The 144,179-nt window shown below is 33.1% G+C and overlaps 9 protein-coding genes across 13 annotated transcripts in view; 5 read left to right on the top strand and 4 right to left on the bottom strand.

The window, feature by feature from the left end:
• The window catches only part of LOC132757585 (inactive tyrosine-protein kinase 7-like), a 121,489-nt gene extending 71,097 nt beyond the window's left edge, over positions 1 to 50,392 (top strand). For all 3 annotated transcript variants that reach the window (XM_060748902.1, XM_060748904.1, XM_060748903.1), the window contains 12 exons: positions 597 to 730; positions 14,151 to 14,280; positions 20,549 to 20,715; positions 30,459 to 30,598; positions 35,337 to 35,484; positions 37,231 to 37,530; positions 37,992 to 38,143; positions 38,672 to 38,792; positions 43,146 to 43,316; positions 45,921 to 46,214; positions 46,877 to 47,109; positions 47,784 to 50,392. In XM_060748902.1, the coding sequence (XP_060604885.1) occupies positions 597 to 730; positions 14,151 to 14,280; positions 20,549 to 20,715; positions 30,459 to 30,598; positions 35,337 to 35,484; positions 37,231 to 37,530; positions 37,992 to 38,143; positions 38,672 to 38,792; positions 43,146 to 43,316; positions 45,921 to 46,214; positions 46,877 to 47,109; positions 47,784 to 48,449 (2,656 nt within the window). In that variant the 3' untranslated portion in view covers positions 48,450 to 50,392. The remainder of the gene's footprint in view (positions 1 to 596; positions 731 to 14,150; positions 14,281 to 20,548; positions 20,716 to 30,458; positions 30,599 to 35,336; positions 35,485 to 37,230; positions 37,531 to 37,991; positions 38,144 to 38,671; positions 38,793 to 43,145; positions 43,317 to 45,920; positions 46,215 to 46,876; positions 47,110 to 47,783) is intronic.
• Positions 24,857 to 29,186, top strand: LOC132757584 (uncharacterized). The gene is made up of 2 exons (XM_060748901.1): positions 24,857 to 25,990; positions 27,673 to 29,186. Exons 1-2 carry the CDS (start codon positions 25,922 to 25,924, stop codon positions 28,852 to 28,854), a joined length of 1,251 nt encoding a protein of 416 aa, XP_060604884.1. The 5' UTR covers positions 24,857 to 25,921; the 3' UTR covers positions 28,855 to 29,186.
• Positions 50,393 to 51,122: 730 nt separating the features above from the next.
• Positions 51,123 to 59,074, bottom strand: LOC132757588 (dehydrogenase/reductase SDR family member 7-like). 2 transcript variants are annotated; one of them, XM_060748909.1, is made up of 8 exons: positions 58,924 to 59,074; positions 56,234 to 56,366; positions 55,399 to 55,548; positions 54,681 to 54,793; positions 53,949 to 54,188; positions 52,543 to 52,662; positions 51,898 to 52,064; positions 51,123 to 51,590 (listed from the first exon to the last, which is right to left on the bottom strand). In XM_060748909.1, exons 2-8 carry the CDS (start codon positions 56,343 to 56,345, stop codon positions 51,524 to 51,526), a joined length of 969 nt encoding a protein of 322 aa, XP_060604892.1. In that variant the 5' UTR covers positions 56,346 to 56,366; positions 58,924 to 59,074; the 3' UTR covers positions 51,123 to 51,523. The 2 variants fall into 2 exon arrangements, with proteins under 2 accessions (XP_060604892.1, XP_060604893.1); XM_060748910.1 differs by lacking the exon at positions 58,924 to 59,074 and adding an exon at positions 58,809 to 58,832.
• LOC132757590 (uncharacterized) lies at positions 58,921 to 64,743 on the top strand. Of its 2 annotated transcripts, none has more exons than XM_060748913.1 (3): positions 58,921 to 59,046; positions 61,628 to 62,111; positions 63,980 to 64,743. In XM_060748913.1, the coding sequence occupies exons 2-3, from the start codon at positions 61,658 to 61,660 to the stop codon at positions 64,102 to 64,104; spliced, it is 579 nt and encodes a 192-aa protein (XP_060604896.1). In that variant the 5' UTR covers positions 58,921 to 59,046; positions 61,628 to 61,657; the 3' UTR covers positions 64,105 to 64,743. The 2 variants fall into 2 exon arrangements, with proteins under 2 accessions (XP_060604896.1, XP_060604895.1); XM_060748912.1 differs by having other exon boundaries at positions 58,963 to 59,091.
• A 2,860-nt stretch (positions 64,744 to 67,603) lies between these two features.
• Positions 67,604 to 70,499, bottom strand: LOC132757583 (uncharacterized). The gene is made up of 3 exons (XM_060748900.1): positions 70,420 to 70,499; positions 68,615 to 69,077; positions 67,604 to 68,129 (listed from the first exon to the last, which is right to left on the bottom strand). Exons 2-3 carry the CDS (start codon positions 69,036 to 69,038, stop codon positions 68,065 to 68,067), a joined length of 489 nt encoding a protein of 162 aa, XP_060604883.1. The 5' UTR covers positions 69,039 to 69,077; positions 70,420 to 70,499; the 3' UTR covers positions 67,604 to 68,064.
• A 3,380-nt stretch (positions 70,500 to 73,879) lies between these two features.
• LOC132757582 (crooked neck-like protein 1) lies at positions 73,880 to 90,580 on the bottom strand. The gene is made up of 16 exons (XM_060748899.1): positions 90,418 to 90,580; positions 89,575 to 89,664; positions 89,071 to 89,133; positions 88,419 to 88,510; positions 87,715 to 87,798; positions 86,172 to 86,290; positions 85,475 to 85,597; positions 84,691 to 84,869; positions 83,504 to 83,665; positions 82,964 to 83,092; positions 82,027 to 82,239; positions 81,226 to 81,372; positions 76,515 to 76,709; positions 75,998 to 76,153; positions 74,668 to 74,760; positions 73,880 to 74,051 (listed from the first exon to the last, which is right to left on the bottom strand). Exons 1-16 carry the CDS (start codon positions 90,475 to 90,477, stop codon positions 73,884 to 73,886), a joined length of 2,073 nt encoding a protein of 690 aa, XP_060604882.1. The 5' UTR covers positions 90,478 to 90,580; the 3' UTR covers positions 73,880 to 73,883.
• A 7,673-nt stretch (positions 90,581 to 98,253) lies between these two features.
• Positions 98,254 to 106,312, top strand: LOC132757579 (ankyrin-1-like). Its single transcript, XM_060748895.1, has 3 exons — positions 98,254 to 98,443; positions 100,100 to 100,640; positions 101,493 to 106,312. Exons 1-3 carry the CDS (start codon positions 98,375 to 98,377, stop codon positions 102,473 to 102,475), a joined length of 1,593 nt encoding a protein of 530 aa, XP_060604878.1. The 5' UTR covers positions 98,254 to 98,374; the 3' UTR covers positions 102,476 to 106,312.
• A 373-nt stretch (positions 106,313 to 106,685) lies between these two features.
• LOC132757580 (cardiolipin synthase (CMP-forming)-like) lies at positions 106,686 to 116,267 on the bottom strand. The gene is made up of 7 exons (XM_060748896.1): positions 115,752 to 116,267; positions 114,144 to 114,281; positions 113,228 to 113,357; positions 110,998 to 111,083; positions 110,314 to 110,382; positions 109,530 to 109,621; positions 106,686 to 108,602 (listed from the first exon to the last, which is right to left on the bottom strand). Exons 1-7 carry the CDS (start codon positions 116,178 to 116,180, stop codon positions 108,497 to 108,499), a joined length of 1,050 nt encoding a protein of 349 aa, XP_060604879.1. The 5' UTR covers positions 116,181 to 116,267; the 3' UTR covers positions 106,686 to 108,496.
• On the top strand, positions 116,265 to 139,958 carry LOC132757581 (glucosamine 6-phosphate N-acetyltransferase-like). The gene is made up of 6 exons (XM_060748897.1): positions 116,265 to 116,490; positions 126,792 to 126,954; positions 130,760 to 130,822; positions 134,068 to 134,198; positions 134,945 to 135,006; positions 137,854 to 139,958. Exons 1-6 carry the CDS (start codon positions 116,473 to 116,475, stop codon positions 137,996 to 137,998), a joined length of 582 nt encoding a protein of 193 aa, XP_060604880.1. The 5' UTR covers positions 116,265 to 116,472; the 3' UTR covers positions 137,999 to 139,958.
• The last annotated feature ends 4,221 nt before the right edge of the window (positions 139,959 to 144,179 follow it).

Raw genomic sequence — 144,179 nt, 5'->3', positions numbered from 1 at the left:
CTTGAGACATTGAATTTTTTTTTCATCAATAACCCTTTACCACATAAAATATCTTAAATGTTGGTGTCCATTTTCTAGTATGAACAAAACCATGCATCATTTTAAGGCAAATTTTAAAATATGGTGATTTTCTGAATTGGTCTGCATTGATAGCAAGAGTATAATTTGTCAGTCAAGTGTTCAGTAAATGGTAGAAAGTGACCATATGACTTTTAACAGTGTAAGTGTGTCAATGCGATCTGCAAAAAATGTACAATTATTGTAGTATTACCAAGTAGACACAATGACATATAAGTAATACTTTGATGTGTTAAGATGAACCTCATTATTTGAGGGATTCACCATGTTTTCTTTGTTAGTGAATGTATTATAGATCTATTGATGTTTTTGTCCGGATGACAATTTGATGGCTTTGGTTCTTTTTGATTTTTGTTTACTCTTAGTTAAAACTATAAGTATATATATAAAGACAGTAAATTAACGCACAATCAGACATGCTTATAATGTCTTTTTGATAGTTCTTCAGCATATCAGGAGTTTTGCAGGATTTATGTATTATGTCAGCTGACAATATTTGCTTTCTGTATATTTAACAGGCACACAGTGTTCAACAATGGTTCCCTGTATTTTCCGCGGGTCCAGGAGGCAGACCAAGCCGTGTACCAGTGCGAGGGCTTGTCTAACCACCCTGATACTACACAGACATTCACAGCAAAACTTGTCATTGCATGTAAGATTTATATTTATTGTTATCAGCATGTTTGCTGAAGTGCCTTCCAAGTTAATCACTTATAATCTTGGAGATCACAATTAACCTTAGTGGTGTCAATGTAATGAAAAAGAACCCAATTCCACACAACCATTTAAAGGTTGATAAACACTGTTTTGTTTTATAAAGGCCTCTGAGTCTCAAGGTCACTAACTTTAAATCTCAGGCACCATGCTGCTGTTGATTCAAATCTCGACCAAGATTTCAGATTCTTTCATGGGAGGAATCAACCCATCTAACTTTCAGAAAGTTAGTAGCTTTATGAAAGTATCTGCCAGTGCCTGAAAAAATGCAGAAATTGGCACTTAAGGTCTTCTACCACCAGAAATGCTGTGAAAATTGCTATAAGACCTTTACCATGTTGGTAGACATTATGCCAAAATGAAAGCTTGACAAGTCCAGTCAGTTAAGAAATTTCGCTGGATAATGATTTAGTGGAAATGAAATTATTAACTTTAAGTAATTTATAGATGTTTAAAGCGTAATGGAAACAAGGCCTCCAGACTTTATCGCAAATATTGTTCACAAAGATTTGTATTAAGAGTGATTTCAGAATTTTGCATTGTTAATATCGATACTGTCATTGGATTCATTTACTTTTATTAGCTAGAGGTGTTAAATTCACAGTGATGTTCTTGAGAATAACATTTTCATGTCATGGATATTATCAAGAAATGTAGTTTTAGTAGATCTAGAAGTAAAACATCAGTATGTGACATTATGTTTCCATGACAACCAGATTTATATCAAAGTCAGGTTCAGACTTTAGTTCAGCAAATTTATTGAAAATTGTAGGTTTCATTAACAACCTTGTATCAATGTTAAAAATCTTTCTAAGAAATTCTTTAACTCTGACAGACTTATATTGACTGATTGATTGACAGATATTGTTTGTAGTCTGTAATTTAGTTTATTAATCATTTGTCAGCAGGGTATAATTGTGGCTTACTTTAGTTGTAAGAAATTTATAGAAAGAGAGGTAATTTTAAATACCCTGCATTAAAACAATTATGTTTATATCTAAGCAAAGGTATTATTGTATAAAATAGAGGCTGAAAGGTGTTTTTTTTTCAAATTTAAAAACTTTTTCATCATTCCATATTTAATCTTTCTGAAAATTACTAAATAGTGTGAAGATTTTTAAAAGTAAGAGGTTGGTACAGAAAAAAAAGAGCTGGAATAAGATTTGACGATTAATGGATTTAATATTATTATAAACAAACAAATAAGTTAACTATTAGATATGTTACCTAAATATAAGATACCTGCAATTGACAGAGTGAGGTAACATTGTTACATCTGAGGAGATCACCTTGATTTTTCTAATAGCAAACTTTCAGAAAAAATGTTGAAACTTTGATCTTTGAGATATTATCTTTAAATAATTAAAAAGAAAGAATCCTTTAAATTACAATAATAACCATTTTTTGCTGACTTTTTGAAGAATAGGGTCTCCGTCAGTGATGTCTTCGCACTTTTGTTACGTTTTCGTGTGCAAGTTGGTACCTCAAAAACTATCAAAGGTAAAAGGTTGAAACTTCATACACCTATTCTCTGTGATTATCTGACATAATGGACACAGCTCCCATAACTCTGAATTACCTTGTTACAGAGTTATGCCCCTTTTCTTACTGTCAAGCACTGAGAATAGTCAAGCATGCTGTCCTACACTATGCACAGACAACTGTGTTAATGAACTTTTACTACTAAATAATCTACTTGTTGTAATTGATATAATATTTGCGTTTTCAGTTACACATAACTTTATTTTAACAGAAATTTGATGCCAAACGTTTCCCATCCTTACCAATGTTGTCATGGTATTAATTTCATTATTTTACCAGCATGATTGTAAACATGCAAGAAATTAATTAAAACGAACAACTTTTATAAAACAGAAAATCGTTAAATACAATTCTGCGTTATTGAAGAGTATTTTGTAGCTTTCTCTGAACAGGAAGTGACACTATAGTCTGCCACACACAGGCATGACAATACTAAATGTTTTAATAAACTTTAATTAAGTATTTTATTGTTATGCATTTGATTACTCATTCCATTGTAGTGTTTTATAATGAACAATTTTAACAATAAGAAACAAATATAATGTAGATTGTTTTGGAGACATATTTTGTAGCAAGAATTTTGCATTTAGGAGCAAAGTGTAAAATTCATGTAAGCAACAAAATGCAACAGACTTACTTAGTTTCAATGACTCAAATAAGGCATTTAGATCTGTGCATCGTTCTTGACATTCAAAAATATTTTTTAAAAACATTTTTCGGAACCTTGTTGAGGATTTTTATTTAATTTTTGCATAAAAATGATGAGAGATGTAGGAAGATATAGTTACAAGCATACAGACAGTCAAAATAATTTGTAGAGTATTAATATCTTTTGTACTGGCACATTGTTTTGCCACCTTATAAACTTGCTAGGAAGTGTGTTGATATTAGTTTAGAGACTATTGGGTTGTGAATTCAAATCTTAAATGGAAACATACTATTCTCAACAATTTTAAAGTACCAGTAGTTTTGTCTTAGGCTCTCTCTGTATCGAAGAGGGTGGTGGTCTAGTGGTTAATTCACCTGCCTCTTAACCTAGGGATCATAGGTTCGAGTCCTACTTGAGTCATGATCATTATTCCTTATATGGCACCAGTACTGGTTAGTTCCAAGAAACAGACTCTAAAGAGATAAATATAAGTTGCCAGAACTTGTTCCAGAATCAAGCTGCAATAGATTGATACATTAGGAGGAGCAAAATTACTGAATATACAAAATAGCAACACATTTTTAGAGATCTCAATAAACTACAATATCTCTAGCCTGTAATGAAAGACAAAATGGTAATGTTTTTTGCATTATTGAACACCTAATAAATACCTTGGGGCCATCTCTTCATTTGTTACATCTATCAGATGTATAGGAAATTGGTTTTTAGTTTAACATCCATCTATAAAAGAGGTCTTTAGTGCTTTCATTTCAATAAATTATCCGTATATAAATAATTTTCTCATTTTGTTTCTTGATATATTGTTGAATATTTATTAAAAATTAGCTCTGAATTGTTTATTTTATGTCACTAAATTCCATCAACCGTCTGTAATGTAAGTAACAGTTATTAGGGATAAAAAATGACAGAAACTACCCACAGGGACCTCATTTTCACCAGAAGATACTCTGGATTGTGGTAATTACGGTAGATTTCTTGCAGAACAATCAGACAGATTCAATTCTCGTAGGTCCAATTTATTTACTGTTTCACCTAATCTAGATGTTTATCCTGGGAACAAAATGATTGCTTTTCCTTTCACGACAGGATTAGATATATGCATTGATACACGAATTATTGACAGCTTGAAGGGTTTATGGGATATTAATTTTCAAGCTTTTTGTCATTTAAATGTTTCAAATGATTTAGTAATATTATCTTTTTACATAGGGAAAGGAACTTGGTTTTCGTGAAATAACGAGACCATAGAAAATAAGATTATAAAAAAGGAAATCTTTATAGCCATGTTGTTGGACAATATCATTACTTATTAACATTGTTTCAATATGTTAAGCCATTTGTTTTTGCTCGTAAAATTTTAGTTTATTATTCATAGTGACATTTTTATTCAGCTATAACATGCATGCACATGCAAAAAGTTGATGCAATGTAATTACTAGACCGGAGTTCACACGACACGGTTTCCGTTTCTAATTACTGATGAAATAAAATGATAAATATTTAATTGGGTCTGAAATAAAACGCATTTTTTTTCATAGAGCAATTATTTATTTCAATTTTACACAATATCTATTTATAATACAGATGTTATGAAACAGTCACAGTTGTAATTAATATGATTTAACTTATAGCATATATGAACAGTTCACTTAGCCATGTGTTTTAGGAAAACAATCATAGTATATCCATAAGTAATCAAAATAATTTTAATGTTTTCACAAAAAAATCACATCCTTCCAAAAAAAATATGTACAACACAGCTGGTGCCTCTAAAACGCCTTACTTAAGTAAATACTCCCACAATAATATTGACAAGATGAAATGTCAGTGAGGCATGGGAAAGTTCAAAACATGATTTTTTCACTCACTATGTTGTGTTATGAACTAGCTCTGCTTTTAATTTGAAAATGACCATTTTCAATGTAAGGAATCACATATCAGCAAATGGTATAAGGTCTTGTCAGCACAGAAATGGCCTGGGTGTACCGTCTGCTGGTGCCACAGGCAAGTCGATATGGGGACTATTGTTCAGGGAACTTATCACATATCAGCAAATGGTGTAAGGTCTTGTTGGCACAGAAATGGCATAGGTGTTCTGTCTGCTGGTGCCACAGGTAGGTCAACATTGCAACTATTGTTCAGGAAACTAAGGGCATTATATCTGCATGGCTTTGGTTTGCTGTATTTTTGAGTGTTTGGAAAAAAGGGGCCATATGAAGGAAATATTTATTGAAATCAGTTTTAATCATGCAGGTTATTAACAAGTTTTCCTGTTAATTGGCAGGTGGATGGGTTCTTGGGCTGTTGTACATAATATAATTATGCAATTTTTCACTTTCAAAAAATGAGTGTCATCAAATGCCATGGTGCATCCATTGGGATTTACTGATTTCTTTTTCATGTTTGACACAAGTTATAAGCCTTTTTTTCTCCATATATATGTAAATCCTGGTTATGCAACAATTTCCTGGCACTTATTAGAAATTCTTTGTTATTAATAGTTTACTGCTATTATTATTGTTAGCTCCAACATTAGTAATAACAATAATTAGCAATAACAATTACATTTATATATTAGTTTTAGCTACTACATAATGTGAATATGTCTATTTCTCTGGTCTCTTTAACAGTACTTATGGACCACAATTCAGTCTGACAAATCACCGATTTACAATAGATAGCCTTGCGGATTATAGAGGATTTGTATTGCCAATGCTTGGCTGTATAAAGACTTGTAAAAAAGTTTGAAAATGTTTTTTTCATCAAAATTCTACAGGGAAACCCTATTTTCATGCTGTTAAAACCAACCTTTGTTAGCAATTCCCAAAGCTAGAATCCATGAAACTTCTATAAACTTTGTAAGCATCCCTTTAATACTCTAAGAAATACTCTAAGAAAAGCTAGAATCCACTTCAGTATGTGTTATATTGAAATGAAAACTGGAAACTGACGTGGTGACTTTGAAATGTGTAAGTGATTATTATAGAGGCTGTTTTTGTGCTGTAATGATCATGAATCTCTGTCTAGTCATGATCATTAATTTCCAGTTTTTTTTCTTGTTCTGAAATTTCAAATTGATTCTTTTAAATGTCTTAGTTCAAAAAGTATATTAAAATATCAGTTATTTGCACAACAGGGGAAAAAAAGTATTGCAATGTCTTTAAGATTGCTATTTTGATGACCTATACATTGTACTATGTCACCTGTGGAGAAGAAGGCCAGGTCATGGACCCCCACTGTCTGGGAGTTGAACCCGGGTCTACCTATTGAACTAACTATACAGATTTTATTCAAGAGTTTATTTTAGTTTGATTGTGTTGGAAGTTTTAATCTTATTGAATCCACTCCTGGAACCAACCAGTACCAAGCAATAAATGTAAAGTTTCTTGCTCCAGGAAACAACGGCTTGCCTGTGACTGGGTTTGAACCCACACGGTCAACAATCCTTAGATAACTAGTCCGATGTGTTAACCACTTGGCCATGCCGCCATTTAATTGACAGGCTAAGAGATAATTGACAGATCCTTATTTAAATTGGGACAAGTTCGTAACATACATTCCACATGGTAAAAATTAATGAGAAAGTCATGTTAAGGTAACTTTGCCTTATACTTGTATGAAGCATTCCGATTTTAAAATGTCAAATTTTTAAGTGCCCTTCTTCTCTGCCCTTCTATCACTGAAAAAAATGTATAGAACTCAAAGATTCAAAAGCAGGAAAAAGAAATAACTTCACAGTACAAGAAATTATTTTAAATTGTATCGAAGAATGTGCTTAACAAAACTTAAGTTTGATACTTACTAGCAGTGAATTATCTAATGTGATTAAAAAAATTTACATTCTGAATGGTTAGTTCAACTCCTTGACTCTTCATTTTATAATTGAAACGTTGCTAAATTTTCAAACTTGACAAGCCAGATCCTCTTCAGACTGTATTGCTGTACAGGGTGGCCTCCGATGGTGACTAGTGCATTTTAGACAAGTTAGTAAAGTACCCTTAGTAGTCTGAAGGTACTTCATAGCCTTTTCTTTATCAAAAAATGAAATGCTCATGACAAGTAAAATGAAATTTCTATTGAATTTTTATGTCAAAAAATATTTTTTACGCTGTCAATGATATATTATTTAAAAGTACATTCAGATGGAAAAAAACATCCTGCAAAGTGCATTGCATTAATTATGAAGTGGCAAAAAATTTTTCAAGCATACTCTAACAAATTACGCACTAAAAGTTCATTGACTGTCTTGCTTTTTACTTTAATATGTTAAGTGCATGCCCGTAACCCGCATGCTGATAGTCGAAAGTAAATTTCAATAAAAGAGCCAGTTATTTTATGTCACTGTAATACGGTGTGACAACATTGTCCCATAAACCCATAAACAGTTCTTTAATGTGCGTTATATGAGCGTAAAAGTACATTCTTAGAATTTCAATGCCGACAGAGATTATTTTCTTATATTATCTATAATCAGTTAAATTGCATTCTGTAATTAGTACTTATTAAGATAAGAATGGTATCTTTTGTACCGTCAGTCTTTACTTTTATATGTATTTATTATATAAGATTAGTCGGAGATACTGTTGTGCATTAGTAAAATGACATTAATTTACATCTTGGTGTTATTTAATGACTCAAGAAATACTGTAATGCTTTAGTATTTTGTCATTGATTTATACTTCTAAATTTCCTTAATGTTTATTTGACTAGCCTTAAAATTTGTAATATTTCATTAGGGATCTTCTGCTATTTTTAGAAATATGTTTATATAAGCAGAAGACTGTACTTCAGTGCTGAAGGAAGATGTTATTAATTGAAGCTGCCAAAATGGTCTGTCAGAAATGTTTACTATATTTTATACTTGCACTGTATGTTTGTTAGTTTTAATGAATTAATGTATTTATATGCTAATTAATGAAGTGCTAATTTTAGCAGTGAAGTATAATTTACACCATTCACAGTGAGCCACTCATTTTGGAAATTCATATGTTAAGACAAAGAGCTTGATGCTTCAAGTCAGTAGAATATTAACATTCTCTTTAAGACATATAAATTGTATATTTTTTTCTCAAACTAGCATGAAGTTAGAACTTAATAACCTCTACCTTTACAACCAGTGCAAACCAAGATTTTTGCCATTTGATCATGGTCTGAGATATTTGCTATTTAGTCTTTACCTTTTATGAAAATTTCCCAAAAAAAATTATGAATGGTTTTGTCCATATTGAAACATGGATAAGTCAACTTAAGATATTTAGAGCAGTAAGGGTAATATTATTAGAGTTTATAATTGTATATATATCTATCTAACCCTGGTAGCATGGCTATGCAGAAAGGTGTAACTGTACCTATTAACTTCAGCATTTAAAACATGGTAACATTTGGCAATTTTCAGTAAATTACAACAGTCAAGAATGATGTTAAAAAGCAACGCATTTATATATATTTAGAGAAAGAAAAAAACTAAATGGATGCAGATCTCTTATTCATCTCTTTGATGATGCTGAATATAAAGGTATGAATTAGTGGTCTGGTTTGGAAATTCATTTGCAATTCATTCAGAAACCATTACAGTTTTGACAACAAACGGCCGTATAAAAAACTTTCAAGTTTATTTCTGTTTGGCATACTTGTATCATCCGAACGTCTGTTTTGGACGACTTCACATATCAGGTGCCTGTCTATTATATAAATATTTTTTGGGTTGTTAGAAAGAGTTTTTAAATGATCTCTTTAAGAAAATTGATCATATTAAAAGCCAGTGTTTATCAGCCTTGGATATTGGCCATAATAAAATTGTATCATGGTATTTTCTTTAATGCCCACACACTTGCATAGAAAGTTAAGTGCATGGGCAAAAATATTTGAATTTAAAGCAGCATGCCTCCAGATTTATGCTAATTTTCATGAAAATTAAAAGTAAAAAAAGTAAGTTGCAAATGGCATTTACAATCCACCAAAAAGAGATAGAAATATGCAACATTAGCCCCAAGAACAGCAAATGTATATTAAAAGAATTTTTTTTAATTCCAACTTTCACCGATGTATAATGTAATTTCTATGCTTTGGCAGTAAATTTTATTGAATAAATTATATTTTTTTTTGAAAACTGTGTATCTTTTTTGTCAATAAGTATTTAGTCTAATATCAAAGGAATTTTATAAGATGTGAATTATATTAACTGATTGTATCTTCAAATTGTGAAATGGCTTTGTTTGAAATTTTTTAAATTACCGTTAGATTGCCTGTAACAAAAACTGAAACACAAAAAATAAATAAAATACATGCAAATAACTGCAGCAAACGAAAAAATGTTTTTGGCTGTCTGTAACAATTACTGTAGGGGGAGAAAAAAAAGCAAGTTGAAAAAAAATTGCTTTAAATTTTTACAGAAGTTTCTGCACAAAGTCTGCCTACTTTTTTTTTATTTAAAAGATGACGTTGTTAGGTAATTATGAGGAAATATTCAGTTGCCTAATTGTGAGCAAATATTTGGATATTTGTAATGCATCCGAGATAGGAGAGATAAGCTGCAGGAATGACTGAATCAGAGGTTACGTCAAGGAAACAAGTTCATATAGTTTTACAGAATTCCTAGACTTTACTGAATTAATGCGCTTTTTTTTTCTCTCTCGATTTTTTTTCCACCTACTGATAAGCCCTGATATTATGCAATGTATTATCATTAGAGAGCCCATTATGACAGAAGTATTAGTGAAACAGACAAATCTTTTCATGCTGGAATCCTATTAAGATACCCTTTTCTTTGCTGATTAAGTCAAACTTTTACTAATTATAAACATTTTTATGTGCATTTTTTCTCTCACCAGACACATGATTCAGTTCCCTTTAAGATCGTTTCAAGGTAAAAAAATAAAACTAGGATCTATGCCTATAGGTATGCATGATTCTTGTTCAGGTATTATGGACAAAGTGGTTAAAGAACTTGAAAATGCTTTTTGTGAAACTCACTCAAGTTTGACCTGAAAAAATATTTATTTGAGATATTAAAATACATTAAAATTTAAACACATATATTTTCAACAGTGTGGCATCCCCGTAGCATTATATTGTGAGTGTATATTATTGAATAATTTCCTTCCATTTTTTTTGTCAAGAATGATGGTAAAAGTGGTTTAGGCACTCTGTAATGGCACTTTTGAAATTTATTTTTGTAACATGGCTGAAATAATGAATCTCTAATGAAGCACAACCTAGATAAATTAGAAAGATAAGATAAAATTAAATTAGATAAGAATTGATGATTTTATAATCTGTTAGTTTTTTTTTAATCTGTTAGTTTTTTTTTAATTGCTAAAGTATTGTCTGTGTTTATCTCCCCTGATGTTCCAAAATGTGTCTGTTTTTATCCCCTTATGTCTGTGTTTATCTCCCCTGATGTTCCAAAATGTGTTTGTGTTTATCTCCCTTTATGTTCTGTTAAAAAATGTCTGTATTTGTCTTCCCTGATGTTCCAAAATGTGTCTGTATTGATCTCCCCTGATGTTCCAAATTGTGTCTGTATTTATCTCCCCTGATGTTCCAAATTGTGTCTGTATTTATCTCCCTTGATGTTCCAAAATGTGTCTGTGTTTATCTCCCCTGATGTTCCAAAATGTGTCTGTGTTTATCTCCCCTGATGTTCCAAATTGTGTCTGTACTTATCTCCCCTGATGTTCCAAAATGTGTCTGTGTTTGTCTCCCCTGATGTTCCAAATTGTGTCTGTATTTATCTCCTCTGATTTTCTTTTCTTTCCTGTAATGAAATGGAAGGATAAAATGATTTCAAGTGTTGGTTTTGTATTTCAGCTGATCTTGAATCTAATCCATGTTTTAAGATTTAAAACTTAATACCAAATGCATGAATTCTCCTTCAATTTAAATATTAAATGGTAGAATGTTAATATATTTGACAATGTTAAGATGTGGGTGGGGAGCTTTCATTGACTCTCTATGCTGGCAGACTCCTACAAGGCTGCATTAATACACCAAAATTTAAGTGGAAAAATGTGCTCAATAATTAAATGTGTGCTATTTGTATAGTAGTTTTGTCAGGGAATGATTTAAGAGTCTGCATTGGCAATCATTCATGCTGTGAACCTCAGCTACTTAAAGTGTAAGTTTTGAGCACCTTGTTAAAATACAACTGTACGCTCAAAATTCTCAGCTTCCTCCAATACAAACTGTCAGTACTGGTATAATAGTTCACGGCAGTTTTTTACTGGTTTGATAAAGTGTAGTTGGTGGTGGTTAAACCTCCTGAGCATGGCAGTAAGCCACATTGAATTTACCAGAGCACAGTTCAGCCACTGTATCGTTCATGGGCTGCGGGCTTGCTGTCAACTGTCAAGTTAACGTTTGCATTACTTAATACAGGTTTGAAATTATGATGGCTGATTTCTGCCATTTCGTATCTTCCTCAAAAGTAGAAGGCGATTCTTTAGTCTTTAACTGTTGTTCTGGTAAAGGTTTGATCCTTAAGGAGAGATTTTTTTTAAAGGACTATTTCCTACTATTTAATGGTATATCAGTACTGGAAAACATTCATGTATGTTCATATTTGTATTATGCATGTATTAAATGTTTTGTAGCTAAGGGACACTTGCTTTGTCTTTTAAACTCTTTCTATCAGAAATTACTAAAAAAATGATTGTATTTTCTATTGTACAATTTATTCTGCTGTAAGTTTACTTGTCTATTATCAGAATGATAGTATATAATCATAATAAATATACAGAACATAATAAATAAATCCTTACAAGTGTATTACGGTGGCATGTTCAAATCAGGAATGTCAGTGTTGTCCTCTTTGATATTTGCATAAAATATTCAAAATATGTTTCAATTTACACAGGCAGAAAATAAAATAAATTGGGGAAATGCATTCCTTCTGACTTTATATATCTATTACAATTTAAAGTGTAATCATGCCTGATGTCTTTAAGACAAGCGTTTAATAGTGTATGGCATTTCACATTAAACTTCACCTTTGTATGTTACTGGTTGCCATTTAATATTTATTACCACAAGCTGAATTAACTTCTGATTTATAACTGTATTAGCTGATGCAGGCCTTTTATAATTTGATTCGAGTGAAACCCATGCTAAAACTGTTAAGTATGGATGTTAAGTGTGGTATTTTACTGGTGGTAGACCTGCGAAATTTAATATAGATACCAGAGATTAAATATAGATATAGTTTTTTTTTCTATTTATGAACCTGAAAAGTTTTGAAGGGGTAGAATTTTATAGTTGGTTGCCTGTGGTTTATGCCGACTTTTTTATCCTTGGTCTTTCCTGTTCTTCTGTCACACATATTGTTTCTTAGATACTGTCCTTCATTTAAATTTATCTCATATATTTGTTTTCTTAGTAACATTAAAGTGCATTGGTCAAGTGTCTGTAATTCCACAAATAAGTATTTTGATAGTATCTGGTACCTTTCATGATAACAAACAACAAAATAATCATATGGATGTTGTTGTTTATTGTGAGATACATGATCTGATATGACATATCTTTATATAGCAGATAATAAATTGTTCTAGAAGAAAATATTATTATTTATCTTGTAAATGTCCATACAAAACCACTTAAAACTTTATCAACATATTTTTTTATATTAACTTATATTTTAAATGAGGCTCATATTTCATTTTTTTTTTTTTTTTTGGACACATTTAAGATGAACACAGAGGTTTTTTATCAATGTGGCATATTTTCTTCCCAGGTCCGATACTCGTGCCTGTGCTAGGAAAGATCATAGGCAGCATAGATATAACTTCTGGTTATTTTAGAGACAGGCACACAAAAAGTTAGACCTCCCATCACCTTACTTGTTAGCTTCCTGTTTGTTGAAATGAATTCCTAGATATTTGATTATGAATAGATAGTAATATAGATTAAAACACCTATAAAATAAAACATTGTCAATAATTGGACCTGTAAGTGTGTACTTTTAGTGGATTAACCGAATTAATGATAATGAAGTTAAGTAGATACACTCAAAGCTTGATTATGGCTTCCTGGGTAATGTATCTTCTGAAATAACAGATAATTATTCATTAAAAAAACAGCGGGTCTTTATAAATTTCATGAAAAGTTTGACGATGATTGTAATAGATCTGTATGCCGCCATTTTACAGTCGAGCTAAAATATGCACCTTCGAGTGGATTGACCAGTCTGCTTAATTTGAAAATCTTGATCTTGAAAAGCCCTTATGCTTATAATCGAATGTTCCAAAGTTGAAACAGGGGCATGTCCAACATGCAATTTAGGGGTTATGCGATGTTTATTACCCCTTGCTTTGGGCTACTGAATTAATCCATGCTACCATTATGCAGACCAAAATCAGCCCCACTCATTGGTGCTATCTGATCATGGTCTGAATTCATTGCTATTCAATCATAGCATATTTTAAATTTTCCCTTAAAATGTTAATGGTTTTGTCCAGATTGAAAGATGGACAAGTCCATTTAAAAAATTTAGTGTAGTAAGGGTTAATAAGTGGATTGAAATTTTCAAGCATGGTGGTATATTTTAGTCTATTTTTGTTATTATATCCTGTATTTCAGCATCCTTAGGAAAGATGTACGATAAGCAATTTTTATAGTTATACGTATAAGTGTTAAAATCTAAGCATCATGAAGATTAAGCCTTGAAAATGTTAAAATATGTGGCACTTGACATGATTAATGATACATTATAGCAGAATATATTATAATTGCTAAGGAAAAATGGGTCTTTATCGGGCCTGAGTCTGTACGACTGAAAAATTACGAACATCATAATGATCCCGTTCAAGTACCGTAAGTGAAAGCTCGTTAAAAACATATCAAATACTTGAACATGAATATCTGTAGGTGAAAAATCATGCAAAAAATATAAATAAAAGATAAAATTTAATATTTCAGATTTTTGTGGGTTGTTTAAATTTACCTCAGAAAAATGAAAGTGGTTTCTGTAATAGTTGGTAATTATCATTAATTCTTTGTAGTTGTCAATCCTTATGCAGAATGCATTAAAGGGAAATGTACTTATTATAACATTATTGATTAAATATAAGTGTTTTTCAGCCTCAACAGGTTGAACTAATGGGCTTGGAAAAATTGTATTTTATGCTTTACATTTATATTTTATTTTCAGATCTTGGCGATTTCGATGTGAACACATTCGAGCCACGTTTGATATCAAGTTTTCCAATGGTTATTCCGTTGCGAGAGCCGTTCTATGTAAAAACATTTATTCCTGATGGTAAACCAGCTCCATCATTTAGGTACGTACATTAACAATTTAAACAGCCTATGCCACACTGACCAGTCTGCATTTTCATGTTGCCTGACAAAATGCTATACTGTAAGCTACTGAAATACCACCATCTTGGGGTTACTTATGTCGGCGGCGTCTGTGTCGGCGGCGTCGTTGTCGTTGTTGTGTCGCCTTGAAAAGGTTAATATAGGGGTTACTTTTGTCGGCGGCATCGGCGCGTCTGTGTCGGCGGCGTCGTTGTCGGCGTCCCCTAAAGCTTGTCCGGAGCATAACTCAGTCACTATAAGTCTGATTGACTTAAAACTTGGTATGCATGCTTCTTTCAATAACCCAAAGTGCAGTGCACAAGGACCGGTACTCTGCATTTCTTATTTTTTGAGTTATTGCCCTTTGTTAATTTTCATACTTTAATTTTGTCCGGGCCATTTCTCTTCAACTAAAAAAGCTATGGACTTGAAACTTCATAGGATGATAGATCTCATTAAGAAGAAGTGCAGTGCACAAGAACCGGTACTCTGCACTTCTTAATTTTTGAGTTATTGCCCTTTGTTAATTTTCATACTTTAATTTTGTCCGGGCCATTTCTCTTCAACTAAAAAAGCTATGGACTTGAAACTTCATAGGATGATAGGTCTCATTAAGAAGAAGTGCAGTGCACAAGAACAGGTACTCTGCATTTCTTATTTTTTGAGTTATTGCCCTTTGTTTATTTTCATACTTTAATTTTGTCCGGGCCATTTCTCCTTAAGTATAAAAGCTATGGACTTGAAACTTCATAGGATGATAGATCTCATTAAGAAGAAGTGCAGTGCACAAGAATCGGTACTCTGCATTTCTTATTTTTTGAGTTATGGCCCTTTGTTAATTATACCCCCGCACAACAAAGTTGTAAGGGGGGTATACTGGAATCAGCTTGTCCGGCCGTCCGTCCGGCTGTCCGTTGGTTTTTTCTTGTCCGCCCAATAACTTAAGATTCCTTTGACCCTTAGTCTTCATATTTGGCATGGAGGTTAGTCATGATTAGTAGATGACCCTATTGATTTTGAGGTCACTGGGTCAAAGGTCAAGGTCACAGGGGCCTTGACTTCAAAAAGCTTGTCCGCCCAATAACTTAAGATTCCTTTGACCTACAGTCTTCATATTTGGCATGGAGGTTAGTCATGATTAGTAGATGACCCCTATTGATTTTGAGGTCACTGGGTCAAAGGTCAAGGTCACAGGGGCCTTGACTTCAAAAAGCTTGTCCGCCCAATAACTTAAGATTCCTTTGACCTACAGTCTTCATATTTGGCATGGAGGTTAGTCATGATTAGTAGATGACCCCTATTGATTTTGAGGTCACTAGGTCAAAGGTCAAGGTCACAGGGGCCTAACTTCAAAAAACTTGTCCGCCCAATAACTTAAGATTCCTTTGACCTACAGTCTTCATATTTGGCATGGAGGTTAGTCATGATTAGTAAATGACCCCTATTGATTTTGAGGTCACCAGGTCAAAGGTCAAGGTCACAGGGACTTTGACTTCGAAAAGTTTGTCTGCCCAATAACTTAAGATTCCTTTGACCCACAGTCTTCATATTTGGCATGGATGTTGATCATGATTAGTAGATGACCCCCTATTGATTTTGAGGTCACTGGATCAAAGGTCAAGGTCATAGGGACTTTGACTTCAAAAAGTTTGTCCACCCATTAACTTAAGATTCCTTTGACCCACAGTCTTCATATTTGGCATGGATGTTGATCATGACTATAAGGTGACCCCTATTGATTTTGAGGTCACTGGGTCAAAGGTCAAGGTCCCAGGGACCTTGACAAAAAAAGCTTTTCTTCTCAATTGCTAAAGAATGTCCTGTCTGCAATGTATTGATTTTGACATTTTCACATTTGAAGCATGTAGAATACATAACTTAGCAATGCACTGGCTTAGTAACCTCAGACAGGGAGGTTGTCCTTGAGCTCTAAATGGCCATTGTTGATTCTGACAAAGTGGTATGCGGGGGTATTCACGCCATGATAGTGGCAGTTCTAGTTTTCATACTTAATTTTTGTCCAGGCCATTTCTCCGAAAGTATAAAAGTTATGGACTTGAAACTTCATAGGATGATAGATCTCATTAAGAAAAAGTGCAGTGCATAAGAACTGATACTCTGCATTTCTTATTTTTTGAGTTATTGCCCTTTGTTGATTTTCTTACTTTATTTTTGTCCTGGTCATTTCTCCACAAGTATGAAAGCTATGGACTTGAAACATCATAGAATGATAGATCTTATTGATAAGAAATGCAGTGCACAGAAACTGCTGCTCTGCACTTATTTTTTTTTAGTTATTGCCCTTTGTTATTTTTCATATTTCATTTTTGTCCTGGCCATTTCTCCTAAACTACATTGTTCACAAGGCGACACATCCGACTCGCGGAGTTCTAGTATTTATCAATTTTGACCTGACACCAACCAATACTAGTGTCACATGAAGAAAAATGGTTGTGACCTGATTAGGGGCAGACACCTTAACCAATAGGCCACCGCTCCCTGCTTACCTCAATCTTACAACAGTGTCAAAAATTCAAACACGAATTTACACAATTTAACACAAATTTAATAGGGGACTAAAAGAGCTACCATTTGTCAATCATGTCTTCGGCATTAAAATTTTGTTTAATGAAAAGCTGAATGTTATTAAGTCAATAAGTTAAGGACTTAGTTATGTTAATAATGGGACGTCCCCTTCTTATATCAGGTTTTAATTTTAGTCTGATAGATTAAATCTGGAATTTATCATAAATTCAGTGCTGAAGTTACAAAATCATGAATACAGTTTATTTATCATGCTCTAAAATATATCATGAATAATGTATTTTATTCTATGGTAGAGCCAATCAAAACGAATGATGAAGTAAGATTTTTTTACTTTTATCTGTAAACATTAAAACTATCGGGTAAAAGTATTAATATAACAAATATAGGTACTCTTTATTGCTTACAAGACACAAAAATATCATTAAATATTACCACAAAATCTAATACCATGCATCAAAATGAGAAATTTAAAATTTCCAAATGCATTTTAATTAGATTTCAAATGATTAAAGATGTCTTGAGCAAAGTTCTAAATAAATTCTGCTTACTTACAGGAATATGAATAAAAAAACTGAAGATTTTATATCTAGTTCGAATATTTTCCTCAATTAATTTATCAAGGGGGATAATTCTTATCAGATTTGATGCCAGTTAGGGGGCTTGAATTCCACACTGAAATTAATCAAGATTGAGCTTTGAGAAATTATAACGAGATTATGGGAATTAAAATGTCAAAGAAACTGTGTTTAACCAGGATTTCTTTCAAAGAATACTGGAATTGTAAGTAAGTTTTTATCATATACTGATATACATTTTCCTAGTCTTAAAATGAACATTCAGTTTTGTCTGGGTTGTTTAAAAGATGGCTAATCTTCAAATGCATAAGTATCAAACAATCAAATCATAGTCATTCTCATTCATTTTCACATTTTCACTTATAATTTACTTTATAATTTAACATGTACCGGTATTTTTAATAACACAAAGATGCCTGTAAAAAAAATTTCTTAACTTTTCATTGTGATCTGACAGGACCTGAAATAAAATATTATATTTTTAATGGACTTGTTCAGCTTTCCATTTGGACAAAACTATTTATCAATTTTAAAGAAAATGTCAAAATAAAATACTGACTGAATATCAAACAGTGCAGACCATGATCAGACAGCCAGGATGGGCCGGGTGATCTTGGTCCGCACTGGTCACATGGAGAGACTGCAGGTTAAGGGTTTAAAATGCTCTATTTTATCAATACTCAATTCAAAGCATGGCAAAGTCATTCATGAAAATTTGACTCTGAAAGGACAAACTGTTATCAAAATAAAAAAGAAATCGTTGAATATGTTCCTTATTATAATACAAACTTGTAAATTTAGCTCCTTTGTAGATTTTCATAATCTTATCATTATTTGATGTTTGTAAAATTAAGTTTCCTATTACTTCGAATCCAAATTTGCCTTCAAACAATCTGGCTTAATTTAATTGTACTTACATTTCTTTTGATACTAAAGAAGTTGAGACTTTAATCATGCTGAGTTTAAGGCGAGGAAAGGTAAATCTGTAGGAAATCGGAATCAAGTGCGGATCTATTGTAATTAGGAGCCATTAGCTATTTTATCTTTGTCATTATTGTACCATTTAGGTAGCCGCCTTATGCACATAGGAAACAAAGCCCGCAGCTTATTCAATGTGCATAAAGACTTAATATATATCTAACCAAGATAAATGTTTATGTGAAATAGGTACCCTCGCTTAACGATCCATTTACATGCAATTCCATCATCATTGCTTTATATACACCGTCAACATTTGAAATAACTCATTAATTCCTGAACAATAACTCTTTAGCGGAACCATGGAAAGAAAACATTACTCAAGGTCGGCTAATCTTGACGTTTAAAATGCAAACTTTTATGATGTATGAGTTTATGGGTAACGGTTTACTTTGTTGGAAGCAATTTATCAGATAAATTAATGCATTATGTTTTGGATTGTTAATTTTATGGATAGACTTGGAACTGAAAGCTGTTTAAATAAAGGACATGAAAAGAAAGCATTTTTTTGTGGTATTTTTTTCTTGGGCTGGTTTTACATTAATCTAACACCTTGATTACATAATCTCTAAAACCGGAACAGATTTTCGAGAGCCTTTCTAAATGCTATTGTAACAAAACAATTCTGTTTTATCCTCAGAACATACAGGTGCTGTTAAAAAAAGAATAAACATGTATTCTTTCTCTCCAGGTCTGTTGTTTTATAATTAGAGAACATTCAAAAAAGTTAAACTTCTTATATTTTTTTTAAATCTATACATCAAGTCATTGACATCGTCTATTTTGTGAGTACTGAAAGAGAATTCCCTGAAGCATTTATTGTGCTAACACTAACAGATCTACAGCAGTGCAGATTAAATACCCCAAGCCACCCACTTACACACACGGTCATTAAAATTGAAGGAGGGTATATGATTTATTAACAAATTAGTTTTTACGAACTCACCTGATGATGGCAAAATATAAACTGCTAGCCAACTATGAGCTGGACCATTTGGTTAGAGAAAATAAAACAAATCGGCCCAAATCTCCTGTAAATACCATAATCCAGTAAAATACCACAATCCAGTGATTTAATAGTTATGCTGGGATATAAAAGTGTAGATTTTGAGAAAGGATATTGAGAGGGTATAAGGACAGGGAGTGGTAAACTCAACACTATCATGTTTGTTGTTTCTATGGTGTTGGCTTGTTGTTGTGGAAACATTGAGCTGTTTTTACTAGAGATAAGTGTTGATGAGCCATCAACTATTGGTTTGATCCTCTAGCTCTATCTCAGAGGTATCATTCTACCAGATAACCATCTTTCAGCCATTTACCATCGGAAAACATTGACTGTAATCAAATCTTGAGATGTACGGAGGAGATGTATGTCTGCTCCAGCCAGGAGTCTGCCAGGATGATTTGTTTTTAAGACCAGTTTACTATCTTCATACTGTATTTCATTCCATTAGCCATGTAATGTTTCTGGAGTCTGTGATTAGCATTTGATTTTACATTAACATAGATAAAATAGCTGATCATTGATTATGTAAATACCTAGACAATGTCCAGTACTTTATGTAAATATCATTTGTATTATGTTATAAGCATGGACACAAAGGAAACTTACCAGAAAAAACCAACATGGGTCTATAAGTATGTCAGGGTTGAGTTTGAATATCTAAACCAGAATAATGTATAGACATTGAAATTGATTAAAATTGATTAGAAAAACTTGTCCAGAGTGGTTCTTGTGGAGAAGTTGTTGGTAATTTGCAGACAATTCACTGAATCATTATGAGAACTTGTTGATTTACTTTTGCAACTCACATATTATTGAAATACTTTTTAATTGCAAAGGAGTGATAATGCTATTGCAGCTAAACCCTCCAACTTCTCAATTTCTTTAATGGACTTTAATAGGTTCAGGTTTGAATTTGTCCATTACAAATTTTGAGGATACCATGCTAAGTCACCCAACAGTAATGAGCCTGGATAGACAGTATATGGTTGTGCAGACTGGCCTTTAGTGTTGGCAGAGGCTAATTACTCTCAGTTCCAGCAGGGTAGGAGTTAAGTTTTAAGTTTAGTCACTCAAATGTTTATTTTTGTTAATAATTATTTAGATAAATTATAACAATAAATATAACAACCATTATATTGACAGGTGGTTGAACAAGAATGACATGCCTATATTAGATACTGGAGCAATTAGGACTGTGGAAAGTAGTTTGTTTTTTGAGGATCCGCAACAGATTGATTCAGGAAACTACACATTCATTGTAAACAACACTGCCGGTGAAAAACGACAAACAGTTTGGATCATAGTTTCAGGTATGAATCTTTGCTTGTTCTTTCAATTGTCTCACTGAGCAACTTGTGCTCATATGTGAGATTTTATGATAGCTCAATGTCTGTTGTCCATTGTAATCCATTTTTCTTGTCATTGTCTTTAACCCTTTCCCCCATGAGCATATTGTGAAAAATGGCCATTTTCACTGAAAAGCCTCCTCTCACAAGTTCAAACTGCTATGAAACTATGAAAAATGCTTCAATACTAATCAAACTTGGCACAAATGTTGACTGGACCATTGCCTTTGTAACGACATGCTCAGTCTTAAATTTCCTGTTACCATGGCAACGAGGGGACATCTCAAAATTGCCAAAAATCACTTTTTTGCCTCGATTTTTTCCATCAAAATTTATTTCAAAGTGCTGCAACTTCTTAAGGGATTGAGATAGAGTCAAAGGCTTTTCAGCGTTGGTTACACGTTATCGTATGATCGACCTGGGGTCATTTAAAGCCTCTCACAAGTCCAAAATTTTCTTGGCGATGAGGGGGACTCCGCCCCCCTTCAAACCCCCCAAACAGAAGGGGGCACATCCCCCTTCTGGCAACCCCCTGATGTAATATTTGGATGGGGGACGGCGCCGAAAAAATGGTCAATTTTTTTAACAACATTTCTCAAACGAAAAACAGTGTTTGGGGCCTGAATAGGGCATTTTTTCAATGTTTGAGGCCTCAAAAGGGGGGGGGGGGTAAAAAAGCCGTCGAAACACGCTTATATAAGGGAAAAGGTTAAACAACATCTTTCATTCACAGGAATCACTACAAAAGTGATATATCGGTAACTGGTAAAAACAAATTATTTAAATATAAGTTGTGGGAGCCAAGAATTGATTTTAAAAAATTAACTGTTAAAAAATCTGGAATATATATTTCATGATTCTTTCTTGGTATTTTTTGATTTTTTGAATAATCACAAGATGGAATAAAAGTTTTTATAGTTTAAAGTTTAGCTTTTTATTGCATCCCCATCTCTAATGTAAAAATTAAAACATTTTTATCTGTCACGTAGTGCACTGGGATTTAACTTTTGTGCCTGTTAAAATTTTATTTGATAATTCCAACTGTGAATTTGTTAAAAATACTTCATATTTATTGTTAAATAATTCACTGTAAGGAATGGTTTTAAGTTATATAATATATTACACTTAAAGTAATGCATTTAATCTATAAAAATCCTCATAAAGTCTGAAAATGTTCAGATTTAAACTGCAGTAAGTATTAAAGAAACGATTTTCATGCCCAGTTTAAAAATATTTTAGTAATAAAATATGCTAGGCGGTAAGTGAAATAAAAACAAATTATTATACAAAGGGGAAATGAAACATTAGTAAGTTATCAGCAATTTTATGAGGTTTCACGATACTCGCGAGGTCAGGGGTCAATTTAATGTTGTAGCATGATAAACCAGTGTCTGGTAGAACTTGCAGACGGCAATGCAAGAGGCACTGTTGGCACGTGCTAATAAATAAAATAGAACAAGCAGAAACTTGATGCAAAATTATCAGATATTATATCATTCCGTAGATAGACGTAGCATCGGTGATTGACAGGTGTGATAGAGTAACCGAGGAACGATATAATAACTGTTTCTTGTGTTACCTGTCAAAATATTTGAGAACGTTTTCTCAACAAGTAAAAACAACGAAAAACTACCGAAATGTGTCAGTTACAAGTTTTTGTGACATTAAATCCGTCAGAGATTCATAAAACTGTTATACGCTATGCTAATTCGTAAGATTTAATTTTCATTTGCGATGTATTTTATGATAAAACGAAAGAAAATAGATTTACGTAGAGGTATACGTTATGATAGGTAAAAAACTGAAAGTTTTGATAATAAACTTTGGGTGTTCTCGACAATTTGGTTCATTAACGATTATGTTTTTTTAAAAGTGTTTAATATGAAACCTTTGTTTTATGAATTAATTTTTTTTTTTGCTTTTTATAACAAATTTGTGGATGGAGATGATGACCTTAAGTGGGGGACATAATTAATTATATAATTTTAAGTAATGCACAGTGTCTTGAACTCTGGGAACAAAAATACAGTTTGATAAATGTTAATGAAAGTAAAATTTACATTAAAATGATAGTAAATAATGATGATATCACATTTGATGTATTATAAAGTAGAAGTTTTGTTTTCTCATATTTTTGTTGAAGAGAAACCTTTAACTCTTTAGATATGTGTAATGAACTTTCCCTACTTTCAACTGGACCTGTCCATTGATTGTAAAAGGGATATCTAAATCATATCTCTGACAATATAAAGATATTTTGTCACGTTGTACATACGTAGGCCAGCACTATCCATCCATCGTTGCTAGCATTCACAAAATGTATATTATTTGATATCAAAATAAAATTAATTTGTATGTTTCCAATTTTATTGATACTTGGTGATAAAAAAGGTCTTAACCCATTATGCTGTGATAGATAAATTTGCAGAATATTTACCAGATCAATGAGCAATCGAGAAGTACAATTAACTACCCTTAATCTGCTAAATTTGTGTAATGCCTGCGTATGAATTTGGAACAGTCCACTTCAAAATTTAGGGATAATAATAAAAAACAAATTAAGCTACCAACAGCATAGTGCTGGGCCAGACTGCATGGATGTGCAGGCTATTCTGTCAAAGACTATACTCACACTCAGTTAAATCAGGTTTTTGGTAGAGTATTTTGAAATTGGAAGGCAAAATATTCCAGTTAAAAAATGTACAATGTAAGTGATGATTTTATATACATTAATTGAATCCATCCTGTATCCATGGCTTTCCAGTGAACAGTAATGTACAAAGTTCTTAACATTTATGTACAAAGTTCTTTATTCTTGGATATTAAAAATGCGAAAAGGCATAAGTTTTAAGGGTAAAATAATCAGGCATGTTAAATGACAAGACATATTATATTAAAATATACATTATGCTTCCATTTACCGTTAATAGATACATTATTATCTGCTAATAAACAGTCATTTAAGAAAAGAATGACTGTCAGACTTTATTTTTGAAAATTGTCGGAAACAATCACCAGAAATTCCTCGTTTTATCCTTCACATTTTATACTCTTCTTTAATGTATATTTTAAAAGCTTCTACTCTAAAGAATGGGTAAATAAATAGGTTTTATTTTGGTGTAACTTTATCTGCAAGACAGGAAATTGTATGAAGATTGACTCTAAAATGCATTTGTTACGATCAGATAATTCAGAAGTACAGTAAAATCTGAATAACAGTAAATGCTTGAAAGCAAATCTACAAAATACTGCACTTCTTGCTGGAAACTGAAGATTTTATTTCAATGTTTAAAATTTGTAGTAGGTATGTCCAAAGGAATGTTGAAAAAGTAGGGATTTTGAACATTTTCAAGCAGGTTTTATTAAGATTTTTCAAATTGGTGAAATTTTACAGTCCGCGAAAAGTAGATCTCTATAGAATACATAATCTAAATTTAGATTTTCTATTGAATTGCTAAGGGTAGTGGTAGAAAATGTAAAATATTATCATTTCAAGTGATTTCTGGCTTTTAAATCCTGTATAATTTTGTGACAGACGAATAAATGTATATTTATGAGACCTTATATTTCATTCAGGTCTGGAACATTTATGTTTTGTTCTAGTCAAGAATCATATCATGTTACCATTTTATGATCTGTCTCCAATAAAAGCCCATATAACAGTCTACTCCCTGTGTGATTTGATATCATAATTTTATTGAACTACCACGTGACCAGATTTTCCATGAGAGAACGGAAACGTGAAGGTCAAGGTCATTACGGAAAAATTACTAGGAAAGGGTCGTTCTTTAGATATAATACTGTGAAAAAATCGATAAATATTAAACGCGGAAAGTTGTTAATTTGGGAATAAAATAATTAACATCAGGAGTGAAATTTTAATTTGACACTTTTTTGTTTCAAAAAGACACTGATCAATCAATAAAAGTAACGGATTCAATTGGATTTTGTAATTTACAAATTCGACGAAAAATTGTGCATGGCCGAAATGCCCGAAATGAACAAATTGTCGGCTCAATTAAGAACGATTAAATGGGTGCAAGAATAAGCGCGAGTCAAAGCTGGGAAAGCCAGTGAGACCTCGGGAAATCTGGATGAATTTTAGCTCAGTAAATATTTATTGCGAAACGCAATTAAATAATGAACAATGTGTTTCACCCGAAATGGTAAACAATGGGGGAAATCCCCAGTCGCTAGAACGAGATGCTGGAGAAATTCCAGAACGAGGCTCGGAGCACATGGCGGCATGCGCAGACAGCAGTGGATTGTGGGGAAGGATTTCCTCAATGGAAGAATCTTTCCGGAAACGGGAAGAAGCGCAGACGGAAATCTTAGCAAATATAGTGCTGAACGTTGCAAAAATGCAACAAAATATGCAAAAAGAAAGAAATGGCCAACAGTCGATTATGACTGCAACGGAAAGCACCCCTGCTACAATAAATCACGATGGATTAGACGAATTGTTAAGTGAAACCGAAAGTACGGTAACGAGTGGTGACAACGTTGACAATGAATTTTTGGCAGACTTAATGAATGACTATGAAACTAAAACGCAGTTTGGGCCTAACGTAAATGAGACATTAGGGAAACTTGTTTGCAACGCTATCGACAGTGCGTTGCCAGAAGAAGAAGACAAAAAATTAAGAGAAAAATACCTAATCCCGGAAAACTGCCAAAACTTGAGAGTTCCCAAAGTTAACAGGGAATTATGGACTGCATTTAAGTTAAAACGAGCATCTGACTTGGCATTGCAATCAACACAGAGCTATTTGAGTTTAGCAATTGTACCAGTAATTAAATCTCTTGAACTGCTAATGGAAAAAGGGGACATTAAGAAAGTAAAAGAGTTGACCAAAGATACGTTTAGATTATTGGCTCAAGGCATTAATGTGGCTAATCGAAAGCGTAGGGCTCTTATAAGACCAGCAATACCAACAAAGTATCGCAAGGTGTGTGAAGGGGAAGAAAAAACCACAGAATTTCTCTTTGGTAATGACTTAGACTTAAAGGTGGAAAATTGTGAGAAGGAAGAAAAGCGTGCACAGAAATTAGGTGGCCACCAGAATAGTGTCACAACAAATAAATCGAAGCCTTTTTTAGGCCAACGATTCCCGAAAGGGAATCAATTTCAACCACCGCAACAGTCGAATCAAGGCAATTACAACCCATCATGGGGGAGAAATGCCCATCGAGGAAAATTCCAGGCCCAAAGAGGGGCATATTACAGGAAGAAATAACTGTAAGTAAAAATTTTCGAGTTATGAATACTCCCGAGAATTTTTATGGAGGAAAAATTTCAAAATTTGCAAAAAATTGGACAAAATTGTCTACTGATCCTTGGATATTAAACACGGTTTCTGGTTTTAGAATAGATTTAGATTCTAAGCCAACCCAGTTTTTTGTACCAAAAGCAATTAAATTGAATAACATTGAGAAAAATCTTGTGGATGTTGAAATTCAAAAATTTTTAGATAAGAAAATTATTGAAGAGGTTAGTTCGGACGAATGTGGTCAGTACTATTCTAACATATTCATGAGACCTAAGAAAGATGGTAGTGTGCGAATTATTTTGAACTTAAAAGCTTTCAATGATCATGTTACAAAGTGCCATTTTAAAATGGAAACTCTAAAATCGGCAATAGCTAATATTCAACCCAGGGATTATTTTGCGTCTATTGACTTAAAGGATGCATATTTTAGTGTTCCTATTCATGTTGAACATAGAAAATACCTTAGATTTATTTGGCAGAACAAACATTATCATTTTATAACTTTGCCACAAGGACTAGCGTGTAGCCCTCGGGTATTCACTAAATTGCTAAAACCAGTTTATGCATTTCTTAGAAAGAAAGGGTATTCTAACATACCTTATATTGATGATAGTTTGTTAAAAGCTAAAACATACCATTCCTGTGAACAGAATGTTTTAGAAACTATTAATATTATGGATAACTTGGGCTTTACAATACACCCTGAAAAATCTGTGTTTAAACCATCTCAAATAATTGTGTTTTTAGGATTCATTTTGAATTCAGAAAATATGACAGTAAAAATGACACCAGAACGAATTTCAAATTTAATCGAGTTATGTCAAAAAGTACTTACTCAGCAACATATTACTATTCGTGAATTTTCTAAAGTTATTGGGAAGATGGTGGCTAGTGAACCAGGGGTAGATTATGCTCCATTATTTTATAAAGATTTAGAACATGAAAAAGATGAGAAACTTGGTGTTTTCAAGGGTAAATTTGACCAAATGATAACATTAACAAATGAAAGTAAAGACATTTTATACAAATGGATACAATTTCTACCATTAGCGAAAAAACCTATTATAAGAAATGCCCCTGGTGTCATTTTATTCAGTGATTCAAGCAAAACAGGTTGGGGTGGAGTTAATAAAACAAACAATACAAATACTCGGGGATTATGGGATGAATTTGAAAAAGAGGAACATATTAATATTTTAGAACTTAAAGCAGCAATGTTTACTATACAATCGTTGGCTGCGGATGTTAAGAATGAACATTTGAGGATATATATGGATAATACAGTTGCAATTGCTTATATAAACAAATTTGGGGGGAAATCCTTAAATTTGCATAAAGTAGCTAAAGAAATTTGGTGGTGGTGCAAACAAAGGAATATCTGGTTAAGTGCCGCTCATATTCCAGGGAAAGATAACTATGAAGCAGATAGATTATCTAGACAAGTTAATGAAGATATAGAATGGCAGTTAAATCCGACATATTTTAAAATGTTAGAACAGAAAGTGGGAACATTTGACATAGATTTATTTGCTTCGCATTTGAATCACCAAATATCAAAATATGTATCTTATCAACCTGATGCTAAAGCATTCGCTGTTGATGCATTTACATTGTCATGGAATGAAAAAATTTATTTGTTTCCTCCTTTCAGTTTGATCAGTCACTGTCTTCAGAAAATAATCCTCGACAGAGTGAATTCAGCGGTATTGATTGCTCCATTATGGCCAACACAGGTGTGGTTCAGTCAATTATTACAACAGATTTGTGCCCAGTCGTACATTCTACCAAAACAACAAACGTTAATTCTGCCAAAAAATCCACACAAGCAACATCCTGTTCAGAAGATGCGACTGGGAGCCTTTGTCTTATCAGGGAACAGCTCCAAAACAGAGGCCTATCAGAAAAAACTATCGAAATTATTTTACAATCATGGAAAACATCAACAACAAAGCAGTATGGGTCTTATTTCAGAAAATGGCTGCTTTTTTCAAGTTCAAAACAAATTGATTCACTTAACCCATCTACAGTGACAGTTTTAGAATTTTTAACTGAATTATATGAAAGTGGGTTAGGCTATAGTGCTATCAATACAGCGAAATCTGCTATTTCATCTACATGCAAATTGATAAATGATAAAGATATTGGTAATGACATTCTGATTAAAAAGTTTATGAGAGGGTTATTCTCAATCAGACCAACTTTGCCTAAATATGACAATATTTGGGATGTAAATAAAGTGTTGCAATATATTTCTAGTCTTCCTAACAATAATGAACTGAGTTTATTACAACTGTCTCAAAAATTGTCAACTTTGTTTATGTTGTTAACCGGACAAAGATGTCAAACAATTCATTTAGTAAAATTGTCTGATTTACAGATTTGTAAAGAACAAGTAGTTTGTCACGTATCAGAATTAGTGAAACAGTCTAAACCTGGGTTACATGTGAAACCAATGCAAATTCGTAGATATTTCAATGATCCAAAATTATGTTTAGTGAATACATTGGAAACCTACATTATAATTACATCTAAACTTAGAGGGACTGAACTCAAATTGTTTATTTCAACTGTAAAACCCTTTAAGGCAGTGACTAAAACTACAGTTGCTAGATGGATAAAGCAATTAATGCAACAGTCTGGCATTGATGTGAACAAATTCGGTGTTCATAGTTGTCGTGCAGCATCAACATCAGCTGCTGCAAATAGAGGTGTTCAAATAGACTCTATAATGAAGGCAGCTGGATGGAGTTCAGCAAAAACGTTTGCTCTATACTATAACAAAACTGTTGAACAATCTTTTTCAGACGTAATTTTAGATGGTACAAACATTTGAAATAATGGTGGTTACATTATGAATTGTTTATTGTATGCGTTATTACAAAATGGAATTTTACACATTCAAGGGAGTTAATCAACATGTTCTAAATTAGTTTTATGTATAGCATTTGTCTCCCTTATTTTTGAGAAATGTATTGAATGATGTAAATATACTAGAGTAAATATATAGAAAAGATGTTTACAAGTTGTGAATTTTATTCAATTACAATTGTCTGAATACAAATAGGAAACTATATATTTACTGTTTTTGTTTAATAATAGATGATAAACTACTATTGCTTAGCTCTGAAATCTCATGGAAAATCTGGTCACGTGGTAGTTCAATAAAATTGGTAAATTAATCGAGACTTGTTGAAGATTGATTAAGATTTTATTGAACTACCAGTGACTTAGATTTTACATGCCCACCCATCAATATATATGGAATACACATTTTGGTTGCCCAACCCGAAGCAATTTAGTTTATCATTTATACAGTAGCTCTGAAGAATGACCTTGACCTTCACGTTTCCGTTCTCTCATGTAAAATCTAAGTCACTGGTAGTTCAATAAAATCTTAATCAATCTTCAACAAGTCTCGATTAATTTACCAATTTTACCATATATTCTTACAAGTCTTGGAATCATAACTCTGTGGAATTTGCTTGTCTACATAATACACCCTAGTGTTTTCACTGCAGTGAATTTAAAAAGCTGCTGTTCAGGGGAAAAAAACAACACCCCTGTGATGATATATTTCTGACACTGTTATCAAATAATCCATTTCTGGTATATACTGGTATATTAGAACAGTAGTGAGATGGTTGGGATATATCATGGTGTAAGTGTTGACAAACACTAGCCAGAGATTTGTGTACCCTTATCTACTGGGCATATTGAGAACAGACTCCTAGACTAATTGGAAATTATTCCCTCTATTATCAGTATAGAGGGCTTGGTCTTCTAGAATTTTTAGTTGTTGTCATTATCGGTACATGAAATCTAAAGGAATTTACAGAGAAAGGGCTTGAGAGTCATGCAATCTTTTTGAAAAGGCAGTTTACAGTATCAAATTTTACTCCATTTGCATGTTTGCCAATTCAACTATTGTTATCCATATATTTGTCTCCCACAGGCATCTTTCACTCTACTAATAGCAGTCCTGACATCAAGGATTTAATTTTGTTTCTGAGTTCTGTCTCAAATCTTAGGATTTTCATTGGTCAATGTACATTTTAAGCTGATTATTGACAATCAGATACCTGAGCCTATGGTCTCGGCTCCTGGTGTACTCATTTATTCTTTGCTGGGGTGAAGCAATATTTCTTGCTCAAGGAAAATTAGCTGTGTCCTTGTTAGGACTCAAACTAAAATGAAAATAGGACCTCCAGATTTTGAATATGTAGTACTTTTGACTGCCATTGCCTATTTTAATATATCCAAGAGAGTGTTAATATAACAAAGTTATTACCTTTCCTACATTCAGATGTCTTTGAAGTGCACATGTCCTACAGTTTGAAGGGATTCTAATATTAGAAATAAAATTTCATTACATTATGAATGATTATTTTATCTTTTTTTAAAGATTACAAAATTAATGTTGTTTCATTCATTTTTCAGTGCCACCAACTATACGCCGAGGACCGCAGTCCACTGAAATATCCGAGGGTCAGGATGTGGAGTTCACTTGTCAAATCTCGGGCACGCCTTACCCAGTTACAACCATCTTATGGCAGAAAGATAACCAATACATCAAAGTGGTAATTTATATCTTTAACATTGTCATGCAATACTTTTCAAGCTTGAAATTGTTAACATAGTTCATCACCATAGTGCAATAATAGGTTAACTCTTATTTAAATTATATAAGGAGTTAACCTATTACTGCACTAAAGTGACAAGTTGTAAGTATCAAATTCATTTATATGACACAATTTTACAGACTGGTATGAAAACCACTCACAATTGTTCTAATGCCAGCAAGAGTTTATTTCATGGAATAATGATATGTGCTATAAATACAAAAAGGAGTCAAATGTTAGAAGTCTGTTTGGCAATGCCAACAAATTTATACTTAGGTGGCACATAGAAAAATAGATAACAGTAAATATATTCACTTGCTAAAAAATTCTCTTTCATGGCCAGGAGAATGAAGATAGCCTCAGAAAGGTTGGTAGGAGAAAAACGGAAGTTTTGATGCAAGAATTCATTAGTTAGGAAAGTTGAGAAACAAAATTTAACATCTAAAAAAAATAATCAAAGTTATCTTAGATATGTCATTTATGTTTACATTAATTAACTATCTTGTGCCTAAATTTCCTGTGTGAGGTCAGTATGACTTTAAACAAAAGTATGAACTTGGCAAATGTTTGGTCTTGAAAATGGGAGAGGTGACCTGGTAGTGTAAAGGTCTATGCCAAACCACCCAGATATTTTAGATTCAAGCACCACTGGGGTCACGATCATGTTTCATCAGTTTTGGCTTGCCCAAGAAACAAGACTTGAAAGTTATTTCATCAACTTTGAATCTCTCTTAATTAACAATATCATTCTATTTATAGTTTGTATAATGGTATTGTCATGAAATTGGAACTGTTTATTGTTAATATAAAATGTTTTCATATAAAATTCCTAAAATTTAACTGCCAAAAGATTTTTTATCAGACTGCATCTGTATTTATTCAGGTTGTCCTGGCATAAGCAAATTCCTTTTTGTAACTAACATTCCAACGATTAAATTAATTTAACTAATTTATATAATATTATAGTTTGTTGTATTTAGGAAAGAAACTGAAAAAATTAAATATAGATTTGATATAAAGATTCTTAATAAATTATATGGATGTCTTAATAAATTATATGGATGTTTATAATACTGCACATTTGTAAAGTGGTTTTTCATTGGATAATTATGATGCTTATATGAATTATATTCATGGCTGATGTCAATATATGAAATAATTTCATTTTTTGTCAAATAAGAAACTTTGAAGTGTTATAAACTTGTTATAAAGATTCTTGAGAGGTTATATGACCATATATGAATTGTTATTGCAATATAATCTAAGCCATATATATATATATATATACAAACAATGAACTGTTCATGTAGGGCCATATAACCTGTCAAAAAATCTAAAATCTTTATAACTAATAATATAAATGGTTGTTTGCAATTTATAACCTTATTTGATGTTCAGGTTATATAATCACGAAAACAACTATTTATATAAAACCATATAAACTGTCAAAAATCTTTATACCTTATAATTATAATAATAATAATAATAATAATAATAATAATAATAATATATCAGTGTATATTGCTATTTATTATATACTTATAAATGAAATATTGAGTAATATTGATGAAATAAAATGTGTATTTTCAGTTTCCGTATTTTCACTGAAAAAAATTTATTTTTCACTGCAGTGAAACATATTTTCCGTATTTTCACTGGTGTCTTGCCGGACTACTTTCTTTTAAATTCTGCCAGTACACAAAATTTAAGGGAAAGGCTTTCAAATTTTAATGTCAAAAATGAGAAAAATGTATATAATAAACAGAAAATTCAAGTTTTTTCCATAAATACATGATGTATTTTCATCTTGTGGCATGAAAATTACCATATTTCACTCGTGGCTACCGCCACTCATGAAATATTTATTTTCATACCACTCGATGAAAATAAATCATGTATTTATAGAAAAAACTTGAATATCCTCTATATATCACATATATCATCATCAGCATAGTATATCATAATGAAATATTAATATTTTATTTCATTGCAAGTGTAACATTAGTATAAGTTCAGATATTTATTACAGTAAGTCACATTGTCAACTTATTTAAGAAAAAAATGTGATAATTAATTAATCATCTCATAAAGTCTCACACTGCCTCACAGCTACCAGTTTGAAAAACTGATTACCAAAATGTCAGGAAAACCAAAAAACATTAATACTCATTATGTTTAAGTCATGTTTTTTTCCTGTAAGATAACATTGGGAGAAAAGTAAGAGTTTTTTTTGGTTTTGTGTAGTAGTTTTTGTAAGGTTAATGTAGCATTGAAAACTGTAACCAAACTTCTTTTAACCTGTGTTGGGTAAAGGCAATTTTTTTTGTAATGTTTACAGTGCTATCCAAAGATAATTATACAAGATGTTCTTTGGGAAATAAAATTTGTTTTTGAAAAAATTATTCGAGCAGTCTGATTTGACACTATACCTTTTTTTTTAAGCTCTTTGATATTGAAACCCCTCCTGTTAAAATTGGACAGTTCCATTATTCAAAGAAGGCCCTTTTTGATATTGAAACCCCTCCTGTTCAAATTGGACAGTTCCATTATTCAAATGACAAGTCCATTGAACAAATTTGGTAGTGTAGAAGTGTATTGAGTTTTGATAATGCTTCATAATATGACATTTTACTCTGTGGCAGCAGCATTGCTTAAGGTCCTTTTTTTGGTCGAGTTTTTCTTTAGGAACTTTTGTACATACAATGCTAATCCAGCTCTAAAAAAAGCTTAGCACACTACTCCCATGACAGTTATTAGAATGTATATTATAACAATTTCATATCTTTTTATTAAACGAGTTTTATTTAAAAGTAGTGTGTCCGCCATTTTTGGAGTTTTCTGCCTTTATAATATTATTTTCATTTCATATAGACTTGCATCAAACTTGTCATAGAATTGTTATATAAAATATATGCCACCGTCAGACTCTGTTTGTTACACTTTCAAAGTCTTGTTTAACCCTTAACCTGCTGGAGACTTAGAGCAGTCTGACCTGAGGCTCTATACTGTTGGTAGCTCAATTTTTGTTAGTTGATATTGAAATCCCTTAAACTTCAAATGGACTGTTCCAAATTCAAATCAGGGCAAATACATTTTACAATGTTGGCAAGATAAGGGTGATATGAGTTTCTATGAAATATATGTACTTTTTAGACTATTGGATGGTAGAATATGACAGAGAGCTTTTGTAAGGCAGTATCTTTATACTACCTGGCTTTCATTTACTTTGTAAGGCTGCTAAAATCATTAGGATTTCCAACATGCATAAATCTCCGTCACAATGCTCGTCTGGTATCATTGAGGGACCATTAACCAGATTACGGTAGATATAACAGTCCACGTTCTTAGGCCTGTATCATAGCAATAAAGTAGTCCCGGAGGTTAAATGGCTAGATGTACGATTGTATAATTACTTTTTTTATTAAATTGTTTATTGTTACACTGATTAAACGCAACAGCAAAAAATTCGACTTCTCTTTGATATGTTCTTACATCTAAAATCTTCTATGATCTAACTGGAGATTGTGGTGGACTATTTTACAGATTATGTTATTTCAAGGAATGAGGAAATATACTTTTTATATGAAAGAAGATATTTATATGGGTGTTATTGTAGAAGATACACAACGATTTTAGTAAATCTGTATTAATCCACTCAGACAGTAAAACGTATGTGGGATTCTTGACTAATGTTTCGAGTCCCGTCATCATGTGATTACAGTAAGGAGAACAAATGAGACCTCGGAGCTATTTCTCTCAGAAATGATTATTTCTCGTTTCGTAATGAACCTCTTCTATATTATATGATTACAATATTTATTTTTATGTAGCACGCTTATATTAATCTTTTTCATTAGAAAGCTTGTTTTTATTAATGGCGACTGACTGCAGACGGCACATTAGTCTACTAAATACGTCGGCGAGAAATAGAATTTTAATTAGAGACATACACCCTTATTAATGTACACAAATTAATATTGTTTTGATGTGCAACATGAAAGATAAGAATTAAAAGGAATTTAAAGATTTCACAGGAAGTGATCCATCTTTTTTGCATTTTAAGCAGATTATCACAATTTAATGATAGCACGGGGAAAAAAAATGTCAGCATCTTTTTATTTTCTTTTCATTTTTAAAATTTCTGATTTATTACTACTATTGATAGAAATAAAACAGCTTTATTTTAATGAGTAACAGTTATTTGATGGAAGACACTTTGTCTGACTAAATTTCATTTGCATCCTTTGATACATGAGTGGAAGTTGATATGTAATTGTGTAGACCAGGTTTTTTTTTAACCCTGACCTATTTTTTTTACATGGGAGAAAAATGAGTATATAATACTAAAAGACAAAAAACAAGAAATAAAAGTATGAAGAAAAAAATCATATGGGAAATATGTGTTATGGCCATATACTTGTATTTTAAAAAAGAAATATTTCAGTTGTTTTTCTTTCCTTGTGAGAAACTATTATATGTACAAGCTACGTGTAAATTATGGTACTTTGACATCATTGTAATCTGCCTAAGTTAACCATTAGAACTGTAGTGAAAAAAGACCCATATCACTATATAATCAATATTAATATAATATTATTTTTAAAATTCCTTCAATTTTAAACAGAGGAATTCTAATTCAAAGCAGGGTAAATCTGTTATTCAGCAAGTTTGTAATCAGTTGTTTCTATTGCTTTAGGGATCATCAAGGCATTACATGAACTTGAAGACAGGGGAACTTCGTATTTCCATGGTAACAGAAGATGACAGGGGAGAATATTATTGTATAGTTAATACAACCGGCCAGAAACTGGTGCAGTCACTTCCTGCAAGACTGAGGGTGAAAAGTGAGTCAATTTTATTTGTTTTTTTTTTTCTGATTTTTTTATTACTTTGACACAATAGTTTTAATTTCATATACCCGGTAGTGATATTTCTGGTGGTAAATGACCAAAGATGCCCCTTCCCTCCACCATCTGAGAATATATGATACTTAGGCTGAAGAAGGCACTTCATCTACTAACTACAGTATAACCTCTTCAGAACAATACCCTTTGGTAGACCAAGATTTTGGTCATTGTTAAGAAATGTCAATCGAAAGAGGTTAAATATATTTTGTGAAGTTTTATCTTGGTCAGAACTGTAATTATTGTTACAAAGAGGTAATTGCTCTACAGAGGGTCACTCTAGAGAGGTTTTACTGTAGCTTGTTTTTGAGAGTTTATACTGTAGCTTGTTTTTGTGAGGTTATACTGTAGCTTGTTCTTTGAGAGGTTAAACTGTAGCTTGATTTTGAGAGGTTATCTGTAGCTTGTTTTTGAAAGGTTATACTGTAGCTTGTTTTTGAGAGGTTATACTGTATCTTGTTTTTGAGAGGTTATACTGTAGCTTGTTTTTAAGAGGTTATCTGTAGTTTGTTTTTGAGAGGTTATCTGTAGCTTGTTTTTGAGAGGTTATACTGTAGCTTGTTTTTGAGAGGTTATACTGTAGCTTGTTTTTGAGAGGTTATACTGTAGCTTGTTTTTGAGAGGTTATACTGAAGCTTGTTTTTGAGAGGTTATACTGTAGCTTGTTTTTGAGAGGTTATACTGTAGCTTGTTTTAAGCTTCACATGAGGAATTCACCATGTTAGGAGGTAGGAGGAATCGAAGTCAAAACTCAATGAGGGATAAGTGATTCCATCTCCATAATCTTAACCACTTTGTCATAGAGACTCCAGATAGTATAGTTTCATATCTTTGTGAGCAGAATGTAAGTCATAAGTCCTGTTTAGTTGATGTATCTTTTTCTCTGATGTTGATAAACATTAAATTAAAACTGGCTTAAAAAGAGAACCGGAAAGAAATGTTATCAGGTCTCTGTTCGTATGATTTATGTGTTTTGAAATGAGCGTAATGGAAAAGCATATCTTTTGTTGATGTATGTCAGACATGGATTTAATTTGCACTAAACAGGTGTTTGTATTTTACATTAAGGCATTCTAGAGTGCAAGGTAAAATACTGAGACTGTATTTACAAGTTAAGTTAAGGATGAGTTAACCCCCTTGAATCTTGTTGTGCTCTCCATTGTACTGTCTCCGTGCAGAAGCAGCAGTTATACATGTTATTTAGCAATTTAGCCATCATATCAAAACAGTATTAATGAGCCTTATGCTTTCATTGTTCTATTTTAATATTTTGCTATTGAAATCTCGTCAACTACTTACAGACTATTCCAAAACTTTCTCACAAGTTCATCCTGTTAAAGGCTAAGGGGTTAAAGAATGGAAATTCTTATCTTTATAACAGGCACTCGAAAAATATTTTCAGTCACTCGTATTACAGGATGAGTAGCTTCTAAATCCAATGTGCAGACTCTGCCTGCATACTGTTCTTTTAAATTCTACTTGTAATAATGAGAGGACGGGTGGAATTTTTGATCTCTGTATAAGCCATCACTTTAGAGTCTAGTAAGGTTGCAAGGACGTGCAGTCAAGCTTGATCTTATACTGTTATCTTGACCATTTATTGCTGTTCAGTTAAAGCTCAGAGGCTGAAAGCAATTGTGAAAATCTATTTGCACTATTTTCATTATCTGTTTTTATCCATTTCAGGAAAGCTTAAGTTCAGTGAAGAACCTCAAAGTAGATACCTAGAGTTGGACTCTGACGCAGAGGTGGCTTGTAAAGCAGACGCTGAGGTTCAACCCAAGGTCAAGTGGATTAAAGGGATGTTGTCTGGACAGTGGGTGGACAGTAAAAATCAGTTTAGGAAACACATTATTGATGCTGACGGTGTTCTTTATTTCCGTGGTGTACAGAGGAGTGATTCCGGACCCTATACATGTGTCGCCATGGTAACGAAAGGAATGACTCATGAGTACATCAATAAGACCATCTTTATATATGTTGTTGGTAAGTTTTTGATGTGAAGACAATGTTAGACATCATAAAACCATTTCACCGTAATGATACAATAATTATGGTAGATCGATTTTTCTTGGCTGTTAACAATGAACGATATTGATATATGATATATCTCACTTGTTAATAAGCATAATATAAATATAATTGAGCCGCGTCACAACAAAACCAACATTGTGCGTTTGCGACCAGCATGGATCCAGACCAGCCTGCGCATCCACGCAGTCTGATCAGGATCCATGCTGTTTGCTATCAGTTTCTCTACTTGTTATAGGGTCTGTAAGTGAACAGCATGGATCCTGATCAGACTGCGCGGATGCGCAGGCTGGACTGGATCCATGCCGGTCGCAAACCCATTATGTTGGTTTTGTCGTGACGTGGCTCATATGAAAAACTACAATAAGGAATTCATTTGTAGAATAATTTTAATAAAAAAGCAACAAATTTTTCAGAGAGACCAAAGTTCCAGATACGACCATTGAATACAACAGCATACGAAGAGCGCTCTCTTATGTTACATTGTTTTGCCACGGGAGACCCTCGACCATCCATAATCTGGGACAAGAACGGCATCAGAGATATCCCCGATTCTAGCAGATACACAGTGTGTACAACTATACAATTCTTTAACTCTTGTAATATACGAGATAATTTACATTCTAGGATATTCCTTATTTTCTTGAGAAAATAAGAACAAAATAATCAATGTTTTATTTTTATGCTTTGATAACAATCAAAAGTCTTAAAAAATGATGATATTTGTTTAAATGTGATTGAGAATTTACCATTTATCAAATGCAATAAAAACTATCATTAATCCTTACCACACACAATATAGTGGATAGACTTGTCCAGTTTTCAATGTGAACTTAACCATTCACAATTTTAGGTAAACTCTCAAAATACGCTCTGACTGAATAGCCAAAGTCATAATCAGATGGAACAGAACAGATGTGCCGACTGATCTTGGTCTGCACTGGTTGCATGGGTAGAAGAATCGGTTGCCACTTGGAGTCTAATAGTTAAAAAAGTCATGTACTGTTTGTGGTGGTTTATATTATGTTTATTTTTATGTTAGACAGTATTACTTGAATGGAAGCAAATATGTAACATTTATTTTTATGTTTGATAGTTTTACCCGAATGGAAGCATATCAATATCAAAGGTTTACATGGAGGACCAGGGAATGTATGGTTGTACAGCAAACAATAGTGCTGGGTCCATATACACAACAGCTTATGTCTTTGTTGCTAGTAAGTATATACAAATAATATATATCAAATCAATTTAAACCTTTTTAAATTTTCACCCTGAAGTGTGTAATGTACAATGCATTGTTTTATTAACCCATGTCTCTCTGTGGGGTTTTCTCAATTCCTTTTAATTTTATATTTGAAGCACTTTGGTGTTAAACGGTTGTCGCTGACATAAAAGGATTTACAATAATTTGGCCATAAGTGCTGAATACCTGTGTCAGCATTGTTGAACCCTCTTACAATCATGGTTATTCTATCAACATATTGTGTACTTTTCTCCTGTGTCATCCAATATTTGTTATAGACCTGTTATGCATTAAAATTGGAAATGTTTAAAGATATTTAAAGGGGTTTCAGTATTAAAAAAACAAAACATTTCAAATTTAGCAGTTTGCAATAAAGGTTTTTATTCAGACAGCAGGGGTGACTTGGCTGTATTCTGATGGCATAAATAAATCATTGTTGCCAACTGCTGAACGGTCATTTGGCAACTTAATGACAAGGTCTTATTTTTCAGATAAAAATAAAGATATATGGAAATTTAAAGTTCTTTTGAGATTGAAAGGAGTTATTTATAGTTTGAGATAAATGTTGGTTTATAAATGGTGCAATATTCACTCTAATTCTTTAGAGTGGCCCTCTGGTTGCACTAACTTAGTATAGGTTAGTGTTTATTAGTAAGCAAAATTGAAAAAGTTGAACAGTGTAATTTGTTGAAAGCTTATTAATGAAATTAGTTTTATAAACAGTTGATTTACTAGACTGATCAATTTAATAGTAAGCCGATATACCAAAGTAAATGTGTCATGATTCATTTGAAATACTGCAATTCTATTGGACAAAAAATAATTTCAAACATGAACATCTCTTTATGGTAAAATGTCACTTTCATTACACTATCATGTTGAGTATCAGGTTAACAATTTTAATATGAAGGAATTTACTGATTTTCTGTGTTTACACATTGTATAATTATGTGTCTTGTTCTTGTTTTGTGTATTTGTACCTTCTATGTGTGTTTTCCTTTTCAGACGAGAATTATTTAAAAAACTATTACAAGATCTTAAGGAAAGAAAAGTCTGCTGCCGCTACAACAACAACAACTACATTGACAACAACAACATTCCTCAAACCATTCATGCTAATTACAGTTGGATATGTGTTACATAAATATGCGACTTTATGCCATTGATAGTAAAAGTGTGATGGAGTGTTCAAGCCAATTTAAAAAACGACTGTCAAATTTTGTGATAATTTTGCGTCTGCTGAAAGTAGACTTTCTGACCGATGTGCCAAAAACACTTTTTTCTATCATTTTTTTCTTTACATTCCAATACTGTTGTTTCTCTATGAAGAAATAGTACTATGGAACCTCATTTTGCATCTTCATTTCCCTTCTTCTGCTTTGAAACATTAGATAATAATATTGGCATACCTGCATGTCAAATCAGCTTCAACTTACAGCATGAATGGTTTCAAGGAATATTGTAGTAGTTTTTAACCATCTCAACCCACCTTTTATTTCCAATTAGACTCTTCCAATCACAGTATAGGGATGAGTCCATTTTGGAAACTGAGGTAGATGTTGAAATGGCATAGAGTTGTTGTTTTTCATAATATAAAAATGCTTTTTAGTTTTTAAAATTGCTATAATTTTAGAGCATCGTTTGGAAAGCTTGTTTTAGAGCTTGCCGAACTCGTGCTTTCCCTTATAAAATTTCCGCATATGATATTGATGTGATATAAGAATTTTCATGTTGAATTTGAAGCACCTTTTCATAATCATTTAATTAACTATTAGAAAGAGATAGGCCGCCATTTATTAATGGGGCTCCACCAAGGTCAAATAAGTCTAAAAACGAAAAAACTTGAAATTTATACATACTTCATATAAAGTGAAGGACTTAAAATGGAAATATTTACAAAGAAAAATAATAATGAAATGAGCCGCGTCACGACAAAACCAACATAATACGTTTGCGACCAGCATGGATCCATGCTGTTCGCTTACAAACACTATTACAAGTAGAGAAACTGATTGCGAACAGCATGGATCCTGATCAGACTGCGCAGATGCGCAGGCAGGTCTGGATCCATGCTGGTCACAAATGCATTACGTTGGTTTTGTCGTGACGCGGCTCAAATATGCTCAGACTTAAATTGAAAGACAACTTCTGGCATGATTCTCGAACCTACCTTGAATGAAAAGCATTGCAACGCTTTTCATTTTTTGGGTCATTTTGCACACATGAAAAAAAGATAATTCTGGAAAAACTGAAAGAGTGAATGATCTGAAAATTGGCACACAAGTAACTGTTCTATGCAGATCTTCATAAAAATGGTACATAAATCTCGGGGGAAAATATATCCAGTCCCATTATGTAGAAAAACATCAGAGGAGCCAGTTTAAAGCGGATACAATCTAAGTTGTGAATATTATAAAATATTTGTAACAAACTTTATTAAAGATAATTTCTACATATAAAACGTAACATATCAATACATTGAATCTGTGACATTTCTTTACTATTTTCAATGTCTAAAATAATCAGACTCCAAATTAAATGGGAATTTGGCAATAAGCATTACTACCAGTTATAGTTAGAGAATACTATTGGCATGTGTTGTCATGGTTTTCACCACATAAACAGCTAGTACCTTGTTAAAGCATGGAATGATGATACTTTTTTAAAGCCTCTTTCAAAATGAATGAAAGATAATGTTAGTAAATACTTTAAAAGACTTGATTAAAACTTTGGGCCTTGATTTAGTGACTTTTAGTTTCTGTTGTTTAGCTCCTAGCTTAGCTTACATCTGGCAACAGTTACACTGAGATGAAATGATTTAAACATGTCATCGTGCTGTCTTGAAATTTAATATGATATGTGGACTGTCTGTGGCTGTACAAAAGGTATTGCAGCATTAAAATCCTTAATAACAATATGAACTATCTACCAAGAGATGTTTATTATTTATTTTGCATAAATTTGATACTGTGTGCTCATCGCCCACTGTTTCCTCCATAAGTTTAGTAATTTTGCCAACTTTCCATGTAGTAAAGGTGTTGATCACCTTACTGCTCCTCAGTGGACTTTAAAGCCAGAAATTTACCAAATTTCATTCATGATCTAACTATCATAATCTTGTGTGAAAGGCTTTGTCTTTGTTTTCTATTAGTTTATTTTACAATTCACAGCTTGCTCACTTTAAATGTCACATTTTTGAGATTTTCGCAAAAAAAACCCAAAACAACAATTGCTCTTGGTGGGGGTAACAATGTTATTTATCTAAATCCCAGCTGATCACCATGTCTCAGTGTCTTAACATATCTCAGCAGCTTTAATTACATTAGCATGAGATTTATTATGAAGTAAAAAGTAGTCCCACTTAGCATGAGACTTATAAAAAGTAGTCCCACATGTTGAGAGCTGACAGACATGTGCCGGAAATGTTAGACAATCATTATTAAAAAGGGCTGTTAGTTAGTTTTCTCTTGATGTTTTATACTATAATAAAAATCTAAATCTACTTAGAACAACATAATGTGAAAGTAGCCATGTTTCTGTCCTGTACCGTCATAGGTTAAGCATACTTGATGATTCAATATGTGCGGTTTTTCATTTACGCTATTTTTAGAGATTTTTATCTGAGCATATGATATATTGGGTATGACCGTAAAACTGGCGGCCAGGGGAGGTAATTATTGCTATGTGAAAAGCATCTATAGGCAATTGGATGCTCAAGTCTACAGAGTTATAAAAAGTTGAAGAAAATAATGATTTTATGTGTTAAACATACCGGTTAATAAAAAACATTGTCATGTAGTTTAGGAAATTTGTGTTGTATATGTTACTCAGATTGTGGAGATACCATAAGTGTCTCTATTAAAATAATGTCAAGTTTTTGCTTTAGTATAGGCTCAATATTTATAAATGAAAAATAAATTATTTAAATTATCATTTATTGTTGCTTACTTGGGCACTTAGTAAAGATTGCCTTTTAATTGCCAATAATAATTAATATTTACGTCAAGAGTGAAATACCTGACCTCTTAATTACTAGCTATAATCATTTACAGAGTAAAATTTAAAACTTTAGCATTTGCTGGTGAAATACTATATATCATCTGAATTAAATCAATGTCATGTACATATCTGTCCAGACAGACATGGTACTAGTAGATGTTTTGCAAGGTTCAGAGGATTTAAATGTAAGTAAAATGCTTGCACTAAAATTATTAAGCACGCCTCTTTAAGTTTAATTAAAGTACAATAATTTGAATTGCAGAATCAAAAGAACAATAAATATTTGAATATTACAAAGACCATTGTAATTTTTGTTTATTTCCAGGTGGGTCAGAGTATACAAAGATAAATTCGCAGGAGGAGGAAGGTTTTGACATGATGCGTACAGTAATTATAGCCGTGTGTAGTGCCGGAGCCTATCTTGCCCTTGTTATAGGACTGACTGCATACTGTAGTTACAGACTGCTTCTACAGCGACGTAATAGAAAAGCTATTTGTAAGTATAACCAGTCTGATATTGTTTTGTTGCAGATACTGTTTCTATTGTCAACTTTATTACGGATCCAAAATGATTCTGAACTTGTATTAAATTTGTATCAAATATTGAACATAAATACATGTTGTAATTGTATACAAGTTAAACATTTTTTTTATGAATAAAAATGGAAAAAGAATTTCATACAGACCCACTCTGTTGATGCATTTCATTTACAGGTATATCTGGACATGTATCAATTACACAAAGGAAGAGCATAGCCTCAAATGATTTTCTGTTGCTTTTTGTTTGTTAATTAAGTGTCTTGTTTAAAGAATTCCTATAGTGTGTTTTTATGATCCCTTAGCATGTAGGGTTTTCTTAAAATGATTCATAGAATTTATTATGCCCCCATTTCGAAGAAAAGGGGGTATATTGCTTTGCACTTGTCGGTCCGTCGGTCCGTAGACCAAATGGTTTCCGAGTGATAACTAAAGAACCCTTAGGCCTAGGAACTTCAAACTTGGTATGGTGATTGGTCATGACCAGTAGATGACCCCTATTGATTTTGGGGTCAAGGGGTCAAAGGCCAAGGTCACATTGACCTTGAAAGCAAAAATGGTTTCCGATCAATAACTAAAGAACCTTAAGGCCTAGGAACTTCAAACTTGGTATGGTGATTGGTCATGACCAGTAGATGACCCCTATTGATTTTGGGGTCAAGGGGTCAAAGGTCAAGGTCACATTGACCTTGAAAGCAAAAACGGTTTCCGATCAATAACTAAAGAACCTTAAGGCCTAGGAACTTCAAACTTGGTATGGTGATTGGTCATGACCAGTAGATGACCCCTATTGATTTTGGGGTCAAGGGGTCAAAGGTCAAGGTCACATTGACCTTTAAAGCAAAAACGGTTTCCGATCAATAACTAAAGAACCTTAAGGCCTAGGAACTTCAAACTTGGTATGGTGATTGGTCATGATCAGTAGATGACCCCTATTGATTTTGGGGTCAAGGGGTCAAAGGTCAAGGTTACCATTGACCTTGTAGGTAAAAAACGGTTTCGATCAATAACTAAAAGAACCTTAAGGCCTAGGAACTTCAAACTTGGTATGGTGATTGGTCATGATCAGTAGATGACCCCTATTGATTTTGGGTCAAGGGGTCAAAGGTCAAGGTCACCATTGACCTTGTAGGTAAAAACGGTTTCCGATCAATAACTAAAGAACCTTAAGGCCTAGGAACTTCAAACTTGGTATGATGATTAGTCATGATCAGTAAATAACCCCTATTGATTTTGGGGTCAAGGGGTCAAAGGTCAAGGTCACATTGACCTTGTAGGTAAAAACGGTTTCCGATCAATAACTAAAGAACCCTTAAGCCTAGGAACTTCAAACTTGGTATGGTGATTGGTCATGATCAGTAGATGACCCCTATTGATTTTGGGGTCAAAGGTCAAGGTCACATTGACCTTGTAAGTAAAAACGGTTTCTGATCAATAACAAAAGAACCCTTAGGCCTAGGAACTTCAAACTTGGTATGGTGATTGGTTATGACCAATCAGATGACCCCTATTAATTTTGGCGTTAAGGGGTCAAAGGTCAAGGTCACATTGACCTTGTAGGTAAAAACGGTTTCCGATCAATAATGAAAGAACCCGTAGGCTTAGGGACTTCAAACTTGAGATGGTGATTGGTCATGATCAGTAGATGACCCCTATTGATTTTGGGGTCAAGGGGTCAAAGGTCAAGGTCACATTGACCTCTTAGGTAAAAACGGTTTCCGATCAATAACTAAAGAACCCTTAGGCCTAGGAACTTCAAACTTTGGTGTGGTGATTGGTCATGACCAGCAGATGACCCCTATTGATTTTGGGTTAAGGGGTTTAAAGGGCAAGGTCACATTGACCTTGTAGGTAAAAATGCTTTCCGATCAATAACTTAAGAAACCTTAAGGCCTAGGAACTTCAAACTTGGTATGGTGATTGGTCATGACCAGCAGATGACCCCTATTGAGTTTTAGGTGAAGGGGTCAAAGGTCAAGGTCACATTGACCTTGTAAGTAAAAAACGGTTTCTGATCAATAACTCAAGAAACGCTTAGGCCTAGGAACTTCAAACTTGGTATGGTGATTTGTCATGACCAGCAGATTACTCCTATTGATTTTGGGATCAAGGGGTCAAAGTCAAGGTCACAATGACCTTTAAGTAAAAACGGTTTCTGATCAATAACTAAAAAGAACGCTTCGGCCTAGGAACTTCAAACTTGGCATGGTGATTGTCATGACCAGCAGATGACCCCTATTGATTTTTGGGTCAAAGGTCCAGGTCACATTGACCTTGTATGTTAAAAAACGGTTTCCGATCAATAATAAGAGAACCCTTAGGCCTAGGAACTTCCCAAACTTGGCATGGTGATTGTCTGACCAGCAGATGACCCCTATTGAGTTTTGGGTCAAGGTCAAAGGTCAAGGTCATGACCAGTAGATACTTTATAACCCTTATTAATTGTTTGATCACTGGGTCAGAAGTCATGCATAATAACCTTATCACATGACTAATTGGCTGCTGATAGGGGGCATACATGTTTTACAAACATATCTTGTTAAATTCTGGTATCTATTTTCAGTAAATGGTGAAAAACAAAATGGTGGTGTACCTCAATCAGAACAACATGAACTACTGATGAAAGAAGGTGACCGTGAATCTGGAGGAACTCATGGTTGCCGTAGTGACAGCGATAATCGATCACATGTATCTGCTCTCAGCTCGCACCCGTCTCATTCGTCACACTCAAACTCGCACTCTAATTCACACACACAGTCACAGAATTTATCACAGCAGTCACAGAGAAGTGCTGGAAAAACTAGTCTGGATAGGTTCTTCTTTCCAAGACACGAGTTACAGACTCTAGGAATTTTAGGTAATTTTAATTAAATATTTTTTAATATGGTGCAAAATTTTTCCACTTTACTTTTATAAATAGGTGCAACCTTTGTGTCTTAAATTTTGAATGGTTATCAATAAATGATTAAATGTAATACATGTGCCTATATAATTTTTCACAACTTGTATGTTGTATATCATAAAGAATAGAAAAAAAGTTTTCCTATTAAAAAGCAGTATGCCTCCAGGTTCATGCTAATTTTCAGTAAAATTTTTAAAATGTAATAGTAAAATATTTTGAAGTGAACATTGAAAATAATTTACACATTGCAAACGGCATTTACAATCGACGTAAATAACCAAAAAAGAGGTTAAAATATGCAAATATAGTCATTACTGTGTCAGTCATGCAGTAGAAATATGGCGATGAATACTGCAAAATCATTCATTAACTTGAATTTGGAATTATTTTATATTTCTTAAAATCATAGCACTAATATCTCAAGTTTGATTTTCATGAAATATTTTTGCTCATCTGCATGCATGGAGCTTTAAGAAAAAAAAATTCTTGTTGAATTAGCCTCTCTAAAACTTTACGTCTGCAGGAACAAAAACGGTATATGAAAGAAATGTTTAATCAGATTTTGATTGAAATATGTTTGATATAAGGCGCTCAATACTTATGCATTGATTTTACAGGTAAAAGCCAGTATGGCGATATATTTCTGGCCAAGGCCCGTGGTATACGTCCTGGAGAAATAGAAACGCAGGTTGTAGTAAAATCACTGCTGACAAAAGAGGACCAACATTATTATGAGTTTCAAAGAGAAATGGAAATGTATTCTAAACTAGATCAGAATAATGTCATAAAACTGCTGGGCGTCTGCAAGGAGATTGAACCTTATTTTTATATAGCAGAGTACTGTGACTGGGTAGGTCTTATTTTAAGATTTTTATTCAATTTTCCGAAAAATTATTGATTCTTTTATTGTGGTCATGTTAAAGAATTTATGTTTGGAGACTTTAATGTTTTAATTTCTTTTTCACTGTTCATTAATTAAATCTATGGGGTTTCCTATGCTAAATGTGCTAAAATATTTGGTTTTTCCTACTCTAACTACCGGTATGCTAAAATTTATGGATTTCCCTTCTCGCTAAATATGATAAAATTTACGTTTTTTGCCTTTTTCCTATGCTTAATATGATAAAATTTATGTTTTTTCCTTTGCTAAATATGATAAGATTTATGATTTTTGCTATGCTAAATATGATAAAATTTATGATTTTTCCTATGCTATATATGTTTAAATTCATGTTGTTTTTTTTCCTATGATATCAAACAATATAATTTAAAACTTGATTATGTTTAAAGCCTGTAAGCTTGTGGGATAAATTTATCACATTTTGGGATTAGTTAGTTCCGGTGTAATGTGAGGAAACTTTATTGAGACATCTAATATGGCTATAACACTGGATGAAGAGGCAGATAACATTTTAAGTATTATTTTGCTTTAGCTTCAACAGAAGTTTGTATATAAGGCTCCTAATGACTGAACATTTTTGTTTTGTACAAGGGTTGTTATACATAAAAATTGTATTCTTTCAGGGTGATTTGAAACAGTTCTTATTAGCATCTAGGGTTGACAACACTGGTCGGAGAAGAATTCCTCCACTGACTATTCTACAGAAAATTGGAATGTGCAATCAGGTCGCCCTCGGAATGGAGCACATGTCTAATAATAGATATGTTCACAGAGATCTCGCAACAAGAAATGTTCTTCTCACATCACGTCTCGAGTTAAAAATATCTCACATGGCCCTGTCACGAGATCTGTATGTCAATGAATATGTGATTATAAACAACCAGACTGCTCTTCCATTAAGATGGTTATCACCAGAAGCAGTTCTGGAAGCAGACTATTCTACAAAAAGTGACGTTTGGGCGTACGGTGTGTTTATGTGGGAAGTGTTACATTTAGCGGATATTCCGCATAAAAATCGCAATGATGATGAACTTCTTAAGGGTCTCAAAGCTGGTGATGTAATTTTAGAGTTTTCGGAACATTGTCCAAGTGAAATGATAGATCTTGTTCGCAAGTGTACGGCTGAATGCCCAAAAGACCGTCCAAATTTCACAGAAATTTGTAACATTGTTGCAGAGCTTGTACAAATATATTCACAACCACAGTATCAGACCCCCGTATCACCTGCTGCAATGTCTTTCCCGCCAATGACTTCATACCACGCACATGAACCGTACATGATGACATGAAACCATGAAAAATAAACATAGAAAATGTTCATGTTCTTAAATCCTTGCTATAGATAGTGATAAACAAAAGACAAAATAAGTATTGAAAATAAATGGTTAGCATGACTTGACTCTGGAAGTCTAGATTTTCCACTTTAAAAGACGTTTCAGTTTGTTACGGGGAATGAAATTATAAAAGAAAGTGTGATAAGGTTTTAACTTACAATGTGAAATCCAGGACCCGGTTCTGAAAAGTGGATGGTTAGATATTGGACGGGCATTTTGAGTTATTTCAATAGTTGCTATTTTTGTCTTCAAGTGATAGGCTTTGGTTTCATAGAAACACTGATGTTTACTTTTAAATAGTTGCTATAGACAATATACAGTTTCCTAGAAACAATGTGTTTAGCCAATTGCGTCTGTATTTTGTCACGGTGATAAACGATGTATAGTATATAGACGGTTGGTTCAAATAGTTGCTACTTTTATGTTATATATATTACTAGATACTGTCCGAACAAGGAACATTTTTGAATTGTGAAAACTGTTTTAGTGTCCATAAATTAGTTGATTTGTGTATTGTAAGAGGACATTATGATAGTATAAAAAGTTTATATCTTAGATAAGGTTCTTGTTTTAAAATATCCAATTTAGTAAAAGAGACAACTTTATAGTATTGATCATTGTTGTTGTAAGCAAAATGCTGTTTAGTTTAAAACATTATTTATTCAAATATTATCAACATGAAGTTATATTTGACTGCAAGTTAATAAGGAAAAACAGTTTACTTACAGTTTCATGTACGTAATCTATGACCAAAGAACTAAATTTCTTTTGTTATAGAAAGACAAGAAATGTATATATTTGCGCTGATTTTATTTATTTATTTGTCAATGTGCTGTGGAGAGAGATAATGGTGTTAATCTAGGGTAATAAGCAATGAGAAGTCAAAAAGTACTTTCTGTACCTACCATAAGTTAATTAAATTTCATCGATAGATTTCATCGTAAGACTATTTTATTATAGATAACTTATGGTAGATGCAAATATTACTTTTTGTACATGTGTAAAATTACTTACAGGGATTCACACATGTTTGAAATGTCTATGTTTGTGACAACGTTTGTTTATCTGTGATTCTTATAGGGATATTTCTGTGTGTGTAAGTGAGTACATGTTAGTATGTAAGATAATGTAATATCGCTTAACTTAGCAACATACTTGTATTTTACAATCTATGTTTGATAAAGCATTTACATCAAATAAGTACATTCATGTATTTTGTACACTGAAAAATAGAAATTATTCCCATTAATGTCCGTTGAAACTCGTCTTTGTTGATAAAACAATAAATTTCACAATATTTTTTATGAAATAAAAAAAAAAATTCAAAAAGTCAACATTGAAGTATCAAGAATTAAACATAAGCTTGTATGATTGTATGAAATGTTTTATTATCACATACAATTAAAAAGTACAATGTAAAATACAGTAATTACTTTATGTGAGACGTGAAAGAATTGCTTACATGTGTAAGTGATATATGTTAACACATGTTGGTGTATCAATAATTTTTATAGACACTTTTTTTTTAGAAGAAAAAGATTTAAAAATGTCTCATTCTTATATATGAAGTAGTCTATGCCACTTGTTTGCCTAGTTCGGTTAATTATTCTAAATGTACAAAAAAATAGTTGCTTAAAAAATTAGGTGAAAATGTGAATACCAGATGTAAGTACATATAGTGTATTGTTTATGGTACATTGGTAACTTTAAGTTATATTTGTTTTTGTCACAAAAATCATTTTGCCATTTTCATTGTACAAGCTTCTTACACTTATATTATAACAGTGGATTTTGTATTTTTGTGCTTTAGTTGAGACTTTCATATGTATAAATAGCATTTGTTCAACAGTACTGTATGTTTATTCTTTCGAAAAAGAAAATATAAAAGATCTTTATTACCTATGTGTTGTGTTTTATTTATCAGCCATTTGTGTAGATTATTTTTAAAACCTTTTTACATTTGCTTTTATTAATGAATAATAATCTCTTTTCATATAACATTGTCTCCCCTTGTCAGTTTTTTATTGTTTGTAAACCACCTTGGAAAGGGCTTAGATTAATTTATAAAACATGTCAACATGTGTGTGTTCTATACAGAACATGCAGAGAACCATGCTAGGTAATCCTGCTCTATAACAGTTGAAACGCCTCGAACATCTATTGGAATACAATGAATAAATTTCACAATAAGAATCAATCTAAAATTGCCCATTGACATACAGTTATAACAACACCTGAAGTATCATGAACAGTCTATTCTAGACTTTATTTTCCAAATTAGAATATATTTTCAAATAATCTGTTTTCGGTAGATATGACCCATGATTTTGTTTCAATCATAAATTACTATATAGTGTATTCATTTAAAGTATATCTCTTGTAAAGATTTTGTAAACTTATACTGGTTTTCTGTGACTTGGTTTATACTCTTTATGATGTTTGATATTGAAAAACATCCCACTTTATTACTAAAAAGACCAGTATTGTGACTGAAAGCTATGTAAACTGATTTTGAAATATTTATGACCTCTTTAAATGCGAGTAACTTACAATGTTTATGCCTTACATAATTAAACCTGAAGCACTTAATACATCTGATGCTGAAAATAACTGAGGAAACAAGTACAGTCAAATTTTATTTTATTTATTAAATAATGTTATAGTACTAGATGAATTTATCTATGAAATTTCACAGGTTGTGCTCTTTATTTCATGATCAGATTTTAATCACCAAAAATGAACAAGTTCTCACTTTCTTAGACTGAATATTCATACCTATGGTAATACCAAATTACTTAGTCACTATACATTGTATTTCAATAATTTTTATAAACAGAAAAAATAATAGTTAATAATTTCAAAACTTTCTTAAAATCAGATTCATATATGATGAATGAAGATTGTACAAAGAATCCCTGTATAACACACTTGAAACATGTCGGGTATGAATTTAAGAACACATTTATGATATGAAGCTTATCACAGACTATAATATCACATTTATATATCCTAGAACCAGTGTTGTAGTTTCAATGTAAATCCGCTATTCCTGCTTTAACTTTATTGGCTCTACCTTGACCAAGTTTTACTGCAATTCTGAAAAGAAAACAACATAAGAGTCATGAATACCTTCATCTGTATCTATATAAGAATTTGAGGAAGTGGGGTTTGCCAATTTTTTTTTTTAATCTATTGTTCTATACTTGTATCTGCATGGAAAAACTAAGCCTCTTTTAGCAAGGCTAATAACTTTAGAAATAAACTGGTTCTCTTTTTTTCTGCTGGTGACTCACTAATAAGCTGACAGCCTGGGAAGTGTTAGCTTTATCTGTTCAAATTTTATTGTGAATTCAATGCATTTTATATTTATAAAATGTATAAACACACTAAACCTTCAACTTACTTTTTAGCAAAGTATGGTATATACTGGAACAGATAACAGTAAAATAATTCTGGATTAGGAGTCAACCAAACTTCATGTAATTTATTTGCTGCAGCCACTCCCATAAGATACGCACATCGTTCAGCCGTCATTCTGTTCCAGGACTTCTTCATTTCAACATTCAATTTCTAAAAACAAAATACAAATGTAGTACATATAGTACAGAACTGTTCAATAAATGGAGAGAAAGTTGTTATGCTGTCGGCCTGGTAGCTAAGTCTGTATTATAGGGCTGCTGGACTGTATTCTGAGGGTCTCAATCAAAGTACCAGTCAGGCTGCACTGTGACTTAAATCACATAAAAAGGTTAAGCATTTCTGTTCCAATTTATTAGCAAGTTGAAAAATATTATCAGCAGGTTTTTTTTGAATGCCAACAAACTGTTTAAATAAGCAAAATTAATAAAACCTGAAGAACCTAATTTTGTGATGAGTTTGTTTATTAAAATATCACCACAAACTTTAATGCAAGCAAGCAATGGCAGTAATTACTTAAAATGTTTCAGTACAGATATTCAGGCTTGCCTGTATGCCTATATAAAACTTCTGTGCATTGAGTTTGGTTTTGGTAAAAGGTTAACCACACTAACCCATCATGTGACCATACCTTATTGGGTTCTGATGTAAAGGCGTGTACTAGAGCTTCAGAAAATACAGGTCCTGGACACGCCATTGTGATTGATATACTGTCTGGAGCACATTCTATACGCAGTGTGTCAAAAAATCCCTGAAAACAGAAATAAGATCATTTATGACCAGGTTTAACCCTTTACCTCATATACACGCGAAACAACGCACTTTCGACCCCCCCCCCCCTTTTTAGGCCTGAAATAGTGAAAAAATGTCCTATTTGGACCCCAAACACATGTTTTTCGTTCGAGAAATGTTGCTTAAAAAAAGTGAGCACTTTTTCGGCGCCGTCCCCCCATCCAAAAGATCAGGGGGTTGCCAAAAGGGGGATGTGCCCCCTTCTGTTTTAGGGGGTTTGAAGGGGGGTGTAGTCCCCCTCATCGCCAAGAAAATTTTGGACTTGTGAGAGGCTTAAAATGACCCCAGGTCGATTATAAGGTAACGTGTAACCAACGCTGAAAAGCCTTTGACTCTATCTCAATCCCTTGAGTAGTTGCAGCACTTTGAAATAAATTTTGATGGAAAAAATCGAGGCAAAATAGTGATTTTTGGCAATTTTGAGATGTCCCCTTGTTGCCTTGGTAACATGAAATTTAAGACTGAGCATGTTGTTACAAAGGCAATGGTCCAGTCAATATTTGTGCCAAGTTTGGTTAGTATTGAAGCATTTTTCATAGTTTCATAGCAGTTTGAACTTGTTAGAGGAGGCTTTTCAGTGAAAATGGCCATTTTTCACAATATGCTCATGGGGGAAAGGGTTAATACTGATTTAGACTGTTTTCCTGAAAACAGAATTAATATACATGTACTGTAATTATGTTAATCAAGCTTCTTACTCATTGGGCATTATCCTCTATGACTGGTTTAAAACTGACAGACCGGCTGCTTTTTTGCCAATGAGGATTAATTTTTTCGTTAAAAAAACAACATCATTAATTCCTTTCACATTTCTTTGACAAAATTATAATCATTTCATACACTAAACTGTCTCTCTCTTTCTTATTTTCAAGAAAGACTCTAAGCTGTCTACTGAAAAGTGTATTTAGTCATTTTGCCATCTCTATAGGTCTAGGAGCTATTTAAAGTTGATAAATAGGCTAGATCATATACAGAGCTAAGCCAATCTCTATTATAGATTTAATGTCATGTCTAGGAGCACATGAAGGTACGACAGACAAACAAATTCAATTTGACTTCACCTGCCTTTGAGCCACAAAATAAAGTCAAAGCTTAACATCTGTTGTTTATCAAACACTTAATACTATAAAATGGCATGTGATATTTCAATTTTTAATTAACAATTTTCATACCTTTAAACTAGATCAACTATGATATGAAATGCCTTTCTCTAAGAATCTTCTGTATGAAGATAACTACATGTACCTGAATTCCATGTTTAGCAGCAGTGTAACTTGCAGACCCTGGGGCACCAAGTTTTCCTGCCACACTACTTGTACACATAATGTGACCTCCACCTTGTTTTATCATATATGGAAGAATTGCCTTGGTAACAGATATTGGTGCAAGTAGGTCAAGGTCAAACACTTGCCGGTCAACCTCCAGTGCAGTTTCAACAATAAGACCCCTCTGAGACCGACCTGCATTGTTCACCAAAATATCAACCTACATGTATGTGAAAAAACAAAGCAAAAAAAACTTTATGACTTTTAAATATCAAACCCTAAAAAATGGCATGCAATATATTTACTTAATACTGCTATCAATTAATGTATTGAACAATTTTATCCAAGAAAAGTTTTACAAAAGAAACTTTCCTTAAGTCTGACCTGTGTTTGGGACCATGTCCTAATAAAGACTTAATATTTACACAAGTGGGCACCCAAAAAGATTAACAGACTTTCCACAAGGAATGTGAATAGCTTCCACACAATGACATAACAGAATCCCAAGTCTCTAAGTAGAAAAACAAATGATTCAAAATCAGCAATTGTATCTACTTGGTACAGATCTTGATAAAGTCCCTAAAAACTTATTATCAGCACCTCCTTTAACAAATACTTGGTCTAGGGTTAATAGTGGTGTAATATGCAAACATCTTTTTTCAATTATATTACACATTAAACATACTATATAGTAAAAGAATGAGTGTCAAACCTTTTTGAAATATTTGAAGACAGTTTCTGTTACTGATGGATGTGAATTGTAGTCAAGGAGATCCAGTGGTTGTACAAGAATGTCATCAGATGTCAATGCTCCTCTAGAAGTTTCTAAAAAACAAATTTTATACCTAATTTTTACATACTGCTGCAAATAATAACAATCTCTAAATACCAATAAGAATACTTTCACAGGATCTTTTGTAAAAGTCTAGGTAAGTATGAAATGCAATTGTGTTTTATTTTAAAATAGACTCTTTTTCACCTGAAACTCAGCAGTAAAATTTGACAAAACTAAATATAAATTCTGTCTCCTAAATCAAGTGCTATAATCATCCTCATTTTGAAATTGAAAGATGTTATTCATTTTAGTTTAACATATTAATATTAGCACAATTGTCATGATCGAGGGAACAAAGACTCTAAGAGTCTCCTTATTGAAACCAACCAGTACCAGTGCCAAAAAAGGAAATATAGCCATGAAAAAAAGGGCACTTTAATAAAACTACAAAGCTGACCTTCAAAAAGCTCACTCTCATGAAAGAATTTCAAGATTCAAACCTACAACAACTGAATGAAAGTCAGTCATGTGCACCACCCAATCACAGAGTAGTGAACACTGACATTAGGTTATACATGTTTATATACTATTATTGCAACTTTTTACTTGTTATCAATCTATTATGACTTCCACAATCTATGAGAAAAAATCATACCTATACATTTCTGTTTCACTTTATTGAGTAAATTTTCCCGTCTTGCAGAAAGAACCAGACGACAACCAGCAGATGCAAATTCGTATGCGAGAGCTTCACCAATACCACTAGAGCATCCTGTAATCCATACCACCTTACCAACTAAATCACCTAAGCAGACAAAAAATGTTTGTGTTATTTCATCAGGTTTTTAGTAACATTGACACTTTGAAAGCAGCAGGCCACCAGATTCATTCTTATTTCCATGAAAATTTTGAAAATGTATTTTAAAGTAAAATATTGTGAAGTGAACAAAGAAAATAATATACTTATTGCAAATACCACTTAAAATATGCAAAAATAGCCCTAACTTCACTAGTTTTGCAGTAGCAAAAATAGTCCTTACTTCACTAGTTTTGCTGTAGCAATTAAAAATATGGTGATGTAAAAGTACTGTAAAATCAGTCATTAATTGCACATAACATGTAAATAATTACTTGAAACATAAATCATTTTACTTTTCTTAAATATTTAGCACATTTTTCTCAAGTTTGAATTTCTTTAAATATTTTGGCCCTTCTTGAAACATTCAGCTTTATGGTCACATGGTAACTTTCCAGCTTTAAATAATGTCAAGGACAACTCAGAATGCCTCTTTATGCATTATCCATGGGTATTATAACTATCAACCTCATTCTTGCTATGCTTCTTAATATTAAAAGTTTTGATTTTCCAAAACATTGATCAAGGGGCAAGTGAATCATTCCAATTACATTGTACCTACCTTATATAATAACTTTATAAACTTTTCTTATTTGTATGTATATTTGATAACATTAGAAACAGCTGTACTTACTGGACTGTTTACCAAATTTGATATTCCACAGTAAAGTGAGATCACAGTCAAGGTATTTAAAAAGAATCACTCCAATGATTACAACAACAGCTGCAGCCAGTAACATCTCCATTATTACTTAAGATTTCAAAACCTGAAAAAAAAAGATGAAAAATTGATGCAATGTAGGACAAAGACAGGTGGAGCATTTATCGAGGTATGTCAACATTAGGTAGATATTCAGAAGGTCTGGCTTTCAAAATTTTATATGCCACTTTTTAACATTTTTTTTATTTCATCTGTAGGGGTACCAATTCTGTCACAGTATAAAAGCATAAAAAACAGTGCCCTGAAGACCTTAAGCAAAGGTTGGTGGAGGGGGTGTTATAGTATACATATATAAATATATATCTTGCTTGAACATTTTGAGCACATGTTGCACCAGTTAAAATGAAGATACAGCACTGATAAACATGCACACATGTCCTGACTGCTTATACAACATGCATCTTGAATACACAGTAGATCTATACACAGTAATGATGACATAGCCTATAATTATGCACATTAATCTATTGATCTGGTAAACTTTGATCCAAGTATGTGTTTAGTGCACACATGGCATTCATTCATGCTCTAGGTTTGTCCTTGGTGAATACATGACATTCATCAATATCCCAGGTATGTCAATGGTGTGCCATTCATCCATAATCCAGGTATGTCAATGGTTTGTCATTGATCCTTAATCAAGGTATGTCAATGGTGTACATATGTGGCATTCATCCATGATCCAGGTATGTCAATGGTGTGGCATTGATCCATAATCAAGTTATGTCAATGGTGTACATATGTGGCATACATTCATAATCCAGGTATGTCAATGGTGTGGCATTGATCCATAATCAAGGTATGCCAATTGTGTATGCATGTGGCATACATGTTCATTCATAATCCAGATATGTCAATGGTGTGTCACTGATCCATAATCAAGGTATGTCAATGGTGTACATATGTGGCATTCATCCATGTTCCAGGTATGTCAATGGTGTGTCATTGATTCATAATCCAGGTATGTCAATGGTGTACACATGTGGCATTCATCCATTATCCAGGTATGTCAATGGTGTGGCACTGATCCATAATCCAGGTATGTCAGTGGTGTACACATGTGGCATTCAACAATGGTCCAGGTTTGACAATGGCGTGGGACTGATCCATAATCCAGGTATGCCAATGATGTACATATATGGCATTCATCCATGATCCAGGTATGTCCTTGGTGTGTCATTGATCCATTATCCAGGTATGTCAATGATGTACACATGTGGCATTCATCCATGACCCAGGTATGTCAATGGTGTGGCACTGATTCATAATCCAGGTTACCAATGGTGTACATATGTGGCATTCATCCATGATCCAGGTAAGTCAATGGTATGTCATTGATCCATTATCCAGGTATTATTGTGTACACAGGAGACATTCATCCATAATCCAAGTATGCCAATGGTGTACATATGTGGCATTTATCCATGATCCAGGTAAGTCAGTGGTGTACACATGTGGCATTCATCCATAATCTAAGTATGTCAATGGTGTGTCATTGATCCATTATCCAGGTATGTCAATGGTGTGGCACTGATCCATTATCCAGGTATGTCAGTGGTGTACACATGTGGCATTCAACAATGGTCCAGGTTTGACAATTGCGTGGCACTGATCCATAATCCAGGTATGCCAATGATGTACATATGTGGCATTCATCCATGATCCAGGTTTGTCCTTGGTGTGTCATTGATCCATTATCCAGGTATGTCAATGATGTACACATGTGGCATTCATCCAAGATCCAGGTATGTCAATGGTGTGGCACTGATCCATAATCCATGCAGGTATGCCAATGGTGTACATGTGTGGCATTCATGATTCATCCATGATCTGGGTAAGTCAATGGTGTACACAGGAGACATTCATCCATAATCCAAGTATGCCAATGGTGTACATATGTGGCATTAATCCATGATCCAGGTATGTCAATGGTGTACACAGGTGACATTCATCCATAATCCAAGTATGCCAATGGTATTTGGCATTAATGACATGATCCTGGTATGTCAATGTTGTACACATTTGGCATTCATTCATGATCCAAGTATGTCAATCATTGTATACACATTAATTTGGCATTCATCTGTGATCCAGATATGTCAATGGTGTAAATATTTGGCATTCATCCATCATCCAAGTATGTCGATCAATGGTATATATACATTAATTTGGCATTCATCCATGATCCAGATATGTCAATGGTGTACACATATGACATTAATGACATATTCTCATTATCAGGACTCCTGTTTTTTCAATGGTGAACACATTTGGCATTCATAATGTTGCAGTTATGTCAACGGAGTCAATGTACACATTACATTCATAAACATATAAACTATATAGGAAGGTGTTCAATTAACAAACAATATATTGATTGTAAATCATCGATCTGTAAATTAATCGATATTTTTATCAATACTGATCGTATTTTCATTCATATTTAGAGTCTTAAAATACTTCAAAATATACATTAATTTTCATTTACTGTACAGTACTGTATTCCTATGCCAATTGACATGTACAAAAGATACTGTTAATTAAAACCCAGCATATCTTTGAATTTGATAAAAAGGGGGAAAATAGATTCATTCATAACTTACCTATACTTGTAATGCACCTTTCCGCACTTTGACCCCGTACAAAAATGAGCGAATCTATTCATTCACATATTACACCGGCTCGACAACAACAACAACAACAACGAGTTTGACATTGAAATTTTGGTAAATTTGTGTATATGAAGAAATAACAAGATATCCTGTGAATCGGTATTATTTGATTGTACTTAATTTTCGATTTTTTTCCAAAAGTTTATCCTATTTATTTATATTTATGTCATTATTGAACACAGTATACTGTAACCTACTTGAGTAGTCCTCGGACGGTCGGTCTTTTTACCCCAAGACATCCCAAGACTACCCCAAGACACCCAAAGACACCCCACGACTACCCAAAGACTACCCCAAGACACCCAAAGACTATCCCAAGACGCCAACTCATGCAATAAGTTCAGTAATCGACTCTCAAAACCATTCGAAGTAAAAAAGTTAATAATATAATTGTGTTTGTTAATAAAAGTGAATTCAAGTGTAACTGTTTGTTGCCATGCCATTTTGTTGAAAAAAAAGACTTTGTTTACTTATTATATTTAAAAAAAAAAGAGATTAAATGTTCTTATATTTTTTTAAATCCTTGTTTTTATTTCAAGTGAAATATATCTTTAAACTTATACATTTGTTAACTGACCATTGTACTTTTCCTACTTTTTTTCAAACATTAATTGTCGCTGCTATGTAATTCAAGCTATATTTTTAGTTAACACATACAAACACATACAAACAAACATGTTATGAAATTATGATTGAAGAAACAAGAATTACATCTTATTTTACTAATTCCAACCTGTCACAGAACTCCATGGAGTCTTCGGACAGTATACCGTTTGGACAAGATACCGTTTGTAACATGAAGTTGTTATGCAGATATTCTGTTGTTCATTGGAAGACAGAGATCTGTCTCGGTCTTCTCAGATTTTCTTTAAAAATTAGAAAAAGAAATAGATAACAGGTTTACATTTATATGCTTTGTACTGGCAATTAGTTCAACTATTAACTAATAAGACTTGTCGAAGAGACATTGCAATAATTTTGGACGGGCGATGTCTTTTTCCAACATTTTGACAGTATAAAAAAAAGTAAATAAAATGGGTCAAACTGTTCACACCGAATTAATTAGTCTAGCGAGCAGTTCCCGTACAAAAAAAGTAGTTACTTAGACATTATTTTTTATCTGTTTATTACATGTACGTTCACTCACCAAAACATTACTGTTACACACCAATATTTGGCTCGTCACACAAATTTTGGAGATTCCATTATGTTCTTAACATAGAACAATCCTTATGTTCTTAACAGTTATGAGGCCTGATATGGGTACAGAAATTATCCATTATTTTGTATGAAAAGAAGTAGTTCCCGTACAAAAAAATATAACCTACTATAATTAAACAATATTGTTATATCAGACCTATGCATGATACTTTACGCATTAAATAAATAAAATTATTTAATATAGTAATGTAGATCAAAATTATGATAATTAAACAGGTTTTTGTCACATTGCCCACTTATCTGTACACATGTGGTATTAGTGGAAATCCTTCTAACAGGCCTCATTTGTAAGTATTTTTGGGCATGCTCACAAGGCTGGAATCCCCCAACCTTTACATGGTCACGTTTTGACAACGCACATGTGAAAGTGATTTAAAATTAAAAATTTTTGAATGTACTGCCAAATAGACAATTAGATTTTGTCTTGTTCATACATCTGCTTCAACTTGTTTTGATATCAGTTTTTTTTTTTAAGAATGCAAGTAAAAATCAAGCTTTTAAATAAAAAACTGGGTACTGCTTCTGTACCGGAACTGTTTGCATGGCAGTACATTTGCTGTAATGAAACACATACATGTATGACAATATAAGTCTCAGTATTTCGACTACAGGACAGATCCATTTTATCGACTACAGGACAGATCCATTTTACAAACTGATATACATAGAATAGGTGTCTGTCTTTATGGGAAGGGCAGCCATCATATTTAACAATAAGCCCTGGTGGCACACACAATTTGTTTGGCTAAAATCAATATCAGCCTTTTCACAAACTTGAAATTCCATGAAATAATTGATATTAACAAAAATATCTCAAAATACTCTGGGATATTGTAGTTTAAAGAATTTCAAGTTTCTGTACCTGTGCTCACTAATAAATCAGTAAAAAATATAGTATATCTCCTGATAAATGCATGATGCTAAGACTGGTATACATGATATGATATGGCCGTCTTTGATGGAACATTTTATATCAATATATCTAAAGCCAAATCTCAACAATATACCAAATTAAATAGCGTGCAGTGGAAACCATTTTAATATGTGTTATGAATTGTCATGGTGGTGTAATGCATGCTTGTTTTAGTCATCATAAATATACTTATATAAATTAAATAAAGTACAGAGCACTTGCATGATTTCTTGTTATTATTTCAAAATATTGATGACCAATGCTAGATTCAGAGATATTTTTGTTTCGAGTAAAAATCTGGCTTCTAAAGGGAAGACAGTAAAACAATACAGTCCTGTATCTTTGACCTATTCATTACCAGTAACCAATCCCAAGCCATAGACAATCATAAATTTAGCTTAGTTCTTCTGTCCATGGCATCACTTTCTATGAAATAGGTTAAATAAGGTTGTTTTTTATTAGTTGTCTCTTTCTTAATTAACTTTTTTTTTTAATTTGAAGGGTAACAGTTACAGCTAGAAGAGAACAGCCATGGATTACCTGAAGAGTTGGTGGAATGGCTCTGCAAAGAAAGAAACAGTCACCTTGTCAGAAACTGATAAAAGTCCAAAAACTTCACAAAAACAGTCTGTCAATGTACCGTCAGTTTTGCCAGAAACTGTTAAAAGTCCAGACTCTTCTAAAAAACAAGAAGATTTAAACAAGACAAACAATTCTCAAGTCACTGCAGAAACTAGTGTTAAACCAGTGTTAGTTGATAAATTGTCAAATCAGTATGCTGACTTAAAACCAATTGCAAAATTAAAACAGTTTTTACAAGAGAAGACTTATTTACAAGCAGAGGATTGTTTTGTTTGCAAGTTGTTAGGTACTGGATTTGCTACTGTAATGTTAAGCACGCTTTTATTACTGGATCTTCAATTTGCTTCAAAATTCAATGTGCCAAAGACAAGGACTAGAATTGCAAAGACTGCAGTATTTTCATGTAAGTAGTCTTTGAAGTCATATGAGCCGCGCCATGACAAAACCAACAAAATGGGTTACAAACCCTATAACAAGTAGAGAAACTGATAACGAACAGCATGGATCCTGATCAGACTGCGCCGATGCGCAGGCTGGTCTGGATCCATGCTGGTCACAAACCCATTATGTTGGTTTTGTCATGGTGCAGCTCATATATTGCAGTGGTGGCCCAGTTGTTAAGGTGGCTGCCTCGTAACTAAAGCATTATTGGTTTGAGTCCTGCTGAAGACACAGCCATCTTTTCTCAAATACACAACCTTTTCAAGTTATTTTGGGAAAAGGCCCCTGGCATAAATTGGAAAATTCAGGCCCCTTGCTCACAAAGAAAATCAGGATCCAAACTTTGTTTTTATACCTACACCACATAATGTGAAGGGGGCAATACTGGAATCTCTTTCTCAAGCTGGTCAGACTAAATCTCCTTTGTGTCCACTCTATGAATCCTATATCCTGTGAAGGATTTTCATCAAACTTGTCTCAAATGTTTCCCTCAACAAGGTGATATGAAAAACTCATTCCACTGCTTTGCCAGATAAAGGTCAAGGTGAACCTTGAAAGTCAATTTAGTGTCTGTTCTATAAATCCTCACCCCTTGGAGGAATTCCTTCAAACTAGCTCAAATGTTCTCAACATGCAAATGCTGTGCTGGCTCAAGGTCAAAGTCACCCTTGACGGTCAAAGGTCAAATATCAAACAATTTTGTGGTAGTTCATTTAATCATAATTATACCCCTTTGTGGATTTCTTCAAACTTGACTGAAATGTTCACCTCAACAAAATGATGCGCAAAACCAATTCCACTACTGTGCTAGCTTAAAGTCAAGGCCACCCTTGAAAGGTCAAAGGTCAAGTATTAGACAATTGCGGTGTCCACTCTATAAATCCTATACTCCTTGCAGGATTTCTTCTAAGTACGCTTAAATGTAATTTTTAACATTAGGCAGTGTGCAGAATGCAGAACACATGCAGCTGTTGTGCAGAGTCAAGGTTAAGCTCACCATTGGAGGTCAAAAATCAGATAATTTTATGCCTGCTCTTTAAAGCCTTTGCTGCCACTGTGAAGAGTTAAGATCAAGGTTGCCATTGAAGGTCAAAATTCAAATATTATGTCTGTACTGTAAATCCCATGATTTCAAATGTTTTTTTCTTTACATGTTTTTTTTTAAAAAATAAAAAATAATTATAAATTACACTACAATACTGTGACATTGAAATCATGTGGGGGTATTCATTTGCACTCTTTTGACATCTCTAGTTATTGCTACATTGTGTATATGAAACTTAAATTCATTTTTATAGGTTTTTAATTTAGTAAAAAGTTTGTAAAAACATCTGATTTGCAATGAAACAAAGTGATTTTTGGATAAAATTTAAGAATAAACAAAATGAATTATAAATACTTGAACTTCTCTTGTATAATTTGATTGAAATAAGGATCACTAATTATTTAGATAATAAAACTTGTTAAGCAGTTATGAAAACTTCCCCATCATATGCCAATTCAAATCCATTTTTCAAGTCACAATAGATATTACATCTATAACAATAGGCAACAGAAATTTTTTTAGACATAAATTTTGATCTTGATCTTCATTTGTGAACACATGACTTGGTTATTGAGTTAGTGAATGCCAGCATGCCAGCAGTTGGGTGTAAGAAGTTTCTTTCCTGCTTCATTTCTCATCAGACTTCAAGTATCATTCACAGAATGATTTGTCATCAAGTGTAATGGTATCTCATTGGTTTGTTTTGTTTCCCATTAATATTGAAGGAAAAGCTAGTTTTTGACCATTTCCTATCACTTAATTTTACCCGTTTTTTTTTATTTCAGTATGGGTGATATATATACACAGAGAATGGTACAATTGTTTGTTTGAACCACCAGGAAAGAAACCAAGATCTTTCTTAGAATATGAGCGACGAAGACTACAAAAGATTTGGGATTATTTTCATTAATGAAAAGAAAGAACTGTTTATGAATAATTGGATATTAGTCCAATTAGACCAGGAATCAAGATAAATTTAATATGAACTCTGATTGTGAGTTATACAAATGTATATGTATAAATAGATTAAAGATTTTTTAATTAACTAATTTATGTTACGTCTATGAGATTCTAAAATCTTAAAACATAAGTTAAACAAAATTACGTTAAATCGTGCTTATCTTATTCCTGGTCTAATCTGATTAAATGAAATTGACAATTTGAGCATATATTTTGCATTGCTTTCACGACAAATGAATCTTAAAATTATAATTCTTTTTGTTAACATACATTATAAATGACAAAATCATAATAACATTTTAAGTTCATTATAATCTAAAAAAGGATGTCCTTTAATATAACTTTTATAAAGAGATTTGAGCTGTGTCATGACAAAACCAACATAATGCGCAGGCTGGTCTGGATCCATGCTGGTCGCAAACCCATTATGTTGGTTTTGTCGTGACGCAGCTCATTTTTTCGCTTGACACTGCTCAGTATTGTCGACATTGTATCATATTAAAGCAGATTACAGCTGTTATATTTGTTGGAAAAACATTGGTGTTGTTTCAGTAATTTTATCTTGGAAAATTACATCGTATCACTTTTTTTAAAACAGGGTCCCCCGAGAGCTATTTATAACGCGTCAGTGATGTTTGGTTTCTAAATATAGAAAATTGTCAGCTTTTCTAATATAAATATAGCAAGTGAACCAGTATATTAGAGGTATTGAGGGGTTTCTTCATTGTTAATGTATTTTATCGTTAGCATATTTCATTTCCACTTGAATTCTTTTGATTTGACATTTATATGAAACGATTTATCTAAAAACAAGCATTTGATAGTATTGCGGGCAATACAGTAGTCCCCTACCGGTCCCTCAAAAAGTTCTTTAATTGTCATACACTCCTGTGTATTGCCATTTATAATGAATTTGAGGATGAAGTCTGTATTTGAAAATATCGACCACAAAACATAATAAAATAAGTTTGTCTATATCACAGTAATGTGTTAAGTTTCCATGCTTAGTAAGGAAATAATGTTTATACAACCTTGTCATATTATTACGATGTGGGATTTTAAAGTAAATCCTATAAGGAATGAAGAAGTTGGAGTGAAAATACCAGTTTCTCGAAAAAAATCTAAGTTCAAGGGGGACATAATTCTGGAAATAGTCTTGCTAGAGTATTTAACCTTCTCAAAAATGTCGAGTGATAATAAGAAACATATATATGAAGTTTGAAGTAGATACATTAGGAAATAAAGAAGTTATTTAAAAAAGACAACATTTTTTCCCCTAAAAAATCTAAGTTCAAGGGAGGTAATATTGATATTTTTTGTGCTAGAGTTATAAACCTTGTCACATATGATGTGGTTGATGACCAGGAACTTATATTTAAAGTTTGAAGTAAACACCTTAAGAAATAAAGAACATATAGTGAAAAAGCTGAAAAATTTAAAAATCAGAAATCTTGAAATTCAGGCTATTTGTTGCCCCATAAGCAACCAGAATTTTCAACATAGGAAGAAAAGAAAAAGATGTGCATAATCTCCAGACTGCCATCTACCCATATTTCAAGTTTCATAAAAATATTTTCAGTACTTTTTGAGTTATCACTGGATCCAGTTTTATGTGTTAAATTTGCCATATTTTCAGACTATTTGTTGCCAATAGCAACCAGAATTTTCAACATAGGAAGAAAAAAAAAAGACGTGCATAATCTCCATACTGCCATCTATCCATATATCAAGTTTCATAAAAAATATTTTCAGTACTTTTTTGCGTTATCGCGGGATCCAGTTTTTGTGGACGGACGGACTGACGGACTGACAGACAGACAGACAGACGGACAGACAGACGGACAGACGGACGGAGGGTAAACCTAAAGTCCCCTCCGGTTAAACCGGTAGGGGACTAATAACATATTTTACCCTTTAGAAAAGCTGAAGGTCACTTTAAGTTAAAATACCAAATTCATTTAACTAGTTCTCCTAAGAACATAATACTAAGAATTTAGCATCAATCTCATACAGTAGTAACGGTGTAAGTCAATTAAACAAATTTGCTTGTTTTAATTTTGATTTTATTAAATGATAATCAAAGTTCTGCTTGTTATGTCTTTGATTTTGTAGAGTTTGAGTTGATTTTAAGACTCTGTTTATTTAGCATTTTGTTATATGCTAGTGTGACAGGAGTCTGATACAGACTCCGATACCAGTTAAAGTGTAAAAAGCTATAATATTATTACCTGTTCACAAACTTTTTGAATTTTGAAAAAGAATACCTACAAAATATCTGCCTGGAAGAAAAAAGTTTGTTTAATTTCCTAAGAGCCAGTGGCAAATGCACAAACTCATTGCTTAATGGTGAAACCTCTGCTTAAAAGAGCACCATAATTTTTGTTATGTAACATTCTGTTTATGTACACTTATGTGTATACCTGTATATAAATTAAATAACAGACACATTCTATGCTACAATTATTTTGAGAAATGATCATATGTAACTATGTTTATGGAAACAACATGATTTTTCCATTTATAAATTTCTTAAAAATATTTCAATACAAAAAATTTTATGAAAATATTTCATTAGAAAAGGCTTTAAATATCCTTTCAGCAGAGCTGCTGTTGTTTTTGAGAAAATTTGATGTAAATATTTTGAGAAATCATGCTCATTGTGAACAACTGTGATAACTCACTGTTGTTGACAAATGTTTAAAACTGTCACAGCCATGCAGCATAGCAGTTACAGGTACCATACTTCTTTGCAAAACGTTTTTTTGGTAAAATATGAAAATAAATCAAACATTTTTGATAGTGTCATAAAATGGTTTTAGTAGTTAATAGTACCATTGCTTAAATATAGACAAGTCAGAGAACATCAATGAACTGGTATTGCTAATAATACCAGGTGAATCAAAATAAATTAAAGGCATTGTTATCTTTTCAAACGCCTTTCGCATGCCTTGTTTTGGGATTTTTAAAATAAGTTGGGTGTCTTCTGGACGCATTTCAGGTTTCAAGTAAATCTGATGAAGGGGAATAACTCAAAAAGAAGGCAAGGTAGAGATATTATTCTTGCACAATGGTCTTTCAACCAATGTGCTGAGTAAGTGTATTAATTTTGAAGAAAGTCCAAATTCGTTACGAGTTATGCTTTAGGCTAAGTTTTAATCAAATAAATATGATAAAGGGGAAGAAATCTTAAACAAGGTAGTTTATTTTTTCAGTTATTGTACATGCACACTGCACATCCACCCAATGTGCTCTGTCAGTGTTTAAGTTTGAAGAAAATTGCTCGAGCACTTTAGGAGTTATGCTCCAAACAAATATTGGGAAGGATGGAGGCCATAAAACATAAAAAAACAAAATAAAATAGTTAATTGTAACGACACTGTTATATTTGACACTTTAATCCTTGATAAATTTTAATTATCAACATTCAGCTGTACATTAATACAATAATGAGTAAAATAATACAACAATTCACTCTAAGTAAATCAATACAAAAATTCACTCTAATCAGTACAAAAATTCACCATTAAGTAAATCAATACAAAAATTCACTCTAAGTAAGTAAATCAATACAAAAGATTTCATTATCAAAATTCAAGAAAGTTAAGTGGTTGAGAAGGTGCCTGCCTCTCACCTTGGGAATGGCAGGTTCGAGCTCTACTGGTGTCACAACCATTTTTCCTCGTATGACACCAGGTAGGTCCAGGGTGTGTGGACTTGAGGGTTGTTCAAATAAAGCTACAATCAAAAACTGATATGTTAAGCTAGAACATTTGTCCTATTTTGTAGATCATCTGATAAATACACCTTTGAAGTCCTGTAAAGCTCTTTCCATTCATTTTTAAACGCATATCTAAACATTTCAGTTACTGGTATGTATAATTTATCATTTACCCAAGTCACCAAGTACAATTCATTTTTCTCCCTTTGGGGTCTTTTTTTCATCATACCATTCCTTCTTCATAAATCCAACCCACACTGAAATAAGAAAGTAAATTGTAAGTAAAATATGTAGTTATATAGAATGATATGTTTGTTCAGATGAGACAGAAACCAAATTAATTTGAACCCTCAGCCTGCTGGAATCGGCTGAATTTAGTCATACAATGTATGCAACTAGTGAAGTCAGTCTGATCATGATCAGCAATGTGTCGGTACACAAACAAACGATGTCTAAGACGAAAAAGTCATTTAAAGCTATTTGAATTTTAAATGTAGTAAAAGTTAATCTAATTTTATTATGAGAAAATTTGTCACACTATCTTAGCTCGAGTCGGAAATAGAGATTAATAAGGATCATCTGCGGTCTTTCTTCACATGCAGGAGTCAAACTCATTTTCACAGTCACATGAGGTCTGGGTCAAATTTGGGCCCATCGCAACCTTTGAAACCAGATAAATTCCATTTCTTTAAGTTATATTAAATCATATTAGTTGGGGGGAAATTTTTTACTGATTACTTACTTCCAAATAGTGACAGATTAGCTATGTATACAAACATGTGTTTCTTTGGATGTAGATCTTTTTTAAGCCTGAATAATGAAGTTCCTATAACAGATGCTATAAATAGCGACATAAAAGACGCAGTCACTTTACACTCATAACATTCATGATGAAGACGTTCATATTTATGAAGTTTTTCCTGCACATTAGTCACAAGGCTGGTTAATTGTTCATTGTAAGACTGGGACACAGTCTCATTTAATGTTACATTGACTGGTTCTGTTGATGAAGGGTTTTCCTTCTGTACATTTATTTCCGATTGGTCCTTAGACAATTTAGAAGCACTTTGTTCACTTTTCTTCTTGTCAACTTTATTATCTGTTGTTTCTGATTGTTTATTTCGGCTATCATTGTATCCAAATATATCTTTCAATTTATGCCACATGCTTTTCTTTACTCGGAAAATTGTTGTATAAAAGTGCAACTGAAAGAGAAAATGCCATTGTTTTTTTTTTCAGAAACTGTGAAGGTACAATCTTGGTAATGTAATCTTAATTAAGTAAACAATAGGAGCAGTCAGTGATCACATGTATCGCCTAATATGATAGCCAATTACGCAGTTGTATCAAAGGCTGATTGGACAGTATAGTTACAAAGTAACATATACGCCACAGCTACCTTGTAGCATGTTGCAGCTACTGTGTAGCTGGCAAGACAACATTAACTGGCTAAAAAGCCTTTTTCATTCAAGGACCATTACTCAGTCAAAAATCATTGAACTGTAAAACCTGTTTAATATGTGCAAGTACTTGAAGTACCATTATTGAATCCAGTAATATTTCACTCAAATTGCATTAATAGTATAAAAATGAAGTCCAGATAAAAATCTTTTAAGGACCATAACTGACAAAAATCATTGAACTGGATTGCTGAAGATATGTAAAACTGGCCTTATTAGTGATCATTCCTGTAAAGTTTGGACGAAATTGCACCAGTAGTTTCTGACAATTTCAGACGAATAACAATTTCTTAGCGCAGATGACTGTTTTCTAAAACTGTCATTTCTCCGATAATACTAAAATAACACTTAATATCGAAAAAAATGACTGTTTTATACATTTAGGCCAAACTCTAAAAAATCGTTACATTCAATTTAATTCGAGTTCTACAAACCTCTAAGAAGGGTTTTTATCCCGGAAAGTACCTATGATCGGGACACAGCTGCGAAACAGTATTCCTAGGGTTCGAGTCCTGGCCAGGCTGTACATTTTTCATGCTTAAATGGCTATCAGTATTAAACTTGAGCTTCAGCATGATTGATGTATTACTACCATTCCAAAGGCAATTAAGACATATTGCTCATCCAAATTAAACTTGATGTCTCTTTGACAAGTCTAATTAGCAGTCCTTCTGGAACTCAGACCAGGGTCTTACTAATAGAAATACCCCTCTCAGACACAAAGTTGGTTCTATTTATCACAGTAACAGTATTGGTAAATAATTATGAGCATCAATTATGTGAGCAGCAAACCACAAATAATATCATCATGTAAAAGTTCATTTCCTGTTTAAAAAGAAACATCCTGAGAGTCACAAAATCACTGATCTCCTGTAAGATGTTTCACCAGAATGATATTTTCTTAAAATCCTGCGTCGAATTAGTTTTACATAATTTTTTGGTCGAAAGGTTTTGTGTACGAATCGTTCAACAATTGACCTCTTGAGAAAACTCTTGAATTAAAATAGGTCAATTAAAATAATGCGCAAATTATTGATTAATTGAAAGTAAAAATGAAAGAGTAAAAAGTAATTATTTAGATACAAACTGAAAATAAGTGAAATTCCCCTAAAGCTTTACAACTTCGCCGGTCACTGGTTGAACACCACTATTAACATCATATTTAGGCAGTGGTGCACTAAATACTTTGGGGCTTTATTTTTTGAAAAACATGTGGTCATTACTCTGTTGTAGACTTATTCATCTGGTGTGAATGTTTGATCCATTTTGCAGACTGTTTTTGTTTTCCTACACAGACATTGTCCATGTAATAATTATTTTGATGTCTCAAAATTAACAAGTCTTGACTTAACTAGAATCATGAATGCAAGGCTCCTTGCCTCAGAATGTGTTGATTTTTTTTTATTACATTGCAATGTGTACCTGTATACACTATTTTTAATTATTGGCATGAAAAACTTTATAATAAAATAGCCATGCATTTGGAAAGAAAACTCAGTAATAGATTTTATCCACGTTTAAAAATATATATAAGATGAATAAATGCACTACTCCATGTAATTTTTGCATTGTTGGCTGATTTTTTTCTTTATATTCCTTCATACGATTAAGGAAATAATTTCATATATGTTTAAAGTCATAAGATATACATGTAACTTGCAATGCAAGGGTAGGAGAACCGTGTCACAAATTTTTGTATATGTCAACAATCCCATTTTGTTTAGCCAGAATACATCTTGGTTATCCCAGATTTAGTTGATAATTTTAAGAACTTAGGACATGTATACAGTAATTTAATGGGAAAAACAACTACCAACTAGGTAAGTGGTATTATGTGAGCGTTCAAACTGCTAATTGACAGCTGATCAATCAAGCATCAAATTTATTGCAGTTGTTATAAAAAAAGATTACATTGATAAATTTTTACATCACTACACACAATTGAAATATGAAATAACTGTTGAAGTCTTATGCCTGGCTTATATATCCCTTATTTACACTGTTAACTACAGACACTTATTGACAAAATGGCAGCATTTGCGCCTGACAAGCCAAGATGATTTAATGGCACTTTTCTCAAATTACCTGCACCGTTTTATTATGTTCTAGGTAGTAACACAGCTCCTATTGATTTGTAGTGAACCATACAGTATATGTTAAATTTATTCATTAAAGATCAAAACATTCCCATTAAATAGTTATAATATGTCTCAACTAGATTTTCTTTTATAACCAGAAGTAAATAAATAAGAACAATCAATTAAGTAAGTACATAAAAATAGATTTATTGTTATGTTTAACACTTTACAATATTTCGTAGCACAATCACATAAATATTTTCATGTACAATGTATATACAGTTCTTAAAGAATCTATATACAATACCATACACCGATAGGAACAGCATATTTTTTATGTTGTATTTCAAGGTGTACCAACAACTGTATAGTCTTGAATCCTTCAATAGTTAATGTGATACATTTCTCCAGGCACCCATCCAGCACCAAAAACCTTCCATTAGCTACCTGGATAATTTACGACGTGAAATAAGTAAAGCCATTCAGGTGATCAAACCCCAAGCAGCAGCAGCAACCACAGGCACGAGTATCGGACCTTGGATGAAAAAATATGACCAGATTGATAATAAAACCTGTGTTCATCTTAAAAGTGTCAAAAACCAAAAAAAAAAATGTAAATAATGACCCCCTTTAAAATATACTATAAGTTATAGTATATTTTAAAGGGGGTCATTATTTACATTTTTTTTTTTTGGTTTTTGACACTTTTAAGATGAACACAGGTTTTATTATCAATCTGGTCATATTTTTTCATCCAAGGTCCGATACTCGTGCCTGTGGCAGCAACAGCCCATTAAATTGATGTCAGTTTCAAGAAATATTTTGCTCTACAATAATGGCAATTACTTTCTATCCACCTATTCCTGTATACTTAGATTGTAGGATGTGGTACTGAAAGAGAATTACTTTTTATAACACATATAAAAATCCTGTGAGATCGTATAAAAATTGAGTCCTCCCCATTCTTTCCAATGAATTACCCATTTAATAGAACAATTTTCTTAAAATGACAAGTGTATTTTGCTCCTGTATCATTATGAAAGACTCCAGGTGAAATGACGGTGATTCTGATGATAAAATGACACTATGATATTATATCATAAATGGAAGCAGTGACATTATTAAATTTGATGTAATGATAATTATGTTGTCAAGTCATTCTGATGTAATGATAACTATGTTGTCAAGACAGTGACATTATTCATTCTGATGTAATGATAATTATGTTGTCAAGACAGTGACATTATTCATTCTGATGTAATGATAATTATGTTGTCAAGACAGTGACATTATTCATTCTGATGTAATGATAATTATGTTGTCAAGACAGTGACATTATTCATTCTGATGTAATGATAATTATGTTGTCAAGACAGTGACATTATTCACTCTGATGTAATGATAATTATGTTGTCAGGACAGTGACATTATTCATTCTGAAGTAATGATAATTGTGTTGTCAAGTCATTCTGATGTAATGATAATTATGTTGTCAAGACAGTGACATTATTCATTCTGATGTAATGATAATTATGTTGTCAAGACAGTGACATTATTCATTCTGATGTAATGATAATTATGTTGTCAAGACAGTGACATTATTCATTTCTGATGTAATGATAATTATGTTGTCAAGACAGTGACATTATTCATTCTGATGTAATGATAATTATGTTGTCAAGACAGTGACATTATCATTCTGAAGTAATGATAATTGTGTTGTCAAGTCATTCTGATGTAATGATAATTATGTTGTCAAGACAGTGACATTATTCATTCTGATGTAATGATAATTATGTTGTCAAGACAGTGACATTATTCATTCTGATGTAATGATAATTATGTTGTCAAGACAGTGACATTATTCATTCTGATGTAATGATAATTATGTTGTCAAGACAGTGACATTATTCATTCTGATGTAATGATAATTATGTTGTCAAGACAGTGACATTATTCATTCTGATGTAATGATAATTATGTTGTCAAGACAGTGACATTATTCACTCTGATGTAATGATAATTATGTTGTCAGGACAGTGACATTATTCATTCGGTTGTAATGATAATTGTGTTGTCAAGGTGATAATCTAAAAGGAGCATTATTTGAACATATCCAGAAACATCGACTTCTTTCTCTCCAAGAAATGATGAAAGGTTTATCAAACAAAATGACATTTTTACTGAATGAAACAAGAGCCAGCTTGCCCATTCAGTTAACTCTTTAAATGATCTTGATGACCCCCGTCATTACAATTCAAATCTTTCCCTCACTCTCCAACATATTTTTTTACCATAAAATATCATCAATATCACTGACTCAGCACTTTTTTCCCAAGTAATCCAATCATGGTCACATTCTGACATATTTGTCACACTTCTGTCACATTCACAACAGCATCATATGTCATAGTCACATACTATCTATTCTGTCACACTAATGTCACATGTCACAGTATTGCCACACTATGTTTCAGTCTGAAGCAGTTTCCATGGAGTCTTCATTGTCATTATCGGAACCTTCTTTCTCGGCTTGAGTCTGTTTCCATTTCTTAGCCATGGCGAGTAGTTTGAGATTAGGTTGAGCAGTAGTTTCATCAGGAAATATGTAGTCATAATACTCCTCCCAGCCTGCATCAGTCTGTAATATATATGGGAATCATTTGTAAAACATCTTTTTATACATTCACTTTCAACAATAGTAATTTTGTACCATGAACTTTTCCTGCTTTGTTTCTAGAATTTTCTATTACATTTAGTTTTGAAATGTTCAGTGCAATGGTCATTATAATTAAGTGCATTTTAATATTAATATATGATCTTAAATCTGAAACCGACTAAATAGTACTGGCAGATAAAAGTAATATATTGCTGTGTAATAACTAGAAACTCAAACCTAAAAATCATTAAGCGATCAATTAAGATATTAAATCTGGAGACAAAGTAGTTGGTATGACTTAACTCAAAGCCTAAATACACTAAAGCAAAAGTCATAATGCCATTCCAAAACATCAAAAAAAAATATAGACAAAACTCTTTCACATTAGAAGTTAATTGATGCTTACTGTCTGTTTAAATAATTGTATTCAATTATTGTATTCATGATCTTATTGTCATCCTTACAATGGCTCAAAGAAGTATCAAGTGGATCTGAGTTCATATTGACAGTGATAAATTCAATTACTAGTAGGTAATTTGAATTAGATTTTATATATCAAAAGAACAATAATTAAATATGATATAAAGACAATATATACCCCATCATCTGTCTGGATCTTCCTTCGCTTCTTCACCTTCTGTGGTAACAACTTCTCAACCTTCTTCTGTGACTCCTCATCTCCACATTCAGCCTGAAAAACAATCATGACAAGACTATTCTCAAGAACACAATATTATTTTGGCAAGATTTAAATAATGTATTACATGAAGCAAGCTCTGCTCACAGAAATTTTGTGAAGTTGAACCAATATATACCTTCACAATATATTGGTTAAATGTCCTTTCTGGATGGAGCATTAGCAACTTCAAGAATGACAGTACACACAGATATTTCCTGTGCTCGATAGTAATATATGAGACTGGATGTTGCAATTGTTTTTCAAATTTAAAAAGAGGAATAATCCAGTGAAAATCATTGATAAAATTATCAACATTTGTCAATGACTTAAAGTTATGACCCTGAAGACATTATTTTGTAATGTTTCAAAAAATATTTTTAATACTTAATGAGAAATAACTTGAATGCAAAACTTTGCCATGTTAAGCCAATGGTAAAGACAATACTTGTGTGCATAAGACAGCTAAAAATGAATTACATCCAGCTTTCAAGGGTTACATGCCTTCATTTACAGTTATTTATCTTATGGGCTTTTACTTACAAATGATCAGTTTGAACTTTTGTTTTCACAGGAAAAAATGATGGTTCATGATATTGCCAAGTAATAGGGAAAAGGAAAAGAAAATCCTTTCTTATCTTTTTAATACACTCAGTAGTGTAAACATAAGGGTACATTCATAGACAGAATTGTTCTTTTCATCAGAACAGAGAACATTTATATTTTGTTTATATCTAAAATATTATTCATGCATGTCTAACACAAGTATGTAACAATGTATTTGATTATCAGTCATACACTGGTAGCAAGAATTTTAACCTGTCTTTAGAGATTCATTTAACGATTATACCTTGCAAATGTATACATATATATCAGCTTAGATCAGCTACTGTATAGCAAGTGCTAGCAGTTGCAAGGATTTGTCTATGACAACAGATGCCAAGCTAACCAAGTCATCTGACATGATTCTAAACATTTGACTGCTCAATTTTCAACAACAAAAAATACCTGTAAGTAACAAAGGGTCGTTCCAAATTCAAAACAGCACAAAAGGTTATGTCCATCCAGGCTGGTCCATTACATAAATTAAATAGGTTAAGAGTTTAGTCTAATTTTCTTCAAGAAAAAAAAATCATCCTTGAATAAAAGTTCAATGTTTTCGATTCATGATCTAAACCTAAAAATTAAATCAATAACTTTAAATGGCATGCTGAAAACATACAATATGCAAAGTCAAAAAGCAGGAATCTACCTCAAATGCCTGCCAAGATTCCAGTATCATCAACCGCTCTTCTTTCTCATCTGAGTTTTTGAGTGAGGAGACAGCTTCCTGATATATGCCACGAGTGTTCTTTAATGCCTCAGGATGACCTGTTGTCTTCTCAAATTGGGCAAAACTTATCCACACCTACAGTTTCAAAGGCAAAAAAATAAGAACATCAATTTAAAGCATTATCATTTTTGTATTACTTTGCATTAATTCGATATATTACCTAAAAGCTTTTTAATGTCTTTTTTCAAGGTCAATCCTACAAGGGTCATGTCATTTGGCAACTTTAACACCTTCCAAAGATGCCCCTCTATGCATTTAATTAAACATAATTAGGCACCTGGGTGAAACCACCAACCATCATTCAACCCTCTCTGATTACTTCAATCCATTCAATCAGATAAACAAGTATGACTGACAAAACTCAGAGCATGGTCAATTAAGCTATCACTTATTTATTTTTGTAATACTTTATTTTTGAATTTTCAATTATTTTTACCTTGACATGTTTGGTTCTCTGGAGCAGACGTCTGTAAAGATTTCTAGTGTTGTTATATTCTTCTTGCTCGATCTCAAAGTCAATGTAGGCTTTCCATAGAACTTCAGGCATATCCAGCTTGGTCTGTGATATAGCTAGCTCATATATGGCTCGAGTTCTTTCAACATCTCCAAGAATACTTTCCAATTCTGCATACTTTACATAGAAATAAATATGAACTGATATCAGCATAAACTAGAGGATGCTTTTGTAAAAAAGCGCATGTCTCCCCCACTGCTGAGAATAACTGTGAATGGAAACAGGAATGGAAATGGAGATAAAAGAACAGAGTATATAAAACCAGACAACTGATATATCACTGATATATCAATAATAGTTAAATGTCCTCACTGATAAGAACTCTAGTTATCATCCGGAAATGAGAAAATGACCAATGGTCACTGTGACCTTAACCTTTGACCTACTGACCCCATAAACAAGAGGGATCATCTGCTCAATAAGACCAATCATCCTATGAAGTTTGAGGGTTGTAGGTCTAAAGGAACTCTAGTTATCATCCGGAAAGGAGAAATTAACCAACGGTCGCTGTGACCTTGACCTTTGACCTACTGACCATTAAAACAATAGGGATCATTTGATTAATAAGACCAATCATCCTATGAAGTTTGAGGGTTGTAGGTCAAAAGGAACTCTAGTTATCATCCGGAAATGAGAAATTGACCAACGGTCACTGTGACCTTGACCTTTGACCTACTGACCCCAAAAACAATAGGGATCATCTGCTCTATAAGACCAATCATCCTATGAAGTTTGGGGGCTGTAGGTCAAAAGGAACTCTAGTTATCATCCGGAAACGAAAAATTGACCAACGGTCACTGTGACCTTGACCTTTGAACTACTGACCCCAAAAACAATAGGGATCATCTGCTCAATAAGACCAATCATCCTATGAAGTTTGAGGTCTGTAGGTCTAAAGGAACTCTAGTTATCATCCGGAAACGAGAAATTGACCAACGGTCAGTGTGACCTTGACCTTTGACCTACTGACCCAAAAACAATAGGGATCATCAGCTCTATAAGACCAATCATCCTATGAAGTTTGAGGGCTGTAGGTCAAAAGGAACTCTAGTTATCATCCGGAAACGAGAAATTGACCAACGGTCACTGTGACCTTGACCTTTGAACTACTGACCCCAAAAACAATAGGGATCATCTGCTCAATAAGACCATTCATCCTATGAAGTTTGAGAGCTGTAGGTCAAAAGGAACTCTAGTTATCGTCCGGAAACGAAGAATGGACGGACGGACTGACAGACGGACGGACTGACGGACGGACAGGGCAAAAAACAATATGTCTCCCCCGAGGTGGGGGAGACATAATTATTATTAGCATTAATGACTTAATCTCAATTTTCATATCACTGAAACATGCACTATTTAATTGATCACATGGTACAAATACATTGAAATGATTTTCAAAACTTTTGTGCAGGACCTATAAATGATTATTCCTATGAATTCAGAAGTTTGGATGTAAAAAGTTATAATATAAAGAAATTGAGCGGCGTCACGACAAAACCAACATAATGGGTTTGCGACCAGCAAGGATCCAGACCAGTCTGCGCATCCGCGCAGTCTGATCAGGATCCATGCTGTTCGCTATCAGTTTCTCCACTTGTAAAAGGGTTGGTAAGCGAACAGCATGGATCCTGATCAGACTTTGCGAAGGCGCAGGCTGGTCTGGATCCATGCTGGTCACAAACCCATTATGTTGGTTTTGTCATGGCGCAGCTCAATTAATTTATTATGACTATGACATATACCAGGCAACAGCTGACTCATTTTAGCTAATCTAAATCTGCTCTATAAGACCAATCATCCTATGAAGTTTGAGGGCTGTAGGTCAAAAGGAACTCTAGTTATCATCCGGAAACGAAAAATTGACCAACGGTCACTGTGACCTTGACCTTTGAACTACTGACCCCAAAAACAATAGGGATCATCTGCTCAATAAGACCAATCATCCTATGAAGTTTGAGGTCTGTAGGTCTAAAGGAACTCTAGTTATCATCCGGAAACGAGAAATTGACCAACGGTCAGTGTGACCTTGACCTTTGACCTACTGACCCCAAAAACAATAGGGATCATCAGCTCTATAAGACCAATCATCCTATGAAGTTTGAGGGCTGTAGGTCAAAAGGAACTCTAGTTATCATCCGGAAACGAGAAATTGACCAACGGTCACTGTGACCTTGACCTTTGAACTACTGACCCCAAAAACAATAGGGATCATCTGCTCAATAAGACCATTCATCCTATGAAGTTTGAGAGCTGTAGGTCAAAAGGAACTCTAGTTATCGTCCGGAAACGAAGAATGGACGGACGGACTGACGGACGGACGGACTGACAGGGCAAAAACAATATGTCTCCCCCCGAGGTGGGGGAGACATAATTATTATTAGCATTAATGACTTAATCTCAATTTTCATATCACTGAAACATACACTATTTAATTGATCACATGGTACAAATACATTGAAATGATTTTCAAAACTTTTGTGCAGGACCTATAAATGATTATTACTATGAATTCAGAAGTTTGGATGTAAAAAGTTATAATATAAAGAAATTGAGCGGCGTCACGACAAAACCAACATAATGGGTTTGCGACCAGCAAGGATCCAGACCAGTCTGCGCATCCGCGCAGTCTGATCAGGATCCATGCTGTTCGCTATCAGTTTCTCGACTTGTAAAAGGGTTGGTAAGCGAACAGCATGGATCCTGATCAGACTTTGCGAAGGCTCAGGCTGGTCTGGATCCATGCTGGTCACAAACCCATTATGTTGGTTTTGTCATGGCGCAGCTCAATTAATTTATTATGACTATGACATATACCAGGCAACAGCTGACTCATTTTAGCTAATCTAAAAATAGATTTAGCAAAAGAAAGCAAACTGTCCCAGATAGTTTTGATGTAATTGAGAAATAATCAATAATTTCATGCTATTTTCTTCTTATTATTTTTTTTAATTGTGTACTGTAAGTCTTACATAATATATAACTGAATTTATGCGTTGAAAACTTCTGTGGAGAAAAAATCAATATTTTTCATGCTATTTTCTCCATTTTTTTTTTAAATTTTGCACTGTAACTCTTATACAATATATAACTGAAATTATGTGTTGAAAACTTATGTGGATAGCTTTGCAGGAGAACTTCAAAGATAATAAAATATATTGAGAATTATTTACCAAAATTTTTTTTTTTAAAAAGTATGTTTTTATCAATTTCAAATTCAAAGCTTTGCCTCATCTTAAACCAATGAAAACTAGACCTATCACTGAAGGTGATTAATACCCCCACCAGCAACTTTGAATTTTGAAAAAAAAGTAGTCTGAAGAAAAATTTGAACAAAAACTATCAACTGTGTACAAAGAAATATTTCAATTAATTGTAATCACAACTGGGGTCTTGAAATAAGCTTGCTATACACCAAGTTTGATTACAATATCTCATTCCTAACTCTAGTTAATGTGCGGAAACCATTTTTCTATTTTAAATAACACTATAACGGTGACCTTGACCCTAGGGGGTCCAAATGCAATACCAACCCAGGTCTTCATATAAGCTTCCTATACACCAAATAAGATTATAATATCTCATTCCTAACTCTAGTTATTGTCCGAAAAGCATTTTTCTATTTTTCGTAACAGTGACCTTAACCTTGACCCCAGGGGGTTCAAATGCAATACCAACCAAAGTCTTCATATAAGCTTGCTAAACACCAAGTTTGATAACAATATCTCATTCCTAACTCTAGTTATTGTCCGGAAACCATTTTTCTATTTTTAGTAACACTCTAACGGTGACCTTGACCCTAGGGGGTCCAAATGCAATACCAACCCAGGTCTTCATATAAGCTTCCTTTACACCAAATTAGATTACAATATCTCATTCCTAACTCTAGTTATTGTCCGAAAACCATTTTTCTATTTTTCCTAACGGTGACCTTGACCTTGACACCAGGGGGTTCAAATGCAATACCAACCCAGGTCTTCATATAAGCTTGCTATATGCCAAGTTTGATAACAATATCTCAATCCTAACTCTAGTTATTGTCCGGAAACCATTTTTCTATTTTTAGTAACGGTGACCTTGACCTTGACCCCAGGGGCTTGACCCCAGGGGGTCCAAATGCAATACCAACCCAGGTCTTCATATAAGCTTGCTATACACCGAGTTTGATTACAGTATCTCATTCCTAAGTCAAGTTATTGTCCGGAAACCATTTTTCTATTTTTAGTAACAGTGACCTTGACCTTGACCCCAGAGGGCCCAAATGCAATACCAACCCAGGTCTTCATATAAGCTTGCTATACGCCAAGTTTGATAACAATATCTCATTCCTAACTCTAGTTATTGTCCGGAAACCATTTTTCTATTTTTAGTAACGGTGACCTTGACCTTGACCCCAGGGGGTCCAAATGCAATACCAACCGGAGTTTCCACATAAGGTTGCTATATACCAAGTTTGATTACAATACCTCATTCTAAACTCTAGTTATCCAAGTTAAACCATGATGTGGACCGACCGACGGACCGACCGACCAACCGACCGACCGACCGACCGACAAGCTGACTCCTATATACCCCCCCTAAACTTCGTTTGTGGGGGTATAATTAACATGACAACAAGGACTTGTTACAATACCTTCATCCAAGTTGTACAATTTTCTGGTCCAAATTCCAAGAATTTTTCATACAACACTCGGCACCTTTCAAATTCCCTGAGCTGTAGTTCCATATCTATATAACCTCGAAATAATTTGTTCTTTGGACATTTTCCTATTGCAACTCCCTGATAAATATAAAATATCAATTTAACAACATTAACAACCAATAATTGTTTACCTTATTCAAGATAACATTGTTTTCCTAAATATAACATAATAATATTAAAGAATATACACTGTGCATTGCAATTGTCAGCGTTTTTATGCTTATTAATTTTTAATAGAAGATGGCATAGCTTATTTGTAGACTTAAAATTTAAGAAAGCATAATTATACAAATGCTTCTTCTCAAAAGTAACAAATACTCTTGAGTTTTAAATATAAAAAGGACTATCATGCATTTTAATTAATGTTTTAAATTATTTATATTTTTTTGGAAGCAAGCAGCAGAATTTACTAAAATTTTCTGAAACAATAAAAAAGTGACTTTTCAAAATGATCAGATTTTCAGTTAAAATTTTGTCTACTATTAAACTATCTGAAATGACTGAAAGCACGAGTTCCTTTTACACAGAAACCATTGTACAGTTTCATTTATATGCCTGTATTTTATTTATCCCTATTTAAGGTGGTAGGTTAAAATTGTTTTTAAAGACTTTGTCACCTTAGTGCAGTAATGGGTTAGCTCCTATCAAATTATATAGAGCTCCTATCAAATTATATAAAGAGTTAAGCCGTTACTGCACTAAGGGTGACATATTGTTTATATCAAGACTCACCATAACTTTTCTAGCATTTTGGAGATTCTTCTGACGTAATTCAAACTGAGCAAAGAGAAGCCATATTTTGGCGAAAGTAAATTTTTTATGTGGAATGATATCGAGGCAAGCTTTGTAAACCTGCCGCGTCCTCTCCTCATCTTCAGTCTCTAATTCCTCGTACAGCGCGTAGTTTATCCACAAATATATATATCTTCTCCAGAACCTTTTATCCTGAAATAAAACAAGCAAAATATATTTGACGGCTTTCTTATTTTAGAGCATGCTGAAAAGGTAAGAGGTAAATTTGAATATATGAAAATTAAATGGGTCACAGGAATTATTTTGTGTAAATGTAAATAGAACTTTCAGAGGCCAAAATACATCTGCCAATACATACAGCTCATTATGAACTGTTGGCTTGAAAAGGGAAAAAAATCAATATCAATCTAATTCTGTTGGAAAAGAAAATAACAGAGCAATAGTACAACATGTATTTTCAGAGAATAATGTGTGATATGGACGCTGTAAGACATTCTTATATTCATATCAAAATAATTTCTACTGAGCAAAACACAACAACATCAAAATATCTCTGGCCAATTAAAATCACTTTCTCTTCACCACCAGTCCTGTATGAATGTGGAATACTTTCACGTAAAGAAGTTATACATGTTGGTTTACAAAACATTTGGTTATAAAACTATGATGACCATTTCTTCATAAAATGACCTTATTTAAACCTTATTTGATTTTTCACAACCATTTTGGAATCATACTAGCCAATATGCTACTTTAAAAATGTTGATATACCTTAAAAATTGAAATCAACAAGTCATTGTTTCTTAGAGCAAGAAGTTTTAGGCTCATTTCTAAGCATCCATTAATTCCAGTGTGTTTATTAGCTTATAGCTTACTACCTTAACTTATCCAACCAGCAACAAAAGTAACAACCAACCTGTGATGGTGGTATATTAGCTATTGCTCGTTCATATGTATCCCTAATCTGGTCCACATTGCCGTCTGCTTCCAGCAGTCTCAGGTAGTCAAACCAAGCATCATAGTTTAGAGGATTTGTTTTTACCTCCTATAAATAGATTCACTACTGGGTAAAAACATATCAAACTGCACAGAGTATCTCAAGAAAACCACAAGATAAACTTAAAGAACAATTAAACACATAATTCCATATTTCTCTTTTCTTGTCAGTTGTAAATGAAACTTAGTGAAAACCACATACAATATTGCATAATGGCATAATGTAAAATTTAAGTGGAAGTACAAAAAAATATCATTTTTCCCCCCTTTTTTTCATGAAGATTTATAAGAATATTCAAAATGATGAATCTGTGGTAAGAGAAATATTCAAGATTAATATAAATTTCATGCAAGCTAATGTAATGTAAGCTTAATTGCATACATTTTCTGCAACAAAAATAACTTATTCACATACAAAGACTGTTATTTTGACACAACAATTTGACAAAAGAATTCTTACCTCTTCATACTGAAATCTTCTTTTGCTGACAATAACATCTTCAATAGCTGCCCGAGATCCAAATTTTTTCTCGTGTATTGTGTAATTCTTATATATTTCCTGACATTTCTCTTTTGGTAGATGGTCTAGAGCATATTTGTATATAACTCTAGCTCTCTCATGCTGAAGGAAAGAAAACATCAATATTAAAATGTATAGATTTTACAGAGCATCAAATCAAGACAAAAACACCATTGGATACTAATCTTTAGCTTAATATTTGCTGTTAAGAATGTCATATGATGACTTTTAAACTTCACAGGTTTCTGTTGGGGTTGTTCTTGGATACCCCTCCATGCATTATGTCAGGCACAAGCAGGCACCTGAAACCAACCTACCAACCAAACAGCCAGCCAAAGGCACAAGCAGGCACCTGAAACCAACCTACCAACCAAACAGCCAGCCAATGGCACAAGCAGGCACCTGAAACCAACCTACCAACCAAACAGCCAGCCAGTCAACCAAAATTGTTTCTTTGTTTGTTTGTTTCATTTTACACCTTTTCCCAACAATATTTCAGTCATATAGGCGGGTAGTTTCATAACCATTGTTCCTGGAGAGTTACACCAGTACTAGACTACTTTGCTCCGTGCTAAACTACCAAAGCATCTCCCGGGGATCAAACCCACCAAAAATTCATTAGGGAAGTCTATTACTATGATAGACACTGTTATTAAATACAAAGTTCTGCATGCTTAAATATTTAATTAGAAATTGAAAAAAATAACATATCCATATAACAACAAAAGATTTAAATAAATGTTTAAGGGGAAATAAGATAACTTTAAGCCCAGAAATCAATAACAATTATTTTAACCAGTCAAAGCATTGACCAACTCGAGCAAGTGTCACGGTTCAGAGCTATTAAATATTAAGGGGAGAGGATGCATAAGCTGCCGGATAACTCAGTGGGTAAAGCTGCAGAATTGTATTTCCATGGTCCCAAGTTTGAGTGATGGTCATGCTGCAATTTTTTCCCCTTAACAGTGAACAGTTCTGAACCCAGACATACTCCCTCATTATACTGAAGTTCGTCCTCAAATTATCTTAATAAATTATAACATGAAATTATGTGATTTATTTTTAATTTTTCTTGAACCATTTGTTTAATATGAACAAATTTTCCACATTTCATATACATGTAGTACCTCTTTTTGGCCTTCTTCAAATTTAGCAAATGATATGATAAGTTTCTCGTCCATGTTGTCCTCACCAAAATACTCGACAGCTCTCTCATAGATCGACCTAGCACTGTTAATATAGCTGTTCTTCTCCTCAAACTTGGCATATTTTATCCAGTTTTTCACCTCAGGATGTACAATCACAAGTGAATACAGTCAAGGAGAACAACTGTTATTTCTGACCTATAATTAATGCATTCAAAGCAGGGATACAAATTACAATGTAATGATGCCAGGCTATGAAAAGTTGAAAACAGTATATTATTGATCTTTTACTTACCCATTTAACACTAGCAATAACCAGTTTAAAGCCATACCAGGCTACACATCAATGCAGCTTGACTAAGCTCTTTACTGCTGGCTGATTAGATTTATTATTTTGAGTCTGACATTATTTTGGGGGTTGGGTTTTACGTTGCAACAACACGGTAAAGGTCATATGGCATATTTCCAACTTTTCTTGCTGAACCTGAATAGAATATGTTCTGTAAGCTAGGTGGATGGCTTCCTCACATGAAAGAATTCAAAGTCCTTGATAGGATTCTAACTCCCAGAATGAGGGGCAAGTTGTTTTATGTCAACAACCTTAACCACTTGGCTGAGAACGCCCCTTGAGTCTGATATAAAAGGTTTCTTGGTCTGGTTATAATGTTCTGTACAAGTAATCAAGGTGACAAAAATTTACTATTTACATATATGCAGAGAAAATTTTATGCAATTTCTTAACTGTGAACTGCAAGTAAAAGGATATATCGTTCATAAATCATTCTGGCTCTGTCAAGCTCCTTGTATCTCAGTTCAAAGTTGATATAGGAGTGCCAGGCTTGTTCTTCTGGTTCCCATTCCATCCATCTCTCAAATACTTGACGGCATCCTATATAGTTAAACACATAATAAAACATATCAACTTCAGCACAAAATATGACAAAATTATTTTCCTGTTGTCTTTTTTTGGTCATATATTATAAACAAAAATCATATTGGGACACTCATGCTTTAATGATCATGAAAGACCACACACGTCCATTAATATTTTCAAAGGTAGAACCACTGATCTTCTTTTGGTACACTGAATAGCTATCGCACATGCAGAATGTGCAATTTGTCAAAAGCAAATACATGTACACAGAGTTGAGAACCTAATTGCATGTGGTCTCGGGCAGCTACAAGTCATCCCCTGGGACAAGTATACATTTTCATAAAGAAACACTTAAATAAAATACCAAGGTAAATTTCTTTCACATTAGTTCAAGTGAATAAATTTTGACCATACATTAACTGTATTCAGAACTAATACATAGTGCATACTGTCTTTAATATCAAATTCTTATAAAATTTTGTTGACAGACAATGCAGCATATCTGAACAAATATGTTTCAAACCGCAAGTGACAGAGTTTTATATCATGTCAGATATAAATATGACATTACAGTTTGTACATGACATACCTGCAATGTTTCCCAACATTTCCTCCATGTATGTGTACTTGTACCAGAACTGGTTTGCCCGCGGCAACACTGTAACAGCCCTGTCCCATATATTTCTGGCATGATTTATTTGACGGCATCTACAAGTACACAAAATCTTTATTACAAAGCCATATAATTTTTTTTTCCTTTTTCACTTTTCTGAAATTAATTCACAAAACACAACGATCAATTTATATTTCAGAAAGTTGTAAAACTTAATTCTCACAAACACCACAATTAATTTTGCATTAGATATACTTTATATGTTTTAATATTGAGTGCAATTCAGTATGATACTTGACTGCACATGAGCTGAAGTATGAAGGCCAAAAATTATTTTGGACAAAATTGCTCTGATGGACAACTGTACAGATTTCTAACTGGTAATTCTGCTATAAAATTGAATGCCTTAGCTTAGTGATGGTGTGTGGTTTCTCTTACAAAGACTATCATTCCGTACAAAACTGCACAATGTTGAATTGTTACTGAAAATAAGTTGAACTACATAGAGTTGAATATGAATTAACCCTTCAACTGCTTGCACCTACTTAATCTAACCATGCAACCAGTGCAGCATAAGATCAGCAAGCATTTTAATGCCATCAGTTCATGGTCTGCACTGTTCACTTTCATTCGGTACATATTATGAAATTTTCCCTTAAAGGAACTCCACTGACATCCAAAATATATGAAATTCTTTCATAAAGCAATTGAGGTGCCACTTTTCAATTTTGGGTCATTTTTCATAATTAGAATAATTATTCTGGAAAAATGGAGAGTGCGAATGATTTGAAATTTTGCACACAAATTGTTCATATAGACATACATCAAATGGAACACTAATCCCGAAAAATTATTTTAAGTTCCATCATGTCACAAAACTTCAATGAAGTCCCTTTAAATAGATGAATGGTTTTATCCAGGTTGAAAGGACAAGTCTATTTAATCTATTTAGCTAGAAAAAGGATAGGTAAGTTATATGTCACTGGATTAACTTTAGGCTTGTAGTCACTTTTATACTACGAAGTTTAGTACACAAGTTATATGATATCTGGCAACATTTTGTCAAGTCAATTTGCAACCTCATGTCTTCATACACTACAAATGTGTGCATGGAAGATATCCTAGTTTGCTTACTGGATAAAACAGAATAAATTGAGGTATGCTAAAAATTATCCAAAAAAAAAACATTACAAAAAGTTTTTTGATTGTTTGATTTATGTCACAAAGACCCAGTCTATGTCATACTGCGACATACCAGCTTTACTTGTGGAAGAAGACCTCAGATGCCCTTCCGTGCATTATTTCAGGCACGAAAGGGTACAGAGTAGAACCACCAACATTCCGTAAGCTAGCTGGATAGCTTCTTACCATGAAAGAATCCAAAGTTCTTGTTGGTATTCAAACTCACAACAGTGAGACACAAGTGGCTGAATTTAACAACCTTAACCACTCGGTCACAGATGCCCCACTTACAAAAAGACTCATTTCTATTCTAAAACACGGAGAATATACACTATACCTCATTTCCATCTCAGCATATTTCAGCCAAACTGTGATATTTCTATGATCTACATCTAATGCTCTTTCATGTACAGACCTTGCCCTGAAAATATACCAAAATTAACCAATCTCAAACAGTTCTAAATATCTCAAATTAGATCTATGTAATGAAGAAATAGCTATTATTCTTCACTTATGATTAGAAAATAGATATCAATTTTGAGTTCATTGTTGTAAGCAAATGCATGGTTTGGGTTCAAATGTGTACTAAGGAATATAATCACAAAGCATTTGACAGATAAAACATGCAGTTTTATATAATGTTATTCATAAAAAATTCATAACTATTTACATTCTAACACGCTGATAAGAAAGAGAACTGATAAAATTTATGTTGAACAACATTGAGCATAGAAGTAATTTTCCTGACATCATTTGGTTTATTGATGTCATATCTGACATCATATCATCACCTTAGTGCAATAACTGAATAAGTTCTTCTAAATTTTATTCTTTTATTATGGCATGTTAGCATTCCTTTTTCATGCTGTGCATATATTGTGTAATAATGCACTTGTTTGCCAAGGGAATGGGGTGAAGCGTTTTAGAATGATAGATTTAAAACTGAAAAGATTTAACTAAACTTTATCAGGTGTATGTGTAATGAAATCAGCTTACTTCAAATTAGAAAATGTCCATTGGTTATGAACACCGCTCATTTACCTTTGTATTTCTTTCTGACTTTCCTCCCATGCAGCATATTTGATCCAGTTTGTCATCATACCCCTATTCTTTCTAATATTGTCCTCAAACATCTGAAAGTTTAAGATTTGAAACAGTGTAAATTGAATATTATTGCCTAATATGTAGTACTGTGTTGTTAGTTGTAAAAGGTTCAAAGTTTTATTTGATTCACTTTACTCATTCCATTTTTAAGGTATAGTAAAACGCAGACAGCCGATACTTAGGTTTTGGAGTCCTTTTAATAGTGAACTGGTATCAATTTCTTTAAGAGTTAAATAAGAGACCAATAAATGTAATATCACTAGACAGTAGACAACATATGAAATGTTACAGAACATTTTACTTGTCTATCTTTAACAATTACATACATGTGTAGTCACAATTAACTTGATGAATTTATGTAATGGATTTTCCCTGCTTTGAAACTGAACAGTTCATGCAAAGAATATAGGATTTCAGTTTAAAGAACACCCCCAAAATTGAACTTTCTTCCTCCAAGTCATTGTTGAAATTTTAAACCTAAATCTGTAAATGGCATTGAAGTGATACAAAGAAAATGACACCACAACTTTACTTTAAACTGCATGATAACTGAAGTATTTTTAAATAAATATGTAATATTTTTATATACCTTTCGCTGTCTCAGACGATATGCTTGCAGCTCATCTGGGTCAGATATCTTCTGTTTTGGTGGCTGTAACACAAGCAGAAACATATAACTTGACTATGACTGTTTTAAACAAATATTGATATCAATATATACATGTTCATGTGTCTGAACATGTGTCCTTTAAAATAATAAACCATCCAGTTAAGATGGTTATAACTATAATGGAAGGACAGTCTTTCAAATCTTTGTGGAACAAAATTTCACAAAACAATATATTTAGACATTGGCATATAATGACTTTATTAAAAAGATAAGAAAATGTAAGCAGCTTCCTAATGCAAGTGCTAGCTGTACTGTGCATGTCCCTTTCAAAATTCAATACTACTACCATGGTCAACTAAAAATTTGATTCTGCCATAAATTGAAAAACTTCATGCAAATATTGCCATATTAATTTACCCTTCTTCAAAAATAGTATTCATTATTTAAATCTTTATAAATAGAAAACAGATGAAAGTTTATTACCGGTGGGACAAGCTCTAGCTCCCTTTCTTTTGCTTCTCTCAGCAGCTGTTCCGCTGTTATTTGAACAGGCGCTGGCATTTTATTTTTCACCTGAAATGAATACGTAAATGATTTATAAACATAAATGTCATGATATATACAAAGTCCAAAAGAGGAGGCACTGATCGATATGCAATTAAGCACATTATTATTGTTGTCATTAGTTAAACTAATTAGACTTGTAAAATAGACATAAAGATAATTTTGGACAGGCAATGTCTTTTTTCCGACATAATGGTTTGACAGTATGAAAAAAGTTTGTAAAAATTTAAAATGGGTCAAACCGTTCAAGCCAAATTAATTAGGCTACATTATCATATGTAAGAAAGTCAATTTGAAACTGATCAACACAAAATCTTTAGTAAACACTTTGGTAAAAATACACACTTCATATTAATTTATGATTTATTAAACAAGAATCTCAAACAACTTTAAAGTTGAGAGTATCTTTGGATCATATTGCACAAAAATATGATAATCTATTATCTCTGAGTATATTTGGATAATTCCTTATTTGTTTATTGCCGTTATCTTTCCGTTTTAAGAGCCCAAGTTGAATTATGAAAGAAATTCAAATTTTATGCTTTGTAAAATAGATGTCCTTAATATGTTTCCGAAGAAGAAAATATTAAATTATGTTGTAATTTGGATAATTTCGAAAAATGCTTATTTTGATTTTTTTGTCATTGTTTATATACAGTATCATTCATAACTTTATGAAAATCGTTTTTCATAAAAAAAAAATGATAAACATCGCGAAATCATATGATTAACACGGATTAAAACATGTTACCCTCTGCTTACCTTTGCTATTTTTGGCATTTTCCTTTTGTCCTCTTTAGATTCCATGTCGACTTCCATCATTTTGAAGAAATTTGTTTATTTCTTGTCAAAATCGGGAAAAAAGACAAAATATGATATTCAAGACGTTTCTGTACAACAGAATAACAACACAACTGTGACACACACTAACGGGTGAATGCCACTATGTTCATTCAGGGTCTTTCTGGTTCATTGTAGTGATATTTTACCTGCGTGCGCACGCATCACCGTGTTTTGCACGAGTTTTATGCTAGCTTTTAATTTCAGTTTTATTACAGAAGCCCTCCGTTTTTAAATTGCAGCTCATACACCATTACGTCGAACATCACTGTGTACATGTGTACATGCAGATGATAGTGGGACACAGAACAGTGTAATTGCGAACAATTGAGTTGACATGTCCATGATTTAACCCTTTCACTGCCATAGGGACGTCCCTATTATTTTCGGCGTATTTGCCATATGGACGACTTTTTCCGTTTCCAGGCGCGTAGCTGCCTATACGCGAGTACGCAGCTGAATCCACATTATTTTGACCAAAAAAATTTTTTTGGTAAAAAAAATGTGGTTTGAAATTCAGCCGCGTTCGCCAGATCTGATAATTACCACACTGAATACTTTATAAATCATATAGCCTAAATCGTACACCATACCGTAGTATTTTTTTTGAAAAGTTGTCGGCCTTTGCAGCTCTTCAAAGTCGGAAGTTTGCACGCGCCGTATTTTCGAAATGTAAACAAATTGATATTATCATTAACGAGTTTGCGGCCAGCAAAGGCCGCAAGTTAGACTTGCTGTGAAATGTAGACTTGTTGAAATAAACGAAAGTAAAGCTATTCATCTCCATTTTTATGCTAAAATAAATGGATTTTTGTTGGTCAAGAAAGCTCTCCGGAGGCCCCAAAACGCACCAAATTGCACCATTTATTTCAAAATTTTCAGGGGGGGCATGCCCCCTGACCCCCCTAGATTATTTTGAATCCGCATTCTTTATAGGCTAGCTACGCGCCTGGTTTCTATAACAACAATTATAATAATGATAATAATAATGATAATAATGATAATAATAATAATAAATATACTGGTTTCCTTGCAGTTTCCGTCCCTAGCAGTTTTCCGGCCGTTTATCATTTTCGTCCAGTACAGTCTATTTTTACCAGTGAGGCGTCCACATTAATTCATCAATCAGAGAGACGTTTGTTTTCTATGCTAAACGTAGTACAACGATTTATATGTTTTGAAGTTTTGCCTGTTATATAAAGTTACATAAGAGAACTACCTACTTTTAAAAATAAGCAAAACCTGGGGAATTCTAGTTTGAATATCCATATGTACAATAACTAAGACCCCCCCCCCCCCCCCATTTTAGGTAAATCAATACTTCGGAAAATATTTTTGCAGACGACACGGAAGAGGTTGGGAATTTCTGTTTGTTTGATAAAACCATCTTAATATTGCTTTATGGTACTGAATTATATTTAAAATAAAAAGGTCCGGAAAACTGCTATGAATTTTTGAATAAATGTGAAAAAAGGTGTAACATTTCAGGCCTATATATTCAAATTAAAAAGTAAAATGAAAGTGCAACATTAACACATGGCAATGCTGGACAGGTACCTAACTTTGTCCTGTCAAAGTTTTGTACCCCTCCGTAGACTGATTTTTATTTTATTTGTTAAAATGTGGGATTTGTGGCCGGAAACTGCTAGGAAACCAATATAGATAATTATACCATCGACAATAATTATTATATACTAGCAGATTTGGAAACATATATAATTATTATAATACTAATAACAAATAATAATAATTATATTAATTAATAATAAAGTAATTTCTTAGAAAACCTTCTAGCAAATAGATTATCAATAAATAAATAAGCCTTTGGCAGCGAAAGGGTTAATAATACCTGATACAATACTCGAATACAGATTTCCCATGACAACATCTTTTACCAGAAGTAAAAATAGCTTGGAGTTCAAACGTAAATAGCCTGCTCTATCTTAAACATTAGTTCCAATTTATCTAGAATATTTCTTTAAAAATAAGTTTTTAAAAAAGTATTAAATTTGGATTATTCCTTGACCACGGCATTCATTAAACCAGGGTCTTTCAAATAGATTCTATTTGACAGACCCCGATTAAACGTACTAAATTAATTCAACGCAAGCTACTGTGGTACATGCATATGTACTCTTTTCATTTCCAGTTACCGTTTATTGGACTAAATAATTATTTGATAATTTTTATATATGCCAGTTTATAATTTAAAAGAAATTATCATTTTAGAATGATAATTTATCTGTATCATTTAAGGCGATTGAAAGATACACCTGTAACATAAGTTACTGCACATCATGCATATAGCGCATGGAAAACAATTAAGGTTGTCGGATTTACGCAAGACGCAGCTACAGTACAGTAGGGCCTATACATGAACATTGTAGTGTAAAAATTATGCGTCATTTTTTCTAAATTAAATTATTTATACCATTTTCCACTTATCTCTTAATTCCCTTGATCGGCTTATTAATAGCTTGTACCTTAAAAATAAAATCCATGTTCGTCTTGGAAACTCAACCGTTCCTTTACTCCTTTAATTGGTTTAAGACAGGGAGACACGCTTTCGTGATGAAAATGATTTAGTAATGTTTGGTTGCATTTCTCTGAATTGTTTATTAAATGTCGACGATACAGTTCTTTCATCGATCAGTGAGAAAGGCCTGCAGAGATGCAATGACAAACTATATTTATTCAGTGATAACGTTGAACTATCGGTTAACCTCGAAGAAAACTAATATAATGGAAACGTTCAGATTAAATCTATTGGTAAAAATGGTATTAATATTAAGCATTTGCGTTGCAATGTTAGTAATGCTTAAGTACAAACTTTGCCACCGATAGATTAATTTGCAGAGAGACAAGTGCTATGGTACACACTGTATTATATACCGGTACCAGAGATGACTGATTGCTGCAGTGATGACAAAATTTTCAAAATTTAGTGATTATAACAGGTATAGCTAGGTTATACACTTGGTTGGTATATTTACACTATACGCATATAAAGGACAATATCATTGCTATATACACTTACTGTCCATTATTTAGGGATACTTTCAGGTAATTTTGGACTCGTTTCCCCATTTTATAAAATGTTTTGAGCCGGTTTATGGCAGCTTCGGAAAGTCCGTGAAAATGGCAACGTTGTTTTTTTTGCTCAAAATATTCTCAAGTTTGAAATAAAAAGGCTTTTGTGAGAGCAGGCCTATGCACATAAACAATTACCTTTTTAAAATGTTACTGGCTTCCAAACTAGCACTGTCGGAGACAAAATGCTACCTATATGTAGACAGGAATGCATTTCGAGGCTGGTGATTATGGCATTAACACTTTGGAGGTAATTTTTACATTCTGTCAGAAGATCAAGATTACGAAGATCAAAATAATGAAATCTGGGGTTCTACCTACAGCCATGCACGGATTTATATTACAATTAAAGTCCGTGGTACAGCACTTCAAGATTCAAGATTTGTTCAAAACCAAGGAATATAATATGCATAAGGTTATGATAGATCAACAATATAACGAATAGTTAATTCAAAAGTGATTAACAAAACATATATACATAAAATTATATAAAATTAATGCGATCAATTTGACTAACACATATCGGTATTTGACTTTGGACATGATTTGACTTACACAGATTTTATCTAAAGTGCTTATATGTTATACACTCATACAGGTTGAGAAAATCATGCCATACAGGAGAATGAGTTATTTAAATTTTGAAATAATAATTTTGTAGAATCATGCAAGTTTTAATAAAGTTGAATGGTCAGAGCTATTCCTTAAAGATTCGATATATCCGTGGTAATTTTTATAGTGGTGTTCACCCCAATAGATGTGCTTCATTGATAATTTTAATTTTCTCAAAAACAAGTGGTAGGTACCAAAATTTTTTGAGACAATATAAGAAATTAAGTATACAGTTCAATTCAATACAAACTTAAAATATTGACTCACGAATAAAGGTAAATAATGGCACTTTTGTTATCTCAAAACTTTGCATCATTTCTGCGCGGGTGTTTTTTTTAAGAACTTGTTCTTTTATTTGCATTTTTAATCAAGTTACCATCAACACAAAAATAGAAATTATTCAGATTGTTAAGAGTTTACAGTTTCGATTCGTTTCGGTAAGTGTGACGTGTCCTGTTAATATCTATGAAATTGATTACTACAAATCTGCTAAAATATACTTGAAGTAAATGAAGTGAATTTATCCTTGCATGGCTTTTTTTCCTTCTATAGCAGTGGCCTGCTTCCCCAAAATCTTGCAGTTTTTCAAGTTTTTTTCTTCCCCTCTTGCAAATATACCGTGTAAGTTTTCCCCAAAAGTAAGGACAGGGCTGATTCCCTAACCTGTGAAAAAAGCCCTGCTTATTTTTTTCATTAGAAACAGTCAGTCACTCTGACATAAATTTATTCATTAGAAACAGAGTTCATCAGTGTTCAGTGTGACTGAAGATTATGATAAAAAATGTATCTAAAGTATCAAATAAGTCTTAGACAGTGTGAACACATAGACAGAATAGTTAAATATATTGTGAGAATAAAGGCTAATCGGTAATCCTGTATCAGAAGTCTGTAAATAACGTTAACAATGTCTCTTACATTGTATAAACTATCCTGTACCTGCGTACTGGCACTTTCAGATCAGCTAACAGATTTTTCTACTATAACTGACAGTGCAATTAAAAAAAAGATTAAAACAGTGTCATTATAAACTTTAAAGTTAATAACCAAGGAAATATTGAATGAAAACCAAGAGTCATCTGGCCTGAATTGTGAGTAAAATCAGCCTTGCTAATTTGCTAAAGCAATACAAATAACTGAGATATGTATAGTTACAACAAGGATCACTTGTCCATGGCCCATCTGTCTGTCAGTCACAAAACTTGTCTGGACTACTCCTGAAAAACTAATGTGCAATTCCATTGAAACTAAAAATTACAGGAATGATCAGTTCCCACCCGGGCTAGTTGTGCATATTGTGGGCACTTTTTAGTTTAATGATTTTTGTCTAAGTAAAAAGTAAGCCAGGTCTTTGATGATTTTGATTTGTTAAATTTGCCGGACTACTTCTCTTAATCTTTTACCACTGGTGACATTTGAATGAAACTTTTCAGGATTGATCAATACTTCAAATACTTGGGCATAATTATGTAATAAATTTTCTGGTTGCTTAATTTTTGGCTGAGTTATTGTCCTTTAATAAAACAAAATTGCAGTTTGGTCCATTTATAATTTTTGTGTCAACTGCTACACAGTAGCTGATACATGCTACAAAGTAGCCTTGACTTATAGGCACTGCTTATAGGGATCACTTCTTTGATCATGATGTTTGTCTGCCTGTCTGTCACAAGATCTGTCCAGACTACTCCTCAAAAACTGCTGGTGCAATTTCATCCAAACTTTGCAGGACTGATCAGTACCAAGTTTAGTTGAGCATACATTTGTATATTATATGCAGCCAGTTCATTGATTTTTGTCAGAGTTATGGCCCTTTAATAAAAAAAATGTTTTGTCTGGAGAATCATTCTCTTTTACCACAAAAGCAATTTAATTAAGTGAAACTTTACAGGACTGGATTAGATAGATGAGATAATCTTTCTGATGACTATCGAATCCCATGATCAAAGCAGTACAAAAAAATTAAACATGTATTTATTTATTCTGTGCCTACTATGTATAGTGCAATTAGTAGCTTTCTTCCACTTCTTTCATATATATATATATACAAATGTATATATAAAAGGCTTTCAAAGAAAAACCTGAAATTTTGACAGTGTGTGATAATAATAATCAACTTTTGTATTCATTCACAGATTTTTAACCTGATTCTTTCTTTATTTTACTAGATAAAAAAGAAAGACCTTCATATTTGTTGGTGTGTTTGTTGTCAGGGACTGACTGTTAGGAGTATGGAGTTTCTACATGTAGTTCGACAACAAATTGCAGACAACACTGCGGTAAGTGTATTAAATTTTACTATTTACATTGAAAAAGGTCGAACCTTCATAATAGTCAAATGTTTAAAAAGTACAATGTATATTTATTCTGGGTTGGCCTATTTTATACAAAAAATTGTTCAAATTTTTACTGCTCAATCTTCTGCTGGGTACCAAACATTACATTGTCGGCAGTTTGGCCTTTATTAAAGCATGACCATGAATAATATCTACAGTCACCCACCCTGGTATTGGTGAAACACTAGTTTTTGCAGGTTTTTTTACAGTATATATTTAGTATCTCACTGTAGGGAAGTATACAAAATTTTGCTTAAAATTAAAAAGCATGTTGATATAAGAATATAAACCTAAGGTCTCAATTTTGATATAAAAAGGTAAAATTCTGCATTTTTTATGAACCTATAATAATTATCTGAGACAGTTGTTTTATCTTCAAGATACTATGCATATTTTCATGAATCTGAACAGAAAACTCTAGTTATTAGATCACGTTTTTATGAAAATATGTAGTCTCATGTTGAATGTATTTTGTATCAGTAAATTACTCTATATTTTCTAAATTACAGAAGCAAGATGACTTTGATCCATTAGAGCATCCAGTTCCTGATAAAGGTAAGATATTCACCATGGTGTGCTCATTTAACACCAGGCTATTATTAATATTAATTGTACCGTATTTCAGGGTTTTTTCGCAAGTATCTAAGTTTTGCTTTATTGCGTACAATGAATATTGCAAAGAATAGATTTGCTAAATTTGCCTTCAGTTTAATACGAAAATTTTGTGATTTTCTGTGAAAACAATAAATCTTTGACAAAATTTATTTATTAAATTTCACAAATGTCATAGTTGTTGGTCATTATACAAGATATATAACTCTAGCCATGACATTATTTGTGAACTTCAAAAATCCTGCTTAAGATTTTGCTTGCAAGTTATATACCCACAACCAAGAGGACATTCATTTGAAACATCACATATGTCTTGATTGTAACTACCACCCTTCTTGTCTATCTTGTTTATTATGACTAATGTCCTTTGTTTTGTTTTTTCTTCTTTCAGAAACAAGATGGATTCAGGCAAGCATATATAAGAAACTGATGCAGAAAACACTGACAGTAGAACACCTAGAGAAGTGGAATGAATATCTTGATAAATATATAATTATACGTAAGCAGATACATGTATGTTTATAATTGATGATTAGATATTTATATCTCAGAAGATATTTAAGAACTAAATATCCATACAGTATAGGTGCCTGAATATCAAGGTTTTAGAGGAAGCCATACTGAAGCTGACTTATGAATGGATGATTGTTTTATGAAACATGACTGCCTATATTTATTCATTTGCAGGTAGTAAGTAATTTATATGGTGCAAATGGCACTTACAATCCATGTAAATGTACCAAAATGAGGTCAAAATTTGAAAAAAAACCTCTTATTACTGTGTAAGTCACTTGTAGAAATATGGTGATAAATAGTGCAAAATCAGTCGTTAATTATTACTTGAATTTTGAATCTTTTTACTTTAAATCTTTTAAACATGTTATGGTTTAGTAATAAAATAACCATTCACCATTGACCTATACTGACCTTTGAATTTATCCATGAACCTGCTGGATATCTATAATGGATCTGTCCAGCCTTGAATTTGAAACAGTCCATTCAAAGTTCAAGGGATTTCAATATCAAAATACAAAAATTGAGTTGCCAACAGTATAGGTCTGGTCAGACTGCACGGACTTGCAGGCTGGCCTGGCTCTAATACTGGTGGCAAAGGCTGGTCACTTTTGGTTCCAGCAGATTAAAAGTTATAAATTATATTTACAGCTCGATGTGATGACTGTCACACTGAATGTGTTGTAGAATTCAGAAAAGAACCAGATCCAGAATTTTTTGAGATGGTCTCTAATCTCATACATGAAGGAAAATGCCACTGTTCTCCTTATGACTCTAATGATGACTCCTTAGTAAGTATAAAGTTTCCTTCTTATAAGAAAGAGAGTGTGTGTAGTCTATGCTTAATGAGGGTTTGTCTGCCTGTTAAGGCAAAAAAAGCAGTTTTCGCTGTCAAGTAAGAACCCTGGACATGTCACCAGTCATGCCCTTAACGGTTTAATTTCCACAGAGTATTAGCCTAAAATATCAATTTGAGCCAAAAGTAGGTCACTGTACGGTGGTCATTGAGAACCTAAAAGTAGGTCACTGTATGGTGGTCAATGAGAACCTAAAAGTAGGTCACTGTATGGTAGTCAATGAGAACCTAAAAGTAGGTAACTGTATGGTAGTCAATGAGAACCTAAAAGTAGGTCACTGTATGGTGGTCAATGAGAACCTAAAAGTAGGTCACTGTATGGTGGTCAATGAGAACCTAAAAGTAGGTCACTGTACGGTGGTCAATGAGAACCTAAAAGTAGGTCACTGTATGGTAGTCAATGAGAACCTAAAAGTAGGTCACTGTATGGTAGTCAATGAGAACCTAAAAGTAGGTCACTGTACGGTGGTCAATGAGAACCTAAAAGTAGGTCACTGTATGGTAGTCAATGAGAACCTAAAAGTAGGTCACTGTATGGTAGTCAATGAGAACCTAAAAGTAGGTCACTGTATGGTGGTCAATGAGAACCTAAAAGTAGGTCACTGTATGGTAGTCAATGAGAACCTAAAAGTAGGTCGCTGTATGGTAGTCAATGAGAACCTAAAAGTAGGTCACTGTATGGTAGTCAATGAGAACCTAAAAGTAGGTCACTGTACGGTGGTCAATGAGAACCTAAAAGTAGGTCACTGTATGGTAGTCAATGAGAACCTAAATGTACAGTAACAGGAGACATGAATGTAGAAGAAAGATATCTTGGTCCGAGGTAATAAAGAAATTATTTAATCTTAAACCAAGATCTCAGGTATTTGTTTGGTCAGAAACTGTCACAGAATGTTCACTGACCAATAAAAAAAAACCTGAGATAATTAAGACAGAACTCAGAAAAAAGTTTATTAACCTCGGGACCTCTGGTGTCTGGTTCTATGTAGAATACTACACAGGGCTTTAAATTCACTGGTTCCATTATTCGTATATTGAAAGTGGAATTGTTTGTGGTTTCCTAAATTAATTTGTGTTACTCGTTTTTTCAAAGACATGAAATTTATCATTTTCAGGGGTTGAAATAAATTGCTCATTAAAGCAGCATACCTCCAAATCCATGCTAATTTTCATGAAATTTTTTTAAGTTATATTTAAAAGTAAAATATTATGAAGTGAAGAAAGATATTAATTAACACATTGCAAACAATGCTTACAATGCACAATAATTATCAAAAAGTGTTGAAAGTGCGCAAAAAATAGGCCTTACTGCGTTACTAACGCAGATAAATACTGCAAAATCAGTCAAATAATTGCAAATAGTATACATGTATAAATAATTACTTGAATCTTGAATCTTTTTTTAAATCTTAGTACAATTTTTTTCAAGTTTGATTTTCTTGAAATATTAATGCTTATCTTGAGCTATGCAGGTTTAATTAAGTCATGTACATGTACTGAAAATTACATGTACTGAAAATATAGCCAAATTGATATCGATAATCTATTGAGAAGTGTATTCTTGCAAATGCTTTCTTTGTCATTATTTTAGAATAAAGGATACAAATTGGTTCATTTTGCTTGCACAAGGGACGAGTATCTTCCAATATTGATTTATTTAAAGAATAAAAACTGTGATTTCAACAGTAAATGCTCGGGAAACATTCCAACACCTCTACACCTGGCCATATTCCATGGGCTTCCAAAAACTGTTGACTTTCTTATTCACTGTGATGTTGATGTTAATTTCACATCAAATTTTATAGACAGTCCATTGGCTGTTGCCATGGCAACGGAAAATGATGAGATAGTTAAAGCTCTTCTCAAATGTGCCAAAGTTGACAAGAATGTAACAAACAGAAGAAATCAGACACTGCTTGCACACTGTATCAGAGTAAAGTCAAAGTACTTGCAAAGTTTGCTGGAGGCGGGTGCCGATCCTAACAAAACCGGTCTCCTGAGGACGAGCCCTCTGATGTATGCCGTACAAATGAGGAATGTAGACGTGATTAAACTTTTGTTACGATTTGGAGCAGATGTGAATATGAAGAATGGGAGGGAAGATGTGCCACTTTTAATTGCTTTGTATACAGGTTTGTGACTTAGTGAGTTGTTATTGTAACTGCATAAAGACACAGAAGCAAATATAAGAAACTATTGGTGAATGTTTTTGCAAGAAGAACCAAAAGTTCTTGATGGGCTATTGTGGATGTGAGGATACTCTTGCTTTGTTGTAAAAAAGAAATTATAACCGTCATAACTTTGCATGAACCAATGCATGTCATCACTTTATCACATATGAACTGTATTAGTGGCATACATTGCTGGTTTGTCCATTCCATTCTCTTTCCATGATTACACTGTTTTTCAAAGCACCTTTATTTACTTGTTTTGACTGATATCTAAAAATCTTGGTATAATTTACCCTTAAGTAGGTTTTAATGTCAGTTGAGCTTTGTCATATAGATATCTGTGAGCATCTATTAGTGTTACTCATATTACGTTTAAAGATTGATAAGACAATTAACATGTGGCCTAGTGGTAAAGGTTGAGGACTTCAAGCCGCTTGCCCCTCACAACTGGGTTCGAATCCCGACAGGAACTTTGGATTTTTCAAGTGTGGAAGCTATCCAGCAAGCTTATGAAATATCTGTGGTTCTACTTGGGTGCCTATTCATGCCTGAAATAATGCCCGGAAGGGCACCTGAGGTATTCATCCACCAGTAAACCTAAAAGCGCCATATGACCTATAATGTTTTGGTGCGACATTAAACCTAACAAAAAAAAAAGCTCAGAATTGAATATACAAAAAAATGATAAGAAGATATTAGTTAATTTGCATGATATTTCATCAAGGCATGCTATATTAAAGTTAATTCAGTTTTTCAATGGCGTAAATAGTATGTAGTGGTATGTTTATGTCCATAAATTTTGTCCTTTAACAGGTGATGTAGAAATAATGAGGATTCTACTAGATGCGGGGGCCGATCCAAACTACGCACACAGTGATGGCAACACACCTCTGTTGATAGCATGCTATGATGACAAATTGGAGATTATTGAGCTTTTACTGAAGTTCCATGCCAGTGTTACTAAAGGCAATAGTAATGGCTATACCCCATTACATATTGCAGCTTGGAATGGACATTTAGACAGCGTGAAAAAACTTTTATCAGCCGGTGCTCTCCATGATGTTCAAACAAACGATAAAAATACTCCAGTGGCACTGGCAGCTCATGGTGGCCACTTGAAAGTCATTGAAGAGTTACTTCCACTTGGTTGCCGCGTTAATAATTACGACAAAGACGATGATACACCTCTTCATTATGCTTCATACAATGGCATGGTAAGGGGAGTGGAGCTATTTATAAAACATGGGGCGGACCCGAACTGTAAAAGTACATGCGATGCCACACCCCTTTGGAATGCTGTTTATAAAGGCCACAAAGAAGTTGTTAAACTGTTGATTAAGCTAAATGTGAACCTTGAGGTGAAATCTAGGGGAACTGATCAACATTCCCACTCGGATACAGTAGTCCATGTTTACCATTCACCTAAATCGCCATTATGGGTTGCTATGGAAAGACATTTTTCTGATATTGCATTATTGCTTGTGTCAGCTGGTTATGATATTTACAAAGAGGAGTGGCTAGTTGATGGGCAGTTCCCTTCAAATTTTGATGAACGTATGTGCCGTCTTTTATCCCAGTACGTGCACTCTCCACCTCATTTGATTGCTTTGTGTAGGAACTATTTCCGCAGATGTTACGGGCATGACATCGTAGCCAGGGTGGAACAGATGGAAATACCCGTAACTCTAAAGAAATATTTGACATTTTCTGAATTACAATATCAGGTGAATGAAAAAGATTCCATAGTTCATAGATCAGGTGATAGTAGTGATGACGATGACGATGATGATGAGTAAAAGACAACACAACATGAACAAAACAGTTTTAGTCTGACACATGACTTCTGACTAGTCAGTTATGAACATGTTAATCTTATCTGCCCAAAAGCATTTGAACATCTTTAGCTTGTTGTAGTGCAAAAACTTTAATGTAGCCAATTATTCAAACATTTTAAAAGGTGTCTTAGCATACTTGCTTATCATGCCAAGGTTGAGCAACAAGTGGCATCATTTTGAACGTTTTATAAGAAATGACTAAAACAAAATTTTGAGAACTTGTGCATATGAACACAATTAAGCTTTTGCATCAAAACCATTGACCTTTGAAAGGTTATTGCTGAAATGACATATTTGAAATGTGCTTGCTACATTTGATCATGTGTTTATAGGTAAACAAAATACTTTTTTTTACTATAATGTTAACATTATAATAAATATGTTTTAATGTGTGCAGCAAAAATGACTTGCCAATGGCAATGCCAATGCTGTTTGTTGCTTAAGTTCCTACAACACTTATTATCATAAATGGACTTGTCCTTTTTTCATCCTGTTCAAAACTTTTCATCATTTTATGGAAAAATTCCACAAAATAAGTACTGACTGAATAAAGCTACCAGTGCAGACCATGATCAGACATGCTGGCTGATATCTGGTATCTGCACTGGTCTCATTTTCATGTATGCATTTTGATATTGAATAACCTTAACATTAACAAAAGAAAATTCTTAATTTAAAGTTGGGGTAGTCCAATACAATACAAATTTAACTTCATTCAGAGTTAAAATATTCTGTATTTTGTAAGAATTCTTGTCTCTGTTACACATAGAAATTAAACTTGTTCTTCATAGAAATTTAAGTTTATACATGTATAATTCTTTAAATTAATTTTCAGACTGTTTGATTATTGTTGCATTTTGTCATAATTTGGACTTTTGAATGCTATGAGATGTAGATAGCAATGTGTGATATAATGTTGATTTATCATATTCACCAAACAGGAACCCATGTGGTTAACTCTTTCTGTAACTGTTAGTTATTTTAATTTTTTGGAGAATAGTGCAATTTGTACAGAAATTAGAAAATTAGAAAAAGAAGCGTGCAAAGTTGAAAAGTACCATTGCAGAGGACCTAAGTTTTGAGGTCTTATCTGAAAGATTGTTCCCATTTTCAGTATGAGTAATGTGTGACAGTGTGATAGCATTTTACTTCATAGTCATCTGAACTTACGAGTTTCATATGAAATTTAAAGATTGTAACACGACTATAAATTTGCTTTTCATGTGTGTTAGTCTTCGTGATAAATCATGTGTATTTTATTTGAATTAGTTTCTTTTTCTATTTGGTTAAAATCGTTTATCCATTGAAATTGTATTTATTTTATGTTTTTTATTCATTAAGTGCTAAATAACATATACATATATGTATGATTGTATTATGATTATATGTGCAATTATCATTGTTTTTAGCTTGTTTATTCAAAGAAAAGGGAGAGCTATTGTACTTAGATAGGTGTCGGTCTCGACAGCTATGGTTGAGTATTTGTGTGCAAGTTGGTATCTCCAAAACTACTAAAAGGAATGGGTTGAAACATCACAATTTTATTTGAGAGCACAATAAGGTGTCGCTTTCAAAGGCCCATAACTCTTTTACATTTTTGACAGAATTATAGCCCATGCTTAACTTAGAAAGTTCTACATTATCCATGCTCTTGTTTTACTATCAACCATCAAGAATAGTTGAGCATGCTGTCCTACTGGCAGGTCTTGTTATTTCAATCCTTGAATAACCAGGAGTGTTTTTTTTAAAATCAATTTAGTTATGCATTGAAAGTTATATAGAGGATATTTGTTTGTTTTGCATGTAAGATTGAAATATAATTTCACTGAGTGAACACCAGATGCAATATTTTCACGAGTGGCGTAGCCACGAGTGAAAATATAACAGCTGGTGTTCATGAATGAAATATATTTCAATCTTATATGTAAAACAAATAAATTTTCTTTTTATTTCATGCGTTTTAAGTATTTTTAATTATTTTTTACTGATTTTGCCGCGTAACGTCGCGCATTCTCCTTCGTGACGTCATCACATCATGACGTCACATCAACAAATTTGAAATAAAGTTCTGTTAAATTTCTCTAATTTTGTTACATTTTTAGCATAATGTATGGTGACATCGACTTTCTTTTCCGAAAGAAGCAAAATTTACGCATGACGGCATTTATTTTTGCCTGTTATTCCATTCAGTTTTGATTTTCTTTTCATCCGCATTCAGATATAGTCCGGCTACAGTGAAAATTATATTTTATAAATTTCACTAGTGGTTTATCAGAATATAATCATCTGATATATTACAATAAAACACTGGAAAGCATGAAATAATTTACTTTATTCTTTATGCCTATTGGTCAGTATATTAGAAGTCATACTGTTTTGGGGCAGTCTGTCTGGTGATAAAACTTTAAGCATGGTTATAACACAGAAATCATTCCTCCTACAGTCTACAAACCTCATAGGTTCATGCACTTTAATGAGCTCTACCTCCAAGACCCACATAGAGGTCAAGTGTTCATGGCCTTCTTTCAAACCTTGTGCTTGTTTTGACATGCTTTCAAAAACATTATTGTGTTGCAAAGTTACTACACGTTATTTTTTTTTATTTTTTTTTGTTTTTATAAATATTAAATGCAATAGTTTCAAACTAAGCCTTTGGTGTTTATTCCAATAAACAGTTTTAAGTGGCATTATGCCAATCCAAATATAAATGGCAAATCTTAATGGCAGGTAAAAGTCAAAATAACATCACATTTTGCAATAATTGTTTTCAATTTTCAATTTCAAATGAATAATAAATAAACCATGTGATTCAAGGAAATATCTGCATATATATTCTTCAGAATAAATTGGTAACATTCTAGTGAAAAAAGGAAGGATTCTTCATATGCCCCCACTTAAAATGTTCGTCTGTATGTATGTACATCCTGTAATCCTTGTCTGTTCAATATCTATTTTTAGTAAGCCATGCTTTATGTAACTAACTTGGTAGGAACATTGCCCAAGGTCATCAGATGACCCAAATCAATTTTGAGGGCATTAGGTCAAGGTCACAGTGACATTTTGTCTGATCAGTATCTTGAGAAGTTATCAGCCCAAGTTTGAGAAACTTGGTAGGGATAATGGCCAATGATCAGTAGATAAACTATAGACACATTTCTAGTTTTATTTCACTCTAAATATTTTGTCAATATAAATTACTGATTGATCACAATTATAATAGGCAATAAATGTAGTAAATTTAGAAAATAAGCATTATGTCACTATGATAGTGTCATGCAAAACTACTGAAATATGAACAATTGAAATGTTCTTAATTGGCAGTGACATCTACTTGTTTTGTGTGTGTGTGTTTACCAGTCCTTTGCGAATAGGTCCAGGGCCCTTTAACTCTTAAAATAGTAAAAATTAGCACCATTAATATGCCATAATTTGTGAATGTAGTCTTATTTTACACTTAATATAAAATTTAGCAATTAAATGTGTGTGTGTGTGTGTGTGGGGGGGGGGGTTGTTCCTCATGTTCTTAATTGAAAAAATTGTTGCCAATGACTACAATTTGACTGTGAATTTTCTTGAAAAGTATTGTGATAAAATGATACTTTTTCGCCCTATTTCGGTCACAAAACTGCTTAAAAACAATGTCATCAATTGAAAACATGTATGTACAGTCCTTAATTGAAATACTAATTTTGTTATAAGACAGAAAATAAGGTACATGTATTTTCCCTTTCATTTTGTACTGTGATATTTATAATATTTATGTCATGCATTATGTTTATTAAATTTTTAGCCACTCTTCATGTTATTATTTGTTCTTTCCTACCTTCAGCTCTACAGCTTTTTGTAGATGTAATAAAAAATTTCATAGTGAATAATTACATCAATGTTTCATGCAGTTTCTGTGAGCACTGACATCTGCTAAATTTTAGTATTTTAATCTTGAAACCCCTAATCTCTTGCCTTGCTAAAATCATTCATTACTTATAGGGTAAATTTCAAAATATGTACTGACTCAATAGCAAACAGTTCAAACCATGATCTTGCCTTATCTTGGTCTTCACTGGTTGTATGAGTAGCAAATGACTAAAAGTTAAACAATGGACATGTCCAAATTAATAACAGGATAGTCACATAAACACTGTGAGTTAGGATTATATTAAATGGAAGTTAATAATGTTTTTAACACTTTACTCAATTAAAGTCAGACATTTCAAAATGGTTACAATAGGTAGATGCACAACAAGACAATAAAAATAAATTACAAGTCACATTCTCAAGACACAAACAAATTTTTGGCAAACTGCCAAAACTTGAGTTCTAGAAAATGATTGGATAATCAACAATGACAAGCACCATAAATGTGATAAGCATGATTTGTGATAGGTAGGCCAATTCAATATAGAATATATATCCTTTACCGCAATAGATATTTAATCATTTTTCAATCTAGACAAAACCATTCATCATTTTATAGGAAAATTTCAAAATAAGTACTGACTGAATAACAAACAGTGCAGACCATGAGCAGGAATTATTTCAGGCATAACAGGTCTCTTGGAGAACAACAGATCTACCCATGTTACCTTGATAGCTACCTCATATGACAGCTTTCTTTATCCCATGTGAAGCTTGAATCGAGAAGTTATAAAGCTATTTTCTGAGATCCATCTCCACTAAAAAAATATCCAACTTAAAAACTTGACTTGTAAAATTTCTTCATAACCTTGGATCTAGGAGGGACAAGTTAAATCCTTAGTCAGTGACCTTAACCAATTGGCCAGTGGTCACAAAGACTAACACTGGAAGTCTGAACCAAGTTTAAATTCCTCTATGTGAAAGAGAGAGAGATTAAAAATGTTTAGATCAGTAGGTCAATCAAGCATTTTAAAACAGAATTCGAATGCATTTTCAGAATTACAACAAAGTAGTTTTACAGTTTAAATCATATCACTTACAAAAAATGTGGGATATGTCACTGAAAGTTTGTTTCTTAATCAATCATAAACAATATATATATGTACATAGTACAAATGCTAAAAATGTTTCATACAAAGACTAGAAAAACAATAATACATATGTTACACATTTGTTCTATACACATTTGTTCAATTCTGCCAATACATTGGAAAATATGTGCTTGAAATGGCACACAAGATAAAAATACATCTATATGACAATAAACACACACTTATGAATTATGCCAATGCATTGTATAAACTTTTTATGAAAAAATCCATTCAACACAGACATATTCATTCCAACATACTCAATTTTTTTTTTTTTAACACATTTATTTAAGGTCGCCGCCGGAAAGCCCATATGGGCGAACGTACTCAAGTCGGACCATCCTAGAGCGTCCCGCCTAGATTTTTTCGTCGTTTTTTTTCCCAGCTTTTATTGTTGGAGCCTGACCCCAGATGCCCCTCAAGGCATTATTTCAGGCACAAGCGGGCACCTGGGTAGAACCACCGACCTTCCGTAAGCCAGCTGGATGGCTTCCTCACATGAAAGATTTCAACCCGAGTGAGGATCGAACCTACAGCGGTGAGGGACCTGTGATCTCCAGTCAGCGACCTTAACCACTCGGCCACGAAGGCCCCTAACATACTCAACTACGATTATAAGCACAACTCTTTAAACCACAATGTCAATGAAAGTTTATAAGGAAAAGATATTGAATGAACATATTGTTATTTGATAACAAATATCTTGATTTTTCTCAACTTGAATCTATAAACGTGTATGGATGGAGAAAAGAAATGAACTTTATTAACACATCTAGTGTTAACATTGGCAGATTATTGTAGAAAGAATATGTCATATCACAGTTGTTTCCCTTTCTTAATTTTACCCCATGAATAAATATATTCAATCTTGGGTTGTTTCCCCTGATTATATCAGACTTCAGCCATTCCAATTAACCCCCACTTACTTCTATCACATAGCAACATAAAAATATACACATATAATGGGTACACATGTTCACTTCTTAGAATTTATAGACTGTTGCTGAAGAAATTTCACTGACGACTTCCTTGTGATGACATAACCAACTCCAGAACCAAATGTTGTTGCTGCAGTCAAACCCCTGAAATACAAAATTTTACAGTAAGTTATGATGAAACGGTACCTAATGTTATAAAAAGCAAAAAGTCCAAACACATCTTGATAATCAACACTTTTTTCTTATGTTTTTCCCCAAAAACACTCACTTGCCCTTCTTCATTTTTTTCTGCATTAAAAAGTCATAATTTTGTCAAGCTTCACACAGCAAAATAATCAAATTTAAATCTGAAACATTATTTTATTCTAAATTTCTTGAACCATATATAAACACTTATAATATACTCTTTATGAGTTGAAAAGTAAGTATCTTAACGCTAAATATATATAATGAACTTGTCCAGTTTTGGTATTAAAATCATAACAATTAAGTAGCCAACTGTCCAGATAAGCAGGCTGGTCTGGCCCTATACTAGTGGCAAGAACAAATCATCATTCCTGATAACACTGAAGCTGTTAAAGAACTTACTCTTGTTAAAACTTGTTAAATTTATTTCAAAGGATGAAAGGAGAGTAAATTCAAATAGTTTCACTAAATCATATAAAATATTGATATGAATAACTTTACTTAAAGGAATTAATAAACCTTCTGCCTGCTTGTACCTAAAGAGGAAAGCCTTTGTCACTATTAATAGCCAGGCCAGCCTGCACAGATCAGGCTCTATACTGTTGATAACTCAACTTTAGTATTTTGATAATTAAATTAATTAAATTCAAATATACTTTATCAAAATCAAAGTTGAGCAACTCAATTATACGAATTCAGTAGGTTAAAGGTTAATAGTCTAAAAATACAGACCACATTTTGGCTTTCCTAAGCTTTATGATGATTTGTTTCTATAGTGAGTGATATAAAGTACCTCAAATTAATCTCCCCAGGTGATATTCCCATCCTATCTCACTAACAAAGTCTACAATTTTATATCAAATGTAACTACAAACATAGTCTTACCATAAACACTGAAGTAAAGGATGATTTACAAAATCAAACACAGGAGCTGCTAGAGTAAAGCACACCAATGATAACTGTAATGCTGTATTCACCTGAAAACATCAAATAATGCGAAGATATGAATAGAATTAAGAATTGACATACAATCTGTAAATCAGTAGTATTATGGTCACTTGTGTTGTTTAAATTATTAGAAAATCTACAAAACATTTCTTTTTGCTCAACATATTTTCACCAAACAATTAAATTGAGCCTGATATTTGAAAGTGTGTTATGATACTTCTGAAGCCATTAGTTACTCTCCACAACAAATATTAAACACATTATCATACATGTACTAATTTTAATGAACAAACAAGACTGGAAGTAACACTGACAGTTTTATGTACCATCAATATTGCCTTGAGGCAAAATATGAAAATCTATTTTAAGTCTCTGTGACAACAACAAAATCGACTGGATACCAAATTAAAAGACAGAGGCCCAAAGAAGGTACCAGCACATAAAATTTCTTAGATATCAGTCAATGAAAGATGGTATGTATGTTTGTCCTACTTAAAACACTACACCACTTCTAGCCATTGTGCTTTTAGCCACATTTAGGGAGTTTCCTAGTCACACAATTATTGCAATGAATAAGTTCAAAGAAAATTTTTTGTGTGCCTATTGTTTACCTAGCCATGTATCTTAACTAGTTAGCTTGAATGACAAACTACCAATTTAATGCTCCATCTAAAGGTGGTATAGGAGTTTTTAACAGTCGCTGATACTTTTTCTATCTTACCTTACTTAATGTTGATGGCAATAATTTGGCTGTTGGATTGGTTACGTCAAAATATCTTTTTATAGTTCTCTGTAATAAATATATAAAATGATAGTTACAAATAAAATACAAGATGTATATGGGAATGACTGACAACCATATCTCCACTGACCTCTTTTAAAAAAACACCATCCTGTAAATCTAACAAGTTCTCATTTGTCAGCAATCTTCTTTGATATTTCAATGATAACTTGTTTCTTAATTAAATCCAGTTTGTTATTTACATTTTGACTAAGTTTGAGCTTACAGTGAATATTTCAAGTTTAAGTTCACATTACAAAGAAAATTATAAGAAGAATTTTGGGAAAACATGTACATCTATATTGATCTGTATTAACAAAAAAGAAATACCAGAAACTTTTATAGCTGACAATAATAATTACCATTATTGCCCCTCATTTTGTTTCAGAAAAGAAAAATGCCAACAATATTATTTTGAGTTGGGCGAGTGGTTAAGGGTTAATGTCATTGACTTCAAACCAATTGCCTCTCACTGCTGTTAATTTGAGCCCCACAAGCATCTTTGAATTCTTTGATGTGAGAAAGCTATCCAGCTAGCTCGTGTTCAAAAGCACATACAAATGTAATTAGCACAAAATATTTATCAAAAGACAGGTAAAAATGACTGTATATACAAATACTTACAGGGGGAGGTAAAGAAACATATCTTATCACAAAGCCTGCTAATATAAGTAGTACATCTCGTCCAATGATCAATACAGCAAGTGGAACTGAAAACAAACAAAAGTTTACCCTTACCATACTAAATTTCTTAAATGGACTACTCCATCTGTTAATCTGGACAAAACCATTTATCATTTTTAGGTAAAATTTCAAAATACGTACTGACTGAATAGCAAGCTGTAGTTAGTGGTCACATAGATTTAGTAACTGCTAGTGCACTTAAGTTTAATAGATTAAAAAAACATAGAGCAACAAGCAAATTCGTTGAATTTATATCCCCCGCCGAGTACTGGTTTTTATTAACACAACAACTGAAAACATGAGGCTTTATTTCTATATTAATCATGGCATAAACAGTAATATTCTTTGAACTTGATAAATATTCAGGGTAATAACAGAGCCATAACTTTGTGCTAAATAGTAATATCTGGAAATGCCAATGAGATGTATGCATACTACATAACTAATCAAGGGCCATAAATCTGAGTTATAAGTATCTGACCCGAACAAGGCACATCTCCTCTTAGTATCCCATAAAGTTTCATTGAATTCCAGCCAGTAGCACGGAAACGATTATTGCTCTGGTTGTATACTGCCTAAGTTATCAAGGGTCATAACTCTAAGTTAAAATGTCTGACCCAAACAAGGCGACAATATGCGCATCTCCTCTTGGTATTGAAGGTTCCAATAAAGTTTCATTGAATACCAGCCAGTAGTTGCAGAGAAGTAATGAGGAAACGAATATTTTTCTATATGGATACTGCATAACTAATCAAGGGCCATAACTCTGAGTTAAAGTGTCTGACCCCAACAAGGCAATGATATGCACATCTTCTCTTGGTATTGAAGGTTCCCATAAAGTTTCATTGAATTCCAGCCAGTAGTTGCAGAGTAGTAGCGCTGTAAAGATTTTTGCTCTTTATGCATACTGCATAACTAATCAATGGCCATAACTCTGAGTGTAAGTGTCTGACCGGAACAAGGCAACGATATGCGCATCTCCTCTTGGTATTGAAGGTTCCCATAAAGTTTCATTGAATTCCAGCCAGTAGTTGAAGAGAAGTAGCGCGGAAACAATTATTGCTCTATATGCATACTGCATAACTAATCAAGGGCCATAACTCTCAGTTAAAGGGTCTGACCGGAACAAGGCAACGATATGCGCATCTCCTCTTGGTATTGAAGATTCCCATAAAGTTTCATTGAATTCTAGCCAGTAGTTACAGAGAACTAGCGCGGAAATGATTTTTACTCCATATGCATACTGCATAACTAATCAAGGGCCATAACTCTGAGTTAAAGTGTCTGACCAGAACAAGCTGATGGTATGCGCATCTCCACTTGGTATTGAAGGTTCCCATAAAATTTCCTTGAATTGCAGCCAGTAGTTGCAGAGAAGTAGTGCGGAAACGATTTTTACTCTATATGTATACTACATAACTAATCAAGGGCCATAACTCTGAGTCAAAGGGTCTGACCGGAACAAGCTGACGATATGCGCATCTCCTCTTGATATTGATGATTCCCCTAAAGTTTCGTTGAATTCCAGCCAGTAGTTGCAGAGAACTACTCCGGAAACGAAATTTTACTCTATATGCATACTACATAACTAATCAAGGGCCATAACTCTGAGTTAAAGGGTCTGACCGGAACAAGCTGACGATATGCGCATCTCCTCTTGATATTGATGATTCCCATAAAGTTTCGTTGAATTCCAGCCAGTAGTTGCAGAGAACTACTCCGGAAACGAAATTCGGACGGACGGATGGACGGACGGACGGACAACGCCAAAACTATATCCCCCTCCTGATTCCATAGGCGGGGGATAATTAGACAGCTTTCCTCCTTGTACCTTTTGTAAGATAGTTTTCTTTAAATTTTGCTCTTATATTAGAGATTTTTTATGTCACTATATAGTACCATTTTTTAGGTCAAAGGAATAGTCCTGTTCAATGAAAACTTTTGAAAAGCTATCAATGCTAAAAGTTTGAATGATCTGAGGTTGAACAAATCATTTTCAGTTAAAGAGAGTACCACATGCAGTGGTAATGTTTGTATGTTAAAATTTATAACAGACAAGCATCACCACGCAGCTTTTATAATTCAAAATTTTAATAATTTCACTGTGAAGTAATTACAGTATAATTTTCTATTATACTTCAGTAAACTACCACCAAGCACGTAAAATTACCTGGTAGAAGATGAGCCATCGTCAAGGTAACTGTAAGGACAGTGATGAGGATTTTATCTGCAAGGGGATCTAGTGCTGTACCAAATGCTGACATCTGATTCTTAAAGTTCCTCGCTATATATCCATCCAACTGAAAATAGGTATCATTATAGTGAAATAGACCCAATTTCTATAGATCATTGACCCTTATAATTTGCATGAACCTAAAGGGATAAGCCTTTGCCAAAAAGTATAGAGACAGGTAAACTGTACCGAATGGCATTTTAGGTCTTGCGCAACAAAATAAACAAAACATGTACCTTGTGTATCTGGGCCTTTGAAAGTCACCTCCTATTATGCTTTCAAGTAAATATGTGAAGTTTCAACCCATTTCCTTAAGAACATTCTCTTAAGTTTTTGAGATAACAACTTTCACAATAAAAATTAACCGAAGTGTGACAGTGACAGTGATGCTGACACAGACATATGGTTGATTACAATGATACCTCTCACTACTGAGTATTCTTTAAAAAATTAAAGTTATAGAAATTTTATTAATTTTCTAATTTTACTATTCAAAGAATTCTCAATTGGGATTAAAATTGGAATTCTTACAATAGAAAATGTTCCAACATGTCGGAAACTGTACATATATTAACAATAATTCACATTTACTGTCCTTTAATATTTGTATGAAATAAACAGTCATTGAATTTAAGATTTTGAATTTACTGGCCCGAATTCCAGTTTTGAATTTATTCTTCTATATATTTCACTAAATTTTCTTAAAATTTACACTGGCCCAAAATAAGTTTCACCGGCCATGGGCTACAGGGCCAGTGCTAAATTCGATGACTGAATAAAGATAAAAAAAAATAATTCACATATACACTGCCTTTTAATAATTATTGAAAAATATAGATAAAAAATAACATACAAGATCTGTGAGTCCAGCAAAAGTGAACAATCCCAATGCCACTTGGAAACTCTGATCCACTACCAGGTATCCTATCACAGGTGTGAGTAAAATGCGAGACATTGTAAGCAGATTCGGAACAGTCCATATATTCTCTTTCTACAAAGTAATATATATAAGAAAATAAGTCAATATCAAAATAAACAGATTGATTTTCCGTAGAAAAGAAAACATAATGTTAAAATAAAACAACCCATCTTATTTTTGGATGTTGTTACAAAATGCAAAAGGAATTTAATTGTTATGTATAAGTTCAATAATAGATGTATAATCAACCTTGATGTTAATGTAAACCTAAATTATTTTTCTTTAACTGGACTCAAATTTTACAAATGTAAGTAAAAAAAAGGCCAGTACCTTTTCCAATAACTAATAAGTTTTTGCAAGTGCAAAAAAAAAGAATATTGCATAGACGTTTACAGTTAATATTAAAGGAAAATTGACACAATATTCTTTGTTGAATGATGCACAGTAGAAAAACAAAACATAACATATATTAAATTGTGTATACAATAATATATATGACATTATGTTGCCAAAAAATTGCAAGCTCATAATATACTAAGAGGATATTTTTTCGTTTTTCGTGAAATATGGAATATATTTTCACTCAACATGATAAAATGCCACATATTTTCACGAGCCGGGACAGCTTATGTTTAAAGTTTATGTTGATGAGAATGGATGTGACTTAAAGAAAATATATATTCAATTAGATAGTGAAGCCAAAGCATGTAATTCATGTAAATGAATTAGTTCAATTAATTAGACTTGTCAAAGAAACATCAAAATAATATTGGACGGGCAGTGTCACAGGGTGAGAAAAATGTGCAGCCTAACCGGGACTCGAACCCGGGACCCTCGTAATACCATACCGCGGCTCTACAGACTGAGCTATCCACATTTTCTTACACATCTTCTCCCCTAAATAGTGAACAGTTCTGAAACATGACATACTCCCCTGCTATATTGAAATTCGTCTTCGAATTTCACAGAGTTACAGAGCAATGTAAATTAAACTCTGAGCTATATACAGTCATGGGCCCCATGTTGGGCGCCAAATGTCACAGGGTGAGAAAAATGTGCAGTCAATGCATGTGACAGATGTTTGTTTCACTGTATTGTCTGTATGCATGAAACATAAGAAAGACTGTCATTTTAGTGATAGCGAGCTCGAAGGGCCTGCTCACAAAGCGAGCTTTATGGTGTATGGACACGAGTACCTGCTAGATAGTGATGGTTTTGAAAACTTTCGTCCAAAGTACTGAATTGACAACTTGTTGAATAACAAGATGACGATAAAAGCAGAGGTATTCTGATTGAAAACGGAAACGTAGACTGGTGACCTGGGCACTTATATGGGAATTATAACAGGACAGGAAACCAGAATAAACGGAAGCAGTGTATAAAATACCGAATGACAATTTTAAAACTGAAAATGTAAAATAAAAATGAACGATTATTTTCTACTATTTCACGCTAAAAGTAATTCGAGCTAACTTTGAGGCTTTGCCTTTTTCATATTATAGTATACATTGATAGATTGAAAAATTAGTAATATTGACTCACCGGATCATTCCCTATTTTTGAAAGAGGTCTGTTCTTCCCACTCCCTGTCACTTTAGTGTCATCATTTTTTCCTTCACTTTCTGCTCCTGTGCTATAATGTCTTTTAGTAGAAGTATCTGTTACAAATAACACAGATTTAATTGCATTTGAATTGTCTGTTGGCACACCAGAAACCTTATTTACACTGAGAATTTGTTTCAATATGTATGAATTACTTCCCTTGTCTGTACAACTGCTTAGTTGGTCATGTTTGTTGGAATATAAGCATGTCTTCGGATATAATTGTACATGGCAACCCATGCTTTGTGAATATTTACATTTTTTGCATACATCAAGACTACTCAGAATGCTAAATTTTCCTCGCATCAATCCATTTTCCCTAAAAATCTTGAAACTTGATCTAAACGTCATTTTCATGGGCGCAGCCATCTTTGTTACACTCTCAAATCAAAAACGTTTGTAAAATATTTGTAAATAAATTGTGGTTTAAGGAAGATACTTAATAATTTTTATACTTTTAGATTATTATAAAATTTTATTTTTTTAGCAACAGACAAAATGAAATGCTGACTAAAAGTAATGGACATTCATTATTGAATGAGATAATCTCTAAATACCGGCTGTTGGCGTGAGGAAGTGTCAAATTAATGTTTACAATTCAGGTGTGCCGGAGGTGGACGTTTAAATACTTATAAAAGTAATTTGACAGTTCATCATCAATATGAATTTTAATGCCACGGTATGTATTTATTTTAAACTGAGATTGTCATATATTTAGTTTACAGCCTACTCAGACTTTTCATTTAATGATGATGCAATAGGGTTCATTGGGTAACTTTTAATTTTTTAAATTAGCCGGGTACAAATATTATATATTTTAGATGCCATCATGATATTATATAGTTTTCCCTTAAAACTTTAAGTATCAATTATTAAATCTGAATATCTCATCTACATCATACTGCTTTAAATGTTAACGATTAATTACACTAAACAGCTAGGCTATTGTTTATTGTTTTTTGTAATATGAAATTAGGCAAAGCCTATGAACGGAGAAGTCGTTAAAAAATTCCTTTCATTCTTTCCGTTTTAAAGGTGTCATTCGGTATTACATGTACCGCTTCCGTTTTCACTCGGAACACTCGACGATTATTATTTATCCGAAAAGTTGAGATTTGTTCCGATATCGGAATACCCCGCCTATTATTATTGAGTTACATTGTAAATGGCGGCGCCCGACTAGAACTGGCACTGAAAATTTCATTGATAGGTATAGAATTCTATATATTTTTTAATTGTTTTTTATTTGATTTTCTTTTAAATATACACGTGTAGTCTATAGCCGGGCAAGCCAAAGCCCGGACCCGCTTCGCGGGCCCGGTCTTTGACTTCCTCGTATTAATATACAGTAGATCTACATGTACTTATAATTTAGCATAAAATATTGTTGGAACAAGAAAAAAATAATCTTTGTCTTTGATTTATCAGTGATTTAGATTTACATTTGTGCTAGTTGTCTAGTCTCGATGAGTCAAATTATTTTTTTTCTATTAATCAAAGTAATGCCACTTTTCTTTATAATAATAACTAATATAAAGTTTAAGCTTATAAATCATTTTTATTCATTACTGTACAATAGACCTAGAAATAAAGATGAAAAAAAAATTGGATTTGTCATATTCTTTTCTGTTTATGGAATAACAATGTTTAAAAAAGCACTTTGAAATAAATACCAATATATTTTTATGTAAGATTTCAAAGATATTGTAAACCTAAAAAAATCCTCAGGTAGTGACTTGGTTTTGAACTACAGACCACTGGATTACAAGGCGGACACTCAACAATGTCCCTTAAGGGTAAACCTAACAGCAAGACAGTTTGAAATGACCTACAATCACTACAATGTACTCACCCCTGTTTAGCCAAATTAATTTTGCATGACTGTTTCCTACTGTCAAAGTCAACACCCATTATATATTGTCTCTATGTCTGTTTGATAAGCTTAATTCAAGTTGGAGAAGTTTTTGCATTGATAAATTGTGTAGCATAATTAGCTCAACTTTTTTTTTCAAAGAAAAAATTCGAAAAAAAAGGAGATATTGTTACAATCATGGCGGCGTTCCTGTTGATGTTGCATGCTGTCAGTAAACTTTAACTTAAGTTCATGGTGTATTGTCTTTGTACTTGGCCGCAACAACCCTTTGGACAAGACCTTCAAGAAGACCAGACTAAACTTGACCTTCATTAACAAATGACCTTGACCTTCAAGGTTTAATGTCTAAATTTTGCTTGATTTTTGCTATATAATAGTGGCTATAACTTTGTTATTTTTACATGGTTCATCTTCAAACTTGAAACACAACAAACATAAGTATAGAATTTAAAGTGAATGGCCTTGACCTTGAAGGTAAATTATAAAAAATTTCATTTTTTTGTTATAACTGGCTATAACTTTGTTATTAATGAATGTATTGACTTTATATTAAGACACAACAATCTTAAGCTACAGTCTCACTTACATCCCGGCAGAGCCCCGGTAGACGTCCGGGGTACGACCGGGAACAACCGGAGTACATCCGTAACTCTGCCGGCAACGTCCGGGATGATCAAGGAACATATGGCATTCGACCCCGGATGGAATAAAATATTTAATATCACCAGGGTGGTCCGGGAAGGTATAGCTTTGCAGGCTTCATCCTTAGCTCTGCCTGAAACGACCGGGGTTATACCGGGGAAGCACCGTAGCTCTGCCGGCACAAAACGGGGATGATCAGGGGTATAATTAAGCCGGTAGAGCTAGGGTAGAGCCCCGGTAGATGCCGGCAGAGCCCTGGTAACTACAGGCACAGCCCCGGAGGATAAAGGTAGAGCTACGGTTGATCCCGGTAGAGCCCCGGCAAAGCCCGGATCATTTTAAAAGAATTACGACAATTTGCGATGAATGCACTTGTTTGTATTAAAACCCTTCCCATTTCCCTTCTATCCAGTATGGCATAAGGATTTTTCAGAAAATCATCATGAATTACTATTCTAGAACAATAGATATTATTTTAAATAAAAATTATGTATCAATGTTATCATTTTCGGGCGTTTTCAATCCACTAGGGTTCTACCGGGGCTCTGCCTGGATCGTCCTGGGCTCTGCCTGGATCGACCGGGGCTCTGCCTGGGTCAACCGGGGCTCTTCCGGCATCATCCGGGAACGACCGGGGAAGCACCGGCATGAACCGTAGCTTCACCTGGGCTCTGCCTGGATGATCTGGAGCGCATCCTGGGCCATTAGTTGGGAACTACCGTAGTGCTGCCGGGTTAAGTGTGACTGCAACAATAATTTCACCCCGGATTATCCCGGTAACTTACCGGGATGGTCCTGGGCTCTGCCGGGAGTAAGTGAGAATGCAGTTTTAAAGATAAGACATTCATGGAAATTAAACTCAAATTGACCTTGGCTCTTTTGTGATCTTGACCTTGAAGGTTAAATTTTTTAATTTTCATCATTGAATGTAACTTGGTAATTCGTGAATGGATTATCTTCATACTTTGACAAAACAACCTTTTTGATAAGACCTTCTTGAAGGTTGAACTGACTTTGACCATGACCAGCTTTAAATGACTTAGACCATCAGTGTCAAATTAATAAATGGATTAACTTTATTTTTAGACATAACTTATTTTAGGTCAGGACCTTCATTTATATCAAACTCAAATTGACCTTGACTTGTGTATGACCTTGACAGTCAAATTATTGAATTTTTACTCATAATAGCTATAATAGACTGTAACTTAGTATTAAGGAATCAATGGATTATCTTCATGCTTGGACAAAACAAACTTTTGGACATAAAACTTCTAAAACAGACCTTGACCTGAATAATTTTGATGTGACCTGACCTTTAATTGGCCTTGACCATCAAGGTTAAATAAATGAAATTCTCTTATTCTCTTCCTATAGCTATGACATTCGGACCATGTGCAGTTTTAGATGTTAAATTGATTTCAGCTGACCTAGATTTTTAGAAATTGACCTACTTTATTGTCTATGAAGTTTGGACCATTTGCACGGTTTTATTTGACAAATTGAACTTTGATATCAGCTGACCTGGATAATTTGAAGAAGTGACCTACTTTCTTATCCTTTGATTTGATCCTTACAGCTATGGAATTTGGACCATGTTCACAGTTTTAGATGTAACATTGATTTCTGATATCAGCTGACCTAAATCATTTGATGAAGTGACCTACTTTCTTGTCCTTTTATGTACAGCTATGAAATTTGGACCATGTACACTGTTTCAGATGTAAGATTGATTATTGAACATTATGGTAATGATTCATACTTGGACAAAACTTTGCCTGGTCTGTTTCATCTTTAATATCCCTTCGCAGACCAAAACATTATCATTCAATAAATTAGAATTTAACTTTGATACTGCTTACCTTTGGGACAAGAGCTTCATTTACAAATGTAATATGACATTGACTATCCCTGAATAACATTAGTTAACTTTAGGAAAGGTGAGAAAAATAGATCATAACCCATGTAATAAAAAGAAGATATGTAATGATTAAATGTTGAAAACAAGCAAAATTAGGTGATAGAACATTTCTTGTTTAATTAAATACTTACTTTTCATTTTATGCAAGTGGTTATGTAATCAGGTTAAAAATCCTCCTTTCTTTATACTAGTATATATGTTAAAGAAGGATTGTTAAAAAATCAACAACAAAAATCCGCTTTTATACTCAGTTTAATCCAACTGGCTTAAAAGTCGGCTGTTAAATGTTTGTTTTTAATTTACCATTAATTTTTATAAGACCTATATATTTTTAAAATATTGAACATTTTCAAAATAAGGAAATGGTTTACATAATTTGTCTGTTAATTATCTAATAAATGTCACATCATATACTTACTCAATTATTGATTAACCTAAGTAAACTAACACCCTTTAAATTTATTGAAAATAAAATGCTAAAACTCCTGTTTTTGGTGAATGAGGAAAAGATAATGATTTGCAAAGAGCACAATTTTCTTTTATGATATTGTTGTATTTGTGTTGTTATTATAATATACAGTAATAAGTTTTGGGTTAAAGCTGAAATTAGGAAGTCAAAGATATATGTTATTTTTAGTCATTTGGATATATTAACCAGGCAACTTCTATTCATAACTCTATAACAGACTAGGGTCTGGGATCATCAGGTAGTTGAAGAAAAGGGCACATTCAGTACTCAGATGCCAAGTAATTCATATTTTACTTGATATCAAAATTTACTCCCTCACATTTTGAGAAATCACTGCGTTAGAATTTCATGTTTTTTTGGCTCTCATCTCTCTTTTGCTTTATCCAACTCTTTTTAGAGAGTCTGTCTGACCTAGAATTAATCATTTTTAGAACATTGTGGCAATGTGTCTTCTGCTTTAGGCAGCTTCTTTTTTATCACAAATAGGTGGGAAATCATAATGTCACAATGTATACTCAATTAGAAAGTGTCAATGAATTTCGGTCCCAAAAATTTTGACACAGTGGCTCTGATTTACTTGATAGGACCCTATTTTTTAGTCTGTTAATATAATAATATTATAATTATTGTGCGTTGTAGTTTCTTGTTATGAAACACATGTAAGTTATATTCAATTCATGCACATCATAAGATATGCATTATCAGCATTGCAATCTAGTTTTAAAACGGAATACTATCTCTTAAGACACTTGTAGATAGCTAAGAAAATGTTTACTTGTTCATAAAGATAAAGTAATAAGTTGAATGCATTATGGAGTACTTTAATTACCCCAATTTATCATGATTTTCCTATACCACTTGTTACATCTGGTTCATAATGTAAATATTATCTCAAATGCTTACTGGTGTTCATTTTTTGAAGCCTTAAAAAATTTACATTTTGAACTTTACTGTATATTCGAGAAGTAAAATACAAATGAAGACATAAGTGAAATGTTTTCCTACTTAAAGACCTTATATTTTATTGATTATTAGCTCAAAAAAGAAAATCATTAACCCATACATACATATATGGGGAAAAATATAATGTGTGAATAAGATATATGAATAATAAGTACACTGAAGTGTTACATTTGCTTAACATAACACACATTGTGACATAAATTTTATAATTTTACAGTTCATTTTTGTACAAAATTAAACAAAACATTTTTCCTCCAATATAGTGTAACTTAAGGAATGTTTCCCCCTATATAGGGTAAGGAATTTTTCCCCCTATAAGAGTAAGTATTACTTTGAAGGCATCTCAAGTCCTGAGTACTGTAAATCACTTTATATTCGCTTGATCTTAATTTCGCGAAAACCCTACCCCTGGATTATTTTGCATATTCATGAATTTGCGATGGCAGGGTCAGAAATTTATATTCGTGATTATTTTAATTTTATTTCCTCAATATTACAGGGTAGGTTGAAGTTATCTTATACTGTGTTGCTCTTATACAAGGTAAATGTTAATGGTGTTTAATAAGAGACGGTTTTTATTTATTTGATTTGTATACAAAATTGTAATTGACTTATTATGAATGTTTTTATTTATCATTTGTCAAATTTGTTTTTTGTTTGCAAAAAAACGTGTTTGATAAAACGTTAGATGTTTGTAAGAAGGTGTTATATACTTGTTTATAATACTTAATCTACCGTATGAAAATTGTCCGTTGATCACTGTTTTACCGTAAATCAATTGTCATCTAAACAATATGTGTTCACATTTGTCTGTAAAGTGCACAATTTGTGGATATTGTCTCTTTTTGTGTTTTACATGCATGTATTCATGAGGAAAAGAGAATGGGAAAAAATCTTTAACCTTCATATCTTTATTATGATGTATATAAAACATTGCACATATTAATTATTTGCATTCAGTTATTGATTTCATTAAAATGTATTCACTTTATCACAATTCGATAAAAATATCATCAGATTTTTTTTTAATAATGTATGTATATAATGTATGTTTTGTTATAAAATTTACGCGGCATCATGAATTCGTGACGCGGCCGATTCGCGAATTATAGCGAAAATTAAAACATCGCGAAAAATACCGGATTTACAGTGTAATTACATACATACATATCTGTGTTCACCAAAGCACTTTCAGCTAAAGTGTTGCTCATTGCAAGCTTATTTGTCTGCAATTTTAAACCAAGCTATGCTGCACAGCGTGTTCTGAACAAAGTCTATATTGTCAGCAGCTTAAGGTGACAACGGAGTCAATTATTACTGAAAATACCTAAAATGAGATTCTTTGCTTAGTAGATTTATCAACCTTTTCTGAACACATTCGTGATTTAATTTTGGAAGCAGTTCGTCCAAAAAATGTGTTTTTAAACGTTTTAAAACGGTACCTGTACCATTTTTATCTGCTATTCGCGTAACCTGTCAATTATCGATAACGCTCCGCCCCCTGTTGAGGCATCAATGAGGGAAATCGGTAGTTCCATATATCCGTGAATTACCCGTCCATACTGGTCCATACTACTCGTAATTCATGTATCGTACGCGTACAAATACCGTACATCTTTTATGAATATCGTCTACCTTATATTAAGCATTTTTATAAAATAAGAAATTGTCGGCCAATGTACGTAACATAATGTATGAAACATAAAATTATGCATAGCGGCCAATCGCACGACCACGTGTTGATTTAAAATATAGTTGCTAAAATATCCATAATGTGTGAAAATAATGTGTCTGTCCCGTTAATCTGATAGATATTACATTGAGTTTATGGACTTTTGTACGGATTCATCGGCTTGCTTTACATTCAACCTCGTTTTCTTACAATGTCAAGTAAAACAACAACAAAAACAGACAACATTTTTTATGTGAACGCCTATATGACTTGTGGTAAGGTGTCCCTGACAAATTTCTAAACCATTTTAGATTGTTTAAGGATGATCATTTCTCTATGAATCAATAAAAAAAGATATTAATATATACTATCAGTGAATGCTCTGAATAAATTGTTCGCCAGTAAATCGAACACAGTACTAATAAACCTGGGACAAAGTATGGAATTTATTGTATATCCCAGTAGAAACTGGATATCTATGCCGTGCATAGATGATTTTCATGATAAAAGAAGTCATAAAGGTCAGATCATAATGATCGAGTGATACCTTTTATTTCTATTATAATATGTCAAGCATTTATTTCAATTTGGAGGAAGAAATATATAATATCTCGTTTTTATACGCCCGTTTGAAAAACGGGACGTATTATGGGAACGCCCCTGGCGGGCGGCGTCCAATTTTGGCCGGAGCATATCTCCTACATGTATGGAGGGATTTTAATGAAACTTCATATAAATGTTCACCACTATGAGGAGCAGTGTCGCGCACATGAACCAGGTCTCTAGGTCAAAGGTCAAGGTCACACTTAGAGCTCATTGAAAAATGCTTGTCCGGAGCAAAACTTCCACATGTATAGAGGGATTTCAATATTACTTGGCACAAATGTTCACCATTGTAAGGCGGAGTGTCGCGTGCAAGATTCAGGTCCTTGCGGCCAAGGTCAAGGTCACACATAGAGGTCAAAGTTCAGATAAAAATATGAAGATGTGTATATGGACCATTTAGTCATCATTTATTGAGGGATTGTAACACAAATGGTCATTATCAAGACTATGGCTGTGATATTTTTTTTTTTTATTGGTATTATTATTTGCCCCAGGGCAATGCATCTTGGTTATGATGGGCAATGCATCATGGTTATCGTGAGCAGTGCTTCATGGTATATTTGTATTAACAATTCATCATGTTTATCATGGACAATGCAGCTTGGTTGTGATGAAATTTTACAAAGCTTTCAGTTAAAGATATACTATGCTCAAATTTCATATTTGAAAATATTTATAATTGCTACACAGTCTCTTTGTAAATATAAAATAACTATGTTTTAACTTCACCCAAATTAGATATGTTGTATTTAAAATTCTACACACTTAAGGTGGTTACATTATGAATATATACATGTAGTATCATTAAAAAAACTGACAGTTTAATTTTAAGAAAAGACCAATTTTACTTGACCTGCAATAGGGAACACAGCTTACAATACATAATTTATTCATTCTTTTATTCAAATTGGACATATTCAGTAAGAATTACATAGATTTCAATAAAATTCTTTTATAAAAATATTTTACGCAAGGATGAGCATTGTATATCTTTAAAAAGATTTTAAAAGTTTTACTTTACAGAATGTACAGATAATACAATTGTTAGAGGTCCCTGCAAAACATTGCAGATTATATTCAACTCAAAGGGTTAACATTGAGAAAACTAATAATTAGTCAGCAATGAAAAATCAGTTGTAAAACTATGTAAGTGTCTTGGTAAACAGTAAGTCAAATAAAAATCATAAATCCTGTTGACATAACTCATTTTAAACATGGCTGGTCAGGGTTCAACAGGCTAAAGCTATATAAAATAATAGTTAAATATATTTACCTGTAGATATTTAACAATGAAATTGCTACGGTAACTGAATATTTTTAGGTTAAGGTTTCAAACATTATGGTGACTATTTGCCCAGATTGGTTTTAGCAACTTGTAGCAATTTAATGAAATAAAATGCATATACATTTATGTAAAATAACATGCAAGCTACATCAGCTGGAAATGAAGAATCTCAAACAACTTATCTGAACTGTTTGTTACAGTTATAGTAATATCAGTACATCATGTACTATTTTACAGAAAGATAAATGAGAGCATTGTGACAAATTTTATTTTTAAAAAAAACCTCTAAGTGTAATCTAAACAGGGAAAATATCAATATTTGTATAGAGAGCACTTAATTTCAACATAAATCTGAATGGAATAAGATAACCATGTCAAAACAGGATAAACTGCATATACAGGGAAAATGTTTTATACAATCTGTAACATCTTCATGCTTCTTATCTTTCATCCTGGTTAGGTTATTGTGTCGCCTCTACGGAGTAGTGGCGACATATAGGGATCACTTCTCCGTCGTCTGTCTGTCCGTCTGTCCGTCTGTCCGTCTGTCTGTCTGTCTGTCTGTCTGTCCGTCTGTCCGTCCGTCCGTCACAAAACTTGTCCGGACTACTCCTCATAAACTACTGGTGCAATTTCATTCAAACTTTACAGGAATGATCAGTACCAAGTCTAGTTGTGCATATTGTCAGCATTTTCCGGTTCAATGATTTTTGTCAGAGTTATGGCCCTTTAATAATTTTCAATTTTAAAGTTTGTCCGGACTACTTCTCTTATACCACTAATGCAATTTCAATGAAACTTTACAGGATTGATCTGTAGCTCAAGTCCTTGCGCATATTGCACGGGTTTTTCGGTTGAATGATTTTTGGCCAAGTTATGGCCCTTTGATAAAAAGGTTTTTTTTTCTGTGTGTTGCCAGATACACAAAAGCTTGTCCGGACTACTCCTCATAAACTACTGGTGCAATTTCATCCAAACTTTACAGGAATGATCAGTACCAAGTCTTGTTGTGCATATTGTCAGCATTTTCCGGTTCAATGATTTTTGTTTGAGTTATGGCCCTTTAAAAATTTTTATTTTTAAAGTTTGTCCAGACTACTTCTCTTATACCACTTATGCAATTTCAATGAAACTTTACAGGATTGATCTGTAGCTCAAGTCCTTGCGCATATTGCACGGGTTTTCCGGTTGAATGATTTTTGGCCGAGTTATGGCCCTTTGATAAAAAGGTTTTTTTTCTGTGTGTTGCCAGATACGCAAAAGCTTGTCCGGACTACTCCTCATAAACTACTGGTGCAATTTTATCCAAACTTTACAGGAATGATCAGTACAAAGTGGTTAGTCTAGTTGTGCACTGTCCGTCTGTCTGTCCGTCTGTCACAAAATTTGTCCCAACATGAAATTGGCCATCATGAGGCGACACATGTGATTACTGATCGCTCTTGTTATTAAAGGTTAACTGTTGAGATCTATCTAAAATTTATAAAATTGAAATCCTTTTAAACTCAGAGAAGTTTTAATGGTTTTATTGTTATATTGTATTTTATAGAATGGTATGGAAGATATGGAAGATGTATCATTATTTGATGACAAATTATTAAAGGAGGTAGACTTTACACAATGTAGCAGTACATACAATCCACCCATCTCACCTACCGATCCTGGGGAAGATTTGTTAATGAGATCATTAAGGTTGAGTGATTATGATAAAGGTTTGTACCATCATTGACCATATAACATGCTATCATCGACCATATAACCTGCTATCATTGACCATATAACATACTATCATTGACCATATAACGTGCTATCATTGACCATATAACATACTATCATTGACCATATAACGTGCTATCATTGACCATATAACATGCTATCATCGACCATATAACATACTATCATTGACCATATAACCTGCTATCATTGACCATATAACATGCTATCATTGACCATATAACGTGCTATCATTGACCATATAACATGCTATCATTGACCATATAACATGCTATCATTGACCATATAACATACTATCATTGGTCATAGAATATGCTATCATTGACCGTATAACATGCTATCATTGACCGTATAACATGCTATCATTGACCATATAACATGCTATCATTGACCATATAACATGCTATCATTGACCATATAACATGCTATCATTGACCATATAACATGCTATCGTTGACCATATAACATGCCATCATTGACCATATAACATGCCATCATTGACCATATAACATGCCATCATTGACCATATAACATGCCATCATTGACCATATAACATGCCATCATTGACCATATAACATGCCATCATTGACCATATAACATGCTATCATTGACCGTATAACATGCTACCATTGACCGTATAACATGCTATCATTGACCGTTTAACATGCTACCATTGACCGTATAACATGCTATCATTGACCATATAACATGCTATCATTGACCATATAACATACTATCATTGGTCATAGAATATGCTATCATTGACCGTATAACATGCTATCATTGACCGTATAACATGCTATCATTGACCATATAACATGCTATCATTGACCATATAACATGCTATCATTGACCATATAACATGCTATCATTGACCATATAACATGCTACCATTGACCATATAAAATGCTATCATTGACCATATAACATGCTATCATTGACCGTATAACATGCTACCATTGACCGTATAACATGCTATCATTGACCGTATAACATGCTACCATTGACCGTATAACATGCTATCATTGACCATATAACATGCTATCATTGACCATATAACATGCTATCATTGACCATATAACATGCTATCATTGACCATATAACATGCTACCATTGACCATATAAAATTCTATCATTGACCATATAACATGCTATCATTGACCGTATAACATGCTACCATTGACCGTATAACATGCTATCATTGACCGTTTAACATGCTACCATTGACCGTATAACATGCTATCATTGACCATATAACATGCTATCATTGACCGTATAACATGCTATCATTGACCGTTTAACATGCTATCATTGACCATATAACATACTATCATTGGTCATAGAACATGCTATCATTGACCGTATAACATGCTATCATTGACCGTATAACATGCTATCATTGACCGTATACAGGGACTACCTTGGACTGAAAATTTAGGGAGAAGTCAAGTAAAGGAAAAATAGGGAGAAGTTTTGAAATATAGGGAGAAGTGATCATCAAATCGAGTTATATCATTGGATTTTTTTTCTAATTTTATTTCACAAAATATACATGTATATCTTTATATGTACATGCATATAAAATATACATGTATATGGCATGGAAAATAAACAAATGTGTATTTGAAAATCGCTATGATGATATTTAATGAAGTACTAGTTGCATTTGATTTACATCAACACAACATTTTTTTTTTTTTTTTTTTTTTAGGTTCAACAGCTTCTGACTCTTAACTTTTAAATGCAATTTATTAATTAGGATGAAAAGTTCTTTAATTCATAATAATTATCCAAATTCTATCAATTTACATCAGTTTTAATGATGAATATTACTATCATAAATGTAATGGTTATAACAAACATATATGGGATATTGTAAATCAAACAGGACATATAGGGGAAATAGTAAATCAAACAGGACATATAGGAGAACTAGTAAATCAAACAGAACGTTAAGGGAATATTGTGAAACAAACAAAACGTACAGGGGATATTGTAAATAAGACACAAATATACGTTTGAGGTAACTTAATTATCAATTAGCTTGCTTTTTATCATCTGCTGCATTCATATCAGGGTCTTTCACAGCTTTAATTTACCGTATAATCAATGCGCTATTTTTAGCGATGTGGATTTCCAAGTGTGAATTCCAAATGTCGCTATGGCCACGCTTCAGCACGTGTGCTAATTATGTCAGATTACACAATTAAATCTGCCTCCAGGCAAAATTATCGTGTGGAGAAATATACATGTCAGACATTTCATAGAGATTTTAGGGCGACTATAATTTCGCTTTTCAGATCATATAGGGCGAAGTGAAAATATTTACGGCGAAGTTTTCGCCTGACTTCGCCCTGAACGCAGTTATGACCCTGCCGTATAACATGCTATCATTGACCATATAACATGCTATCATTGACCATATAACATGCTATCATTGACCATATAACATGCTACCATTGACCGTATAACATGCTATCATTGACCGTTTAACATGCTACCATTGACCGTATAACATGCTATCATTGACCGTTTAACATACTATCATTGGTCATAGAACATGCTACCATTGACCGTATAACATGCTATCATTGACCGTATAACATGCTATCATTGACCGTTTAACATACTATCATTGGTCATATAACATACTATCATTGACCGTTTAACATACTATCATTGGTCATATAACATACTATCATTGGTCATAGAACATGCTACCATTGACCGTATAACATGCTATCATTGACCGTATAACATGCTATCATTGACCATAATAACATGCTATCATTGACCATATAACATGCTATCATTGACCGTATAACATGCTATCATTGACCATATAACATGCTATCATTGACCATATAACATGCTATCATTGACCATTATAACCGGCTGGAATTAAATAACACAGTCTTTGCCACTATAGATCCAGGCAGCTTTACCAAGCTGCATAATTTTGGCCGACTTGAACTTTTCATCTTAATATTTCCCAAGCTAATGGACAGTGTGGATAAAACCATTTTAGAAATTCTAGGGGTTAAGTGATAGTGACTTGATTTTCCTACCAGTTTTACCTGTCTCTGTAGTATTGGCAGCTCATTTATCATATAAGGATAATTACAGGTTTCGCAAAATTTTATCTTTATCACATTTTTTAATTTGTCTATATGATATTAAATAAGTGTTTGAGGAAAAGTTTTCACTTGTCCACACAAGCTGTGGGACAACCTGAGCAATACAGACAATTTATTTTGTCACCCCTTATAATGTTTGGTATTGTTATCTTTTAAACTCAGAATAGACAGTTTTAGTATCTAAAAAGGACTAGCCCATGATCCAAATGTATTGTGGAGTGAAGCTTAATCATTTGTAGAAGAGAACTATTTGAATGTAGACTGAAGATGCATAAAATTTTATAACCATGTTTAATAAATAGTTTGCTATTCATTTACTGTTGTAAAAAAATCACTTGTGAAGAAGCTGATTTAAATGCTTCTTTAAGTACAACGTTTGTAAAGTTCTGGTTCTTGTATAGAAACTGGAATGTATCACCAGTAGTCAAAAATGAAACAGATTTTATATTTTAAAAAGCAACAGATGTTTTAAGATTGACAAAGAAAAAGAACAGAAAATTTAATAAAAAAATGATTTTTTTTGCAAACATATTAAAATAAAATTATGAAATAAAAAATAATGTTGGTTTTTGTTTAATTAAAGTACATGTACTGTGATTTAATAATTATGTTATTATGTTATATTGTTGTTTGACTTTTTTTTAAGGATTTATGGTGCTTTTAAAACAGCTTACAGTGGTTGGGGATGTCTCCAGAGAACAGTTTGAAGGTACTACTAAGTTTAAACATTTTCTTGTTTCATTTCATTCATTATTTTGGTAAAAATTATCACATTTTGTATCATTATAAGTAATTTTGGTTGTAAACTTGTGACCCATAAGTATGGAGACAGCAAATCAAATAGACCGTTGTTTACTAGGGCTTGGGCGAGTATCCGAGTACTCGGATAATCACAAATCAAAGTGAAAAATCAAGTTTGAATATTCGTAAGCCCAGAGATTGTGGATCGCGATCTAATTTTTTTTTATACATTCAATGTTTCTCACACATTTAAAATCAAGAAAAATACAATTCAAGTATAAATTATATGAAGTTTACCTAAATACAATTTGCTGGTTAATGTTACCATGATGCTGAGCTAGGTAGTAATTGGTTTCAAAAAAAAAAAAAAAAAAAATACTCATCCAAAGAATAAAAACATAAACCTTGTTTATATTTTATGTTTAATGTTTAGTATTGTTTTTTGTATTTTTAAATAAACATGTTTTTATAACTAATGTACATATTTTATGGGTGTCTTGATAACAAAAGATTTGTGGTACGATTTGTGTATCGTAAGTGCTGAATCGTGGTTCGGATCGGATCGTCACTTATCCGCGATCCACACCCCTATTGTTTACCACACCCCACTTTATGTTAGGTAGATTTAACTGTCTTTGTTTAAAAGTATAAACAAATTGTATATAAATGCTGTTTGAATAAGATAAGATAAGATATAGTTTATTATCGTGACATGTGCATAAATGACATAGATACATAATATACAGATGAAATAAAAGGCACCCGGCCCTTTGGGCCTATATGTCACCGGGAAATCAATGATGTCATTATTTACATAATTCAATAAAGTTACTTCTTTTATACATAGGATGATCTGAAGTACATGTACAAAATACTGGTAATATATTTTCTTAACGTAGAATCTATTAAACAACTAATTAGTTACTATGTAAAGGTACAAATATATATTGCTAATATGAGCTAGAAATTCTCAATGAGTTTGCGTAAAAGGTACATCGTTTTTACATAATAAAAGTAAGGAATAATAAAAAAGAGTGGTCATATGGATGAAATGTGAAATAGCAGTAACATCGGACTATCTTGATTACATACATGTATAAACACGAACTAATGCTTCAATTAAATAGCAACATACATATCTAATTTACATGTACAAGGAACAGTGAATTATTAAATTTACGTTAACCATACCGAAAAGCAAAAAAAAAAAAGTTCCTAAACATTGTGATCATAGATATGAAATGCAACTAGTAGTGTTGAAACTTCAAAAAACAAAATTGCATATATACTCGCATTATTCCAGTATTTATGCAGCACATCTATTATAGCAATGTAAACATTTAAAATACAAATGCAATACCAGTTATTGTGCAGAAGATACAACAGAATAGATTGAATTACTGGACTTACGTTAAACAAATCGTAAACACATACACAAAAGAGCTAAAGTTCCTTAATTTAACAGGGTGATGGCAGAAATGAAACGTAACATAGTAGAATTTGAGCGACATATTACAATTATTGTGCTTATTATTATACATACATAATTTAGGCGACATATTACAAATATTGTGATTATCATAATACATATATATACATTATTCAAGTACATATCATTATATGCATTTAAATTTGAATATTTGTTATCATTTTTAGCTCGACTTTTCTATGAAAAGGGGAGCTATCCTACTCGCCCCGGCGTCGGCGTCGGTGTCACACCTTGGTTAAGTTTTTCGTACCACCCCACTTTATTTCAGAAGTATTACAAGTATGGCTTTGAAACTTACCATACTTGTTCACCATCATAACCTCCATCTACAGACAAGAGTACATAACTCTGTCAAGGTTTTTGACAGAATTATGGCCCTTTTTTGACTTAGAAAGTGTATTGAGCTTGGTTAAGTTTTTTGTACCACCTCACTTTATTTCAAAACCATTGGAGGTATTGCTTTGAAAACTGACCATACTTGTTTACCATCACGACCTTCATCAACAGACAAGAGGACATAACTCTGTCAAGGTTTTTGACAGAATTATGCCCCTTTTTGACTTAGAAAATACATTGAATATGGGTAAAATCCACTTATTGCCTTAACCCTTTGAGATATTGCTTTGAAAACTTTTAATGCTATTTCACATCATTACCCCCATCTGTACGCAAGAGAAGGTAACTCTGTCAAGGATTTGTTTTAAAAATTAAGGCCTTTTATCGACTTAGAATCTTGGTTAAGTTTTTAGTACCAGTCCACTTTTTGACTGAACTGTTTGAGATATTAATTTGAAAGTTGGAATACTTGTTTACAATCATGATTCCCAAACATGTCCAGGAGAAGGTAATTCTGTCAAAGATTTTATTTGAATTATGGCCCTTAACTGTCAATGTTTTGTATTATAGGCAAGCACTAAAAAACTTAAAAAATCTAAAAAAATTCATTCCTATCCACTTGTTCACTTTACCATAAATTATGTCATAATAAAATAATTCTTCACTAAATATCTTAATGCTCATGGCCATTGTTCACTTTAAAAATACAGAGATTCTTGTATTGCCTTTTACTGCAAAAACTTTTTTTATTGGCAAGCAATAAAAAAGTCGAGCGCGCTGTCTTACGGACAGCTCTTGTTATAAGTTATAGTATTTTACTTTTTTATAAGCTATAGTATTTTACTATATAGAATCTGTAGTAAATACAGTAGACCTAAACTGCATTGATGTATGTTTATTCTGACTATTCTTTGTTTGCAGTCTGACCAGTCAAATTATTATGTACTTTCTAAAATAAATATTTGAGCCGCGTCATGACAAAACCAACATAGTGTGTTTGCGACCAGCATTGATCCAGACAAGCCTGCGCATCCGCATCGCTATTAGTTTCTCTACTTGTAGTAGGGTAAGTAAGCGAACAGCATGGATCCTGATCAAGCTGCGCAGATGCGCAGGCTGGTCTGGATCCATGCTGGTCGCAAACGCACTATGTGGTTTTGTCATGGCACGGCTAATTTATTTATTGACAATTTTGAAACTGACGCAAAAGACTTGCCACTGATAATTTGAAGTCAGAAGTATATAAGTAAAATTAGATGCACCATTTATCAAAGGGATGCTTTGAAATGCTGGTTGACTGCATATTTTAACTTTGGTTAAGCTTCATGTATTTTTATGTACATAACATGTTTAACATTACATTAAAATTTAATTACTTACTATTTCAGCAAGGTTTAATAGTATGTTATCATGTAAGAATGGTTATTACATTGTTGTAATCGAGGACAAGACGTGCAATCTGGTTATAGGTGCAGCTACTTTAGCAGTTGAACAAAAATTTATACATGAATGCTCAAGTGTAAGTAAATTTATTAGATGATAAATATTTTTAAGTCTTGCATCTAGGGGAGTGTAAACTGAAGTGAAATTTTAATTTTATTTTTTTATTTGGTTTTATAGTTTTGAAGTATATCCTGCTCATTATAGAGTAGACATTACTCTTTGAAACTAAATATCTGATTAACTGAAGGTATTCACTTGAATATGCCACAGATTAAGACTTGTAACTTTAGACTTGATTATCACCACAGAGTCATTCCCCTTTATGAACTGAGAAATTAGTTGATTTATGAAGCTAGGACTGCTGACTGCAAGCTATTTTTTTGGTTTATACAGATTTTTTAAGTTTGATTGTGTAGGAGGCTATAATTTTATAGACACACTTCCGAATCTGTTCCTGGAACCAACTAGTACTGAGCAATGAGTGTAAAGTTTCTTGCTCAAGAAAAGAAAGACTTGCTCCTGATGGGGTTTGAACCCATGTGGCTAGTGATCATTAGATTGCTAGTCTGATGTGTTAAACACTCAGCTATGTCGCCACTATTTTTAATACTAATAGATATTTGAAAATGTATTGTTGTAAAGCTTTGGGGATTGGGAATTGTAGTGATCTAAATTCTGATATTTTATATTGGTGATGAAAAAGAGAAAAAAGTATTGTATTATATTTGTTTTAGTACATGTACATAATGAGCAATATTATCATATACTTTCATAAAGCATAATAATAGCAAGGATATATTGACCTGTTTTATTTCATTACAGAGAGGTAGGGTAGAGGATGTTGTCGTAGATAAGAAATACAGAGGGAGACAGCTGGGCAAATTGTAAGAATTGATTTTATAATTTAGATAAAATGTTTGATTAGTGAAAAAATAACAAAGACAAACAGTTATATACACTTACATAGCAGGGATGTTGTAGAAATAGGTCAGTGATTTATGAATTGTCATAGCTGTCATAGAATCTATGTGAAAATAATGCAGATGTTACCATAGAAACAGAATTAATCTATTAATATTAAATGCTTGCGGTCAGTCGATTTTCACCAAACCTGTTTTAAAAGACACCTGGAGTTATGTTCCATTTTAACAGATTTGTACCAACTTGTACAAGGTTGTGTCATAGATTTTTCTTGTCCATAATTATTTATTAGATTTTGGTGGTGATATCACCATCTTGGTGGTTATTGCAAATTTATGTGAAAATTTATGAACATTTGTATTACTGTCAGACATTGAGTCTCATGGTCAGCAATGGTCAGAAATCATGTGAGATAAGTAACGGGTCACTTTCAAAGAAATATGTTTGTAATTACTGGTTAGCTATCCAGGAAAGTCAAATAAATGGACTGAATACTAAGATGTGACCAATATATGTAAAAATCAGCATAAAATTTAAAAATAGAGAATCAAACAAACAAGACATCTTTGTAAATGGAATTTTAATCTGGTTATTATGCCCCCACTTCGAAGAAGAGGGGGTATATTGCTTTGCACTTGTCGGTCCGTCCCGTCCGTCGGTCCGTAGACCAAATGGTTTCTGAGTGATAACTAAAGAACCCTTAGGCCTAGGAACTTCAAACTTGGTATGGTGATTGGTCATGACCAGTAGATGACCCCTATTGATTTTGAGGTCAAGGGGTCAAAGGTCAAGGTCATATTGACCTTGTAAGCAAAAACAGTTTCCGATCAATAACTAAAGAACCTTAAGGCCTAGGAACTTCAAACTTGGTGTGGTGATTGGTTATGATCAGTAGATGACCCCTATTGATTTTGGGGTCAAGGGGTCAAAGGTCAAGGTCACATTGACCTTGAAGGTAAAAATGGTTTCCGATCAATGACTAAAGAACCCTTAGGCCTAGGGACTTCAAACTTGATATGGTGTTTGGTCATGATCAGTAGATGACCCCTATTGATTTTGATGTCAAGGGGTCAAAGGTCAATGTCACATTGACCTCTTAGGTAAAAACGGTTTCCAATCAATAACTAAAGAACGCTTAGGCCTAGGAACTTCAAAACTTGGTATGGTGAATTGGTCATGACCAGCAGATGACCCCTATTGATTTTGGGGTTAAGGGGTTCCCAAAAAGGTCAAGGTCACATTGACCTTGTAAGGTAAAAACAGTTTTTTCCCGATCAATAACTTTTAGAACCCTTAGGCCTAGGAACTTCAAACTTGGTATGGTGATTGGTCATGACCAGCAGATGACCCCTATTGATTTTGGGGTTAAGGGGTCAAAGGTCAAGGTCACATTGACCTTGTAGGTAAAAACGGTTTCCGATCAATAACTAAAGAACCCTTAGGCCTAGGAACTTCAAACTTGGTATAGTGATTGGTCATGACCATCAGATGACCTATTGATTGTGGGGTCAAGGGGTCAAAGGTCAAGGTCACATTGACCTTGTAGGTAAAATCATTTTCTGATTTATTAACTAAAAACGCTTAGGCTTAGGAACTTCAAACTTTGTGTGATGATTGCTCGTGACCAGCAGATGACCCCTATTGAGTTTTGGGTCAAGGTGCAAAAGGTCAAGGTCACATTGACCTTCTAAGTAAAAATGGTTTCTGATCAATAACTAAAGAACGCTTAGGTCTAGGAACTTCAAACTTGGTATGGTGATTGGTCATGACCAGCAGATGACCCCTATTGATTTTGGGATCAAGGGGTCAAAGGTCAAGGTCACATTGACCTTGTAGGTAAAATCCGTTTCAGATTAATAAACTAAAAACGCTTAGGCTTAGGAACTTCAAACTTTGTATGATGATTGGTCGTTACCAGCAGATGACCCCTATTGAGTTTTGGGTCAAGGTGCCAAAGGTCAAGGTCACATTGACCTTCTAAGTAAAAATGGTTTCTGATCAATAACTAAAGAAACGCTTAGCGTCTAGGAACTTCAAACTTGGTAATTGTGATTGATCATGACCAGCAGATGACCCCTATTGATTTTGGGATCAAGGGGTCAAAGGTCAAGGTCACATTGACCTTGTAAGTAAAAACGGTTTTTACTGATCAATAACTAAAGAACGGCTTAGGCCTAGAAACTTCAAACTTTGTATGATGATTGGTCATTGCCAGCAGATGACCCCTATTGATTGTGGGGTCAAGGGGTCCAAGGGTCAAGGGTCACATTGACCTTTTAGGTAAAAACGGTTTTCGATCAATAACTAAAGAACGCTTAGGCCTAGGAACTTCAAACTTTGTATGATGATTGGTCATGACCCAGTAGATGACCCCTATTGATTTTGGGTCAAAGGGGTCAATGTCATATTGACCTTGTACTTAATGACGGTTTCTGCACCAATAACTCAACAACTCAAGTTGCCTTTGGTTGATATTTTTTATATTAAACTAAAAATGCTTTTGGTATACACATTTGAAGGTCTTATGTAATATAACAACTTGGCTGTCATTAATGAGGCCTACATGATTCATAAAATTTATGCATATATTATTTGGTAAGATTTGTAATAACTTAAATTGCTGCACACAACCTATGGGGTCACAATAATTATTACCTTGTGACTAGTCATGACCAGTAGATACTAGATAACCCTTATTAATTGTTTGTTCACTGGGTCAGAAGTCATGCATAATAACCTGATCACATGACTAATTGGCTGCCGATAGGGGGCATACATGTTTTACAAACATATCTTGTTTCTTTTTGCAGATTGTTGGATTATTTAACTTTACTAAGCAGACATGTAGGATGTTATAAAGTCTCACTAGAATGTAAAGATCCTGTAGTGAATTTTTACTCAAACTTCGGTTTTGTGAAAGAGGAGGGACAGAACTACATGTGCAGGAGATTCTGACGAAGATACTGACTAGTGTATGTTGTGATAGTTTTATAAAATGTTTGTAGCAGTGGGAATCACTGTTTTCCTTTCTTGTTGATTACTGCAATACATTATATTATGGGCAACAAACAAAAAAAATCACCACCTATTTGTAAGGTTTTAAACTTATGTATGATATATTTGTTTCATGAATTTGTGGTAAATTTTAAACATATCAAGTTAGATTATCAAGAATGAAGATTTAAATGTGCAGGTATTGCTGCTTGAAAAAATTCAACACAGTAATGCTCTTACTTTTAGATAAAGATAAAAGTCTGTGTACGGGGTTCTTTGAAGAAGTTGGAGGTTTCTTTTGTTGTTAAGTATAAATTGTAAGTTATGACTTATGTCATCACTCAGTAGCTTGTGTCAATCATTTATTTGTTAATTATTATTACATCACCTTTTGATGTAATTGACTTTTTTATGCACCCAATTTTTTTGGTGTATTTTGTCTTGAGTCCTTCCAGCAATTTAGTTTTGGGGGCATTGTCTGAGGGTTGCTGAAGCTGGCTTGGCATTTTAATATTATAAAAATAATATCTGGAAACATCCACCTATGTTAGCAATATTTTGTTTTTACTGCTTTCATTATCAATTTACAAATACAAAATGTACAATGTACCTGGAAAAACCTGAAGAGGAACATGTTGGTGAAATTTATCTTGAAATCTTTTAATTTATAAAAATTTATGCAAAGTTCTTCATTACATATTCAAATTTTGATGTTTTAATTCATTTATGACAGGATTAAAAAGAGATGTCTGTATCTTGATGTAGATACATGTTCTTTATGTTAGCTTTCCTTTTATTTTGATGAGAAATTTAAGCAAAAAATTCTTGTTAGTTAAGAGTGCTTTTTTATGTGGAGTAAAAAATTTAGGGTTGCCAGTTAAAGATTTGGTTGGTAAAAAATCATAATAACAGAAACTACATTTTTGTTAGTTTTGTAAGCTTTTGTATGTTTTGTTGTACACACATTTGAATGTAATCATGTAGATGTTTTATTTTAAATTGTTAACACTATGTTAGTATAGATCTGTAAGAATGGTGATTGAGGTTTTTAAAACCTGTACTTGGCTGTATTGTTTTTTACAACTTGTACAACATTTTCAATTTTGCCGTGTTTGGCTTTCTTTAGGGATTCTGTTTTTCTGTATTTTACATACACTCACTTGTTATTTGGTTATGTATGTTATGAGGTAATGAGCTTTAACTATTATACTATCACATGATTAGAATTGTGCATAATATTGCTGTTACAGTCACTGTTTGTCAGACTGAAACTTGTTTATTTTCTGTGATTTTTAGCTCACCTGTCAAAAAGTGACAGGGTGAGCTTTTGTGATGGCTTTTCGTCCGGCGTCTGTCCGGCGTCCATAAACTTTTACTTTAAATGAAATCTCCTCATAAACCACTGAGCCAATTTCATCCAAACTTCACGGGAATGTTCCTTTGGTGGTCACCTTTAAAAATTGTTCAAAGAATTTAATTCCATGCAGAACTCTGGTTGCCATGGCTACCGATAGAAAAAACTTAAAATATCTTCTTTTAAAAAACCCAAAGAGGTAGAGCTTAGATATTTGGCATGAAACATCTTCTAGTGAGTGTCTATCAAGTTTGTTCAAATAAAAGCCCTGGGGTCAAATTGGCCCCGCCCCAGGGGGTCATTGATTTTCCCTATATGCATATAGTAAAAACTTAAAAAATCTTCTTTTAAAGAACCCAAAGAGCTAGAGCTAAGATATTTAGCATGAAACATCTTCTAATGGGTGTCTACCAAGTTTGTTCAAATAAAAGCCCTGGGGTCAAAATTGGCCCAGCCCCAGGGGGTCATTGATTTTCCCTATATGCATATAGTAAAAACTTATAAAATCTTCTTTTAAAGAACCCAAAGAGCTAGACCTAAGATATTTAGCATGAAACATCTTTTAATGAGTGTCTATCAAGTTTTGTTCAAATAAAAGCCCTGGGGTCAAAAATTGGCCCCGCCCCAGGGGGTCATTGATTTTCCCCTATATGCATATAGTAAAAACTTAAAAAAACTTCTTTTAGAGAACCCAAAGAGCTAGAACTAAGATACTTAGCATGAAAGATGTTCTAATGGTGTCTACCAAATTTGTTCAAATAAGAGCCCTGGGGTTAAAATTTGCCCTGTCCCGGGGGTCATTGATTTCCTTATATGTGTATTGCAAAAGCTTTTTAAAAAAATCCTATGAAAAAACCAAATAGCTAGAGTTTAGATATTAAGCATGAAACATCTTCCAGTTAGTGTCTTCAAAGTTTGTTCAAATAAAAGCCCTAAGGGTCAAAATTGGCCCTGCCCCGGGGGACATTAATTTTCCTTATATGTGTATAGCAAAAACTTAAAAATCTTCTTTGAATAAAAACAAATAGCTAGAGTTTAGATATTAAGCATGAAACACCTTCTAGTGAGTGTCTTCAAAGTTTGTTCAAATAAAAGCCCTGGGGTCAAAACTGGCCCCGCCCTAGGGATGTCATTGCTTTTAACTATATGTGTATAGTAAAAACTTAAAAAATCTTTTTTTTAAAAACTCAACGAGCTAGACCTTAGATGTTTAGCATGAAACATCTTCTAATGGGTGTCTACAAATTTTGTTCAAATAAAACCCTGGGGTTTTAACTGGCCTCGCGCTGTGGGCCTATATACAGGTGAGCGACTTCAGGGCCATCATGGCCCTCTTGTTTTTTCTGTCAAAGTTTTATTAAACTGCGTTATAATTGAAGAATAGAAAAAGAAAACATTGTTTTACAAACTATCTCTTTTATGACATATCTGTCTTGTTATTGTTTATTAAACATGTTAGACTATTTCTCTACATATCACAGTTAATCACCCTATTTTTACAGTTTCCTTAAATATTTGTCCATTAACAGGCTATTAAAATGACTAATGAAGTATTAGTCAGTCATCATTCTACAAATCATTGCTGCTTTATCATTGACTGCACTGTTTGCTATTTAGTCAGTACAGAATTTAAAAATGTATCTAAACATGATGAATTGAAAGATATATAAGTCCATTTAAAGATTTTAATGGGTTAGGGGTTTTTTCAAGAATATATCAGTTATAAACTTAACACTTTTCTCATAAATCATTAGAAAATGTCTGGTCACAGCATAAATGTAAATATAATTGTACACCAGTTGTACACTTCATTTTTTGTGTGCAAAAGTTGTTATTTCGAACTCGGCAAAAGTGAGTTTTTTGGGGTTTTTTTTGTTGTTTTTTTTTTTCGAGCTTATCCTGGACTTCTTTCACCAATGTACATGTAGCTTCATGGTACCCTACTGTTCTCTTGATTAGTCTACCTGTTGCACATATTGTCAAAGCTGTTACTGTAAGAATTTGTTTGTACTCCTGGATTTACTGTGAAAACGTAAAATATTCCATATTATATAGTAAGTACATGTATATTATAATGAGTATAATATCATAATTGAGTGAAACTTGGTATTGGTCAGTTTTGTTGCAGTTTGACAGTATTTTTGTTTTTCTATGTGAGAAAGAATCTTCAATATAAGTGATATTATTTGATTTCATGTCTTTCAGAGTTGTTATATATGTGCTTCTCATTCTGTTGGTATTTGCATGTTTATAATAACATGTTGATGTGGATAATGATAATTTGAGCCGTGTCATGACAAAACCAACATAATGGGTTTGCAACTAGCATGGATCCAGACTGAATGCACATCCGCACAGTCTGATCTCTTTTAGGATCCATGCTGTTCGCTTACAAACCCTATTACAAATAGAGAAACTGATAGCGAACAGCATGGATTCTGATCAGACTGCGCGGATGCGCAGGCTGGTCTGGATCCATGCTGGTCGCAAACCCATTATGTTGGTTTTGTCGGACGCTGCTCATTTTGTACTGAACTAGTGATCTAAAAATTCATATTGACAAGGAATCTGTGTTTATTTTATTACTGATTTACTTTGGGAAAAGGTACTTTTGTATCTACTTGAAGTTGCAATAGATCTGTCTGTTTAGATTTGTGTATATTGTGTTTATTAGGTAAATACATTTGGTTTTAATTGAAATTTGGTTGATTACAGTATATCCAATTTTTTTCCCACTGTTGTTTCAATTAAGTTATGTTGACCATAACATGTGGGGGTATATGTTAGTACAATTTTAAGTTAATTGTTTGCCAGTATTATATCAAGAATGCTGTTGACGGAGCAAAATAACCAATAAACAAATTATTGCGTATATCACTGACCCAATGTTTGTTTCCATAGAAACAATAGGGAGGGAGACATGCTTTAAAGATTTCGTTTTTACTATTTTACACTACTTTTTACTAAAAAAATTTATTGTCCAGTTGGTACAAATAAATACATTGCATACATTATACAAATTTACAACCATATTACAGATTTTTTTAAAACATCAGGAAAAAAAACTTTTATAGAGAATAAGTAGATTTAAACTGATTTAACATTATGCTATTAAAGATTGTAAAATATGGAAAAGTAATCTAGAGCATGATATATGTTATTTTAATTATTTATACAGGTAGATATGTTTTCATTTATCAAAAAAAAAAAGCATTTCATACTAAGCATGTAAATAGTATTTGAGCCATGTCACGACAAAACCAGCATAATGGGTTTGCGACCAGCATAGATTCAGGCCAGCCTGTGCATCCGCGCAGTCTGATCAGGATCCATGCTGTTCGCTTACCAACCCTATAACAAGTAGTGAAACTGATAGCGAACAGCATGGATCCTGATCAGACTGCGCAGATGCGCAGGCTGGTCTGGATCCATGCTGGTCGCAAACCCATTATGTTGGTTTTGTCGTGACACGGCTCATTTAATATTTCCAGTCAGTAGCGTGTGTTCATGATGTGAATATGCTCCACTTGTTGTTATGGACATCAACCTTATTTTTCATTTCAGCAATGAGTCTTTCTAAACTAAGTTTATGTCTAACATTTTGTCTAAGATAATTTAAATTTCATGGAAGTTTGGTATTGTTTTCTGGTATTTATTTTTACACTACTTTTTCTTCTGACTAGTAACTGAACCCACCAATTAAAGGATACCTTGTAAAATGTGATCTGTTTTTATAGGAGAAATTTGACAATCAGAGGTGATAGGAAATGTAATCACATTCAGTATTTAGCAATGCTTATATTTTCTTTTGCTATGCTTATTAGAATTATTTTTATAATTGATTACTTTTGTTAACTTTTGTCTGTAAAGTTGTGTTTGAATGTTTTGTCATAGGAATCAGCTGTTTTTGTTGGTTATTTCACTCACAAGCTTAAAGTTTAAGATCTGTCTCCGGGCTTACATATGTAAATACTGTAGTATATTTCCGTTTTGTTTTGAGTAAATATTATTTTTAATTAAGAAAAGCCATGCTTAATTTTTTTACAGTATGCAGTATAATTATACATCCTTTTATTTTTGTTATAAATAACATAATTATGAGCTGGATCTAGTCTTGGTTCTTATGAATGATGATGATGACACAAAATGATGTCATTTTGATGTTCATCAAAATCATATATCATTGTTTATATTTTTCAAACAGGTGTTGTCAAAATTGACTGCATTGTATCCTAAATAATAACGTAATTGGTTGAACGAAATTATTCTGAAAAAAGTTAAATGAATAATTAAAAATGCTGTTTTTAAACTACAGGCAAAAAATAATAATCTCCAGTAGTAGCTTATCTGTGATTCAACAGCACCACGATGTTCATGATTGTATTATCAGTGAGGGAGAAAATATAATTTTACATGTCTTATTTATATATGTATATATCCTTGTTAGTCCCCTACCGGTGTAACCGGAGGGGACTTTAGGTTTACCCTCCGTCCGTCTGTCCGTCTGTCTGTCCGTCTGTCTGTCTGTCTGTCAGTCCGTCAGTCCGTCCGTCCACAAAACTGGATCCCGCGATAACGCAAAAAGTACTGAAAATATTTTTATGAAACTTGATATATGGATAGATGGCAGTATGGAGATTATGCACGTCTTTTTTTTTTCTTCCTATGTTGAAAATTCTGGTTGCTATGGCAACAAATAGTCTGAAAATATGGCAAATTTAACACATAAACTGGATCCAGTGATAACTCAAAAAGTACTGAAAATATTTTTATGAAACTTGAAATATG

Source organism: Ruditapes philippinarum, unplaced genomic scaffold (genome assembly GCF_026571515.1).
Source record: "Ruditapes philippinarum isolate M1 unplaced genomic scaffold, ASM2657151v2 ctg2001_1_1_1_1, whole genome shotgun sequence".
NCBI classification, from domain to species: domain Eukaryota; kingdom Metazoa; phylum Mollusca; class Bivalvia; order Venerida; family Veneridae; genus Ruditapes; species Ruditapes philippinarum.
Note: the sequence above shows the minus strand (reverse complement) of the source record. Positions and strands in the feature narration are given on the sequence as shown.

Excerpts from the sequence above, each read along its gene's own strand:
- LOC132757582 (XM_060748899.1), bottom strand. The coding sequence starts at position 90,477 with ATGATGGAAGTCGACATGGAATCTAAAGAGGACAAAAGGAAAATGCCA. Across the intron at positions 88,511-89,070 it reads ATCGTCTGAGACAGCGAAAG|ATGTTTGAGGACAATATTAG; the intron begins GTATATAAAAAT and ends TTAAACTTTCAG. Across the intron at positions 85,598-86,171 it reads AATGTTGGGAAACATTGCAG|GATGCCGTCAAGTATTTGAG; the intron begins GTATGTCATGTA and ends TTAACTATATAG.
- LOC132757590 (XM_060748913.1), top strand. The coding sequence starts at position 61,658 with ATGGATTACCTGAAGAGTTGGTGGAATGGCTCTGCAAAGAAAGAAACA. Across the intron at positions 62,112-63,979 it reads AAAGACTGCAGTATTTTCAT|TATGGGTGATATATATACAC; the intron begins GTAAGTAGTCTT and ends TTTTTATTTCAG.
- LOC132757581 (XM_060748897.1), top strand. Across the intron at positions 126,955-130,759 it reads GTTGAGTGATTATGATAAAG|GATTTATGGTGCTTTTAAAA; the intron begins GTTTGTACCATC and ends CTTTTTTTTAAG. Across the intron at positions 134,199-134,944 it reads TTATACATGAATGCTCAAGT|AGAGGTAGGGTAGAGGATGT; the intron begins GTAAGTAAATTT and ends ATTTCATTACAG.
- LOC132757584 (XM_060748901.1), top strand. The coding sequence starts at position 25,922 with ATGGGGGAGAAATGCCCATCGAGGAAAATTCCAGGCCCAAAGAGGGGC. Across the intron at positions 25,991-27,672 it reads TATTACAGGAAGAAATAACT|TTTGATCAGTCACTGTCTTC; the intron begins GTAAGTAAAAAT and ends TCCTCCTTTCAG.
- LOC132757579 (XM_060748895.1), top strand. The coding sequence starts at position 98,375 with ATGGTCTCTAATCTCATACATGAAGGAAAATGCCACTGTTCTCCTTAT. Across the intron at positions 98,444-100,099 it reads ACTCTAATGATGACTCCTTA|AATAAAGGATACAAATTGGT; the intron begins GTAAGTATAAAG and ends TCATTATTTTAG. Across the intron at positions 100,641-101,492 it reads TTTAATTGCTTTGTATACAG|GTGATGTAGAAATAATGAGG; the intron begins GTTTGTGACTTA and ends GTCCTTTAACAG.
- LOC132757583 (XM_060748900.1), bottom strand. The coding sequence starts at position 69,038 with ATGTGGCATAAATTGAAAGATATATTTGGATACAATGATAGCCGAAAT. Across the intron at positions 68,130-68,614 it reads TAATCTGTCACTATTTGGAA|TGTGGGTTGGATTTATGAAG; the intron begins GTAAGTAATCAG and ends TTCTTATTTCAG.
- LOC132757580 (XM_060748896.1), bottom strand. The coding sequence starts at position 116,180 with ATGGCTGCGCCCATGAAAATGACGTTTAGATCAAGTTTCAAGATTTTT. Across the intron at positions 110,383-110,997 it reads ATGTTTCTTTACCTCCCCCT|AGAACTATAAAAAGATATTT; the intron begins GTAAGTATTTGT and ends TATTTATTACAG. Across the intron at positions 109,622-110,313 it reads TGCCATCAACATTAAGTAAG|GTGAATACAGCATTACAGTT; the intron begins GTAAGATAGAAA and ends TGATGTTTTCAG.
- LOC132757588 (XM_060748909.1), bottom strand. The coding sequence starts at position 56,345 with ATGGAGATGTTACTGGCTGCAGCTGTTGTTGTAATCATTGGAGTGATT. Across the intron at positions 52,065-52,542 it reads TTACATCAGAACCCAATAAG|AAATTGAATGTTGAAATGAA; the intron begins GTATGGTCACAT and ends TTTTGTTTTTAG. Across the intron at positions 51,591-51,897 it reads ATACCATACTTTGCTAAAAA|AATTGCAGTAAAACTTGGTC; the intron begins GTAAGTTGAAGG and ends TTTTCTTTTCAG.